The 133,288-nt window shown below is 43.2% G+C and overlaps 4 protein-coding genes and 1 long non-coding RNA gene across 12 annotated transcripts in view; 2 read left to right on the top strand and 3 right to left on the bottom strand.

Annotated features, from left to right (window-relative positions):
- Positions 1-477: 477 nt before the first annotated feature.
- Positions 478-51,915, bottom strand: RTF1 (RTF1 homolog, Paf1/RNA polymerase II complex component). Its single transcript, XM_074955676.1, has 18 exons — positions 51,722-51,915; positions 47,685-47,795; positions 41,360-41,507; positions 40,508-40,712; positions 26,123-26,237; positions 23,657-23,768; positions 22,254-22,389; positions 21,214-21,391; positions 19,904-19,986; positions 11,993-12,080; positions 11,787-11,894; positions 11,023-11,100; positions 9,719-9,840; positions 8,307-8,364; positions 6,316-6,393; positions 5,014-5,109; positions 3,539-3,650; positions 478-2,037 (listed from the first exon to the last, which is right to left on the bottom strand). Exons 1-18 carry the CDS (start codon positions 51,797-51,799, stop codon positions 1,931-1,933), a joined length of 2,013 nt encoding a protein of 670 aa, XP_074811777.1. The 5' UTR covers positions 51,800-51,915; the 3' UTR covers positions 478-1,930.
- A 3,867-nt stretch (positions 51,916-55,782) lies between these two features.
- Positions 55,783-68,427, top strand: NDUFAF1 (NADH:ubiquinone oxidoreductase complex assembly factor 1). Of its 3 annotated transcripts, none has more exons than XM_074957060.1 (5): positions 55,783-56,056; positions 61,841-62,468; positions 64,645-64,830; positions 65,273-65,347; positions 68,106-68,427. In XM_074957060.1, exons 2-5 carry the CDS (start codon positions 61,962-61,964, stop codon positions 68,244-68,246), a joined length of 909 nt encoding a protein of 302 aa, XP_074813161.1. In that variant the 5' UTR covers positions 55,783-56,056; positions 61,841-61,961; the 3' UTR covers positions 68,247-68,427. The 3 variants fall into 3 exon arrangements, with proteins under 3 accessions (XP_074813161.1, XP_074813160.1, XP_074813162.1); XM_074957059.1 differs by having other exon boundaries at positions 55,783-56,024; XM_074957061.1 differs by lacking the exon at positions 55,783-56,056 and adding an exon at positions 56,861-56,884.
- A 963-nt stretch (positions 68,428-69,390) lies between these two features.
- NUSAP1 (nucleolar and spindle associated protein 1) lies at positions 69,391-101,776 on the bottom strand. Its single transcript, XM_074955677.1, has 12 exons — positions 101,586-101,776; positions 94,328-94,393; positions 92,396-92,587; positions 89,452-89,629; positions 86,862-86,960; positions 81,916-82,028; positions 81,056-81,121; positions 80,654-80,841; positions 80,078-80,262; positions 78,127-78,240; positions 71,337-71,448; positions 69,391-70,681 (listed from the first exon to the last, which is right to left on the bottom strand). The coding sequence occupies exons 1-12, from the start codon at positions 101,676-101,678 to the stop codon at positions 70,594-70,596; spliced, it is 1,494 nt and encodes a 497-aa protein (XP_074811778.1). The 5' UTR covers positions 101,679-101,776; the 3' UTR covers positions 69,391-70,593.
- Positions 101,777-102,201: 425 nt separating this feature from the next.
- OIP5 (Opa interacting protein 5) lies at positions 102,202-114,127 on the top strand. Its single transcript, XM_074957062.1, has 5 exons — positions 102,202-102,508; positions 103,475-103,541; positions 104,945-105,067; positions 106,108-106,189; positions 111,963-114,127. The coding sequence occupies exons 1-5, from the start codon at positions 102,202-102,204 to the stop codon at positions 112,119-112,121; spliced, it is 738 nt and encodes a 245-aa protein (XP_074813163.1). The 3' UTR covers positions 112,122-114,127.
- A 4,686-nt stretch (positions 114,128-118,813) lies between these two features.
- The window catches only part of LOC141989240 (uncharacterized), a 20,387-nt gene continuing 5,912 nt past the window's right edge, over positions 118,814-133,288 (bottom strand). For 5 of the 6 annotated variants that reach the window (XR_012639943.1, XR_012639939.1, XR_012639941.1 and 2 more), the window contains exons 2-3: positions 129,136-129,228; positions 118,814-127,659 (exon numbers count right to left, since the gene is read on the bottom strand). This is a non-coding gene — a long non-coding RNA (uncharacterized LOC141989240). Of the gene's footprint in view, positions 127,660-129,135; positions 129,229-129,599; positions 129,637-133,288 lie in introns of those variants that run through there. The other variant, XR_012639940.1, reaches the window with a different exon arrangement.

Below are 133,288 nucleotides of genomic sequence, written 5' to 3' on the forward strand. Positions count from 1 at the left end.
ATATCTATCCAGTGGATCATGATGTCTCCTACAAAGCTATAATGGCAGATTCCATAAATCCACTTTTTAAAAAAATGTCAAAAGGACATATGTAAATGAGAGCCCACAACAGCTCCAGAGAAGTTGCTACAGACAGACGATCAGGAAAAAAGTCTATGATTACATATTTACACAATAGTCCATAAAGGAGTTCCAAAGCTATGGACTATCTAGTAAATAAGCTATTAAAAAGTCCACAATTTGTTTACACAGCAAATAAGAGCTGCTTCAGAGGTGGAATTTTTTTTATACACAGTTCATTATATCAATTTTCACACAATTACATGACATTTCTTTAAAACTACTGTTAAAAAATTAACAAAAGGAAATTAAAATAAGAGCTAGATTAAAGTTTCATTAAGGATCCAACAAGTAAGTCACCAAGAGTCAGACTCAGGTTTAGATATAACCACTATATGCAGCTCTTAGAAAAATAATGCTACAACACTCCAGGAGGAGGTGTCAGGATCTTCCGTTCCTTCAAGGCTCAATTTAGAAGAGCATCCTTACTTGTTCAGCACTTAAGCTCATGCTTTGGTGCTTAACTCAAGCAGGGTCTCTGAATTGTCAGACCTCTAATGCTTTTTTAATTTAGTTCTTAGTTCAGTATATTCAGCTGTATTTGTTTTGAAAAGCTCTTTGTTAAATGCCACTTATATTTACACTTGGATTTTTACACCTGAGTGATTATCAAGCAGTCATCTTGTTTCTAGTCAAACATTCCATAAAGCCATACAATCCTTGTGCTAGTGTTTTACTGCACCTGTACCACTTATATATAGAAAATATGTATCAGCAACTGCCCTCAGACATTTTCAGTACAGTTTCTACCTTGTCCTTCCCCTTCCACACAATATGAACTGATTTTTTTTTTTAAAGCCTAGTTTAGAATTGCTCACAAAGCTAAAAAACAAAAACCACAAACAGATTGGAGCCCAGTAAAGACAAGGTGACATGAGAAAGATGGGACGTTGAACGATTAGTTGGATTTGTAGAAGAAATATAGGAGCCTACCTCATGAGCGCCCAGGGGCATCCCACAAGGAGCTACTTCATTCAGTTACAGCAGGAGACTCAAGATACTCTACAGATCTACAGAGGACGAGTCTCACACAAGAGCACTTTGTGGAACTCTCAACAAGTATGTATGAGTAAAAAGGGGAATGTGAAGGTACACAGCTATACCAGCCAGGCCTGTTTAGTAAGAATCACATTTAATGAGTTTCTTTCTTTCAATTTCAGATGCTCAAATACAGCTGGTAGAAATTCAAAAACAGCCGTAAAGAAATGTGACAGACTGATACAAATAGTACTGCAGCATAAAAAATGATAAAAAAACACCTGAAAAAAAGTCACGTAACACCCTCCCCCCACAAAAAAATTTACACTTTGAACCTAAGCCAGTTTTTGAAGTTTCCCTTCTCCAGAGCTAGGAGGAGGAAGAAGAGGAGGAAGAAAGTGCAGATGACCTTCAAGCCACAAAGGTCTTGTGCCAATGTTTACTCGCCATGCCTGTGGTGGTATGTACGGAGAGATCACCAAGTGCCGATGCTGCCACCACCAAAGAGATTCCTACAGAAATCCCAACTTGAGGCTAATACTGAACACAACGAGCTGCATCAACAATAAAAACAAAAAAATAAAAATAAAATCAAACTAAAAAGTGGGAGAACCCCAAACAGCACAGATCCACATTTGTGAAAGGGCAAGAAGGGAGGTCTATACAGTAAATAGTCAAATGGTTTATGTTACAGATGACTGGCAGTTTTAAAGAGTCTCTTCCCAGCTCCATTGCTGCTCCAACCCAGAAGGGGAACGGAAAAGGAAGGAAGAAGAGAAGTTGGGACATCGTCATGGAGCATGCGGGATCAGAAGCAGCAGAGTGGGTATGCTCAAATAAGCCCCCGCCTTTTCTTGTAGTCTTCCAGGTTCAGTGATCGCCGAGGGGCACCATCTTTTGCTGGTGGAGCTTTGGAGGTGATGGCCAGCGTCTTAGATTCTGTGAGGAAATAACAGAAAGTCAGTGCTAGAATACATGAAAGTGGAAGTTCTTTTGCTTGGTGGTAATGATAGGAGAGAAGAGATTTCAACCTTCCTGCCACAAAATAAACCAAGCTTCTTTGTGACAATTTCACCTTGGAAATATGGTTAGCTTCTCTGCTAAACATTAGTTAAAGTAATAGTACATTGAACTAAAGGCATTTCCAATTATATGACAAGCATGTTCAATTTTGACTTTGCACTTCTTAAACCTGCTCTCTGCCACCAATGCTTCCATCTCCAGAAGAAACTACTCTGAAGTTACTAATGCTGCTGTCTCACATGCTGCATTGCAGTGTTTGACAATGAAGGACATTTGTTACATGAGCATAGCAGAGACACAGGACAGACCTTACAAGGGGGTAAAACCAGTCAAGTTTTCTATGCAACATTTCTTTACTTCCATAATAAAAAGCTTTGTCCAAGCTGGGTTTTTTCATGTTGACTAGTACAACCTCCCTCCCTCTGACCTCCCTGACGCCCATCTCATTCTCCTTCAATTCATCCAACACATTAATGTCAAAATGCAACTTCACAAAGAATCTATCTGCTCTGAACACTTACAGTCACACACAGATCCCTATACTGGTTCTCCCTCAGCAGTAAAAGCCACATTTTGCAAAATCCCAACTTGTCACCCAATCTTACATTAGATTTAAGCTCCCTGCGGTGGCATATACTGCACTATCTACCTTTTGGCTCTGCTTTGGATTTACCTCCCTTGCTCACTTCATTCCTCCCAAGCCCTTCACTCCCACTACCCCCTTGTGTGTCCTTCAACTCTTGTCTTTCTGACTTCTTCCACTCTGACCCTTATGCCTACAAGGCCCTTCTTGGCCTGTTCTGCCATGACTTGACGTTCTCTTTCATTTCCCTCCTGAAACTACAACATAGGAACTTCCATATTGGATCAGCCCCATGGTCCTCTTCTGAGACCCTTGCTAGCTCTAGTCCTCCCAGCAACTTGATGCAAGTTAATCTTCATTATTCAAACTATGTTACACCCCCACCCACTCCCTACATTTATAAAGTTGTCTGTTTAGACTGCAAGCTCTTTGGGACAGGGGTCTTGTCTTCCTATGAGTCCCAAGCCGATTGCTGGCAGTGCATAAACAAACGCCACCATCAAAAAGACTACGTAGAGAGGTAGCCACAAGTTCACTGCCACAATTAACATCTTATCTCCTTACCTCATTAGGCTACTGTCTTGGTGCCCCAAGAGTTTTACTAGTAACATGAATCTCAAAGCAAAGTCACAGATGTTCCTGTGGTACAGCACCTTCTCTTAAAGGTATTTGCCAGAACTACAGTACAAAGCCCGCAAGTCCCATTCCCAAGTCTGCTGCTGATCCAGACAGCAGTTGACTCCCAACTAAAACTGGCAGCCCTGGTCCACATACTTCTGTAATCTAGCAAAAACTGGAAAATCACCTCCCTACACATACATAAGAGACACCCACCTGAGCTGGGAACCTGGAGATCAATCTTCACATCAAAGTCATGCACTTTGAACAGGTCCTCTGAGAGGTCACTAGCTGATTTTGAGTTCACGTCTTTGTCCTTCCCCTGACCCTGAAATTTAAACAAAGTTTCAGCAGTAGCAGCAGCACAAATCTGACAAAGTAGAGTCACAGAAAGAGATGAGAACGTTTTATTAGCCACCAACATGTTCAATCTGGACCCTCTGTTGTAACAGAGGCTACACATTTATCCTAATTATGAGCTTAATTGTAAAAAGTGAGTGAAAATTCACAAAATGTCACAATAACCTATAACAAACAAACAGATAAAAAAGAGGTCCAAAACGGAGACAGAGACTGAATTAGTCCAACCAAAAAGGCCTGCTGATATAACTCAAGGCCAATGTTAAGATCACGCCTGGTAAACAAGAGAAGTATGGAACTGGAAATCAATTAACCAAAATGGGTATGTAGAAAATTAGGCCTAATGGGTGAACAAAATAATGAGGGGATGGGGTATTGCCCCACCACTCCCTTTTGGGGGTCTTTAAAAGACTTTGGGGGAAAAAACAATTGAAGAACAAATATGGACGCTGGCTAAAAGACTGGAGAACAGGAAAGAGCAAGCTTCACCATCAGGGCTGCCATTTTCACCATCTCTCAGACCTTGAGATCTACCATGAAACCATTAGGCCTTCATTATCCTAATCCTGAAAATATGTCCCCAGACTGGGGGTGGGGGGCAGCAGCAAAAGGGACCCAAATGACATTGCCATCTCCACCTGACTCCTGACCACCACCTAGGGTACAAGATTGTCTTCCCTGTCCCCTTGTGTGTCCTTTCCCTCCCCCACTTCATTTTCTTCTCTTTTCTATCCCTCTCCTTTTTCCTTCTGTCTAATAAAAGCCTGGCTTAGCCGGCTAAGACTGTGTATTTCGCAACACTGCTGTAACCAAAAGGTAAATAAAAGCAGCTCAACTAACTTCTTTTCTTTCCTCCAAAAGGACAGTTATTACCACCTTTAATGCCATGTAACACCCTGCCAGTTAGAGGGGGTGGAAAGGTTTCTTTTTGAAAATGCTCTCCAGCAAAAAGGTACAAGGAAGGTTGTTAACATGAAAACCTTAATAGTTTACATTTCAAATGCTCTCTTTTTTCCCCTCTGTTCTGTATTTTTAATAAAAGGTTAAAAGACATTTAATGGTGTTTGCGCCATGGTACTAAGCAGGCTGAGGTCTCTGTACCCCAAACCTTGTGTAACACTGTTTAATACTGGACAGTAATAGCGTCATATTAAAACCTTCAATTCTTTGGGCCCATACGTTCCATCTCAATTAATACAACACTTCTCTATACCCATGACTCCAAGGCACTATGATAATACAAATAAATAATAATAGTACCTTAAAATTAAACTGCAGGATTCTAAATAAAAAGGTGGAGGAACACAGCAGAGGAGGGATGCAATACTTGCCTTGCCTATGTCCTTTGGTGCATCCGGTAAAGCACCAGATCCATATTTTGCATTTAGTTGGGCGAGGATGGCAGCTTGGACAGCAGGATCCCTGGACTATGAGCAAGAGAGACAGTGAGCAACTGCATATCCTTAGTGATACCCATGCGAGATCTGTCCTGACATTAAAGCTCAAAATGCTCAGATTCAGAGAGCTTAAGGCCCGAATGGACCATTAGATCATTTAGTCAGACTTCCTATATATCACACAGTTACCCCTGTATTGAGCCCAATAACTTGAGTTTGGTGAAAGCACAGCTTCCAGGAAAGCATCCAGGCTTGATTTGAAGACATCAGGAAAGGGAGAATCCACCACTTCCCTCGGTGGTTGTTCCAACTGTTATGACCCTTACTGCTAAAAAAAATTGTGCCTAATTTCAGATTTGAATTTTTCTGGCTTCGGCTTCCAGCTATTGGATCTTGTTATGCCTTTCTCCTCTACGTTAAAGAGCCCTTTAGCATGGGGTATTTTCTCCCCATAGAAGGTACTTGTACACTGTAATCAAGTCACCTCAATCTTTTTTGATACGTTTAAGTCTCTTACTGTATCTTCTCCAGTCCTCCAGTAACGTTCGTGACTCTTCTCTGCACCCTCACCAACTTTTCAACATCCTTTTTATACTGTGGACTCCCGAACTGTATGCAATATTTCATTGTGCTATACAGAGGTAAAACACCCCTCCCTGCACCTACTCCCATTTATACAAGGATCACATAGCCCAGTTTTGCCACAGCATTGCACCACGAAGTCATGTTGAGCTGCTTGTTCACTATGACCCCTAAATCCATTTCAGGGTCACTGCTTTCCAGTCCACAGTCCCCCTCTTCCCCCCAGGATGTTTTAGGAAACTATGCACTCAACTAAATATTTTAAGCATTAAAACATATATTACGTTACACAGGGAGACTCTGCAGCTATACCAGCACAGAGCAGGTTGTTGACCCAAAGCTGTCCTATAAGAATTTACTAGTGAGTTCCAAAGCACCATCATCTCCCCGCTCCTCCATGCCCATGTCCGGATCACTAATCCGATACACTTCGCTAAGAATAATGGGTTATAACACCTCTTCCTTGTGGTGGGTGTATTGATCCTGGTCTGAGTATGTATCACCGTTGTATCTGGACAACTGTTCCCAATAGTCCTTCCTGACTGCGACACAACAGGATATTTATTCTTTTCCTTTCTATTCCACACACGGACAGTCTGCACTGCTCCCAACCATCCTCCACTTGCCTTGGACTGACTTCAGTGTTATACTTACATTGGAAACTATCGTGGGCTTGCACTGCCGCCTAGTAAAAGGGTCCATTTGCTGGTTTTTCATATTGTGACTTTCAGCCTACAGAAGAAGCAATGAACAGTCTTACATACCTCACTACGTTCACCTGTCTTGCCTTTGTCAACTCCAACACAGACACCATAGCCATCTGCAGCATCAAGGTTAGAAAGACAACAAGCACCACCAATAACCTCTACTAGATCATATCCACAAATTTTACACTCCAATCACTCTACTCCAGGGGTCGGCAACCTATGGCATGCGTGCCAAACACGGCACGTGAGCCAATTTTTAATGGCACACTGCTGCCTGCCCGACCCGGGCAGACAGCAACGTGCCACTAAAAATCCTGCCCAGCCCGCTCTTTTCTGCCCTCCCTCCATCGCTCTCTCCTAGCAGGGCAGGCAAGCTTCCCCCTCCCCCTGCCTCTTCCCCCAACGTGCTGGGTTCCTGCCCCTCCTCCTCTCCCTCCCTGCGGCTGATCGGCTGACAGCCCTTGCCACGGAGTGGGAGAGGTAAAAGCAGAGCCGCAGCATGCTCTCTGCTCCGGGGACCTTGGGGAAAGGGGTGGGAATCAGGGCATATCCCCTCCAGCTCCCTGCCGTGAGCCACTCAGGGCAGGGGGCTGGGAGCATCCCCACAACCCCAGCCCTCTGCTCTGACCCCTGAACCCTCCCCACAACCCCAGCCCTGACTCCAGCACCCCCCAACACATACCCAGCCCCCACCATGCCCTGACTCTTGCACCCCCCACATTCCCACTCCCACCCTGAGCACCAAACGGGAGCTCTTACACACCCCGCCCCCCACATTCCCACCTGCACCCCTTGCACCAAATGGGAGCTGCCCAGGTAAGCGCTCTACACCCAAACTCCTGCTCCAACCCTGAGCCCCCTCCCTCATTCTAGCTCCTGGCCAGACCCTGCACCCCAACCCCCAGCCTGTTCTCAGCACACTCCCACCCTCATGTCAGTGCAGAGAGAGGAAGAGAATGGCTAGAACCAGGGAGAAGGTAGGTACCTACTCTATGTGGACAGGGCCGGGACTCCAGACCAGCAGCGGGCTGAGCAGGGCCGGCAGCCGGATCCCTGGCTGGCAGGAGCTGGCGGACGGAACCCCAGACCAGCAGCGGGCTGAGCTGCTCAGCCCACTGCCAGTCTGGGGTCCCGGCCATCGGCCCTGCTCAGCCCACTGCCAGTCTGGGGTCCCGGCCATCGGCCCTGCTCAGCCCACTGCCGGTCTGGGGTTCTGGCTGCCTGCCCCTTGCCAGCTGGAGTCCCAGCCGCAGGCCCCACTCAGCCCGCTGCCAGCCTAGGTGAACGGAACTCCAGGCCGGCAGCGGGCTGAGCTGGCCGGGGTGTAAGATCAGCATTTTAATTTAATTTTAAATGAAGCTTCTTAAACATTTTGAAAACCTTGTTTACATACGACAATAGTTTAGTTATATAATAGAGACTTAGAGACCTTCTAAAAAACGTTAAAATGTATTATTGGCATGCGAAACCTTAAATTAAAAGTGAATAAATAAAGACTGGGCACACCACTTCTAAAAGGTTGCCGACCCCTGCTCTACTCCCTGAAAGAAAGTGGAGATGCTACTTGCATATTTCTCATGGATGTTGTGAGGCTTCATTAGTGTTTGTTAAAATACTTTGAAGTCCCTTGAATGAAAAGCACTACAGGGCAGAGCAGCATTTCCCTCCATTACTATACCTTCGTAAGTCTGATTTCTGACTCATGCAACACCCAATATTCTACTATTACAACCACCATGGAAACCTGCTAAGAATGTGGCTGGTCATGGGAGGGGCATGTAATTTCTTTATAATGCCACTTTCTGAGTTTTGTTTTTAAAGAACATCTTGTAGAATAAAATAATATGTGGTAAACCTCACCATATAATTAGCTACCTGCCACTCCCCTGAAAATTCCTTTTTTTCTTGTAGCCCAAGTATTGCTTCAACATTCCTTACCACTAGAGCCTTCTCGGACTCCACAATGTTCCATTCTCTATTCCTCTGGTTGATGTAACTGCAAAAAAGAAGGGGGGCAGAGGGGAGGGGAGAGGAGACAGAGTACAACAACAGTGTTATTTAATGCATGCTACCAAAAAGCAGGAAATCATAGAAACCCAGGACTGGAAGGGACCTTAATAAGACATCTAGTAGAGTCCTCTTCACTGAGGCAGGGTTAAGTATTATCTAGAACAGTCGTTCTCAACCAGGGGCCCGAGGCCCCCTGGGGTGCCGCGAGCAGGTTTCAGGGGGTCCACCAAGCATGGCTGTCATCAGACTTGCTACGGCACAGGACAGAAACCCAAAGCCCTGCCACATGGGACTGCAGCCAGGGCCCCCGAATCCCACCACCAGGGGCTGAATCTGAAGCCTGAGCACTTAGCTTTGTGGTGCCCCAGGCAATTGCCCTGCTTGCTACCCCCTAACGGTGGCCCTGGCTCTTAGACGTAGAAAACAGCTGTTGCGGCACAGGTGGGCCATGGAGTTTTTATAGCATGTTGGGGGGGCCTCAGAAAGAAAAAGGTTGAGAACCCCTGATCTAGACGACCATCCCTGACAGGTACTTGTCTAACCTGTTCTTAAAAACCTACAAAGGAGATTCCACAGCCTCCCTAGATAATTTGTTCAAGTGCTTAACTACCCTTGCAGTTAAGAAGTTTTCCCTAATGTCTAACCTAAAGCTCACTTGCTGCAATTTAAGCCCATTGCTTCTTGTCCTGTAGATATGGAGAACAATCCCCTCCTCTTTATAACAACCTTTTATGTGCTTGAAGACTTTTGTCCCCCCCCCCCCCATCTTCTCTTCTCCAGATTAAACAAATCTAGTGTTTCCAATCTTTGCTCACAGGTCATGTTTACTAGACATTTCATCATTTTGTTGCTCTCCTCTGTATTTCTACAATTTGTCCACATCTTTCCCAAAGTGTGGTGCCCAGAACTGGACAAAGTACTCCAGTTGAGGCCTTACCAGGGCTAAGTAACCTTTTATGTCCCTGGCTAGTTTAATCGCACTTTGTGCCTTGGCCTTTCTAATTTTTTCCTATATGCTTTTAATAGTCATTTTATTTAAGTGACTGCTCTCACTGGCAATCACTTTCTGGCACACAACCCTTTATTTGAGATGGTTGGGAAGAAAGGTTTCATTTTTGAAAACAGGAAATGGATTCTGGTGCATATGATCAGAGGGAGAGAAACAGCAAGTGAATAAGTAGCATAATTAGCAATCAAGGTATTCAGGTCATAAGTATATGTACAGGAAAGACATGCCAGAACTTGCAAGTAGCACTAAATGTTTTTTGTAATTGGTTTCTCTCTTCTGTTGCCTTTTTATTGATGTGCTTTAAAGGACAATGTCAACTTCAGGTACCTACCTGATTGCAGAAATGTTTTTTGTCCGCTGGCGATCCAGGGCCTCTGCTCTTTCTTCCAGTTCATTAAGCTGATCTTGAATCTGTTTTGCCTTGTCCTGGTCCCCCAAGTCTTCTGCCATAGCCTTCAACCAACCAGTAATTTGTTAGGCATAATTCTCCTCCACAAGGCCAGTCAGATATTAGGGATAGATCTAGAGTCATCTAGCCTGTTTTACTTCAGTGCCGTTCTTACTTCTACCACTAAAATAAGAGGATCTCATTTTTTGTTCCTATACAGAAGGCTGCTATAGTTTGATTAAAACTCATCTTTCCCCTGCCCAGTACAGGAAAAGACTGATTATTATTGCAATTGTGAATTTTAGTTTAGTTAATGCAATGGAAGTTTAATCAGACTGCTCATTTAATGAGATATACAATACCACCGTTGTCATCCTTTCAGAAAGTCAAAACTCAAAAGCTTCTCTCTCACCAACAGAAGTGGGTCCTATAAAAGATATTACCTCACCCACCTTGTCTCTCTAAAACTGAAAATACACCACCACACAACCCACAACTCTGCATAAGTGAATTTCAGTAAATAATGGTTTATCGAAAAAGTTAAATCAGTCCAAAGCGTGCAAGAGCAAACTTAACAGGATGCTAAATCCCTTGTTTTCTTGGGTTTGTATTTTCTAGTATCAAACTTAACGAGAAAACTAAGTGTAGATTTTTCCTTGGTGTGAGAAGCTACGGCAATTTTTATTCTTCAAAGGTATTTTAAACTGTTCGACTTTTAGGCCTGTGCTATGCACATGACCAAGTAAGCCACTCAAGGCTCTGAATATTCAAGTCTCTTCACATGAGACAGCTGCATGGAAAGAAACCATAATGGCCAGTAAATGGTTCAGCCATCCATTCCTTTCAATAGGAATTTGAACAGCGGGCTGTAAAAAAACCAGTATAGGCAAGCGATTTTCAAATTCTCCAGAGTATACAGTAGCAACAACGAGGAAAGAAAGTGAGCTTCTACAGCCACCAACTAGGAGCGTCTCACCCTGAGGACAAGAAAGGACAGCTGAGACAGCTGCTGGCCGTTGTGCCTCATCAGCAGGTGGCAAGTGCCCTCCGGTGGTGAAGGAATTTAATGATTCTGACTGGCCTCCAGATGTTCTGGAACCCAGCAGTTCTCTGCGTTCTATTTGCTGTTGAATTTAAGTCAAGTTGCTGCAAAGTACGTGGTGCTTTGGTTATAACTAGCATCCAAATAAGCTTTGATTCTTCAATCAAAAGAGCTTTGCACTAAGTAGGGGAGTATCATCTCTTACCTTCTCCTTTAGTAGCTGAGTTTTCTTCATGGCATAGTTGGGAGGGGCTTTTCGGAACCTCTCTTTCTCTTTTACAATCTTTCAAAAGAATCAGAACAGAGAAGTTATAACAATATATACATTTTATAATGCCTGGAGGAGCTACAAGTGACAGGCCAACCAGTACCATTAAACGTAAGACAATATTTACTTCTACAGAATTTTTTTTTCAGCTGTATCGGACCTCTGCATTCATTACTCTACCAAAACACAAACTAACAAGTTACAATCTTTTACTGTATAGATGGCCTATAATAGACTAATGACACCAAATTACACTTAGTAAATACTGAGCTAGTAAAGAGCTGAAGAAATTTATAATAGCCAACTTTAACGTGATGCTAATAACTACTTAGGACTCCGTACTATTTTACTCTGCTCAGAGAAGATGTAACTAAGTGAAGGAACTCTTTGCAAGGCTGCAGCATAAGCCTGAGATGGGGCACAGAACACAGAGAGGATATAATAAAGTAGGAGCGGGCATTAAAAATCAGGCCTACTTAGACCCCAAACTATTCTTTCCATCTCTTTCATTTATTCCACTTAATTTTATTACTTGCACCTTTCCCACTCACCCTCACCACAGTGAAACCAAGCACGTCTGATTTCACAAGCTCCAGAGCTCTGCTCTTGTGAGTTTCTGCTCCTTTTGAGCACTGCCCTAGTGTCACTCTAGGAGACCTTACTTACAGGGCCCCATCTCAAAGTACAGTCATTTTGTTTACCTCCTCAATGTCTTGGTCATTAAATTTGTAGTTGAGGGCTTCTTTGATGGACACTTCCTTCTTGTTTATCTCATCTAGTGTAGGCAACTGCATCCCAGCAGAGAACATCTAGATACAAAAACAGAAGGTGTCAAGATCATTCTCCACTCATCAGAATATCCCTGGCAGAGAGCTGCTGCGAAGAGGAAAAATTCGGGCAAACTCACCGCTTCCTTCCACTTCATGAACTCACTTTCAGTAAATTCCTGATTTGAGACAAACTCCAGACGAAACACACGCTGGTCACTGCCATGCCTGCAACAAGAAGAAAAAAAAGTTACTGGAAAACTTATGCCAACCAATACAGCAACGTGCCCATCTGCTGGATACAGGGCAATGACTTGGGTCTACAAAGAAAGACAAACTTGGGTTTACAAAGAAAGACAAAAGGTTCAATGTACTCTAGCCAGTTAAGTGACAATTTAGGCTGCTCTAATTGTGTTCACTAGGTGTCTACCTCCATCCCAAAATTCCTGCACACACACTCCAGTGGGTCAGTCCTGTTCCAGTCTGCATGTGAAAAACTGTATGGGGGGGAAAAAAAAAAAAAAAAAAAAGCATACTATCCTACAGCCTGGGGATAATCAAGGAGGGCTGGGCTATTTAAACACACAAACAAGAAGTTGAGGGAAGGAGACGCCAGATAGGCTGCAGTGGGTGGTGGTTTCTCTCAGAGACCAGGAGAAAAGCCTAACCTGATTCTCAGATTTGGGTTTGTGGACTTGTTTGGGAGCTCTGAAGCAGGGCCCTCATGAACTGTTTGTTGTCATGATTCCTGTCCTGTAACCATATTAAGAGGGGAGATGGCATTTGGTCAATGTGTGTTGTTTCTCCCTGCCCTGAGCTGTTTAAGTGACTCTACCTTAGGAAATTAATGAGACAGACTGACAACATCCTTTAACGTTGTGAACAAGCCTAATGGAATTAAGATAAAAACTTAATTCAATAAAGTTAAACCTCACTTAAATAGGGTTAATACTTTTGGGTAAATTGTATTAAAAATGCAACTATGTACTTTCTCAAGCAGGAGGGAGGATGCTAAATGAACTTCCTCCATCAGCAGCCTTGGAAGAGCCAGGCCATCCCTCTCCTCCCCGCCCCCCCCCCCCCCCCGAGAGATACATATTCTAGTTCAAACTAGATTCTTCAGTGACTAACAGACAAAGAAAATACTTTGATAAATAACTTGGGTTTAGATGGACTCAGGGCCTTCTTCCTGATCCAGCCAATGGACAGGACCTCTGATCCATGGAGGGTCCCAATCCTTCAGGGAGGGCTGGAAGGATTTGGTCTATTAAGGCCCCATAGGACTGGGCGTTTGTTCTGAGTGGGAGCTGTGGTAAACTGTTAAACACAAGGACTCCCCTAGAGTGGGGGGGTTAAAGGACTTATCCTGGCAGAATCCATGTTGGGACTGGGGTTCCTGGTAAGCTTATTAGTGTGCATGGAGATTCTTTTATTATTTTCTCTGTAAAGTATAAAGTAGGCTTGCTTAGAAAGAACTGTGTGGTAACATATCTATAGCAATTATACTCTTTATCCATCTCTGAAGAGAGAGCAAAACAGGTCTGTTTTGGCAGACTGTCTTGGCTGGGAAATAAACAGGGAAAGCAGGGAACTGTGCAGCCTGCGAATACCCTGATCACAAGGGGAAGAGACATGGGTCTCCACCCAGAAAGGCAATGACTAGGAGCTGGAAGCCGAGAGTCGGTGCCCTTGCTGAACCACTGAAGGGAAGTGTGCCCTGAACTGTGAAAATTAAGGTGGGGCATACTTGCAGTGCCACAATAGCTAAACGGGGCATGGAGGGACTGCCCATGCCTTTACATTGCATTACTACTTAGTAGCCAGTTTCTAAGGAGCATGAAGCTGACAATATCCAGGCATATTATATGGTGGCACTAGTTCCATCCAAAGGCACAAGAACACCCATCTCTCCCCCAAACCTTGACAGCATATGGCACTACCCACTAATAAATAGGATTCTCCTCCACTACCTTAGTTTTGAACAGTGACATTTGATAAAAGGAAGTTACTCACCTTGTACAGTAGTGATGGTTCTTCAAGATGTGTCCCCCTATAGGTGCTCCACAACCCACCCTCCTCCCCTCTACTTCAGAGTTCTCGTCAAGTACTCTGCAGTAGAGAAGGATCTGGGGGTGCAGGGGGGAGGGGGTCACCCGCCTGCATGTGCTGGTTAATTCACAGCACTTCATCAGCTGGTTAGTTCAGCAGCAGCACAAGGACACAAGTTCACCTGTATTGGAGCATCCACAGGGACACAAATCTCAAAGAATCATCGTTACTGCACAATGTGAGTAACTTTCTCTGAGTAGTGTCCCTATGGGTGCTCCACCGCAGGTGACTCCCATGCAGTATCCCCAGTGGGAGGCTGGGGCTTGAACATCGAGTCTGCTATGAATGACAATGCTGCAGAAGCAAAGACAGCATCAGAAGCAGAGCCCCTGGTAATCGCATAGCGTTCTGCAAAGGTATGCTCAGACGCAGGGGTTGCTGCCCTGCAGATTTCAGAAATAGGGACATGCCTGAGGAAGGTAACAGAGGAGGAACCCAATCTCGTGGATTGTGTGTGGATTCTAGATGGAGGTACTACGTTATGAACCTGATAGCAGTGTTTGATACAGTTCAAGTTCCATTTGGAGAGTCTCTAGGATGATATCGCGGCGCCTTTAAACCTTTGTGCAATAGAAAGGAAAAGCTTAGGAGATCTCCTAAAGGCCTTCATCCTGTCCAGGTAAAAGGCCAGGGCTCTTCTAATGTCTAGTGTGTGCAGTATAGCCTCCCTGTTATCATGGTGAGGCTTAGGGTAAAAGGTCAGGAGATGAATCAGTTGGTTTATGTGAAAAGATGAGGTGTAGTGTAAGAGTAAGCCTGTCCTGAAAAAATATTGTATAAGGGGGGTGTGCTATCAGTGCCACTATTTCCCCTATTCTTCTCACTGATGTGATCACCAACAAGAAGTCTGTCTTCATAGACTGGTATGTGAGCAAACAAGTAGCCATGGGTTCAAAGGGCTGCCTAGTCAGGCTCTTTAGTATTAAATTTAGGGCCCATGTTGGGATAGGATGTCTGGGTTGGGGGAAAAGATTTACTATACCCTTGAGGAATTGATTTGTGGTTAGGTGAGAGAGCACTGAGCATCCCTCCTATTTGTTGATGGAAAGCTGCGATGGCAGCTAGGTGAACTCTGAGTGAACTAAGAGATAGTCCTGATTTCTTAAGAGTCAGTATATCATCTAAGACCACTGGGAGAGTAGCAGATGTCAGGGAAATTTGTCTGGAATTACACCAAACTTAAAACATGGTCCACTTTTGCAGGTAAAATACAATGTGTAGCAGATTTTCTACTGCGTAGTAACACACCCTGTACCTCCTCAGAGCAGGATCTTTCTATGTGCTGGAACCATGAAGGAGCCAGGCCTCGAGTCAGTATCTACAGGTTGGGATAGAGAGTGCATCCTTCATTCTGCGAGAAGAGGTATGGAGCGGGTTAGAGAGATATCAGCAGGCATGTCGCCAATTATGACAGGTAAGGGTACCACGTCTATCTCAGGAGTGAGCAATCAGTATGATGTTTGCTCTCTTTTTATTTTTAAGAGGACTTTCAGCAATAGAGGGAATGGGGGGAAGGTGTAGAGAAGGTCCTTGTCCCATGGAAGAAGAAGAGTATCCCCTAAGGAGTACTGTCCTATTTCTGCCCCGCAGCATGGACATTTTTTGTTCAGGTAAGTTGCGAACAGGTCTACAGTTGGTGTCCCCCACCATCTGAATATGTTGTGTAGCACTGCTGAGTTTATCCCCCATTCATGGTTGCATGGGAACTTGTGTCTGAAATAGCCCACTTTCATGTTTTATACTCCTGGAAGATAGGTCGCTGATATGGTGACACTGTGGGAAACGCACCAGTTTCATAACCCACACAAAGGGAGAGCGATCTGGCACCTCCCTGGTGATTTATGTAGTACATGCATGCTGTGTCAAGTCCCGAGTGTGTGTTCCCTTGATTAGTGGAAAGAAGTGGGTGCAGGAATTCTTAACCATGCTGAGTTCAAGGAGGTTGACGTGAAGAGATGTCTCTGTAGATGACACTTGCCCTGTGTCGTAAGATTGTTGAGATGTGCACCCCACCCTATGAGGGGTGCACTGGTGGTGAGGCGAAGTGATGAGCAAGTGTGCAAGAAGGGGATCCCTGTGTAGACATCTGATGTGGATGATTGTGATGAGGAAGACTGGGAATCTGACAGTTTACATATGGAAAATCTGGATTTTTTCTTTTGTGGCTCATAATAGCGTTGAGTTGCAAAATGTGGTGTGCAGGATTTATGTTGTGGTTGCGGACTACATTTTCTTTTTTGTCCAGGTGTATAAATCCCTAATGACCGGAGAGCGACCCTTGAGTCTTTGAGTGTATGGAGGGATGCATCAGTCTTCTTGGCAAACAATTTGGTGCCCTACAAAGGGGAGGTCCTCTACTGTAGTCTGTACTTCTTTAGGGAAGCCAGACAGGTGCAACCAGGACACTCGCCGCATAACCACCACTGTAGAGATGGACCGGCTGCTGTGTCAGCTGCATCAAGCGCTGATTGTAGCGCTCTCTTGGCCACCAGGTTTCAGAGTGGTAGCTGTGTCAGTCTGTATCAGCAAAAACAATGAGGAGTCCTTGTGGCACCTTACAGACTAACAAATTTATTTGGGCATAAGCTTTCATCAGATGCATGGAGTGGAAAATACAGTAGCAGGTATAAATACACAGCACATGAAAAGATGGGAGTTGGCTTACCAAGTGGAAGGTCAGTCTAATGAGAATTCAATTAACAGTAGGATACCAAGGGAGGAAAAATCACTTTTGTAGTGGTAATGAGACTGGCCCATTTCAAACAGTTGACAAGAAGGTGTGAGTAACAGTAGGGGGAAATTAGGTTTTGAAATGACCCAACCACTCCCAGTCTTTATTCAGGCCTAATTTGATGGTGTCCAGTTTGCAAATTAATTCCAGTTTTGCAGTTTCACGTTGGAGTCAGTTTGAGGTTTTTTTGTTGAAGAAGAATTGCCACTTCGAGGTCTGTTATTGAGTGACCAGAGAGACTGAACTATTCTCCTACTGGGTTTTGAATGTTATAATTCCTGATGTCAGATTTATGTCCATTTATTCTTTTGCGTAGAGACTGTCCAGTTTGGCCAATGTACATGGCAGACGGGCATTGCCACCAGTTGTCCTTCACTAACAATGGCTCAAAACTGTTCCCGATGTGACTCCGGGAGCTGATCAATAAATGCATTAAGCTGGTATAATTGTCGTAGTCGTATTTTGCAGTCAGAGCTTGATAGTTGGCCATTCTGAATTGCAGTGTGGCAGATGAATAGGCCTCTCCCCCAAATAGGTCAAAGCACTTCCAATCCCTATCGCTGGGGGTGGGCTTCACATGGTGTTGGCAACCTTGGGAGTTCATTCGATCCAAAATGATAATTGTGGGGGAAAGGGTGGGAACAAAAAAGAAATTCCATATCCTTAGCTGGGACATATTTCTTATTGGCCTGTTTGCAGGTAGGCATGACTCATGCCGGGGTTTGCCACATAATTTGGGCTGGGTCCAGAAGAGCCTCTTTGATGGGGAGGGCTATTCTGGAGGAAGAGGAGGAGTGCAAGATGTCCAGGAGTTTGTGATGGGTGTCTTTTACTTCTTCAAGAGGAACCTGTTATGCGTTTGCCACTCATTTAGCTAGATCTCGAAAGAGCCTGAAATCATAGTCTAGGGATAGCAGAAGGGGCATCACTACCTCATCTGGATAGGAAGAAAAGATGTGAGTCTGTGGGTGTGACTTCCTCCTCAAATCCACCCTCCTGTTCCTCCATAAATCTCCTCTGGAGGTTCAGAGGCTCTGGATACTGTGGCTGAGGGAAAGCATCTCAAAGGCTCACAGCAGGCCACATTAGATGCTTGAGAGGCTTGGAGTCTGTATGCCACCCAGGGATCCCAGTAGGGCCAGTGGTTCCCACGCTGGCCATACCAAGGTGGTTGAGGAGCAGACAGAAGGTATGACTGAGGGGGCCCAGGTTGGTAGAGGGCACAATGAGAACTGGGGGAAGAGTGATGGGAGACTACCTCTTCCTGCTCACTATCTGATTCACCACTGGAGAATGGAGATGTGTGACACAGCACGAGATTCCTGCACCCAAAGTGAACTCAGTACTGGAGCCCTATGAGGTTTTAGAGTGCCTGAATTCTTGTTGTGCCGACCTCCTAGGTGCTGATGGTCATTGTCAGTGGCCATGGCACTGAAGGGATCGGTGATCTGGGCTGTACCAAGCACTCTGAGGCTGGATGGCTTGCTGTTGACAGTGCCAATGGCAAAGCTTGTATTGGCAGGGTCTTCTTAGTGGTGGTGCAGTCTCTGTCCTTGCCTTTATCTGTCAGTACTGTTGCTTCGGTGCCCATCAGGTCTTTCAGCACAACAATACCTGCCACTTCAAACCCTAGTGAGTCTGGCTACTGTGTTTAGACTAGCTCAGTACCTACGATACCAAATGATGATCTTTCCCAGCTAGCTCAGGACTCACAATTCTCTTTTTTGAAGCCTTACATGAGGGGTCCGTGGCTATTTTCTTTGACACATAGTCCTTAGATGTCAAGGGCTGTGGGGAAGATTCGCACCATCTGGGTGACTCCTGGCATGGGTCCAGGGATGGCTGAAGAGCTGCCTCCATGAGGAGTTTTAGTCTCAGCTCTCAGTTCTTCAGAGATCTGGACTTGAGTTGTTGGCAGAGACTACAGTTTTGGGAAATGTGGCTTTCCCTAAGGCAAAAGATGCAGTGGGAATGTTTATCCACTACAGTGATGGCCTCCTTGCATGTGAGGCACCTCTCAAAGCCCAGTGAAGTGGGCACACTCCCATGCTGGGGCAAAGGTTGTTTTTTTGTTATTTTTAAAGAAAGAGAAAATAAAGAAAGCTCTACAACTCAGAAAGGGATTAACTAAACTACTGAAGTGCTAAGCGAGAGACAGCAGTCTGTTCACCGTATTGTTAACAGCTCAGTCTCTAGCCAAAGGCGGTTGAGAAGGAACTGGGGGGGGGGGGGGGGTTTCACCTGTGCACACTGGTTAGCCTCATGGCAGAGCATGACGGGGGGACAGCACATGTGCAAGCTGAATGGACACTTCTACCAAAAGTTTTCTGATCAGCTGGGCTGGACACAAGCACCCACAGGGACACTACTCGAAGATGATGACTAAATTATACTGTCCTTAACGCTAAGAGAAGGAGTCCTTCTAGTTTTTAAACAGTATCAAAAGTTCTCACCATCAGCCAGTCAGCATTCTATTTCTGATGAGCATCTCACATGGCTCTCAGATTACCAGGGAATCCCTACTGCCTGAGGAAGTTAGCTGCCCTGATGAAACATTCCCTTAGACTCTAAGGCTTACAGTAAGGATTTCTCTCCTTAAACTAGGAAGCAGAGGCTATTACCAGCCATCAAAGTGTTAATGATTAATAAGGCTCTTTCAGAGAGTTTATCAAGTTATTGCAAACCTGCACCAATATGCAGTCTCCAAACATCTGTGAGAATTAAGAAAGCAGGTGTCTCATTTTCGTACCTCATCAGGATGTTGTGAGGATCAATGTATTACAATGCTGAGTGCCTCACAATCTTTAATGGGGTCCATATAGGTACCCGAGAGAGAGATTTGATATGTCACCCTGTCCACCATCTGGTGTTTAAGCAGCACTGTGTGCCGATCCCTGTTCTACCTCTGCCATAGGAAGATACATTTTCCCATTGCTCTATCTGGAGGTGGTGAAGAGGAAGAAATACAGATGGCCGACATCGCACAGCAGGAATATGCAGACCTCTGCTCTGGCAGTCTCCAGATGAATTTCTTGGACAGCAAGGGAAGGAAGTGGCCATTTTGTGAGCTATTTACCACCTCCCTATTTAAGGGGGAAGAGCCTTCTGACAAGCAATCTGCTTTATGGCTCTTGTCTCCATATCACACAGGAAACATTCCATCCCATAAGAGGGCAATGTACCAATTGATAGAGTAATTTTATCACCTTACCGTAACTGTAGTCCTTTGTTTGTCCTGGTACCCCCAAGCTGGTAAACCTTTGCAGTTTCTACAACACCAGTTATTTCAGCAACCTAGATCATTAAAAAAAGATGTGCAGGAGAACAGACTGTGAGGACTAAGTTCATGACATTTTCTGAACACTCTCCGTACTTCGAAGTCCTCTCCGCTTGAGACCAAGCTTAGTATGATTAATAATTCTAACTAGAAATCATCATTTAGAGCAAAGAAAGTTACACTGAAGACTCCTCCCTGCTATGTTAGCAGATATTGTACAAGTTACTTCCTATAGTTTTGTTCTTCACCTTCAGCTAGCAACTAGCTGTCAGTTTATGATGCCAGCTGAAATAGGTATGGCGTTTAAGTGGTCTCAATTCTTCCCCAGTAGCATGATGTATATAATCCTACAGTAAAACAGCTGTATCTGGTATAGGGAGGAAATAAAATACACCTTCAGCCCTGCCCCATGTATTAGCACAATCACTCTGAAGTACCAGTTTTTGACTGGAACTTCAGAGGATGCTGCCATTCTTTCATGTAGTCACTGTGATGAACAGCAATTAAATGATTAAATTATCTCCCCAAGGATAGTCAGATGTGTCAGATTGTGTAAAATAAAATAAATTAGCACAGGAGAAAAAATGGATCTATGCTCTCTCTCATCAGTTCAAAAACCCAGTTTGACAGCACTATCTTGTCTTCACTGTAGAGCACAGCTGGTGTTAAATCCTTTACCAACGTCCTCAAATTCACTATCAGTTTTGAAGCAGGAAAGCATTGTTTCCCCAATTACCCTCTTTTCTGAAGAGCACAGGCAAAGTGGAAATGTCTCGTACCGTAGTGCATATTTTGATTTCTCAAGAGACGAAGCGGTAAGAATTTATGGGAGTGACCACAAATTACAGGAAGCGGGAATCATACTGATCCTTACTTGGTCACAGCAATAACTCAAAAACTAATTTTCAATACAGAATAAAGAGAAGCAGAGCAGCATCAGTTAGGGTTGGAAGACTAGGTTTTCAATATTGTTTTAGTATGGCCCCAGTTTATCGCATTGGATTTAGTAATCAGTAAGCTGCGGCTCTCTATTTGGCCACCTTGCCCCCCTCAACTTTTTAAAAAAAAATACAGCCGTCTCCACTACTCTAACAGCAACAGGCTCCTTCAGTACATAATGAAGAATCGTTTACTTGTAATCACCCAATAACTTATGGGCTCTTTCTCGTGAGATACCAGACAAATAACGGTAGCTGTGAATACAGCTACCAAATGGGAATCAAATCCCTGGAAGACAAACTTACCCGATAGACAGGTTTACTGTTGTGATTCCCAATGCCAATACGCACAAAGCAGCCGGTGACTGTCTTGGCAAAGAAAGGCATATGACACCAACGCTCCAGCTTATGCCGAGATAACCGTACCCGATTCAGTTCTTCAGGTAAGGAGACTGGCTGGGATTTGGGAGGAATTTCTTCTTTTCTGGTTTGGAAAAGACAAGGAAGACAAAAGGAATATAAATCTATTAGCACCAAACAAAGGGGCTTTAGATAAGGTGTGGACCACCAAATGCTAACTAACTGAAACATTTGTAAAGGGATTCAATGTGTCAGGATGGAACAGTGTAGCTATGTGAATTTAGTGCTCATGAGAGGTGTCCAATGGAAAGCCCTAGAGACCAAAGCCCTCTATACATAGGACAGGTACAGCATGGGCAGTAGTTTCCCTTACACTTCTCAACTATGAGCCATGTTCTTCAGGGTGCAAGTACTTTAGTCTCCAGGGCAATTTAATCCTTGGCCCAAGGTCACCAAATCACAAATCAATGGTAGTAAATTTCAGTCACTAAAAATATGGGCACAATTTGAACAGTAATGTAGGCTTCTTATCCCATCATTACGAGGCTCCTCAACCAGCCATTTTATACTCAACGTTTTTCACAATGCAAGTGTGTAGCTTCAATTTTTCAACACAACTGGGGCTATTTCAAAATGTTTCCCCAACGGGCTTAGCCCTCAAGGTTCAAGTGCAAACTCTGGTGCCAACAAGCAAGAATTACCTCACCTTCCAATCACTGAAGACAACAGGAAAGAACACACTTGGGCCAAAAGAGTCTTAAATCCTAGCTGCTGATCCAGTGGTGGGAAGCTGGACTATAAGAGGGAATGCAAATAAATCCCAAATCTACCTGCATATAGAAGCCCGCAAATGACATTGCCAAGAGGCAGAGCCACCTCTGATGCACCAAATTGCCCCCACTTAATCCTCTGAACCAAAACATGGACAGGTATTTTAAACACATACACAGAACAGCAGTTTTCTATAACCTGTGCTCAATACTTACTCTTCCTCCTCATCAGATGAGGATGATCTGGACGTGCGATCACTCTTCTCACTAGACTTATCATCTTCCTCTTCCTCTTCATCGTCTGAGTATACTTCACTAGTTTTTAATGGCTGTTTTTTTGCAAGCAACTCAGCTGAAAAAAGAAATAATTGAGCCTTTATTTTTGCTGAAAGCTACTCCTTGCACATGTAACCCTCAGGTTGTAAGAGACAGGATAACCAGATAATTATGTGCTCACAAGCTGGAAACCACTTCATAGCATGCAGTTACACTTACACCTAAGCATTCAGTTAGTCACTGTAGGTATACTGTTTGAAACAGACAAACAGGAGTATGCAAAAGTTTCCTAAATCTCAACTGTGCTCATTTGAAACACTTGGTGGGAAACAGCAACGTGATAAGGAAACAGGATTCACATACACATACTTGAGCTTATCACTACCTTGCCAGTCTATCTGCTCAGGACACCAACTTTTGGAAGAAAAGGCACAAACCCTGAAGGTATTAGACCTTTTTAACCATTCTAGCCAAGGACCAAGGAAGGCCAAAAGACGGTGTCGCAACTGTAATCTGCAACAAGAAGCCTGGGGCATGTGGTGGAATGAACAAAATGTGTTCGGTTTACATGTATAGAAACAGATGGCCATAGACAAAACATTACTAAGAAATTAACAGAATCTGGGTGGTTTAGGGGGTTAGTAATGGAACCTTTCATCTCGAGGTAGTCATTTGAACTATATCTCAAGCTGGCAGGAATGAAATGTTGCCACGTGCTCACGATTCAACAGACTGTGTGAAATTATTTGGTGGTTTCAGTCCACTCCCCAGTGAATACATATCCTTGTCTCACAAGCCACCACCACCAACTGGCACCTTTGTTAGCAATATCAGTCAAAAGACCAAGGAAAGAGAGAACATGGAAATGGCAGTTCTGGAGTGAAAAAAGGTCAAAATTGGAGCATGTTAGGGATGTGAGAGCTTAAGGATTTTGGGCTAAGTTTACATGAATTGGGCTAAGTTTACATGTATTGAAGATTTTTTTTTTTAAATTAAAAACCACACAGTTTTGGAGATATTACAGGGTTTAGAATCAGTTCAGTAGGCCACTAAAGAACAAAATGTACTGGCTTTTAAAACGGTGGAGGCAGCACTATAGGGAGAAGTGGGTTCAGGAAAAACTCTGCACAAATCAAGAACTGGGGGCAAACAAGGAGGAAATGGGGCACAAGACCACCACCATTAGTTTCAAAACCAAATCAACCCACTTAACTGAGTTTTTTATATTGACACCAGTTTAGAGACTAATGCCCCAGCATTACCTGTTATAGCCATATTACATGATTAGCAAACACACTCCAAATTAGGTTCTTTGCAGGTCGACAACAAATGTTCATATTCACCTGTTCTGTTCTTCCTTTTCTCTCTCTCTGCTTTCAGTTCCTCCATGGCCTGAGATTTCTTATCCAGTTTCTCATCCCGCTTTGACCGTCGTTCTTTGTTGTGTGACATCACCTAAAGGGCGTGCACAGAGAACACTTCACTACCTAGCCACAGCTCAGACTGAAATGAGGAACAAAATTAAAAAAGTTCTCTATTCTAGAATTAGAGCTGGTTGAAATTTTTCATTCAAACCATTCAATAAAGTCCCTTTCCCTGCCCCCAAAAAACCTGAAAATTTTCAGAAAAGCCTTTGAAAATCCTAAGCTCTGTGTCAAAACTGAAGATTGATATTTCAAATTTCAAAGTTTAATTTTTTGTTTCTCTCCTGCTTTTTCCTCCTTTTTTACTTCCTAATTCCCTTCTGCCACTGAGTGTTGCCTCGGGTTTGTTTTCACTTTTTTTTTTTTTTGCTAAATTTCAGAACTTCTTCAATTTTGGAAGAGTTACAGAATGGCAAAAGCAAAAATGAAACTAACTTTGCCACTAACTTGGAGAGTCTCAGAAGTTTTGAAAAGTTAAAATGGCAAAGGAAAAATGGGACAATCAAGGTAACATCATTACATCATACACCTGGACGTCATTCATTTTATTGTATGCAGTGACAAAAGGGAAAAAGAGGGATGATGGGGAAAAAGTTATATATTTTTCAAAATATATTTTGCACAGAATTTCAAAAAAGCTAAATGTTGTTCCATTTCAAACTCTGTAAGATGGAAACAACTTGAAGATGTCATTTCTCACAAGAGATTTTTCCATTTTGAGCACCTCTATCTCAAATACCTGGTAGTGTAGTATGGAAGGTTCTATCAGCATAAGTCCTGAGCAACTTATGCAGGATGTTCTTGGACAAAACCTTTCTAACACACCATTATCTGGGTGTTCTCTTTATGCTGTGTGTTACAGAACTACTACAGTACAAATGATTTGGGTTCAAGAGTTACTATTTTTCCCCCCTCCAGACTTTCTTGGTACCACAAGCCCAAGAGCATGGACATCAAGGGCAAAAACCAACTAAAGTTTTTAGCTGAAAGTTTCCTAAAGTAGCTCTACTATCATCACTGTAAAGTCTGATCTTGGAACTTCCCAATGGAACACAAGTAGAAAGCTCAGACTCTTCCCTTTCCAGTGGTACAAAAAACTCTCATTTCTAGCCCTCCTGGGTTATGAGATAGCAGACTTTACAATCTGTCATTGGTGCAAAAGTGCATATTGCATAACCTGCACTTCAGACCAATGACATTTCTTTGCAAGGTCAAAAAGACCACCACCACCACAAAAATCATTTCTCTGGCAGGTTGTTTTTCAAAAAAAGTGCAGTTTGAAGTTGTTCAAATGTTTGGAATTTTAGAGGTAGCCCCTAGGAAAGATGGAATAGTTGGCAGAATACATGCCAGTCAGTTAAAGATGCAGGAAAAAAAAGTAACATGTGGCTCTGCCATTTATCACATATAAGTAAAGTACACAAGGGCGGTTACCCAGGTAGGAGACAAAAGACTATATAGACAAAGTGGATTCTTTCTTTATATTTGCTAGATGACAAAAATTGTGTAAATTAAATTTCACACAGAAAGATATACTAAAAGAGCATTCAGGTTGCAAAGTGAAGCACTCAAGAGGCAAGAAATGCCGAAGTGTTCTTGCATAATTAACTCTTACCCCTTGTGCATGTGAATTACAATACAGTCCTTCATGACATGAACACATTCCTTCAGAGCCCTATCTCTGGTCCTCCTAGAACATTGCCACATACACTTGCAGGTGTAATGAGAAATTCAGCTCAACCTCCTTATAAATGCAGGTAATAGAGTCATTAGAATATTGAGAGGTCATTCTTCAAAGAGAACTCCTGTATAAAAGTCTGTACACATGCACAACACACGTTTAAGAAGTTATAACTTAACTTAATGCTAAACAGATTTTCACCAGACTACAGAAAGTCTCTAGGTTGCAGATGTGCTTATTCTTTGTGCTCAAAAATGGCTTAACTGTTTTTGGTCAAACTCCCTTAAAAATGCACTTCCACCATGACACCAAATGTGGGAAATTTCAGCTTGAAAGGTAAAAGTTTGACAAAAAGATATAAGCAACAACAAAAAGCCCCTTTGGAATGAAAGCAGTTAAGCAAATATTATATAATAGCACAACAAATATAGCTATAGTTTTTCTTTAATTTATACATTCTTTGTGAAGAGTCGCCTGTACATTCCTCAATAGACAAAAGATGTTTGGTAATTTATTTTTTTATTTATTTATTTTTTTAAGTGATCTGAAAATTCAAGATTGCATTGAGCACAGAAGTGACCTGACTTCCCTGCCCCCTACCAGGTTGCCGAGAGGGGTATGAAAAGTGGCAGGAAGGAGGGCAAAAGACAGCAGCATTCCTCTGTGGGATAAAGTGACTAGTAGTGAGAATTGCTGTTTCTTACCTGGCACTCCTGGATCTGTGTGAGCTTTTTCTTCTCCTGCTCTTCCTCTTGCTTTTTCTTTTTCTCCTTTTTTTCTTTCTTTTTTGCTGTTTTTAATTTCTTCTTAATTTCAAATCTGGGCATAAACAAGTGGGGGTGAAGAAGTAGATGAAAGTATCCCTCCGCAGGGGGAGGGATAGCTCAGTGGTTTGAGCACTGGTCTGCTAAACCCCGGGTTCCGAGTTCAATCCTTGAGGAGGCCATTTAGGGATGTGGGGCAAAAATTGGGGATTGGTCCTGCTTTGAGCAGGGGGTTGGACTAAATGACCTCTTGAGGTCCCTTCCAACCCTGATATTCTATGATTCTATGAAAGGGCTGAAACCAATTTCTGGCATGACTCAGACAAGGACAGCATCAGATTAAAGGAGCATTACGGATTAAAAACTGAGATGGACAGTAAGTGTAAAATCTTGAGTTCTCTACTACTAAAATAGTGCCTGAAGTTAAAGAAAATGGATACATGCTCAGACTCTCACAGCTGAGCCATAGTTATGCCGTGATAAAGTGGGAATTGGAACAGTCAAGCGAAGTACAGTAAGAATCAGTAGTTGAAGTTTGATAGTAATCTAGAACCCAGACACAGACTCATTGGAAAGGTACATGTGATACCACATTATACCTGGGGGAACAGACATACTAACTAGCAAATTTTGTTATTTGTTACATTGCAGCATAGTTCCTAAATGTAATCAGGCTCTTTAGATTTCAGCCTATAAGATTGTGAAGTTTCTTTTTCAGCACCTATACAAATCTCAGTGTTCAACTCCACAGCTGTATACCTTTCCAAAAGAACCAGAAAAAGCATGTATCTAGTATTCATAAGCTACAAGAACAAAATAATCCAAAATTGCATTTCAAACTTGGTCCCAGTTCTATTATACACATACTTCACATTATAAGGCAGCCAGAGAACAAAGACATGGCTTGACAACTTATATTTATTATTATAAAAGTACAAATAGGGTTTCCATTCAAACACCCGCCAACTTAGGAGGAGACATGCATAGAATGGGTAGGAGTGCTGGAGCAGAGTGATTGAGCCTACAGCAGAGAAAAGCAGCATATTTTTGATGCCTGCATATACAAACTCAACGCTGACCTGTATAGCATCATTTATGTAGATGGGTCTTCCCATGGGTTTGAATGTATTCCACAGAAACAATGTTAATTTAAGGAAGAGAAGAATCCAGATTTTCTGGTTAGAAAACACCATCTCCACTCTAACAGCCCAATCCTGCAAAAGATTGAGCATGTGAGTAACTTTACTCAAACAAGTAGTTCCATTGGAACACTTAAACCCCAAGAAGAAGGTTGAGGGGCTTTTATTAATGTGCTCTGTTGAGGGACCAGAGCTGAGTAAATGAGTTTCCAGTTCTCGTCAACCTCCTTTCAAGAGGCTCAGTCAATGAAGACTCTCTACCACCCCACTAAGAATCTCCAAAAACCTGCTGCTGAGCCCTGGAAGAAGATACCCTTTTTGAGTGAGCAGAATATCACTTGCTACCCACTGGCCCCAGCTCCCAAGATGCTATCAGAAAACCACAATTAGTGTTTCCAGAGTTTCAAAACACCAGCTCCATGCTGGTACCTCCCCATATCTTGTTCAATATGCAATCCACCTTGCCTTAAGAGAAAGGTAAAGTAGAATGGAGGGGAAACTGGGCACTGAAGAGCACAGATCAGAGGAAGTTGGAACTACCCCACAAGGGGTGAGGAAGAGGCCATGTGGGACTAGCTTCTCCCTAGACTCCAATCTCAACTTCCTCTTCCTCTTCTCCAGCACAGTGGCTCCCTCCAGGTTGCCTCAGCAGACACCTTCAAATATTCAAAGTTGACTATTCCAAGGTGTTAAATCTCCATAACCTAAAGGATGATCACATAAAACCCACCAACATGTTAACATTTTTAGTTCAACTCCACTTTCCTAACGCACAGAACAACGTAACAGCAAGTCACTGGGGTGGATCCAAAACATCATGGATTGAGGAGTTACATGCGTATATCACGGAGTATTTCCTAGGATGAGAAACTAAACTTAGCACACTTCTCCTCATCTAGCAAACTTTCGCAAAACACTTTAATTTTTAAAGATTTGGCAACTTGTTCAATTTAAACAGAAGACCCTGAAAAGATCTTGAGCCACTCTTAGCAATGCTCAGCTGTTTATAGATTTTCTTAGCCAGCATGGTAACTAGACCAACTAAGCAGATGGTTTGTAAGAGATGGGGATTCTCAAGTTATTCTCCTGGGGATTTAGAGAGACACTAGCTCTATTCTGACCCTTTCAGTACAGCAGGAATTACCTGAGCATCAGGAATTCTGCACTGAAGGTGATCAAAGCAGTAGCAATGTAGAAGCCCATGTAAGTTTTTAAAATGAAAGGAAATCATAGAATATCAGGGTTGGAAGGGACCTCAGGAGGTCATCTAGTCCAACCCCCTGCTCAAAGCAGGACCAATCCCCAATTAAATCATCCCAACCAGGGCTTTGTCAAGCCTGACCTTAAAAACTTCTAAGGAAGGAGATTCTACCACCTCCCTAGGTAACGCATTCCAGTGCTTCACCACCCTCCTAGTGAAAAAGTTTTTCCTAATATCCAACCTAAACCTCCCCCACTGCAACTTGAGACCATTACTCCTTGTCCTGTCATCTTCTACCACTGAGAATAGTCTAGAACCATCCTCTTTGGAACCACCTCTCAGGTAGCTGAAAGCAGCTATCAAATCCCCCCTCATTCTTCCCTTCTGCAGACTAAACAATCCCAGTTCCCTCAGCCTCTCCTCGTAAGTCATGTGTTCCAGACCCCTCATCATTTTTGTTGCCCTTCGCTGGACTCTCTCCAATTTATCCACATCCTTCTTGTAGTGTGGGGCCCAAAACTGGACACAGTACTCCAGATGAGGCCTCACCAATGTCAAATAGAGGGGAACGATCACGTCCCTCGATCTGCTGGCTATGCCCCTACTTATACATCCCAAAATGCCATTGGCCTTCTTGGCAACAAGGGCACACTGTTGACTCAGATCCAGCTTCTCGTCCACTGTCACCCCTAGGTCCTTTTCTGCAGAACTGCTGCCTAGCCATTCGGTCCCTAGTCTGTAGCGGTGCATTGGATTCTTCCATCCTAAGTGCAGGACCCTGCACTTATCCTTGTTGAACCTCAGATTTCTTTTGGCCCAATCCTCCAATTTGTCTCTGTATCCTATCCCTACCTGCCACCGTATCTACCGCTCCTCCTAGTTTAGTATCATCCGCAAATTTGCTGAGAGTGCAATCCACACCATCCTCCAGATCATTTATGAAGATATTGAACAAAACCGGCCCCAGGACCGACCCTTGGGGCACTCCACTTGATACCGGCTGCCAACTAGACATGGAGCCATTGATCACTACCCGTTGAGCCTGACAATCTAGCCAACTTTCTACCCACCTTATAGTGCATTCATCCAGCCCATACTTCTTTAACTTGCTGACAAGAATACTGTGGGAGACTGTGTCAAAAGCTTTGCTAAAGTCAAGAAACAATACATCCACTGCTTTCCCTTCATCCACAGAACCAGTAATCTCATCATAGAAGGCGATTAGATTAGTCAGGCATGACCTTCCCTTGGTGAATCCATGCTGACTGTTCCTGATCACTTTCCTCTCGTGTAAGTGCTTCAGGATAGATTCCTTGAGGACCTGCTCCATGATTTTTCCAGGGACTGAGGTGAGGCTGACTGGCCTGTAGGATCCTCCTTCTTCCCTTTTTTAAAGATTGGCACTACATTAGCCTTTTTCCAGTCATCTGGGACTTCCCCCATTCGCCATGAGTTTTCAAAGATAATGGCCAATGGCTCTGCAATCACAGCCGCCAATTCCTTTAGCACTCTCGGATGCAACACATCCGGCCCCATGGACTTAGGGACTATTTAGAAAAGCTGGACGTGCACAACCACCTCTTTCCCCACAGAGGGCTGGCCACCTACTCCGCATGCTGTGTTGCCCAGCGCAGCAGTTTGGGAGCTGACCTTGTTCGTGAAGACAGAGGCAAAGAGAGCATTGAGTACATTAGCTTTTTCCACATCCTCTGTCATGAGGTTGCCTCCCTCATTCACTCAGGGGCCCACACTTTCCTTGGCTTTCTTCTTGTTGCCAACATACCTGAAGAAACCCTTCTTGTTACTCTTAACATCTCTTGCTAGCTGCAGCTCCAGATGTGATTTGGCCCTCCTGATTTCATTCCTACATGCCCGAGCAATATTTTTATACTCTTCCCTGGTCATTTGTCCAATCTTCCACTTTTTGTAAGCTTCTTTTTTATGTTTAAGATCCGCAAGGATTTCACCGTTAAGCCAAGCTGGTCACCTGTCATATTTACTATTCTTTCGACACATCGGGATGGTTTGTCCCTGTAATCTCAATAGGGATTCCTTGAAATACAGTCAGCTCTCCTGGACTCCTTTCCCCCTCATGTTATTCAACCAGGGGATCCTACCCATCAGTTCCCTGAGGGAGCCGAAGTCTGCTTTCCTGAAGTCCAGGGTCCGTATTCTGCTGCTTACCTTTCTTCCCTGTGCCAGGATCCTGAACTCGACCAACTCATGGTCACTGCCTCCCAGATTCCCATCCACTTTTGCTTCCCCTACTAATTCTTCCCGGTTTGTGAGCAGCAGGTCAAGAAAAGCTCCCCCCGTAGTTGGCTCCTCCAGCACTTGCACCAGGAAATTGTCCCCTACATTTTCCAAAATGTGTTCCTCTGAGGGGTCCAAGCTTCTCTTATGGCACATAAGCTGTAATATAATGGCTATGCAGCTGCTCCATTACAAGCCACTTGGCTGAGGGAGAAATAAATGGATTCCCTTTTCTCTTACCCTCGGATTCTTTGCACAAAGCCTGCATCCATTCACCTCAATAGAGTGTTAATGCAAACCTAGAAACAACCGTTTAAATTCTCAGCTTCAACTACTTCCTCTGCTGATTGCTTTAGCAGAAACATGCACTTCAACTGAGGCTGTGAATGCAGAGTGGGTAGAATACCACCTATTTTTCACGCAAACTGATTCATGAACCATCTTAAGACAGATATTGTTCAGAGAAGACTTGGAAGAAACTGCTAAAAGCAGACTCTTGACAGACAGGCTGGACCAGACTCATGAAGATCCCATAACTGATCATACTGGCATGGGGTGTAAGCCAGAACCTTCCCCTCTACAGACCTGCCACAGGAAAGGGGGGAAGAAGAGATGAAAAACACAGAAAAAGCAGAATAGAAGGGAAAAATCTGTTTTGTGTAAACCATAATTTTGTCAATTACACACAACAGCACCACCTTTAATGGAAAGGATTTTGTCACTGAAATAGCAAGTCTGACGAGAGAGACACAAAACCCACTCAATCTAAAGCCTTGTCTACACTACAAAGTTTTGTAGACAAAAGGCATCTTTTGTCGACAAATCAGCGGATGCGTACACACTGCGATGCGACTTTTGCCAGCAAAAGTGCCCTGTTTTGGCAACAAATTAAAACCACCCCGAACGAGAGAGACAAGGCTTTTTGCACAAAATTTGTGTCTACAAAGTGCCAGTGTAAATACCATGCTTGATTTTATAGCTTTAATTGGCCTCCAGGAAGCGTTCCACAATGCCCATCGTGGCCGCGCTAGTCAGCAGTTTGAACTCTACTGCCCTGCAGCCAGGTAAACAATTATTCCCCCCTCCTCCCCCGAAAAACCCCGGGAATTTTTTAAATTCCATTTCCTGTTTGCTCGGCATGGAGAGGTCTCATCACATCTTCCCAGGTGACCCTGACAAGTTATTGCACAAACGTTTTCCCACTTGGACCACTGCGGAGCTGCTGGGTATATGGGGAGAGGAGGCTGAGCAGTCCCAGCTGCACTTGAGCCGTAGGACTTTTGATACCTACGGGCACATTTCTCGAGGCTTGCGTGAAAATGGCTATGATCGGGACATGCTGCAGTGCAGAGCGAAGATAAAGGAGCTGAGGCAGGCGTACCATAAGGTGAGGGAGGCAAACCATCGCTTTGGTGCTGCACCTAAGACCTGCCGGTTCTCTAAGGAGCTGGACACTATCCTTGGTGGTGACCCCACCTCCACTGTCAAGAGCTCCATGGATAGTTTGGCAGACCTGGAGGCGGCGGAAAGAGGACCTAACCCAGAGGACCAAGTCACTGATGAAGAGGTGGAGCTCGAGGACGATGTGGAGCAGACAGCCAGGAACTGTTCACCACTTTGGAGGTGTCTAGCCAGTCCCAGCAGTTCCTCTCCAGAGAGCAAGAAACAGGAGAGGAGACACCTGGTAAGTGGCTGTGGTTTGTGTAGTGTGATGGATTCAGGCTATTGAAATGTACAAGGCTGGCTGCGTTTCTGTGTGCTGGACATTCCCTGTGTAGCTAATCAGTAGGGCAGAACAGGGTGTTGATGCATGCCCAGATCTCACAGGAATCCTCCAGAGAGATCTCTAGGAAAGTTTCCTGAAGGTACTTGGTAATCCGCGGCTGAAGGTTCCTTGGCAGATCTGCTTTGTCCTTCCCCCATAGTAGGAAACTTTCCCGTGCCATTTGGCAATCACTTGTGCAGGGACAAAAGCAGCACACAAGCAAGCAGCATAGGGACCCAGGGCGGAAGCCACAAGCATGTAGTAGATGTACCCTTGCTCCCCTTACTCTCAGCAGTGAAATACCTACTACAATGACCTCCCGCCTGTGGAAAAGTGCGGGAGAATTTTAGAATTTTTCCCCTAGTCGGCTGCACCACAACCCTTGCAGAGTGCTTTTTCCCCCCAGGTAAAGCCCCCCAGCCAACACTCATCATGCTTTGGGTGTTCACCGAGATGTGTGCTTGCCAAGGGTCAGTGAGAAAGTGATTATGTTACAAAAGGTATTTTACTGAAATGTTTCAATGCTGTGTGTGAACTTAACAATCATGCTTCTGTGCATTGTTCCTTCTGCTTCAGCAGATGTGGCCTTCAGGAACACAGCACACACCAGCTGAGCGTCTCCGATAAGAAATCGCCCAAGACAGAGCAAAGACGACATGTTCCGGAAGGTACTGCACTTCTCCAATGCAAAGAAAAGGGAACGAAAGGAGTGCTGGGAAGCCGAAAGGCAGGACAGAAAAGAAAATCAGGAGTTTGTTAAGGATGCTACTGAGCAGATGATTAAAGTCATGGAGGAGCAAATGCGGATGCTGAAGTCCTTAATAATGCTGCAGACTGAGCAGATGCGTGCCTGCCCTCCCCTGCAGCACGTTCAGAATTCTTTTCCATGCCCCTCCCCCACCCCAAACTCCGCCCACACAGTCCTTTCTGCTTTCCCCTTCACTCCACCCCCTTGGACAAACTTTCAAAATGATAGCTGGACCTACATGCAGCTCTGAAAGTCTACCTTTCCCTGATACCTCCTTTCCCACCAAGCATCTTTGTGTGTGTGCGCTTTCTTGTGCAATAAAAGCAAAGTTTTTGAACGATAACTCATCTTTGTTTCCTATAAATGGAGATAGCAGGCACTACCAATACATACACAGGTAGGTCGAACATTTCCCTTACTGGAATGTAAGGCTCCAAATGCCACCATTGCTTCCCAGGAAAATACATGCAATGTAACATTGCAGCACCAATCGCAGAGACAGACATTACTGGTTCTTATTTTCAAATGTTGCCTCAAGGCCTCCCTGATTTGAATTGCTCCCCTCAGGGCCCCTCTGATACCCCTGGTATCTGGTTGCTCAAAATCAGCAGTCAAGCAGCCTGCCTCAACACTCCACCCTTGAGCAAACGTTTCACCCTTAACTTCAAAGATTATCCAACATACAACACGTGGCTATGACCATGGGAATATTATCTTCATTGAGGTCTAACCTGCCATAAAGGCAGCACCAACACACCTCTAATCTGCCAAAGGCACATTTAACAACTGGCTGAGTAGATGCAGGATGACAGTGGAACCGCTCCTTACTGCTGTCTAGGTTTCCCGTGTAAGGTTTCATGAGCCATGGATGTAAGGGGTATGCCGGGTCTCCCAAGATCACTACGGGAATTTCAACATCCTCCACTGTAACATTCGGATCTGGAAAGAAAGTCTCTGCTTGTAGCTTTCTATACAGGCTGGTGTTCCTGAAGATACGTACGTCATGCACCTTCCCAGACCACCCTGCGTTGATGTCATTGAAAAGCCCATGGTGATCCACAAGCACCTACAACACCATGGAGAAGCACCCCTTCCTATTTATGTACTCCATTTCAAGGTGGTCTGGTACCAAAATTGGAATGTGCATGCCATCTATCGCCCCTCCACAGTTAGGGAAACCCATTTCTGCAAAGCCATCCACTATTTACCGCACATTTCCCAGAGTCACGGTCCTTCTTAGCAGGATGCGATTAATTGCCCTGCACACTTGCATTAATGCAGCCCCAACAGTCAACTTCCTAACTCCAAATTAATTCGCAACCGACTGATAGCAGTCTGGAGTCACCAGTTTCCACACAGTGATTACCACACGCTTCTCTACCAATATGGCAGCTCTCATTCTGGTGTCCTCGTGCCGCAGTGCTGGGCTGAGCTCTGCACACAGTTCCAGGAAGGTGGCTTTCCGCATCCGAAACTTCTGTAGCCACTGCTAGTCATCCCACAACTGCATGACAATACGATCCCACCATTCAGTGCTTGTTTCCTGAGCCCAAAAGCAACAGTCCACCCTCTGCAGTTGTTCTGTGAATGTCAAAAGCAATCTAATATTGCTCCTATCCATATCACACAGCATGTCAGGCAACTAGGAGTCTTCTTCAGTTAGGAATTTCACGATTAACTGCACTGCCATCCGCAATGTCTTCATGACAGTTATCAGAGCATCGGAGAGCAGTGCAGGATCCATCCCTTCTCACAAAGATGCTGGGGTGCACAGCAAACAAGGGCCGTTGAAAAATGCCGGGAAAGAAAGCCAGAAGGCCAAGGAACACTGGGAAAGAAAGCAATGCATCATGGAACATTGAGCCCAGTCCCAAGATAGGCTGTGATATGCTCCGCCTTCCCACAAGACCTAGCGGCAGAAGGCGTCGAGCTGGACTGTGGGATAGGTATCCACAGTGCACTGCTCACACTGTCTATGCTAGTGCCCCAAGTTTGGACGTGCTCTGCTGACAGAGGGATGAGTGTGAACATGCAATACAGATTTTTATTATAGTGCTTTTTGAGTGTCAACATAACTTTTTTCGACAAAACTCTGTAGTGTAGACAAGGCCTAAGATAGGAAACCAGAAACAACCCCCTGAAAATGACAGAGGAGAATGCTGAGAAGCCCACAGAAGAAAACAAAGAAAGGTTACATAATTTCTTTTGACTGTGTGTGGCTTAAATTGTTGACTACAGATGCAGAGGTAGTTTATGCAGATAATTTCCAGATGCTCCCTCTACAGCTTCCCTCCCACTTCTGGCCCATCCAAGAACTCTCACTCCCTCTGCAGTTTCCTTTCCCTTTCTAACTGTGTGTTGCCCCACTATACAGCTCTCCATGATTTCTGAAAAAATTTCAGAGCCCAATACTACCTGTTAGATTTACCACTCTAGGCAAAGTATACTCCTTGTTTAACCTCTCAGACCATATAATGGTATTTTAGAAAACAGTAATGGGGAAAGGCAAGAGAGAAATGGATTCTCTTTTGTACAGATTAGCTGGCAACAAGTCCCTGAGAAGCAGCAGGAGCTTTAATAGTAGTAGGCAGAGACCACCCTATTATATCCAGCAATGAGGAAACAAGCTTTTACAGCTACTTGAACATCTGAGAGTTACAACATTAAGATGTGTCTAAGTTTTATCTTCTGTGGAGGGAGTGGAAAAATAGAAATTCCATTCCTCACACACTCACCACCATCTATTTGTTTTTGGTGGCATTGGAGGACATGGATGGCCACCAGTTCACACAGCACAAACTAATAGATTAATGTAGTCTATAGCCTTGTTAATTAATTAACATAGGAACTGACAGAACAGGACATACTAATTACATCTGGTCTAGGTGCCAGTTTCCAGCAGTAGAGAAATCTGGAAGCCTCAGTCAGTCCTCCTTCCTCTGGTAGATTCTCAAAGAAAGGGGGGGAATCTCTATTAGGAATATTGCACAGCTGCTTTTATGGAATTAGACTCAAAGGGATCAGGTATTTGCTCAGCTACCCTGAGCCTTGGCTTCCTCTGGAGCAACTCTCTCCCAATATCTAGACTGATTCTACCTCCCTATTGTGATGTGATCCCGGCACTGTGATGTTTTTAACAAACCTTAAAATTTAGGGGTTGGATTTCTATGTGAGCATGTAAACTCATCAAACCTTAGTCCCCTCATACCTTTGCTTTACACTTCCACATGACGTGAGCAGCAGTCAGTCTTTACCAACTGGTGCCCATTAGGTCTGACGGTGAAATTTCTGTACATTTTTTCCTTCCCTCCTTCATTTTTTTGGTTTAAAAATAAATTAAATATAAAAGCTATGCTAATGCAATCTCAAAGTAACACACTGTAAATCACAAACCCAGTAAGATTTAAGACTTCCAGCAATACTTCCAGCTGTAGTTTCTATTCCTGTTTCTGTATACGTTTTACACACCATACAACACACAGGATGCGCAACAATGAGTTAATGTGGCTGTAGGATTTGTGATTTTACCTGTGTAACCTTGATGGTGCGTTAATTGTTCTTTCAATTTAATATCAATATTGTAACACCAGTTTCTGTACAGATTATTAGTTATTTGTATTACTGTAGCACCTAGGAGTCCCAGTCATGGGCCAGGACTCAATTGTGCTAGGTACTGTACAAACAAAACAGACAGACCCTGTCCCAAAAAACTTATAAGCTAAATATGAGACAGGTGAATAGACTGGGGAAGACAAGGAAACAATGAGAGAATCTTGGACAGAATGATCAACAGTGGTCTCAGCACATTAACGGCGTACCCACTGTCAATATATTGTAGGCACCATGGCAAAGGAGAATTTCAAGGAGGGATTCAAAGGAGAACAACAAAGTGGCTTTGTGAATGTTTACAGGGAGCTCCTCCCAACTACAGGGACAGCATGGGATCACACACGAAAGTGCTTGTTTGAAAGATCGTCACAGGCCAGTAGGAGGCAGGACTTCATCTCTCCATAGCAAATGAGAGAAGTAGGTTGGGGACTGATCATGAGGGGCCACAAAGGTGAAAACATGTATTTTATGTCTGATGTGATAGAGAATGGGGAGCCAGATGAGGAATACAAAGAGGCTGTGACATGGTCAAAGCAATGGACTAAGAGAAGGACCTCTGCAGCACTATGAACAGGGTAAGATTGCATTTGCCCACACCAGGAAAAAACAAAACCAAACCTGAAGGGTTCATGCAGGGTTCATGCACTAGGAAACATTCAGGGCACACCCTGAGTGTTGTGTAGGAGCAGTGCACACACTGCTCCTTCCAAGGACATGAACCATAAAAAGTCGCCCAGAGGACATGAACCATGGGAAGCTTCCTTGAACTGGGCTCAAGGCCTAAAAGCAAAAAATGTAATAAATAAAAACTAATAAATACAAATATTAATCAAAAAGTCATATTATTCCTTTTATTGTTTTTCTTTTGCAGTTAAAGTATATAATGCGCATAAGTAAAAAAAATAATAAAAAAAGGGTAAAAAGCCAACACGGCAGACCTTCCCACTTGCTTGCTAAAAGCTTTGTTTGTCTTGCATTTAAACCACAACAAAAACCAATGTTGCAATAATTTACACACAAGGCAAATTAACTGAAACTACAGTGAACAACAGAATTATCAGACACAGAGATGAATGCGGCATGTTGGGGAAGAGTCAACACACAGCTTTTGTAAAGGGAAAATCATACCTCATCAATCTATTAGAATTATTTGATGGTGTCAACAATCACGTGGAAAACGGTGATCCAGTTGATATAGTGTACTTGAACTTTCAGAAAGGTTTTGACTAAGTCCCACACCAAAGGCTCTTAAGCAAAGTAAGGGATCATGAAATAAGAGGGAAGGCCTGTGACAGTCTGTACATTTAGATTCACCCTTTTTACAAGACTGAGAAATTTTGTACAAATTATGCCTTGTGAGGTATCATTTGAAAACTCATGATGTGCTGATCATTATTGTCCTGGTAAAATGTGTGTGGCAACACTGTATGTAAAATTATAAGAGTCTACTGTATAACGTTAGTGAAACATATTCCAAGTTTAGAAAAGCAGGCACAAACAGTTCCTTGAAGACAAAAACCAAACTGATGCCTCAGCTAGGTATAAACAAAAATCAAATGACCCATCACCTGGTTAAGCGGCCATTCTTTAGCAGGAAAAAGGGGTGTGAGCAAGAAATTTATATCCTGACAGTGGAACAGCTGGAAGTTCCCATGCAAACAGACTTGCTGTCGCCTGAATCCCAGCTGGAGATGATTCTCAAAGAAGGGGAATGCTATAAGAAAGGGGAACACTCTCCAGATTATTTTTCTCCCCTCATCTCTAACTCACGGCATCAACAAACACTTGAAAGACAAAGGAAGCATCACTGAACTGGGGGAGGACTCCTGGCTGAAAAGAATCCAGCCTGGCTGCTGTAAGCATGTGGTGAGAGAAACCTTTTTGCTTTAAATTCACTTAGCTTTTAAGTATTAATTTGCATTTTACCTTTTATTTCTTTGTAACCATTTCTGACTTTTATACCTCATTACATGTTATCACTTAAAATCCATCTTTCTGTAGTTAATAAACTTGCTTTATTGTTGTATCTAAACCAGTGTACATTTGGATTAAAGTGTTTGGGCAACTTCATTTGAGATAGTCTGTCATTTTATTAATAGAAAATGATGTTATCTATGAGAAGGAAAGAACTGGGTAGTATAAGACGTACATTCGGGGACAAATCTGGGACTGGAAATTTGCTGGTGTCACTATGCAATATAATTCAGGAGTGAATGGCTAGAGCACTCTCATAACTCAGCTGGCAGTAATTTACTTGCTAGAGGCCGTGTGTGAGCAGGCCAAGAGTGGTTGCTCTCACAGCAAAGCAGCGTAAAATGCACCTAAGGTTGGAGAATTGAGAGGACACAGCTGTTCAGCAGTCCAGATTGTACCCTGAGTAATGTCACATGGTCTTCTCATGAGTCAGTAGCTGGTTAGAAGACAGGAAACAAAGGGTAGGAATGCATGCTCAGTTTTCACAGTGGAGAGGGGTAAATAGCAGGGTCCCTCAAGGATCTGTACTGGGACCAGTGCTGTTCAACATATTCATAATAAATGATCTGGAAAAAGGTGGCAAAGTTTGAAGATGATACAAAATTACTCGAGATTGCAGTCAGCTTTGGATTTAACTAAGAGTTACAAAGGGATCTCACAGAACTGGATGACTGGACAACAAAATGGCAGATGAAATTCAATGCTGGTAAAAGCAAAATAGTGCATGTTGAAAACATAATCCCAACTATACATAAGAAATTATGAGGTCTAAATTAGCTGTTACCACTCAAGAAAGAGATACTGGAGTCATCACGGATAGTTCTCTGAAAAACATCTGCTGAGTAGCAGTAGCAGTCAAAAAAGCTAACAGAATGTTAGGAACCATTAGGAAATGGATAGAAAAGACAGAAAATATAAGGCCACTAGATAAATGTATGGTACGCCACGCCTTGACTACTGCATGCAGTTCTGGTCGCCCCATCTCAAAAAAAAAAAAAGGGGGGGGGGGATATTAGAATTGGAAAAGACACAGAGAAGGGCAACAAAGATGATTAAGGGTATGGAACAGCTTCCATACGAAGAGAGATTAAAAAGACTGGGTCTGTTCATCTTAGCAAAGAGACAACTAAGCAGGGATATAACAGAGGTCTATAAAAGCATGAATGGCGTAGAACAAGTGAATAGGGAAGTGTTATTTACCCCTTCACATAATACTAGAACTAGGGGTCACCCAATGAAATTAATAGGCAGCAGGATTAAAACAAACCAAAGCAAACACTTCTTCACACAACAAACAGTCAACCTGTAGAACTCATTGCCAGACGATGCTGTGAAGGGAAAACGTATATGTGGGTTTAAAAAAGAACTAAAGAAGTTCATGGAGGATAAGTCCATCAATGGCTATTAGCCAAGATGGGCCAGGACACAACCCTATGCTCTCGGTGTCTCTAAACCTCCAACTGCCAGAATCTGCGAATGGATGACAGGGGATGTATCATTTGATAGCTGCCCTGTTCTGTTCATTCCCTTTGAAGCATCTGGCACAGGCCACTGTCAGAAGATGCAATCCTGGGTTAGATGGACAAGTGGTCTGACCCATTATGGCCATTCTTGTGTTCTTAATTCATAAACTTACCTTCTCTTCAGCACTTCCCTCTTCTCTATCCGGTTAAACAGCTCCTGTTCCCTCTCCTTCTCTGTCATCTGTTCCAGCCGAGCTCTGTCCTCCTCATCTCCCATCAGGTCCTCCCCATAGCCATCATGGAACTCCTCATCTTCAGATGATGAATCTGAATCTGAGCTGGAGGAGGAGCTGTTGCTCTCAGAATCAGACACTTCACCTGAAATGAAACCATGGGACAGTTACATTATGCTGCAGTAAAACTAAGTACTCCAGCTTGGCCCTACCAACAAGGGATGTGGAATATGGCATCTGTATTAGTTCTCCACTATGCTAGTAACAATAGTATGGAATAAGGAATCAGAATAAAGCCAATTAAATTGAAAGACAATACATTTAAAAACTCAAAATGGAATACTCAGTAGTGCATTCTGTGTGAAAACAATCTTCAAAGTATCATGGAGTCCAAGGATTTTACAGAATTTCCAAGAGATTATGGTGTCACTACTGTTCCACCATAATGTCCACTTAAAGATGCAATGAAGTTTTCATTTTGACAGGACTGTTAAAAATGTATTTTTCCTGAAATGTAGAAGTAACAAAAATATTGAGTGACAGAGTATGTGAATTTTTCACATTGTTTTGATGCAGATCAGGTTGACACACGCTGAATAATAAGATATCAAAAGTGACTACCAGTTTTGAATTTTTCAATCCCTTTTGACAAGAACGTTAAAGTCTTGTGATCTGATTTTTGCCCCATACATTACTTTACATCTGCTAAGTAGGACACAGAACCTACTTATAAGTGGCATTAAGTTTCCAACAAGATAGTTGGCAGCTAGTGCACAAGGAGTGTTTTCTTACCCTCTTCAGGTGCTGAACTCTCAGCTGAGCTGTCTTTGTCTGAGCTGCCTGAGGAGGCAGCTTTGTTCATCTGTTTCTTCATAGCTCCCTTCTTCTCTACTTTGCCAGCTTTTCCCTTCTTTTTGTTTTTAGAACCTCCAACAGTCCACTGAAAAGTAAAAGGAAAGGACAGAAACATGAGACAAGACACTGGAAGACCCCACCCACTATCCTCAAAAATAATCAGTACCACACCACAGTGTAAGAAATACAGTTTTGAGAAGCATCCCAATATACAGACAGCTGGAAGACAAATCAGTGCTACAAGAAAACTGAGGCAAATGGCAAGCCGTGCATTCATCCCATCAGACTTAATCAGTCACATGAAAATCACCCAGATTTTTACCAGCTGCTAACAGATGGCTCATATTGATAGGACAAAACAGTTTTAAGTCACAGGAAGGTCCCCAAACTCTAAAATCATAGTTTTGTAATATTTAACAGCAAATCTGAGCCGTGAGGGCTTTTACTCAGAAAAACAAGTTTACCGATATAGCTGGACATTGCTTATTCAGTGTTTTAGCTTTAGTCTCCCACTATTAAACAGGCAAAAGCGATTGATTTGTTTCCAAATCAAGTTTATTCAAGAAGCATATTTTAGATTCCACTAAGGGAAAGAGGTAGAGAAACAGAGTCCTGCAAAAAAGTCCTCACCCTCAACCCCTACCAGGAATACACAGAACAGACAAGTATCAGATGTGCAAGTAATTGCAGCTTTTCTTGCCCCAAGATTAATGCATGAAACACCTTATGCAGTAATACAAAATATTTCCACACACATAAGAGACACAGTAACCGCTGCAACGGGAACTATAAATTTAGTTTGATTTCTATACTTAAAAGGCTCAACTTCGGCATTCTCTTAACATCCTTCTCTGCTTGTTAATATGCTTAAATTATAAGCTTCCTGGGGCAGGACTGTACCTTCTTGTAAGGGGGTGGGTCGATGAGGTTCTGTGGCCTGCAATGTGCAGGAGGTCAGACTAGAGGATCATGATGGTCCCTTCTGACCTTAAAGTCTGAAAGTGTGTATGGAGGGCACCTAGGACATGGTGCAAAAAGATTAACATTGTGTCCCTGTAGTTGCACAAATTCCTTTTACCTTCTATTATACAGTATATTTTTATATTAGGTTTCTTCATCATCCCTAACCACTCATCACCCAGTCACAGCTGACCAACCAACAAGAAGGGTCAACTATCATTCAGTAAACATATACTGTGTTCATGTGCTCTGGTCCATCATTAACTGCCAGTAGTCTTGTGCTTTTGAGAATTCCCACTTGATATGAAAGAAGGTTCCTTTATCTCCAAAAGGGGTAAGAGTTTTAAAATTTTTGTATCTTGACACCATGCCATTACATTAACCTCATCCCCATGACCACCCCAGTCAGGGTCCACTGACATTATTTAAGCAACCAGTCCATTAAACAGAAACTCCTTGTGGTATAACAGATATCCTTTTGCATGAATGAGATCTTGCACTCAAAACCATTCCCCCAGGCTATTTTAAAAAGAGAGGGAACACAAAACTACTGCCTAATTAATAGGGCTGTCAATCACAGGTAACTCATGCAATTAACTCAAAAATTAATTGTGATTAATTGCACTGTTAAACCATAGAATACCAATTGAAATTTATTAAATATTTTTGGATTTTTTTTTACATTTTCAAATATATTGATTTCTATTACAACACAGAATACAAAAGTATACAGGGCTCACCTTATATTATTTGTATTACAAATACCTGCACTGTAAAAATGAAAAAACACAAAATAGTGTTTTTCAATTCACCTTATACATGTACTGTAGCGCAACCTCTTTATCATGAAACTGCAACTTAGGAAAAAAAACCCTACGTTTGTGTTACAAAACTGCTCTCAAAAACAAAACAATGTAAAACTTTAGAGCCTACAAGTCCACTCAGTCCTACTTCTTGTTCAGCCAATCGCTAAGACAAACAAGGTTTTTACATTTACAGGAGATGCTGCTGTCTGCTTCTTATTTACAATGTCACCCGAAAGTGAGAATAGGTGTTCGCATGGCGTTTTTGTAGCCAGCATTGCAAGGTATTTATTTACGTGCCAGATATGCTAAACATTCGTATGCCCCTTCATGCTTTGGCCACCATTCCAGAGGATATGCTTCCATGCTGATGATGCTCGTTAAAAAATATTGCGTTAATTAAATTTGTGACTGAACTCCTTGTGGGAGGACTGTATATCTTCAGCTCTGTTTTACCTGCATTCTGCCATATATTTCATATTATAGCAGTCTCGGATGATGACCCAGCACAAGTTTGTTTTAAGAACACTTTCGCAGCAGATTTGACAAAATGCAAAGATGATATCAATGTGAGATTTCTAAAAATAGTTACAGCACTCGACACAAGGTTTAAGAATCAGAAGTACCTTCCAAAATCGGAGAGGGACGAGGTGTGGAGCATGCTGTCAGAAGTCTTAAAAGAGCAAAATTCAGATACAGAAATTACAGAACTAGACCAATAAAAAGGGAAATCAACCTTCTGCTGGTGGCATCTGACTCAGATGATGAAAATGAACATGCGTCGGTCCACTCTGCTTTGGATCGTTATTGAGCAGAACCCATCATCAGAATGGACACGTGTCCTATGGAATGGTGGTTGAAGATGAAGGGACATATGAATCTTTAGCAATTCTGGCACATAAATATCTTGCGATACCGGCTACAACAGTGCCATGCAAACACCTGTTCTCACTTTCAAGTGACATTGTAAACAAGAAGCGGGCAGCATTATCTCCTGCAAATTGTAACCAAGTTTGTTTGTTCGAGCGATTGGCTGCAGTAGGACTGAGTGGACTTGTAGGCTCTGAAGTTTTACATTGTTTTGTTTTTCAGTGCAGTTATTTTTTGTATATAATTCTATATTTGTAAGATCAACTTTGATGATAAAGAGATTGCACTATAGTACTTGTATGACGTGAATTGAAAAATAGTATTTCTATTGTTTACAGTGCAAATATTTGTAATAAAAAATACAAAAAGTGAGCACTATACACTTTGTATTCTGTGTTGTAATTGAAATCAATATATTTGAAAATGTAGAAAACATCCAAAAATATTTAAATAAACTGTATTCCATTATTGTTTAATCGCGCGATCACAATTAATTTTTTTAATCGCTTGACAGCCCTACTAATTAAGTATTATTAGGAGACCATGCCAGACCTGAACGTAGTCACATATATACCTCAGACTGCACCTGTTATTCCTTTTGGCACATATCAACTCCCATCCTCCCTGCCTGCAATTAATGGTCACATAAATCAAATTTGACTTTGTTCTCCTTCAGCAAGTACCCTTTTTCATCCAGTTAGCCTGCCATTACTAGAATGCATGGACACCACAGATTTCTGAATTAATTCTCTTGATACTCAGTTATAGACTATCCTCTGCTCTGCCAACAACTTTTTATTTTTCCAGCTCTTGATTTCTATGTTCCCTCTTTCATCCTCTCCATACAGTTCTCCACAATTGACAGTTACTTAGTGCTGTGCAGTACATTCTCTTCCTATGTTTAAATATCCTTTGCTCATCAGTTTATGGGGGAGGCTCTATCACTTCCAGAGTTTTTGAAATGTATACAAGTACTATAGACTGATCAAACAGCTAAAGTATATTAGTCTCAAAACCCACTAGCAGCTATTATGAATACTAACGACCAACGATCTTGTGAGATCTTCGGATAGTGAGATTTGACAGATGACTAGCAAGGTGTTTATCGGTGTATTCCATGCTCTCAGCATCCCTCTAAGTGTTCCACTTAGTGTCACAGATGTTAAAGACCTGCAACAACCATGCAATTTCTTTATGAATTTTTCTCTTTTAACATTAAACTCTGCCCTGCTTCCACATGGCTGTTCAGCAGGGAAAAAAGCAGAGAGGGAATGAAGTAGAACATGACAGACAGCTAGCTTCCTTCCCCCCATTTCCACCTCACAAGATATGATATAGCAGAAGTGCTGCTGCATTTCACTTAAGAGGCCAATGAGTTGCTGAATATTATAATTATGTCTGCTGCCGATCATTTACTTAGAAGCACACTTCTCACCAAAGCAGAGGAAGCCCCAGAGGAGCCGCAAGAATAGAGAGGTGACAATAGCATACTGACAGGTTTCAGAGTAGCAGCCGTGTTAGTCTGTATTCGCAAAAAGAAAAGGAGTACTTCTGGCACCTTAGCTTATGCTCAAATAAATTTGTTAGTCTCTAAGGTGCCACAAGTACTCCTTTTCTAATAGCGTACTGCTGACTCTCAGCAGAAACACTGGGCTAGTTTACAAATCTGGGGATGGAGTATATAAGCAACTGGATAATTGACTGAAGGAGAACAGTCATGGCCCTGTCCCTCCCTCCTTGCAAACCCTACCATGTCAAGAGCACCAAACACAGCAGAATTTAGCCATAATGAAAGAAGAGGAGAGATGAAGAAGATTTTCCATGGTTACCTTCTTGCTAAGACGACTCCCCTCTGTTGCATACAAGATATTTTATGTCAGTCTTCACTTATGGAAAAAATCTACTGCAATGATCAAGGTGCATGAATAGCACATGATGGAGCAGAAATATGTACTTCATCTTAAAATTCAGTGTGGGTGAAAACTGAACACTTTGCTTTATTTTTCCTGCAATTTACAAACCCATTTATTTTCATATTTTGTGCAAAGTGAATATGGAGGTTTGACGACTGAATCGTGATGCAATCAAATCCTAAATTAAACTTCAGAATATGTATGGACAGGTTTTTTTTATCTGTATGTATTCAGAGTCAAAAAACTGAATATAAATACTTGCGCAAAGTGACAAGACAGTCAATGACGAGGAACTGAATTTTTCACATCCCCAAGATGTACACTACATTTAGAACAAATCAGCTGTGTGCCAGAAAATCAGAATGCATAAAATAAGTGATTAAAAGCCAACAGTCATCAAATAAAATAATGTACTTGTTAATAATACCACCTAGCTCTGATATAGCATTTTTCCTCTGTAGATCTCAAAGATGTACTAAATATAATAGAAAGTCATTGGAATGAAGCTTCACAGCATCATCTCCTTCTTTAAAGACTTAACACCACAGTTTTGTTTCAATCCTTGTTTTCTATAAATGTCTCAGCAGGAGAACTATAGCCAAACACATTCTTCCTACTCGTTTATATTTATTGGAAGAACACTTTACTACGTGCTAGAAATTTGGGAGAATAGCTGTTTATCATTGGTCTACACCAGTGGTTTTCAAATTGTCAAAATGTTCTTTCTTGCAATTATAGAAAGAAGAATTCCACAGCTCCTGGTGTGACCATTTTTAAAGGGTGGAATGAACCATCACTCCACTTAGAACAGAAGAACTGAAGAAACTTCCTGCAGAAAGATGTTTGTAAAGCGAACTGTAACACTGCCAGACTTGAGCCCAACATTGCAACAGAATATTTTTACTCATGTAGTTGCACAAACAGCTTGTTAATTTTTCTGTCTTACTGGATCATTTTTATTTTAATTTTTAATAAAAATGAAATTAGGAGGCACCGATCCCCAGTTCTAGAATTCCTACACACCAAGACCAAACAAAAAAAAACAAAGCCAACAGCCAGGCCTTACCGTATAACAGAAATAGTCAGCCAAACCCTTAGAACAAGAGAGATCAGAAATATCTTGCTCTCCCCAGGCATCCCCACTTCCTCAAAAGCTCTGGTAAAAAGATGTGCTCTGTAGCATGCTGATGATCATCAAATCTGGGCTATTTCAGACAAGGTTTTCTGGAGGAAGTTAGAGAGGAACAATGCAAAGGGCAGTTCTAACGCCAAGCCCCTCAACTCCAAAGAATACTCAAGTTCTAAAACAAGCAGTCCCTCAAACTGAAGGGCTCTCAAGCACCTCTACAGATCTCACCTATGACAATGTCATATGAGGAAAGCAGTAGTTTTAAGCACGCAGGTCAAAAACCATTTAAGCCATTTTCTCATAGCATTAAACAAGTGCTGAATTTTCTAAAGATATTCAGTGTACCGAGCATACAACTACAATTATGCATTTGCTGAATTCCAAGTGAAAGAGAAAGAAAAATGTTCTTTCTGAAGCTATTTTCTCTAGGCTTAGTTAAGCCTCTCAGAGAGGCCAGCCTCACTTTATGTGTGTCTATACACAATGGTTCTGAGCATACTGTATAATAAAAATATCATCACTGCTAATAATGTCAGAACTCTCAAGACAAAAGCTGTAGTAACTCAGATATACCGTGTCAAACTTACCTCATCATCACTGTCTGAGGTCTCAGAATCTGAAGAAGCTGTTGGTTTGCTAACAGGTGGCTCTTTCTCCTCAGAGTCGCTGCGTTTCCGTTTGGCCAAAGACAGGAGCTCCTAGTACAAAAAATAGTTTACACTTATTTTAAAGACAAATAACTGGATCTGCTAATCAATGCTTTTATATTTATACACCTCTCTATAGTATCCAAGTACTTTCCAAAAACAGTAGGTCTCTCAGTCAGCGTCAATCATCAAGTTTGTGTTTGCATTACATGAAAATAAAAACAGATCAATTCTGGAAAAAAATTTTGAAGATGACAAGCCATAAGTGCTAGGTATCATTATTACTGTTTACTTTGTAAAGAGACACAGCATCAAGACTGATTACTTTCAGAGACAGATTACCTTTTGGTGATGCCACATGGCAAGGTGCGTGATGCCACATGGCAAGGTGCGTTACAGACACTTTAAGTGCATTGTTGCATGATCCAAAGGCCAACTGCCTCTAACTAATCAGGTAATTCCTAAGTAATCTCATTTTTTGAAGTATGTTAGTAGTTATATACTTTTAAAGTAAGTTATTTTAAAGTTGCAAAGACATTAAGACATACACGATTCAGAATCCTAACTGGTCCATTCAAACCCTCTTCACATCCCATAACTACAATAAAATGACACACTAAATCTTTGTATAAACACATTCATATGGCAGGCCTCAGGCTGGAAGATTGTAAATTAGCAGAGTCATGTTCCCACAACTCAAAGTTCTAATGAGCACTTTCAAAAACTGGGAATGAAAATAAAAATACATTATCAAGAGGAGTAAATATTAGCCAAAAGTAAATATCAACTGTCAAGAATCAAGGGCTCCACTAATAGGTCCAGGGGCAATAAAATAAACTCCTACTACCTCAGCTAGGTGGAGCTGGGTGCTGGGATTCTATGTTCTGCAGCAGCCTTTGGCTAGTTTGTGTCTGATAAACCAGTGGTTCTCAAAGCTGGTCTGCCACTTGTTCAGGGAACGCCCCTGGTGGGCCGGGCCAGTTTGTTTACCTGCTGCATCCGCAGGTTCGGCCGATCGCAGCTCCCACTGGCCGTGGTTCGCCGCTCCAGGCCAATGGGGGCTGCGGGAAGCGCAGCCAGCATATCCCTCGGCCCTCGCTGCTTCCCGCAGCCCCCATTGGCCTGGAGCAGCGACCAGTGGGAGCCGCGATCAGCCGAACCTGCGGACGCAGCAGGTAAACAAACTGGCCTGGCCCACCAGGGGCTTTCCCTGAACAAGCAGCGGACCAGCTTTGAGAACCACTGTGATAAACCAGAAGTGTCAACCCTCCATAGCTGTTAAAAGGAAGAGGAGCTTTTTGTCTTCTGTTTGCTGTAAGGATGTAAAGAGTCACAACTTCTCTAACCTTACCTTATTTCTGGACTCTCCCACCATGAATAATTCCAGTCCCTGGCTCCATTTCTAGCTCTTTCAAGGAGCACAAGCAACCACATGAAATTGACATGACTCTAGAGTTTAAATGTTGCCTGCGTCGTTCTGAACAGCAGATTCTCTAAAATCCTTCACTGCTGCTGCTGAACTTAAGCTATCAGTAGCAGCATCACCACATGGGAACTTTTGCAGTCTTGGGAAGATAACACTAAACTGGTTTACAAATAGTTTCCACAAATGGAAGGTTTACCTCACAACCATATGATTTGGAACTTCATTTTTTAAATGCATGTAAATTCTGCAGAAATTGATGGCTTAGGTCAGCACACTTGCCAAGAAAGCGTCCACTGGCAAGTGGTTTTTTCAAGCCTCTCTCTGAAACAAAGGCATGCAACATCAGAAGATTAAGTTTATATAAGATTGTAATTTTTTTGAAGCAGTGGTTCCTGATCTTTTTTGTTGGAACTCCTAACCACTTGCACAGAAATGGCTGAATAGCATCCCTCACCCCACCTCCCTGCGTATCCCCTCACACTGTCACCATTGTCCTTTTATTCTTGACCATTTTCCTTCTTCTGTCCTAAATGTTTTGGGTTTTTTTTTTTCTTTTCTCAGTAACTATTCTGAAGGGTTCCTTCTTCTCCAATTTACCAAAAGACTATATGCTGCAAGGCTAGAGGGGAGGCACCAGTCAGGGCCCTATTTAGCATATGCTTTCCCAGTGGAGCCACAGAAGATAAAACTGCATCTCTGCTACCTCAGCCTGAAGTCCAATACACGTGAGCGGCTAATATGGTTGTCTCAAAGGCCTCTGTGGAACAGTAGGAGTAGATGGGTAGCTTTGATGGAGCCATCGACTACTTCACCCACAACTGTGAACACGTCTGTAGTGTATGGGGGAAGGGGATCCACAAGCTCCCCTCACGCACAATGTTCCTCTTCTCTGGCCTATGCCAGCCTGCTCTAGCCCTGGCTTGTGGTCATTCTCAGGCTGTTTAACACTATGAAATTAGTATGAATTTAGTGATGGTGAAGAGCTGAAAGCTCTAGAGACTGAAGTTCATTATTCATGCAAAGAACAGAGATAAAACCATAGCATCTGCGCAAGTTTTCCTATCACTGCTCCACTACTATTTCTCAACCTTTCCTGAAGGAGCCACCTCTCTGGGTCATAGACAAATTCAGTCTCCAGGCGATGTTCATTCTTCATCTTTCTACCAAAATGCCAAACAACAAAAGTTTGTTTAAATTTGTTTTATTTCCCAACACAACAAAAGCTTCTCCTATGAAGTTACCAGTTAATGGACCAGTACCTGCATCCGCTTCAGATATATGTATGCTTAAGAATATTTAACCAAGATACCCAACTGGATGAACCTCCTTATGTGAGTTATAATATATACTGTACAGAAATACATCACATCACCAGTGACTGTTAAGATTACAGGAAAATTAAAAAGATGGGATGTCTTTTGAACAAAGTCCACTCCACAGGGCAAAAGAAGTGGAGTCTAACTTCCATGCCCTTTTTGAAGCTCTCATGCACTTCAATTAATGCCAGATATAGTATTTTTCTTTTGGATTCCTCTTGAGGTGTGCAGACACTCTACCTCATTACTATTTCAGGGCTCATAACCTCAAGTAATGTCCCACCAATTGAGCTCCCCAGGTTCAGCCACTGAGGCTCAATGGAAACTAATGAATGTGTATTAATAATTCCCACAGTAGCCCATCTTGACCCTCTACGGACATACGGTGCTAGAGGGTCTGGAGAGAGAGGGGACCTGATTATATTTATCTTCCCCTAATTGGTCTCCTAGCATCTGAAATACCATGAGAAAACTAACTGTTCTTTTAAGTATATTCCACTTATTCCTGCAGTTTTTGGTGAACCTATAGGCATAGGCCACCTGAACCCTCAATCTGACAAGCATCAGCAACTGAGTGACACTTTTCCCATGGAGCCAGCAACAGGAACTAAGTCCAGGGGATGAAAGCATTTTAGAGCGTCAAAATTCCTCCAACTTTTAGCAGCCTACCTGACCCTCAGACCTTCATCTTTAAAACAGAACACGCTAATACTTTTTCCTAGCAAGTAAGACTAGCTATGAAAGAGCTCTTTCCAAGGCCTGGATGAAAGTAGCCACCATTCTACAGCACAGACATTTACCCCCTGCCCCACATTCTAGTCCAAATTGATGCCAAAGTTTCCATGGATTCTTATATCCCCAGGGGGGTGTACCATAATTAACACCTGTATCCAGGGCTCTAGAGCTTCTGTTGTCACCCCCCGCCTCCCGGAGGGGGCCCAACCACCCCACGCCAATTTCACCCCATGCCACCCCCAAGTGCCGGGCTACTCTCTACCAGCACCCGCTGCCTCCCTCCCCCCACATGCGCTATGCCCAGGGGCCTCTCCCGCGGCCCCGGAGCCCAATCGGGACCCCATCCCCGCAAGGGGAGGGGGGTCCGAGGCCTCCCCCAGCAGGGTGGAGCGAGCTCCGGCCGGCCCCGGAGGGGGGACAGTGGCGCCCAGCCGTGTGCTCCGAGCCCGAGCCCGAGCCCGAGCCCAGGCCCCGGCCCTGCCTCCCGCTCAGCTGCGTACCTGGTCCAGGTTCTCCTCGCTGCCGCTGTCCTCGGTGTCGGAGTCGATGAGGACCCGGCCTTTCCGCTTCTTCACCATGGCGGGGCCGACTCCGCCGCGCTGAGGGGCCCGCGGACGGTGCGGCACTGAGAGCGGCTCGGCCTCCCCCGCGCCGCCCGACCGCCCTGGACACAAAGGGCACCGAGCATGCGCCCCGCGCCGCCCCGCCCTCCGGGGCGGGGCCTCCGCAGCCACTGGCAGAGGGGGCGGGGCCTGGGCCGGGTGCACGTGCCTGTGGGGGGGCTGCTGGGACGCGGTGTCACCCGTGGGGCGGGGGTGTCTGTCACCGCAGCCTCGCGCCTGCCGCCACGGCCCCTCGGCGCCCCGGGCCGCCCGTGCGCTACAGCTCGTGGCTCCCGGGTGACTGGGGCCGACAGGGATTGTGGAGAAGTATGTTCTTCTCCGTTTTCCAGTGCGGGCTGGTGTCTCAGGGCATCTGGCAGCGCTCTGAGCGCAGACACGTTTGCTGCCGTCCCGGAGAGTCAGGCCGATTGCCCCCCTGTCTGGGTGGGGCTTTCATAGCGCAACTGGGGAGAGAAAATATTTAAAACACGGGAAACTGTGACTGTGAAGTCTCCAAACTGGGAGGGAGGGGGGACACGACTACAAAGGCGTGTGTGTAATACGCAAAAATACTTTGAACTGAGGCTTGAAATTGACTAGACAGCAAAGTAAGCACCGACACCTTGGACAAAGCCCCACTGACGTCAGTAGGGCTCCTTAGAGGTGCAAGTGTCATGATGCAGAGCTTGTTTCAGGATTAGGGCTCAAGGGCTCGATCCTGCTTCCACTGAAAGTCAGCGATCTAACTCCCACTGACTTCACTGGTGCAGGTTTCAGAGTAGCAGCCGTGTATTCGCAAAAAGAAAAGGAGTACTAGTGGCACCTTAGAGACTAACCAATTTATTTGAGCATAAGCTTTCGTGAGAAGTGAGCTGTAGCTCACGAAAGCTTATGCTCAAATAAATTGGTTAGTCTCTAAGGTGCCACTAGTACTCCTTTTCTTTTCACTGGTGCAGGATCAGGCCCGAAATGAGGACAGAATGTATCCTGTTGTTTTTATATTATAACTGAATGGGTTCAATCATGAGAGTGGGTTTATAAAATCACCTTTTAATAAGTAAAGATCTAGAGCACTGCAGCTTCATGACCACACAAACATCAAAACAGTCAGCTAGCTGTACATCTGAGAGTACAACCTGACGTTTTTACTTAGGTTGTACTTGAGCAAATTTCCCATTGACTTCAGAGAGTTTTGACGGAGCGAAGTGCTCAGATACCATACCATGGTGATAGGTACCATATAAGAAATATTATAGAATTCAAGATTTGCCCCTGGAGAATAGAATATAACTTTCTTTTCTTAAAGCACAGATTACATACTTCGTCCCTGATTCTGCATGAGGCTCTGCAGTTGGCAAGACATTTTCTTAGCTGTACATATGTTTAGATAAGGACTAACGGTTGTTATTAAGAATAATTACTTTTGTAATCAATACGAAAATCTTCAGTAAATTATAGTTAAGATTGTAAATCAGTATATATAATCTAGGGGGGTTCCATTAAATACCATTGATATTGGAAAGCCATGAACGTGAAGGTAGTGTTTAAAACCCCAAACAACAGATGTTGAGATGTATCAATGATATAGTTAAAAAGAAGCCCTTGAGGAATTCCACCATGATTTCAACAATTTCCATCCCACCATCAACCTCAGCCTGGTCCAGTCCACACATGAGATCCACTTCCTGGACACTACAGTGCTAATAAACGATGGTCACATCAACACCACCCTATACCGGAAACCTACTGACCGCTATTCCTACCTACATGCCTCCAGCTTTCACCCTGACCACACCACACGATCCATCGTCTACAGCCAAGCTCTGCGATACAACCGCATTTGCTCCAACCCCTCAGACAGAGACAAACACCTACAAGATCTCTATCAAGCATTCTTACAACTACAATACCCACCTGCGGAAGTGAAGAAACAAATTGATAGAGCCAGAAGAGTTCCCAGAAGTCACCTACTACAGGACAGGCCTAACAAAGAAAATAACAGAACGCCACTAGCCGTCACCTTCAGCCCCCAACTAAAACCCCTCCAACGCATTATTAAGGATCTACAACCTATCCTGAAGGATGACCCAACACTCTCACAAATCTTGGGAGAAAGGCCAGTCCTTGCCTACAGACAGCCCCCCAACCTGAAGCGAATACTCACCAACAACCACATACCACACAAGAGAACCACTAACCCAGGAACCTATCCTTGCAACAAAGCCCGTTGCCAACTGTGCCCACATATCTATTCAGGGAACACCATCACAGGGCCTAACAACATCAGCCACACTATCAGAGGCTCGTTCACCTGCACATCCACCAATGTGATATATGCCATCATGTGCCAGCAATGCCCCTCTGCCATGTACATTGGTCAAACTGGACAGTCTCTACGTAAAAGAATAAATGGACACAAATCAGATGTTAAGAATTATAACATTCATAAACCAGTCGGAGAACACTTCAATCTCTCTGGTCACGCAATCACAGACATGAGGGTCGCTATCTTAAAGCAAAAAAACTTCAAATCCAGACTCCAGCGAGAAACTGCTGAATTGGAATTCATTTGCAAATTGGATACTATTAATTTGGGCTTGAATAGAGACTGGGAGTGGCTAAGTCATTATGCAAGGTAGCCTATCTCCCCTTGTTTTTTTCCTACAAACCCCCCCCCCAAGACGTTCTGGTTAAACTTGGATTATTGCTGTGCACATTGTAAGATGAGCTATTGCCAGCAGGAGAGTGAGTTTGTGTGTGTGGTTTTTGGAGGGGGTGTGTGTGTGTGGGGGGGGGGGTGGTGAGAAAACCTGGATTAGTGCTGGAAATGACCCACCTTGATTATCATGCGCATTATAAAGAGAGGTTTCAAAGAGGGATGGGCTATTACCAGCAGGAGAGTGAGTTTGTATGTGTGTCTATGTGTGTGTGTGGGGGGGGGGGGAAGAGTGAGAAAACCTTGATTTGTGCTGGAAATGGCCTTCCTTGATGATCACTTGATGATCACTTTAGATAAGCTGTTAGCAGCAGGACAGTGGGGTGGGAGGAAGTTTTGTTTCATGGTCTCTGTGTGTATATAATGTCTTCTGCAGTTTCCACGATATGCTATGCATCCGATGAAGTGAGCTGTAGCTCACGAAAGCTCATGCTCAAATAAACTGGTTCGTCTCTAAGGTGCCACAAGTACTCCTTTTCCTTTTTCTTGATATAGTTAAGGTACTCTAAACCAGTGGTTCTCAAAGCCAGTTCGCCGCTTGTTCAGGGAAAGCCGCAGGGCAATGGGGGCTGCTGGAAGGGCTGCCAGCACGTCCCTTGGCCCTCGTCGCTTCCCGCGGCCACCATTGGCCTGGAGCGGCAAACCGCGGCCAGTGGGAGCCGCATTCGGCCAAACATGCGGACGCGGCAGGTAAACAAACCGGTCCAGCGTGCCAGGGGCTTTCACTGAACAAGCGGCGGACCAGCTTTGAGAACCACTGCTCTAAACAGCCTTAACTCTGACCTTCCCTAACACCACAGAGTATCGTCGTTACTCTGGATACTTTCAATGTAGTATAAATTAGCCTGTACTGTACTAAGTATCACACGCTTAACTAGTTAACAGTTCATATAATGAAAAACAAATCCTTAATGCTGTTCATAGCATACAGAAAAAAAAAACCCTTCTGATGTTTCAATAAAAATACATGTACAATTAAATAATACTTTGCACTTATAAATCTCATTTACAAAATTTCAGCTGAGGATCTCAAAAACACTTTACAAGCATTAACGATTTAACCTTCACAATCTCTCTGTGGCTAGGAAACGTTTAAGAGACACCTGACGAACACAAGTGACTTGCTCAGTATCACACAAGGAGATAGTGATACACTTGGGAATAAAAACCAGGAAACCTGATCCCCAGCCCTTGTTCTAACTAGTAGGTGATGCTGCCTCCTGGCAGAGGGATCTGTATCCTGGAGGGACGCGCACACACACACTAGGGAACCCAGCTGCAGACAATGACATGCAGGCTGAGCGGGGACTGCGGTGGCTGTAACTGTGAGCACTGAGGTTCCGAGTAACTCGCTCCCACGTGAAGCTAGTCCGCCAAAGCGTTGCAGCGCCTCAGGGGGGTGCGGAACCTTTGCGACGCGGCCAGGGTTCCCCTGACGGGGGCTGAATGCGGCGGACCGGGTCGCTGGAGGCTGAGCTGCCTGTGGTAAGGGGGTAGCCTGTGGTTTCTGGTGTCAGGTGAGGCCGTTGGGGGGGGGGGGGGCGTGGTTGTCCTACGGCGGGCTCGCTTGGGAGCGGCGGGTGGCCAACCTACCCCCGGGGAGTGGGGCTGGTCTGCGGGGAGGAGGTTCCTGCCTGGCATAGGCCCGTTTCTCCTTAGCACCGATCAGCGCCCCCAGCCTGGTGTTCTCCAATGAGCTGGTCTGGGGAGGCTGCTGCAGGCGGGCGCCTTGTGACAGTCACCGCGTCGTGACATGATGCTGCCGAGCTAGCCCTAGAGAAGCGTCCAGGGCCGCTGTAATCATGTCTGGAAACGGTGGGGTTGGCCCCTCAGAGGTAAATGGCGGAGCTCCTTTGTGCTATGTGTCATGTCCCCCCACGCCCTCACACATCAGGGGGATTCGAGAAAACAACCTGTTAATTAGGGCAGAGCTTAAGTGAGTGCATATATGAGTGCAGAGGGGAGCATGGTGGGAGCGCTTCTGTGTTAAGGGGGGGTGAATGCATGGGCATTATTCAGCTCTGGGTGCATTTGTTTATAGTCACAAAATGCTGCAGATTCGGTAGAACCCCAGCTCTTCAAAGGTCTCTGAGGACCCCTGGAGACTAGGCAGTGAGGTGCCTGCCAAGGCAAACTTTAAAGGTTACCTGCAAAGAAGAATAAATTGGGCTTTTGCTCTGATTTGCTTCTCTGTGATCTATATAAAGGACTGAATGGCTTTTTTTTTAAGATTGTTTTTCACTCCTCCCCTTCCCTGCTTGTGTTGTAGTTTAGAAATCTGGGTTCTGCTTCCACTGAAAATTCTATGATGACCAGAAAACTAGTGAAATGGTGACATCACAAAGGTAAAAAGAGTAAAAATTGAGTCCCTGAGAGAAGGGATTTTTAGTCAGACTGTTTAAAACTCTCTTTTGAGTTGTTTTAACATCTGTGATAAATTAACATTTTGGAAAAAGGATGTCTTTGCTAAAGAGTAAAAGAGCCCTCCACTAATATATGTGCTGAAATCTGACTTTACTTATAAAAATTTATGCAAATAATTTCTACTTAACTGACTAAATTGAAGTTCTATAACAGTTAAGTTTTATCAGCACTCTGTCTCTTAGATCAGTGTTTACGTGCTTTTAAAGTGGAGATCAGAACTGTAATGTAATTTACAGAATGAATAGTAAATTTGCCAATCCATCTCTCTCCAAAGCCTATGAGGGACCAGAATAAATCTATGTTGAGCCTGGCCTATTAATCTTCACTGCACTTTGGAAGGGCTGAGGTCTGCATAACATTCCTAGGACTGTCAATTCTCTTTTAGTTAGTAACTGTACTTTGTTTTAGGGAGGATCTTTACTTCATCCCTTGCCCGCAGGGAACTGCAAAACTTGAGCGCTTTCCTTGCCAGCCATTCTGATTGAACAGTAGTGTGTGTGTTTATGGGGTGGGAATTCCTTGTCCTGAAAATGATTTTAGGCTACAACACGTATCCCTTGGTCTGTCAAGAAGCAAACATGGGACATGAGAATAACAATAATGCTACAGTCTATTTCTCCACTCTCATAGCAGTTATGTGCTGGATAAGCAACACTTTCTTCTTTTTTTGACACACATGTTCTTCTGTCATGCTTTCTAATCTTTGGTCTGCTACTGCCTGCCTGGACATATCATTGGTTAGGTGGCAGACTCCCACAGGACAACTAGCAACAGCTGCTTCAGAGTAGCACAGTGCTAGTGTTGAAGCTGGCTGTAGAGGCAAATGGCAAACTAATTATAACTGATCTAGTTTCCTGATGCAGTCAGTACTACATGTAAAGTGCTTCTGTGCTTGAGTTAGTTGCTCCTTTGTAACTGCTTCTGACACTGCAAGGAAAGGAGAAGAAAAAGGGGAAAAGAGAGGAAGAAAATGAGAAGGACTGGAGGATAAGCAAATGCAGAGGGTTGGAGATAAGAGTCCTGCTGATGTTCCACAAAAAATTTTAACTTTGAATTATATGGGACATCAACCTTCAGAAGAAACTCTGGAGTAGGGAAGTTGGACTTTTGAATTAAGAATTCCCATGGGGAAAGAACAAGTACAACTGTTGAGCATTATTGGCACTTTGATAATATTTATCTTGAACACCTTTCTTACACTATTTTCTCTGGGATTTTATTTTAAAATGTCAGGTCAATTTCTATAGCAAGTCCAATCCAGTCCAGTTTTACTTGTCTGAAATTATAATAGCCAATACATGGGGCTGTGAACATTAGGGATGTGAAATAGAGGGAAAAGTGTGTGGGTGGGGGGTAGGGTAGCCGTCTAAAAAGAATACAGAGAACATCCTTTCTTCTCCTAAGGGGAAGATTGTCATACTACTTCGGGGTGGAAGCTTTAAAAGCATTTTTGGGAATGTTTTCGGATGCAATCTGCCATCTTAAATCCTCCAGCCAATTTAACTCTTCCTGGCATTTCTATGGTGGTAGCCTAAATGTGATCTGTTAGGTATGCAAGGTGGGTGAGTGATGCTTAATAATGACAGGCAGAATGAGGGAAGGTACAGTATGACTGCTTAGACTTTCTGCATATTTGCATCTGAAAGGTCATAACTGAATGCCTTAGCAGTCCATATGGCATTATGGTTCAGCTGCTGTGCTCTTCCCTATGGACTGATCTACACTTAAAATGCTACAGCTACGCTGCTGTAGTGCTTCAGTGTAGACACTGCCTATGCCAACGGGAGGGATGCTCCCATTGACATATACAATCTACCTCCCCAAGAGGCAGTAGCTAGGGCCATGTCTACACTAGATAGTTTACAGCAGCACAGCTGTAAGATCTCTTGTGCAGCCGCTTTATGCTGATGGAAAAGAGCTCTCCTGTCAACATAAATTACACCACCCCCAATGAGCAGCAGTAGCTATGTCAGTGGGAGAAGCGCTCCTGCCAACATAGCGCTGTCCACACCGGTGCTTATGTTGATGTAACTTAAGTTGCTCAGAGGTGTGAAAAAACATAAGTGGCATAAGTTATGCCAATATAAGTGGTAGTGTAGACATAGCCTAGGTCAACGGAAGAATTATTCCTTCAACCTAGTGCTGTCTACACAGTGGGTTAGGTGGGTTTAGCTAAATTTCTCAGGGATGTGGATTTTCACACCCTAAGAGATGTAGCTATACTGATGTAAAATTCTGTGTAGACCAGGCCTATGCCTCTTACTGACTCTGCCACGTTCCCCGCAGGGAAGAATATTGTGCAGATGAATTATGGGCTTTTCAGTTTTTCCATATCTGGCATTTGATACTGTTGGAGACAAGATACCACAGGGATTTTCAAACTTCATTGCATTGCAACCCCCTTCTGACAACTAAAATTACTACATGACCCCAGGAGGGGGGAACTGAAGCCTGAGCCAAAGCTCGAGCCCCATCGCCCCGAGTGGGGAAGAGGAGGCAAAGCGAAAGCCCAAGTCCCGCTTCCCCAGATGGGGAGGCCAAAGCTGAAGCCCAAGGACTTCAGCCCCAAAAGGAGGCCTGTAACCTGAGCCCTGCTGCCCAGGGCTGAAGCCCTCGGGCTTCAGGTCTGGCCCTGGGTCCCAGCAAGTCTAAGCCAGCCCTCGCGACCGTGGGTGCCGACTCTGTGGGTGCTCTGGGGCTGGAGCACCCACAGGGAAAAATTAGTGGGTGCTCTACACCCACCGGCAGCCAAGCTCCCCTCCCCGCTCCATCTCACCTCACCTCACCTCCTCCCCTGAGCGCGCAGCGTCCTCGCTCCTCCGCCTACCTCCCAGCACTTGCCACTGCAAAACAGCTGTTTCGTGGCGTAACAAGCTCTGGTGGGGAGGGGTGAGGAGTGGGAATGTGGTGCGCTCAGGGGAGGAGGTGGGGAAGAGGCAGGGCCGGGGTGGGGATTTGGGGAAGGAGTCCAATAGGGGCAGGGAGGGGGCGGAGTTGGGGTGGGGACTTTGGGGAAGGGGTTGGAATGGGGGTGGGAAGGGGTTGGAATGGGGGTGGGATGGGGCGGGAGGGGGCAGGGGTGGAGTCAGGGTTGGGCCAGGGGCAGAGTGGGGTCGAGCACCCACCGGCACCAGAAGAAGTCGGCGCCTATGCTGGCGATCCCATTAAAATGGGGTTGCGACCCTCTTTGGGATCCTGACCCACAGTTTGAGAACTGCTGAGATAGAAGATGAGATGGGCCATTGCTGTCCTAGTATGGAGTTCCTGTTTTTTCCCACGTTAGATACCAGATTGCTTCAGTTACTGGAATGGCCAACATCGGATCATATTATCAGAACAAAGGTTACAAGGGATGTCGGACTGAATCTGGTCTTTCATAACATTTGTTCCATGACTTCTTTAGATGAGGTTGTCGTCTTCTTCAGGATTGTCTTTTAACTTGTGCCTAAATAAGGGATGTAAAGCGGGGGCTGAGCTATTGCACTACAAGGTCTACCTTTGTCAAGTGACCTTCTCCTGTCCTGTGACAGAATTCAACATACTGTGGTATCTGGGTACCACTGACCTTAGAGTCTGAGTCCCAGTCTTCATGTTAATAGCTAGGCTGTGAATATTTCTATGCAATTACATATCTGCAGTTCTCCTTTCACTTCCTGTCAGGCTATGGTGCACATATGTAGTGATTATTCCCAGACATATAGTTATCTTGAAATTGTGTTCAGATTTGTTAATTAGAATTCAGGAGTCCTCTAACAGTTATGGTAGGGTATTTAGGAGCTATTTATACAAAGAGATGAAATGTGTATTTTTTGAGCTAACATGCCTTTTTTTTTTCTTTTCTTTTTTTTTCTCCTTTCTTCGGTTCTCTCTTTTGCTTAGAGTATTCCCTGCACACTAAGTTCCATCCAGCTACAGAAACTTTTCAACTTTTAAAAATATTTTATAAGAAATTATGTGGTTGAGTTGTCAGACATGAGCATCTTTCAGTCTGTGAGTTTCAGGTGGGATGCCTTTGATATGAACTCTAAAATAAATGCAGTAATAAATTGGAAAATTAATAGTCATTGAGATGGATAATAACATACGTAAGTTAAAAAAAAAAAAAAAAAAAAGTGAGGTGGAAATTCCCTTTGCATGAAACCTAGTAATTTAATCTGTACTTAGTTGTCCTAAAAACACTGTTTACTACATGATGATTCCATAACTGGTTTGGGTCAAAATTGTTCACAAAATTCTGTTCACACAATGCTTTAAAGCAGGGGTTCTCAAACTGGGGGTTGGGACCCCTCAGGGGGTCGTGACGTTATCACATGGGGGGTCGTGAGCTGTCAGCCTCCACCCCAAACCCCGCTTCGCCTCCAGCATTTATAATAGTGTTAAATATAAAAAAATGCTTTTAATTTATAAGGGGGGGAGGTCGCACTCAGAGGCTTGCTGTGTGACAGGGGTCACCAGTACAAAAGTTTGAGAACCGCTGCTTTAAAGGTGCACCATCAACTTGAAAATTTTATATCTCTTTGTAAAAGTTGTATCTACTGTTGTTACAAGTAGCACCTGAATTTACTATAATGGAAAGAGAATAAATGGGGAAATATCTTTCAGTTGATTTACTTTATGCATTTGACAGTACTTTGTGTAAGTCAGTCATTTTCTCCTGTTTGTGTGTGTCTTCAACACAACAAGGGCAGGCAAAAAGTATTTAAAAATTAGGAAAATGTCACTGTAAATTCACAAGAGGGCTCAGCAGTTGTAGTACCTGAAACTACTTTTAACTCATATTTTTTGAATTGACTGGATTTCAAGTTGGTGTCCCTTTTAAAATAAACTTGCAAGAATGCTTTAGGTATAGCTTCTCTAATTGTTCCTTCTCATTACAGGTGGAGGCAAGCTACATTAACCAAAATAGGATCTATCTAGGTGGTTTTTTTTGAAGAATTTGTTTCCAACCTGATAGTTATCTTAAGGAATTCTGATTATTCTTCAACCTTGTTTATTATTATGGCTCTATCTTTTAAACTGCTGGACAGTATCTTTCTTTCTAGTAGGTGCCATAGGCTAAATGCCTTGCATCCTTTGCTTGGACCTCTCTTCACTGATTGCATCTCAAAATTGTACAGTAGCTATAGGAGACCAGGGACATCCCCTGATAACACTCCACCTTGGAAGATGAATTTCAGCTTTGAGAAGGGTGTGGATGGAATTAAGAAACATTTTGGTGTCCTAAAAAAGGAGTTGGTGGATCACTGGAAAGGGCCTGAGGGCTATCGTTTAGACGAGTACTTGTTGGAACAGACTAGAGTGGTCTGGGAGTTTCGCAGCCAGAAAGATTTAGATGAGTGGTTGATTTCTTCTGATGTAGAGATCGGAGGGAAAAGTGAAGCCTACCTAAAACTGGGTAAGAATAATCAGACTGCTCTGCTATATGGGACCCTCAATACTGAAGCACCTCGTGATGGGGAGACAGAATACAGTGGATATTGCGCAATGAGAGCCAAACTGCCAAAGGTGAGTATAACTTAGTGACTTAAGTTATTAACATTGTGTTGAATCAGTCAGCATTTCTCTGCAATCAGGACTGGAGCAGTAGAGACTTGGGTGGAAATTCTCTCTCTAGAAGAATACCTTATTGTGTCATGTTTAATTTAAATGAGGAAAGAAAACAAATGCTCCCTGATGCAAGAAAAAGAGAAACAGGCTGAAGTTACATACTATGCATCCAAGTCTTATTGCACAAAATTGACTTCATGCCACGCCCAACTGGAGAAACCTCTGCCCCTTGGGTACTCGTTCTTCTGAATATGAATAACTGATGTGTTTACTTGGCACGGTGCAGGGAGCTTACAGATGAACTTTCACTATTCCACACATTTCACAGTCTGTCCATTGAATAAAAAAAGCAAAGCTCATACTATTGCTTTTTACTGGTATTAGCTAATTAGGTTTCTGAATTTAAATTTATAACAACTTAATGTGTCAATTTGACTAAAACAAAGGCAGCCTTTCACCTAGGATCAGAACCTCTTGAGAATTTAAAAGGAAAATCTATTGTCCTGTGTTTTACGGCTGTATAACTGCTTGTCAAACCAGCCAGAATAAGTGGTCTTTTACTTGTTGCAAATGTATCAGAGCATCTGAGGGAATGAGACACTACTGCATCAATCCATTTAGTGATGTAATTGTTGCCCTGCTCTGTGAGCAGGCTCAATGAAGCCTTATCTCAGGGCTAGATCTTCCTTTTCAGGAAAGAAACAAATGACTTTTTTTTTATCAGCATAAAGTGGGTTTCCTACTGCACCTTGATAACTGAGTAAAAGACAACCTTGTGTATGGTCTCCCCACAAACCAAAGATCTCCTGCAACAAAGTTTTGTATCCAGAATTGGTTTGTTTTAAATTATTGGTTTAGTGACTAATCTGGACACTAATCTGTGTTCCCCCAGAGTCTCATTCATCTCAGTGGGGCTCCTTGTAGGTGCTTGGGTCTGCCTGTGTGGAACAAGTTGTAAGATCAGGGCTGCATCTTATAAAATAAAGGTGATGAAATAGGGAAGGTGTGCAAGAGTCAGAGGAATTGGACATTTATATGGATAACAAGGGTGTTAGCATCTAATACATTTTGGAAAGGATGGTAGTTATATAAATGCTAGTTTCAAGGCTCAAGCTAATTTTTATTCGGGATTAGAACGAGACTTTCATAGGGGGCTATTACCAGCAGGAGAGTGGGGTGGGAGGAGGTATTGTTTCATGGTCTCTGTGTGTATATAATGTCTTCTGCAGCTTCCACAGTATGCATCCGATGAAGTGAGCTGTAGCTCACAAAAGCTCATGCTCAAATAAATTGGTTAGTCTCTAAGGTGCCACAAGTACTCCTTTTCTTATAGGGGGCAGGGTGTCCCACATCTGCCATCTGTGAGGTTTCTTGCACCTTCCTCTGAAGCATGCTGGGCTAGATGGAGCATTGGTCTGATGTAGTATGGCACCCCTTTTTATGTGTGGAAGTAAAAACAGATGTTAGGTCTGCTGCCTTTGAGAGTGTAATCTGGTGCTGGAAATGAAGTCTCACTTGTTGTTGTGATTGAAGAAACAGCAAGCGTGAATCTTTAGACCAGTGGTTCCCAAACTTGTTCCATCGTTTGTGCAGGGAAAGCCCCTGCTGGGCCAGACCGGTTTGTTTACCTGCCGCGTCCGCAGCTTCGGCCGATTGCGGCTCCCAGTGGCCGCGGTTTGCTGCTCCAGGCCAATGGGAGCTGCTGGAAGCGGCGTGGGCTGAGGGACGTACTGGCTGCCGCTTCCAGGAGCTCCTATTGGCCTGGAGCAGCGAACCACAGCCACTGGGAGCTGCGATCGGCTGGATGCGGCCGGTAAACAAACCGGCCCAGCATGCTAGGGGCTTTTCCTTCATCAGTGGTGGAACAAGTTTGGGAACCACTGTTTGAGCATTCAGTCCCATTTGAGGCCTGTAACACATTACCGAAATTCTGTGTGACTGATAGCGTAGTGGAAGTCACTCACTCTAGCTTTCCTTATCCTCCAGTTTCCAGTAGGTCACAGCAGATAGCTTGGATAAGGAGAGTGCCCAGAAAGGGGAAATTGATCAAAGTGGTGGTTACCTGTGGTCTTCATAGTAGTAATTCTCATTGAAATATTGAGCTGCAGTAACATGCTTTATTTATAACTTCTAGGGAGCATTTGAAAGGAAGAAGTATTATGATTGGTCAAACTTCAATAGTCTGTATTTACGCATTCGTGGTGATGGTCGACCCTGGATGATAAACATCTATACAAACCCATACTTCTCCCACCAAAAGGATGACCTGTACAATTACTTCATATTCACCCGAGGGGGTCCATACTGGCAGGAAATTAAGGTAACTTTGAATATTTCCTTGGGACTGAGGAAGATTAATCCTCTTCAGTACTGTATTGCTTTAAAGATTGCTGCATTTATGCATACTTAGTTCTTTGGCTTATCAATACTGACAGAAGCTCCCCCAACAGCTATTCTTTTTCTATTGAGAAAATAGCTAGCTTATATAATTCTGTCTAGTCACAGGGTCAGGTCATGGAGTTCCACAGGGCAACCAGCAACAGTCACCACAGAAGAGTATAGGGCTGGAGCTGGCTTCAGAGGGAAACAAAGAATAAGTTTGATCTGGTCCGTCTTCTGTGTATTAACTCCATGTGTATGACTGGCACTATTGCAGGAGCCAGACAGAGCATAAAATGGGTTATTAAGCCTTTTGGGGGAAGTGGTTCTTCTAGTATTGTATGTGTACATGTAAAACTAAAGTCCGTATTCCTTATTGTCAGATTCCATTCTCCAAGTTCTTTCTCTCAAGCCGGGGGAGAATCCAGGATGATCAGCACCCCCTCTGGTTAGATAAGGTAAGTTGTTTCTGCACTTTATACTACTGAAATTCTCATTAAATGATAGTAACTGTGTAAGTGAAGACCATTTAAAACTCTTCAAGGTATCCAGAGCTATATGAGCTTGAAATTGCAGTATTTTTTCTCCACAGATATTTAATATATCTAGTTTCTCACCTTTCCTCTTAATATTCCAAATTTAATTAAAAATCTCTTATCTAAACCAGTGGTCTCCAAACTTTTTTGATCGTGCACCCCTATCGGTAAAAAATTTTTGAGCACGTACCCCCAGTATATGTATATATTATATACATGTACTACTGTACTAATATAGGGTGTAAATTATAAAACATACACAAAAAATAGAAATTAAACGATGATATTAAGATGAAATAAATAAAAAAATTAAAAATATTTAACAGTACAAAACCCCTTTTTGCTCATTAAAAAAATTATTATTAATTTAGTGAGCAATGTGATTGAATAGGCTTTATTATTTTTGAAAATCTTGGCTTAACACTTGGTGATATAGCAGGCGCTCAGGGTGGGAGTGCAGGGTGTGGGAGGGCGCTCAGGGTGGGGGTGCGGGAGGAGGCTTAGGGCTGGGGCAGGCAGGGGGTGCAGAGCACTTACCTGGGGCAGCTCCTGTTTGGTGCAGGGGGTGTGCGGGTGGCTCTGTGCAGCACCACCCCCGTGGCCACGATTCTGGGAGCTGTCCCCCCACCGTGGCAGGCAGGGCCACCCAGAACGCAGGGGCTTCAGGGCCCTGGGCTTGGGGGGCCCCGGGGCCCTGGCCTGCAGCTCTAAAGCCCCTTTTGGAATGCGGCCCTGCGAGCACGGGCCAGAAGACTCAGGAGGAGCTGGGGCAGCCGCGCAGCCAGTGGCTGGAGAGAAGCAGCGCTTTCCCCTTCAAAGCGCCGCTTCTCTGCGGCCGGCTTTGAAGGGGAAAGTGCCGCTTCTTTCCGGCTGCTGACTACCCCTGCTCCTCCATGGGCCGAAGGACTCAGGCCTGCCCCTCCCCCCCACTTTTTTCCCCCCTCCGGCGGTGCTGCTCCTGCTGTGCAGCCTTTTTGCTCTGGCGGTGCGCCTCCTGCTGTACCCCCCCCCAATCAATCGTCTTGCGCACCCCCCTTTGGAGACCACTGATCTAAACAAATTTGAAGAGATGTGGTTACTAAGAATCAGTTGACAATTTATTGAGGCTTTCAGGAGAGCCTTGAAAAACTAGTGATGAGAAGAGGCAAAGTCCTGCATTTAGACAAAAAAACGTCAAAGAAAAGTAGATCTAAATGGTCAATTATGGCAAGAAAGTGGGGTGTACTAGGACAGGTATTAAATATGTATTAGCAACCTCAAAAAGGCGAGCAGTGAGGTGATAATTTGTTGCTCACAATTCTTTAGGATAGGCAAGACAGAAGAAACCAAAAGCTAGGTGAATGGGTAACACTGTAGCATATGAAATTCACTGTTGGCAAATGCAAGGTGAGAGACATTGGAAGCAATGGGCTATTTGTACACCTTACTGGGTTCTAAGTTAACTCACGAGAATGCTGGTCATCATTGAGGACTGGTCAATGTACAGTTTGTCAAAAGTAAGCAAACAATGTAAGGAGAAGAGTCATTTTATGTAGTACCCATTACATAAATCAATGTTATGTACTCACCTGGAATACTGGGTTCAATTTAAGAACCCGGTTAAAAAAATAGATAGGGGGTTCAGAGAGGGGTGATGAAAGTGATTAACAGCATGAAAACACTTCAGTAGTAAGAATGAAGAAATTGGAACTGTAGATGAGACATGGTAAAGGTATACAAAAGAGCAATTGATAGAGTAGGTAAATCAGATATAAGAACAAGGAAAATTCAATGAAATTAAAGCTTAAATACAAACCTAATAGAATACTCAACATTACCCTGTCAGACTCCTTACCACAAGATATCACTGAGACTACAGGCTTAAGGATCAAAAAAGTATTATACCTTTTGTACAATTAATGAGAACATCCAGAGTTACATTAGTGAAGATTAAAAATAAAACCTAAAATCTTGTAAGAGAGGCTTTACATTTCAGGGCATTAGCCACCCTCTGTTTGATGAGGGCCAGAAAGAAACTATCAGAGTAACATAAGCCAGAATTGGCTACTACAAAATTTCATGCACTTTCCTTGGTCTGATTGGGTATGGGAATTCTTGTGTGTAATACCTGACATTTCCTCGTTACATCCCCCCCTTCCGCAATGGCCTCCATCCTTTTTTTTTGTTTTTTTGTTTTGTTCCATCCAAATTTTTGTTTGTGAAAACCTTTAGCAGGCTACTTAAGTTTGAAATCCTAAATTACATGGAAATAGTCATTATGTCAAATGGGAAGTTTGCCGTGAATAAATGTCTGCATATTTAGCAGTATACTTAAAGGCAGAATCAGAGAAATATGCAGCATTGAAGAATTTCCTGGGTTAAAAATTCCAGGGCTTTTCCAGGATCAATAACACACTCCTTTTTCCATATAGCTCAACATAGTTCAAAGACTTTAGAAAATACACAAGGGCACATTATATCACTCTTAATCCCATTCTGTAGTATTAATCCAAAGTGTTTCAGGAGTTAATTTTGCTGTAGCAGTGTTGCACATTTGAACAGATTCCTGTTGTAACATGAATATGCTTGTGTGGTCAATGCACTGTATGGAGAACATGGAAAAGTTTCCTAGGCTTTACTACCTCTAATCTCCCCGTTACTTGAAACAATATACAAATGAATAACCAATTTCTTTTATCAGATTAGTACTGTTGGATTCACACTGGGAGACAAGGCAGATGGCCCTTTCCAGCTGGAGATAGACTTTATTGGATTGCTGAATGACAGAGCTCATACAGAGGAATTCGCCTATGAAACATATGAAAGAAATCCCAAGGTGTAGATGGGCCTGCAATCCTGTGGAACCTGCTTCAGTAGCTCATTTTATTAAATATTTATACACCATGTTAAACTTGAGTTTCTTCATGCATGATGGAGGTGGGAGTTCACATAAATATTAAAGAGTAACTGCATGAAGTGAGTGGGATGGACTCCATAATAAACTGAGCAGACTTGCAGCTTCAGAACATATGGTATTAAAGGTTTCCTGTGGTTTCTAACAGCCAGTTGCAGAAGTCCACTGTGAAAACAGACTATATGAGATAGTTTCAAAGCGAATCAGGGTCCAGTAGTGCAAAGTTATGTTAGAAACTGCTGTCTGGATATATTGTTCAGGCACATGCCTACTCGTTAGAGGCAGTTTCTATCCCAAAACTGACACTAGGATTCTCTAGAGTGGGGATTCAAAAGCTGGGAAAGGCCTACACATCTTAATTTATACAACATGTAGCAGGGTGTGGAGGTGATGAGATTTTCCTGAAGAGGGTTTAGTTTTCAAAATGCATACATTTGTTTTAGGACAAGGAGTGCTGGGTTTCAGTTCTTCCATAATCCTGAGGAAAGGTTTATATTTAATAAAGGATTTCAATCAAAATAGTGTTCAAAAAGTGCTCAACTGAAAGTCTAGAGAGTTAGAACAGTTCAGATGCTGTACCTGCTTATATTCCGTGCCAGTTTGAGGCATATTTTCCTATTCAAGTGTCTTTCTCCCATTATGTCAGACTCAGACAGTAAACTGATAAGACCATACACAATATTGTCAAAAACAAAGTAACAGATATTCTGTAACATTATCCCTCTGTCCCTGCTAATCACTATCAGTAAGAGTGTTTCAAAACTCTAATTTAGGACATCCCAACAAGTGAACTGCATCAGTACAAGTGATTAGGTGGACCACGAAGCTTGGCAAATGGTAATACGTTCCTTTTCTTTAGTGGAAGAGAGGATATGACCTGTATGTATGAGCACATCTGGCAATTGCATACAGTTAAACTTTGTGTCTGTCTGTCTGTCTGTCTGTCTGTCTGTCTGTCTCTCTCTCTCTCACACACACACACACACACACACACACACACACACTAACAGCCATACTTATTATTTAAGTCATAAGCAACAGCATATAATACAAAAAAAAATTTATTTTCCCCAGTTAAACAGTATAAAAATTTATATAAAAAGCTTTTCTATTTCTGCATCTAATGTTTCAGCAAATATCACAGGAAAGGTTAAGCCTAAACACAAAAGTGAACCTATTACTTTGTAAATATTTGCTCATAAGTCCAAAGAGCTGTAATGAAATAGCAACTGCAGTGCCTCCTCCTCCCCCCACTCCCTTCCCCTGTGCTTCCAGTCCATTCCATGATGTTTAATGATAAAATCAGGATGATTTTTCTTTACATATTACCTTGGGAAATTGCTGATATTACTGCTACAGGCTTTCTAAATCTACTCTAAGTACATCATACCTCGAAAGAACTTGGTTTACTAATATAGAGTATCTTGTAAACACTTCAGACTAGACAACTGTTCTATTATGCCAAATTTTATCCTGTAGTAAACATGGAGAGGGACAAAAAACTTAATAACTGCTCTTCACATATCTGATTAGCAACCTACCAAGGTTTGTGTTAACCTCTACTTTTTTTTTTCCTATTTCATTCTAAAAGGGTACCATTATTTAGGGCTTTTAGTTCTCCAGAAAGCCCTTATAATATGGTTTTCCCTCTCCTAGAGATTGTTGTTTACTTCACAAAGGACTTAAATATAGGAAACCGCTCTAGCAATTGCTACTACGTATACCCTATTTTTCAGAGAAGTCTCCCAGTATCTTAAATTTATTGATAATGGAACATATTTGAAGTTATTTAGCATCTAGAGAAATATGCCCAACTGATAAGTGACTCAATGTGAAGAGGCTTCATGATTATTCCTTTAACATTTCCTCTCCCCCCCCGCCCCTTTTAATATCTCTTCAGTCTAATAGTTTTATGGAATCTGCTTACTTAGGAGAAAGCTTTTGTTCAAAATCTACAATCAAGAATATCTGGCCAATCTAAAACCTAACTGGATGAGTGGCTCCAAGTGATTTGAGATACTCTGGGGCTCTACTTAAAACATATTAAAAGATTTAGAGTATCAATATTTTATCCAACTTGTAAAATCACTAACAATGTTAAGCTCAGCAGCACTAAGAAAGCCTGTCCTACATGGCTAGTAACATCCAGTCAACTCAGGTGACCTGACTCATCCTTTAATGCACACATTACAACCAGAAATATTTACAAAGGTTGGAAAGATTTTTCCTGAGAACAGTATTTACAGTGAGTCCTTAAGAAGTTACTAAATTCCTCCTAAGCCATAGATAGTCCCCTGCGGGTTCCAAGCAGCTGAGCCTTTTTCTGCTTTCTGTCCTGCACATGCTTCTCACGCCTCCCTTCTCTGAAAGTGAAAAGAAAACAAATCACACTAAATCGGAGCAGGTGAGCAATTAGTTGCATAGGCACAGATAACTATATGCATAAGCAATCAGAAGGAATCTTTTAGGTTAGCCAGACTAGAGGCTCCCAGATTCGCTTAGTTGCACTGGCCATCTGCTCCATTTTTTACTCATTAGATTACATATAGAAATGTATGGCTGGAAGGAACCTCAAGGAGCCATCTAGTCCAGCCCCCTCCACTAAGGAAGGACCAAGTAAACAGAGGCCATCCCTGACAGGTGTTTGTCTAACCTATTCTTAAAAATCTGACTCTTATGAACTCTTTTGCAGAAGCACAGCCCATAAAACATACAGGTCCCACTATACTAGGCTACATCTTGAGCTGATCAACCTGTTAAAATCAAGGTGGGGCCTACCATGCTGGGACCTGTACTTTCCAGCAGTCACATTTAGCCTAGGTAGAGGGCAGCTGTGAGCTATACTTTGGTCATCCTGATGCTAAACATTTTGATAGAGATAGAAAAATTTCTCTAACATAAGTATGGTTAAGGACAGTGCATTTATTTAAAAGTGTTGGCTTGTCACACATTTAAGTCTTAGTGCTCTCCTACAGAGTTCTAGTGTTAAAATGGCACCTAAAACACCCTTGTACTGACCTGGTCTGGAGATGTGGCTGTTTGTAATCTTTTGTGTGTGAAGAGATGCTGCTATTCATAGATTTATTCAGGACAGTGTTTTCTTTTGAGTCACCCCAAGGTTTCAGTCTTCCTATATTGTAAGAAGCAAAAAAACCCAACAAAAAAACAGACCAGCTAGTTATTAAAATTTAGTATGTTGTTAATACTGGCATTCTTATCCTCAACTCTACAGATAACACAAGTTGCCTGACTGCATTTAAGATCAAGCACAAACACCCTGGTGAATTACATCAATCTGGGTACTAGCCAGCTATTTGGGGAGAGGGCTTTCTATTGGGGGTGGAAGAAGCCTCTGCTCAGAACCCTGCCTGTGGGGTAGTATTAATTGGGAACTACCCCATAATGGAGCCCTCTCTGCTACCGTGGAAGGCAGGGATCTGCCACGATGGTCTTTGGTCTGCAAAATCCTTCCCGTTTCTTAATCCACTGTGCCCTGTTTTAGAGGGAGGGGAAGTGGCCTGGTCCAGAAGAAGAGCAGCCTCAGCTCCCTGCCATCTGAGCAGAAAGCTCTGAGTGGGGCTGTCTTGCCAACACAGCAGCAGACTCTAGGGTGAGCAGAAAAAAAAAGGGTTACCAACCTTTCGTAACTGTTGTTCTCAGAGTTGTGTTGCTCATGTCCACTCCATTGTAGGTTTATGTGCTCACCACATGCACTGGTGCTGAAAGTTTTTCCCTCCGTGGTATTCATAGAGAACCAGCTCTGGTGCCCACTGGAGTGGTGCATGTATTCACTGGCATAAGGAGCGCCGCCAGCTTCTCCCTCCCTCAGTTCCTTCTTGCTGGAACTCCGAGGGAGGGGAAGGAGGGTGGGTCATGGAATGAACATTAGCAACACATCTCAAAGAACAGTTACAAAAGGTTAGTAATGGTTTTCCTTCTTCGAGTGATTGCTCATGTCCATTCCATTCTAGGTAACTCCTAAGCAGTACCTCTGGAGGCGGGCAGGAGTTCATGGATGTGTCAATTGCAACACAGCTCTGCCAAATTTAGCATCATCTCTGGCCTACTGGGTAATGGCGTAATACGTGGTGAACGTGTGTACCAAAGACCGGCTCGCAGCCCTGCAGATGTCCTGGACAGGGCCACGCACCAGGAAGGTAGCCGAAGACACTTGAGCTCTAGTAGAGTGAGCCTTTACTATTGGTGGAGGCACAGCCTGTGCCAACTTGTAACAAGTGCAGATGCAGGTGGTAATCCAGTTTGAAATCATCTGAGAGGACACCGGAAGGCCCTTCATCCTGTCAGCGATAGCAGTAAAAAGCTGAGTCAATCTGTGGAAGGGCTTGGTGCACTCCAAGTAGAAAGCCAGGGCACACCTGACATCTAGAGTGTGCAGGCATCTCTCCTCGTTGGTCGTGTGAGACTTTGGACAGAACACTTGGAGGAAGATATCCCGACTGACATGGAGGTGAGACACCACCTACAGCAGGAAGGCCTGATAGGGTCAGAGCTGAACATTGTCCTTCTAAAATACTGTATACGGGGGCTCCGAAGTGAGGGCTTTAATCTCGGAGACTCAACTTGCTGAAGTAATGCCTACAAGGAATGCAACCTTCCATAACAGGAGGAGGGGGAACAAAAAGCCATAGACTCGAAGGGTGGACCCGTGAACCTGGAGAGGACCAGGTTAAAAGGTCCCATTGGGGAACCAGGCTGGAAAGAGTCTTTCAAGAACCTGAGTCATCTCATGTGAGAATACAGATCTACCCTGGACACAGGGATGGAAGGCCAATATGGCTGCCAAGTGCACCTTGATCGAGGAAAAAGTGACACCCTGGTGCTTCAAGTGAAGCAGGTAATCCAGATGGGACTGCAGGGACGACTGGGTCGGGGAAATATTCCATTCCGACTCCCAGCAGGAGAAATGCTTCCACTTTTCCAGGTAAATCGCTCTGGTGGAGGGCTTTCTGCTCTCCAAGAGAGCCTGCTGTACCTGACTAGAGCAGGCTTGTTCCTCTAGGTTCAGCCACACAGCAGCCAAGCTGTGAGGTGGAGAGCGGCGAGGTTCGAGTGCAAGAACTGACCGTGATCCTGGGAGATAGGTCCGGGCAGTTGTAAAGTGTCCAGGTCCATGAGCATGCCGAACCAATGCTGGTACAACCATGATCCATGCCTTGTTCCTCTTGATCTTCAAGAGAACCTTGCTCATGAGTAGAATCAGCGAGAAGGAATACATCAGGTCCGCTGACCACGACAGGAGAAAGGTATCGGAAAGTGAGTCTCTGCCTAGGCCTTGCAGAGAGGAGAACTGATGACACTTTCTGTTCTGTCTGGTGGCAAACAGGTCCACTCGGGGAGCTCCCCACTTCTGGAAGAGTATCTTGACGACCTCTGAGTGAAGGGACCACTCATGGTGAGAGAAGAAGGACCTGCTGAGATGATCCGCCAGCGTGTTCAGGACGCCAGGGAGGAGCGAGGCTTCCAGGTGGATTGCATGCTAAATACAAAAGTCCCATAGACAGAGGGTTTCTTGACACAGAGCCAATGAATAAGCTCCACCCTGCCTGTTGACATAGATGATGGAGGCTGTGTTGTCTGTCAACACCTGCACCACCCGAGCAGACAGCTGGGGAGGAAGACGCTACAAGCCAGGCGGATGGCTCTGAGTTCTCTGATGTAACGTGAGATCCTCCCGAGACCATAATCCCCGAGTCTGCAGTGCATAGAGATGTGCTCCCCACCTGAGGTCAGACGCATTTGAAATCAGGGAGACTGTGGGTTGTGGGCTTGCGAACGGCACACCTTCCATTACCAGAGTTGGATTGGACCACTACTGCAGGAAGATAAATACCTGTGTGGCGGGATTGTGACAGTCTTGTCCAGGTAATATCTGGCCAGGGAGTAGACTGACACCAGCCACATCTGGGAGGGGAGGCAGCCTGAGTCTTGCGTGACGGACAACATACGTGCAAGCTGCCATGTGCCCCAGTAGTCTGAGGCAGACCCAGGCAGTGGCGAGTGGATGGGCCATGATGCTGGCAATCAGATCTGCCATTGCCCTGAACCTGGTCTCTGGCTTGGATAAAGTAGAGTATCTCTCCAACAAATTCTATCCTTTGGATCAGGATTAATGTTGATTATTGTTCATTTATCAACAGGCCTAAAGCTTGGCAAGTGGCCCACAACTTCTCAACATTGTGCTGGACCTGGAGCGGCCTTTGATGAGCCAGTCGTTGAGGTACTGGTAGATCTGGAACCTTGACGTCTGAGGTAGGCCGCTACCTCCAACATGCACTTCGTGAATACTCTTGATGCCTTTGCTAGGCCAAAGGGGAGCACGACATTGGTAGTGACTGGTCCCAACTATGAAATGTAGGAACCATCTGTGTCCTTGAAATATCGATATGTGAGTAGGCATCCTTCAGGTCAAGGGCGACGTACCAGTCTCCCAGATCCAGAGAAGAAATGATGGAGGCCAGGGATACCATGCGGAACTTCAATTTCTTCAGATACTTATTGAGGACCTGCAGGTCGAGGATGGGGTATACACCCCCTTTGGGATAAAAAAAAAAAAAAAAAAAGTGGGAATAAAACCCTTTTCCCCTTAAGTGCAGAGGAACATCCTCTACCGCTCCCACCTGCAGAAGGCCCTGCACCTCCTGAGCGAGTAGATGCCTGTGAGAAGAGTCCCTGAAGAGGGACAGGGAGAGAGAAGGGGGATAGAAATAAACTGAAGGGTATACTCCCCTGCTACTGTGCTGAGGACCCACTGGTCCAATGTTATAGAGGCCCAGGCAAGGAGGAAGGGAGACAGGCGGTTGTAAAAAAAAAACAAAACAAAAACAAAACGCCAAGCCATCAAAGGGAAGGTCCTGGATGGGTCGCTGAACCTCTGCTGACAAACCCCGACGACTGCAACCAGGATGCCCGCCTCATTGAAATGGCCGAAGTCATAGACCAGGACAAGGAGTCTACTGCATCTGAGGCTGCTTGCCTGCCCTGACTACCGCTCTGCCCTCCTCCAGAATAGCCAGGAATTCCTTCCTGGGCTCCTCAGGCAGCGACTCTGTGAACTTGGCCATCGACTGCCCAATGTTATAATCAAAGTGGCCAAGTAGGGCCTGATGGTTGGCCACTCTTAGCTGAAGGCTGGTTGTAGAATAAATCTTTCTACTGAAAAGATTGAGCCTCTTCACCTCCTTATTCTTAGGGGTCGATCCCGGTTGGCCTTGTCTATCGTGCTTATTGGCTGCTGACACTTCCAGTGAGCTTGGGGTGGGGTGTGTGTACAGATATTCAAACCCCTTAGCGGGAACATAGTACTTCCGCTCCATCCGGTTAGAGATGGGGGGCAGGGAGGAGCGGGTTTGCCAAAAGGGCTTTGATCAGTTTCACAACTCCCTTGTGTACTGGTAATGCCACCTTTGAGGGGGCTGCTGCACTCAGCACATCGAACAGGGAGTCCAAGGGCTCTGCCAGCACCTCGGCTTCCAGCTCAAGGTTTGAAGCCACCCTCTTCAAAAGCTCTTGATGGGCTTTTGCGTCATCCTGGGGGACCGTGTGAGAGGGCCCCGCTATCACCTCGTCAGACGAAGATGAGGAGACGGGTATAGGTGGGCCTTGTAACTCCACTGCCTCCGCCAGGGGAGCCTCAATTGGAGCTTTCTCTGACTCTGCTTCCAAGTCAGGGGGCGGGTGGGAGACTGTGACCGACTGTCTTTCCGATGCCCGAGACCAACTGATTCTCTGGCAATGGTTGGGGAAATGCCCAGAGGTTCCACAGGTGCCAGGGGGTTGGCAATTGGCCCTGGAAATGCCAGAAGGAAATGCCGATGGCCCCAGCGGCTGGCCTTGGCCCGTGTGTAGGAGTTCCTCCTTGCTTTCAGAGCCTGAAGACAGGGAGGCTTGTCTGGGGGGGACCAGGATGGGACTTATGTTGCCTGTCTACCCTGTTCCTGTCAGCTCTCTCTGTGGACCTCCACTGGGGAGCTGTACTGGGACGATGTCTCTTGGTGCCACGATTCCAGTGACTGGCGGCTGCGTTCAGTGACAGTACCCCAGCAATTGACGCCTCACGCCATGGGGGTGGTGCTGTTCTGTGGACCAGGAGTGAGAATGGGAATGAGAGGATTGATGTCTTGTAGACTGTCAACGCACCCACGGGGATCTGTACCAGTGAACTGGAGACTGGTGACAGGACTCTGCGGACCAGCGGACCAACCCTCCGGAATGGTGCCGCGAGCCTTATGACCGATTCGGATGCTCCAGGTGCTGGGGCTCTGGGGACCAGTGAGGCGCTTCCAAGGGTCTGTGCCAGACAGCAGGTGATTGATGCTAGGATCTCAGTGAACACAGCCTAGAGACCGGAGAACAACGCTGGGAACTCTGGCAGGTAAGCTGACCTGCATCCAGGGGCTGGTGGGCGGATCTTAAAGGGGGCTTGACAGCTCTGTCGGTGCTGGAACCAGGCCACCGTCTGTAGAGAAAGAGCTGCCCCTCACATAAGGGTCTTTGCTGTCCTCCAACTCTCTCCTTCCCTTTACGAGACACAAGAGAACACCCTCTCCCGGCCTTTCTTTGCTTTTCAGCTGGTACCAGGGATGGGGATTGGCGCCAGTCTGAGGTCGGTGCTGGCAGCACGCTCTGCACTGAGGCTTCAGTGCTCAGAGCAGAGTCCAATCTAGTCAGCTCCAATGCGAGTGCGAGGGCTGACTCCATAAGGAGCGCTCAAAGACAAATGTCCCACTTCTTTTTCGTTCGTGGCCTGAAGCTCTTACAGATGCGACACTTGTCGCTCACATGGGTTTCCCCCAAGCACTTTAGACATCTTTTATGGGGACCACTGACTGGCATAAGTTTCTTGCAGCAGTCACAAGGCTTGAAGCCCAGGGACTAGGGCCTGCCCCATCCCTAGGCTAAGTCCCATCCAGGACTAACCAACTATTACTAACTCTAACACAAAGGGAACTGTATAAACTATAAAAGTTTTTAACAACTATATACAAAAAGTTCACAACTAGACACAGTTGAGAGACGTAAGCTTGCGGAGGCAAGGAGACGTTCCAGCACTGTCACTGGCAGTAAGAAGGAACTGAGGGAGGGGGGAAAACCAGCAGCGCCCCTTACACTGGCACATATGTGCACCACTCTAGAGGGCGCCAGAACTGGTCTCCTACGGATACCACTGAGGGAAAAACTTCCGGGACTGGTGCATGTGGTGGGCACACACACCTACAAAGGAATGGACATGAGCAATCACTTGAAGAAGAACTTGATTTATGTGGGTCATATGTTTCTGTGGAGATGTCCCAAAACTGACTTGTTTTGTGTGGTGGTGGTGGTGGTGGTAAGAGGGCAGCATTAATTGGCAGCAGAGCTGAGTCAGTAGGAATCCAGTATCTATAGGCCCAACAGGAGGGGGTGTTTTTCAGCCTGGTGAATAGGTGTTTGACAGGGCTTGGGAAAAGTTGCCTGTTTATTTGAACTTGATGTTCTGATACCTAGAATGCAGTATGTCTAAACACTTAAGAAAAACTAGAATTCTTCTAGCAGCAAACAGAAAGAACCAGTCCAGCTGTTAAAAGCCCAGATTGTTTTACCAAAAGCCTCTCTGCTAGAGAACATACTTTGAATGGTTTAACTTCAGAGCACAAGCTATCATTTTTAAGGCTGCATCCCCATGTAGAGTGTGTGATCAGATATGGAATATGACAGAGCTGCTTTGTTGCTGCCCATAATGTAAGAATGCCCTCTTTCATAAGTTCAGTACTTGTGTCCCCCCTATGGAAATAGCACAAAGTCATAGTACCTCTGTGTGGCTGATATCCAAGTGGCCTTGACAGACTTGCTTTCAGATCAAATGTTGGCTTCTTGGTACTTGTGGGTTCTGCAGTCTGAGCTGCAAACTTGAACGGCGTAACAACTAAAAAGAAAACCAGGGTACCATGTTTAGAGAGAGGGAACAAGAGTTTCCAAACAGCCAAATTTAAGCAAACAGTTAGGAAACTGCACAAGGAGAGCACTACAACAGCCCAATTCTATAAGCCAGCCAAACCAAAGAACCATAGGGTCTTACAAACTACTAAGGATTCACACACTATAGAATGTACTCCACTGAAAACATATTTAACACATGGGATAACAGGGAAGAGGTTGAACAGTATGGGGCAATAGTGTACAAAGGACAGATGTGGAAGATCTCACACTTTTGGTTGGGTTTTAAGTAGATCGCCCTGGTGTGTAGCAGATCTGCTAAGCCATACATCTAGTCCAGTACTTCTCAACTGGCCTGTGGCCTCCCAGTGGTCTACAGAGAGCACGCTGATCACATGATGCTTATTTCCAGCTGTCACTTTAAATCACAACTAAAAATACATTAAGTACTTAATGCTATTTTTTCATGTAAGCAATTACTGTAGGTTACATAAGGTTGGTCTGCAATCATGAAGAGCAGGGAAGGTGGTCCACAAAATTATGAATGGAAAGGGAAGTGTCTGTGACAGTCTAGCATGTGATCTACACTGGAAGACACTGAGGGTAACGGATGGCTGTTAACAGTTCTACCTGCACACCACTGAGCAAACTGTTAGTGCCAAGTAAAAGTTGTGAGTCACATATATAATGCAATTTACATGGTCATGTAGTTTGCTATGGAACCATGGACTATTTTAAAAGGCTACATAATTTACTCCAGAATCTAAGTCTTCATTTAAAAACATTAATTCTCTAGTAGTTCAAGATTCTCTATGTCTTGATCTCATGTTTCAACAGAAAAAACAAAACAAAACAAAAAACAAAACAAAAAAAACAGATAACCAACAAATGGATACTGTACTGATTGGCATAAGTGCCTGCATGCCATTCTTGGGTCCTTGACACATAGGTCAAACGTGCCACATAGGACATAAAGTGTGAATGAGTGAGGAGCTCAGTCCTTTCTTAAGATGTTTAAGAAAACAAGACTACGTGGGGTGCCTTATCCCTTTTATGTAAGCCAGCTACTATCCCATACAAACTTTTGTCAACACTTCCAGGAAATGTTGAATTTAACCCTAATCCTGAACTACCCAAAACAAAGTAAAACACTCAAGCAGTTCTAATATTGACTTCTTGCTCAGGATTGATTTATTTTAGCTATCGAATTTATTTCTATCTCAGGACATGACCTTCACATGCTGTCCAACACTTGCTTCCCTGCTCTCAACTTCAGTACTCTGTAGGATATGAACTGTTGGTTTTATTATCAGGAGTGGGACTTCTATACAATTGTATGAGCATGTTTCGAGACTGGTAAGTCATGCATCACACCATACATGATTTTCCACTTCTCCAGAACAAGTTTGATAGCTCGTTCCCTATTCCATTGTATGGTTATTTGGTTGTCCAGGGAGCTTTTATACAAGGACACTTAAACCTCTTCTGGAGTACTCTAGTACCAAGTCTGCAATGGTGTTTTTATGTTTCCTTGGGGCAGTTTTATCTGCTAATAGCATAATACAGAAACTGCTCAACCACACACAATAAGTACAGCTAGACTGGAGATAATTTCTTGCCTTTTATCTTATCCAAAGATTTTTAGCACCTACCTTTTTCAGTTCAAAGGATTGAAAGAAAATATAAAATTTAAAAACAAGATATTGCAGTCCCCTAAAGAATCACTCCTGTCTTGGGAAGTATTTCCCCTTGCCCTTTGCTAAAGCATTAAAGTTTGTTTCCAAATATTATGTAAATTTTAAAGCATCAGTTTCTCAGAAGATTACCATTAGGGTTGGTCTTTGATGCAGTCAGCTCCTGGTTTGTTGCATTTCCATTAGTGCTCTTTCTAATTGTGGGTTTGCCACTTTTCTGGCTATCAGGTGTGCAGATCTCCAAGAATGGTGACTTTCTAGATGGAGTCTTGGTAAGGGAGCGCTTGTGTTCATTATCTTTTGTAGCTTCTGAGAATCTGAAAGGAAGTAGTTATTAGTCAGAATAAAGATCTGAACCTTCCTGCATTAACAGGTGCTCATTAAAAACATTTCAACCAATGTAAGTCTCTTATTATCTACCAGAGAAAACACGAAATGCTGTAATACATGATCCTTTGGCACATTCCTTGTCATGAATATGCAACAAGAATTTGAATCTGCATCAAGTGCTATCAACAACTAATGCAACAATCACACAATGTTTTTATTACAATTTGATTTTTGAAGTTCAATTTTTAAATTTCATGATTTAGTTCACTTTTGGAGTTATGAATGTAGTAGGATAAATCAAAGTAAGTGTTCATTAATCTGTGTTGTTTATATATTGTACCAAATACTTGACTGATGTTTTTGGTGAGTCCTTTTTACCTGACATTCATTTTGGTTGTTGAGAGAATGGAGGGATTGAATGAAGATTTCTGAGATAAAATACTCCGATTTGTGGTGCCTACAGAGATGCGTGGGGAGCGCCGCAGGTTGCCTGGAGTACAACTGGTAGAGAACCTTCCTCTTTGGGGATTTGGGCTGAATAAAAACACTCTGCCGCTGGAGCATTTCTAGAAACAGAGAAGTGGGCGTTTAGCACATTCTATGAGAGTTTGGCATTTGGAAAGGCATTGCTGCCTGGATTGTGCTGGAGCTACAGAACAGAATACATTTAATCATAAGTGCACAGATCAGTCTGCTTTAAAGAATAGTATTTCAAAAAAGAGAAGAAGATCTCCCTCATAACTAGACAGACAAGATTATCTGGGGGGAAAAAACTCTCACCTTAGCATTGCTGTGTGGAGTTCCTTTCTCACATGCCTTTGCGTGGTTAGCTTTTTTAGCCAACATCTGCAAAAATAAAATGTAAGGGGTCTTAAATAGATACCAAGTGTATGGATGAGTGAGTATCAGCAAGATAAGAAACATAACATTCAGAATAAGTTTCAATTTTCCTGTTTTGACCATATTCATTGGTGTACATTTCTGTAAATCTTAGCATGTGCACACATTTGTCACACCTGGAAATGCCATTATTTTGGAATTCCCACACGTTCAAGTTTAGAATACAGAATTTGAGAGAGATCCAGGGGCCATCAAGAACCATTTACATGCCAGGTCTTTTGAAGGTGAGTTGAATGCCTTTCCCTGAGAAGGTATATAAAAAGCACTTAAGTTTTCCACTTTGGATGGACATTGACCGGTCAAGACCATCATTTAAATCGCACTTTTTAAGATGCTCAAGTTCCATGGCAACCCAGACACAATTAAGATGTTTGGCTTTTTTGTCTAACAACCCCACCAATGTAATTAGGAGTCTACTTTTGTAAAGAACTACTTAAAGTATTTATGCTACCCTGATAGAGTCAAAGAAAGATTAGTTCTGTGGGAGACAGAAAGAGGCCCTGGGGGACAGTCAGAGTACTCAGGATAGACTTATATCCTCACAGTCTATGGGACGTTAGGATTGTTGAAATTGCATGGGCCCCCTACCAGTCAATTAGTCCTCAAAAATGGTTCTTTAGCCACATGGGAAAATGCATGACTCATACTGGGGCACTGTGGGGAGACAATGCAATAAAGAACCCTCTCTAGATTTTAGAAGAATGTAGGGATGAGGGATATGATCCTCTATTGATTCCTACCTTGACCTCATTGATAGAATTGCTGAAGTTTTCAATCAGTTTATTTTTTCTCTCAATGTAAGCATCAATAGACTCCATTTTCTCGAAGTGAGCCTCATGCAGCTTCTTGAAATCTTCAAAATTCCAAAAATATGGAAGAGAAATTGTCAAGATTGGTCATTTTATAGGTAAGTGTAAATGATCAGAGGATGGAGCAAACCTGGAATAATTGTCACTAGGGGATAGGAGAAAAAAATATTTAAGTGCACTATTTTTTCTGACTGTATCCTGTGAGTCTAAGTCAGTGGTTCTCAAACTGCGGCCCACTTGTGGCCCAATCGGCACACAGCTGCGGCCCATGTGACATCCTCAGCCCCATACAGGCAGTATTATTTATCTATATATTTTAGTGTAGATGTGGCCCACATAACAAAGCCCTGGTCTACACTACGAGTTTAGGTCGAATTTAGTAGCGTTAGATCGATTTAACCCTGCACCCGTCCACACAACGAAGCCATTTACTGCGACTTAAAGGGCTCTTCAAAATTGATTTCTGTACTCCTCCCCCGAGGCGATTAGTGCTGAAATCGATTTTGCCAGGTCGAATTTGGGGTAGTGTGGTCGCAATTTGACAGTATTGGCCTCTGGGAGCTATCCCAGAGTGCTCCATTGTGACCGCTCTGGACAGCGCTCTCAACTCAGATGCACTGGCCAGGTAGACAGGAAAAGGCCCGCGAGCTTTTGAATCTCATTTCCTGTTTGGCTAGTGTGGCAAGCTGCAGGTGAGTGCAGATCTCATCAGCAGAGGTGAGCATGATGGAGTCCCAGAATCGCAAAAGAGCTCCAGCATGGACCGAACAGGAGGTACGGGATGACAAATCCGTGCTATCAGACCTCCGTTCCAAAAGAAGAAATGCCCAAACATTTGAAAAAATCTCCAAGGGCATGAAGGACAGAGGCTATAACAGGGACCCGCAGCAGCGCTGTGTGAAACTTAAGGAGCTCAGGAAAGCCTACCAAAAAAACAGAGAGGCAAATGGCTGTTCAGGGTCAGAGCCCCAGACATGCTGCTTCTGTGATGAGCTGCATGCCATTCTAGCGGGTGCAGCCACCACTACCCCACTGCTGTGCTTTGACTCACTCAATGGATTATCACGCAACAGGGATGCGCATTTTGGGGACGAGGAAGACGATGACGAGGAGGTTGAAGATAGCGCACAGCAAGCAAGCGGAGAAACAGTTTTCCTCGAGAGCCAGGAACTGTTTCTCACCCTGGACCTGGAGCCAGTACCCCCTGAACCCACCCAAGGCGGGCTCCCGGACCCGCCAGGCGGAGAAGAGACCTCTGGTGAGTGTACCTTTGTAAATATAATACATGGTTTAAAAGCAAGCATATTTAATGATTAATTTGCGGCCAGTACAGCTACTGGAAAAGTCTGTTAACGTGTCTGGGGATGGAGTGGAAATCCTCCAGGGATCTCTCTATAAAGCTTGCTGACAGAAGGCAGGAGTCAATTCTGAGGCTACTGGAGGATCAAACTGATATGCTCCGGCATATGGTTGAGGTGCAGGAAAGGCAACATGAGCACAGACCGCTGCTACAGCCCCTGTGTAACCAACTGTCCTCCTCCCCAAGTTCCATAGCCTCCTCACCCAGACGCCCAAGAACATGGTTTGGGGGCCTCCGGTCACCCAACCACTCCACCCCAGAGGACTGCCCAAGCAACAGAAAGCTGGCATTCAATAAGTTTTAAAGTGCAGTGTGGCCTTGTCCTTCCCTCCTCCCCCACCCCTCCTGTGCTACCGTGGCAGTTATCCCCCTATTTGTGTGATGAATTAATAAAGCATACGTGAATTTGAAGCAACAATGGACTTTATTGCCTCTGCAAGTGGTGATCGAAGGGGGGAGGGGGTGGTGGTTAACTTACAGGGAAGTAGAGTGAACCAAGGGGCAGGGGTTTTCACCAATGAGAAATAAACAGAACTTTCACACCGTAGCCTGGCCAGTCATGAAACTGGTTTTCAAAGCCTCTCTGATGCGCACCACGCCCTCCTGTACTCTTCTAACTGCCATGGTATCTGGCTGCATGTAATAAGCGGCCAGGCAATTTGCCTCAACTCCCACCCCACTATAAACATCTCCCCCTTACTCTCACAGATATTGTGGAGCGCACAGCAAGCAGTAATAACAATGAGAATACTGGTTTTGCTGAGGTCTAAGCGAGTCAGTAAACTGCGCCAGCGTGCTTTTAAACATCCAAATGCACATTCTACCACCATTCTGCACTTGCTCAGCCTATACTTGAACAGTTCCTGACTACTGTGTCTGGCTTCATGAGCTATGGCATTAAGGGTAGGCTGGGTCCCCAAGGATAACTATAGGCATTTCAACATCCTCCACGGTTATTTTCTGGTCTGGGAAGAAAGTCCCTTGCTGCAGCTGTTGAAACAGACCAGAGTTCCTGAAGATGCGAGCATCATGTACCTTTCCCAGCCATCCCACGTTGATGTTGGTGAAACATCCCTTATGATCCACCAGAGCTTGCAGCACCATTGAAAAGTACCCCTTTCGGTTTATGTACTCGCTGCCTTGGTGCTCCGGTGCCAAGATAGGAATATGGGTTCCGTCTATTGCCCCACCACAGTTAGGGAATCCCATTGCAGCAAAGCCATCCACTATGACCTGCACATTTCCCAGAGTCACTACCCTTGGTTGTTGCATCCGATGAAGTAAGCTGTAGCTCACGAAAGCTTATGCTCAAATAAATTGGTTAGTCTCTAAGGTGCCACAAGTACTCCTTTTCTTTTTGCGAATACAGACTAACATGGCTGATACTCTGAAACCTACCCTTGGTAGCAGCAGCTCAGTGATTGCGTTGGCTACTTGGATCACAGCCACCCCCACAGTAGATTTGCCCACTCCAAATTGATTCCCGACTGACCGGTAGCTGTCTGGCATTGCAAGCTTCCACAGGGCTATTGCCACTTGCTTGTGAACTGTGAGGGCTGCTCTCATCTTGCTATCCTGGCGCTTCAGGGCAGGGGAAAGCAAGTCAAAGTTCCATGAAAGTGCCCTTACGCATGTGAAAGTTTTGCAGCCATTGGGAATTGTCCCAGACCTGCAACACTATGCGGTCCCACCAGTCTGTGCTTGTTTCCCGGGCCCAGAATCGGCATTCCACGGCATGAACCTGCCCCATTACCACCCTCTGTGTAAAACTGGGGCCTGTACTTGAGAGACGTCTGTGTCCATGTCCTCATCACTCTCCTCACCGTGCTGCCGTTGCCTACTCGCCTGCTTTTGCAGGTTCTGGTTCTGCATATACTGCTGGATAATGCGCATGGTGTTTAGAACAGTCATAACTGCTGCGGTGATCTGAGCGGGCTCCATGCTTGCCGTGATATGGTGTCTGCAGGAGACCAGAGTGGCAGTGGAAACGGCAGATGGATGATGATGCTGACAGAAATATGGCGCCCGCACGGAAAAAGGCATGAAACGATTGTTGGCCATTGCTTTCACGGAGGGAGGGAGGGGGGAGCAAGGGGTAGGCTGGCAGCAGACGGTGGAGTATGACTGCTAGCTATCATCGTCTCCTGGGTGCTCGCTGTGCAGCTGGCTGGGAGAGCAGCCTAAGGCAGAATGGCCCCTTCAAGGATTGAACTCACAACACTGGGTTTAGCAGGCCAATGCTCAAACCACTGAGCTGTCCCTCTGCCAATATTCCAGGCAGGACTGAATCTCCATTAGATAAAACTTAAAGAAGAGAATGACCTGAGTCACTCCCATTTATATCAAGGAGCCCTGACAGACCTCACCGAGGTCTGCCAGGAGCACCCATGTCTGCCCAGGTGCCCCGACCGACCTCACCGAGGCCGGCCCAGAGCACCCAGGAGACGACAAGGACGGCTACCAGTTGTAATGCACCATCTGCTGCCACAAGGTAATGAGCTGCTGCTGTTTAGCAATGCAGTCCCGTGTCTGCCAGCACCCAGGAGATGTACGGTGACGGTGAGCTGAGCGGGCTCCATGCTTGTCGTGGTATGGCGTCTGCACAGGTAATGAAGGGAAAAAGGCGCGAAACGATTGTCTACAGTTGCTTTCACGGAGGGAGGGAGGGAGGAAGGAATGGGGATGGGGGGCGGCTGACGACATGTACCCAGAACCAGTCACGACAATGTTTTTTGCCCCATCAGGCATTGGAATCTCAACCCAGAATTCCAATGGGCGGCGGAAACTACTGGATAGCTACCCACAGTGCAACGCTCTGGAAGTTGATGCTAGCCTTGGTACTGTGGATGCACTCTGCCGACTTAATGGTCTTAAGTGGGGGGGACACACAATTGACTGTATAAAATCAATTTCTAAAAAAATCGACTTCTATAAATTCAACCTAATTTCGTAGTGTAGACATAGCCGTAGAGTGCTTCATATGTGGCCCACAATGGTAAATAGGTTGAGAACCATTGGTCTAAGTGATTAAAAACAAGTGGAAGTGGTCGCCTATCTCTGCCTTGACTAGTCCTAAACGAATGGCAAGTCATTATTTCTTCAGTTACTGGGTGTTCATTTTAGTGCAGATCATTAGTTCAAAGAAAAAAAAATAGCAACATAATTTAGCATTTCCTGTCTGATGTTAAAAAAACCCTTACATATATAAATGCTTTTCATTCAGAAGGGTTTCAAAGCACTTGACAAACTGATTTTAAAACTAAGCACATTTATCTACTACCAACACACAACCAGCTCTTGGGAGAAACACAGGCAGATATACACCACACCGGAACACTTCGGAGTCATGACAATTGCTTTATAAAAGAGCAAGATGTTTTCCCCAAGCAAGCCCTATGAGATTTCAAGCCCCATATTAAAAAAAAAGAATGAGATTGGATTCATTTAGGCAGTAACAGGCAAGTCTCCTTTCATACACGTTCAATAAGCCTATTTTCAGAGATAGTAAATAACTTACTTGGCGTAATGGGTTTCACTCCTGTTTTTCCAGTTTTAGACAGACGGTCTACATATCGAGGGATCTTCCCAGCTGGAGGATGGGCTGGGAGAGTGTCATCTGGTACAATCAAATCAAACAAGACTGTTAAAACTACTGGAAGGTTAGCTTAATGCTACTAAAACTCAAGCTATTCTTTTGCTTCATGAAACTCTGGAAGCTTCCAATACCGAAGGAGTACTCACTCCCTTAAATTGGGGCTGTAGTATGAGAAATAAAAATGGAACTGTGGAGTCCCACGTTTAGAGTCTCTCCATTAAAGGTGTTCCCAAGAAATAGGATGACTTTGCCAACTGCAAGCTCAATATGGTATCAGAAAGTCAAGGTAGGTTGTTTCCTTCTCATGCATCACTATCAGTAAAGGTTCTGCAGGCCAAATTCTGCTCTGGGTGGCAACCCAATTGCCTGTGTTGGCTCTGCAGCACTACTACTAGTAATAATAAAAGCTTCCATGACTATTGTACATGAATGCACATCTGGGAGCTTATCTGTTTAAACAGGGGGTGACATTTTTACTTAGAGACTTGAGAGCATAACCACACAGTGACTAAAGATTTAGCCAATAAGTCTTGAAGCTTTTCCTCATTTTTATGGTTTGAATTTCAGCTTCTTCTGTATCATGTTTACACCAATATTTCTGCTGAGTTCAGTTAGTCTTCTGTCTTAATTTTAAAACAATTCACAAACATCTGTATTTTTTAAAAAGACGTTAGATTAGAGTATGATAGCATTTGTACACAGAAAGTGAATGCTCAATTATTCCTTATTTCAGGCCTGTCCTGAAGTCAGTATAGAATGGCCCCCAAGATATTGGGGGGAAAAAAAACCAACACGATGGGACCAAGGGGTGGGAAAATTAGTGATTTCTTTTAACCCATGTGTGTAAGTTTCTCTGTAGGCTTGTGACAGAACACTTGTTGAGTCACTAGAAGGACACATTGCTCAGATAGAAGGCAGCAAGTGTAAACTCAAACAAGAACTATGATCATGGTATAAGAGAGGGATACTGCAGCTGTTTCTCAATGTGAAAGCTCAACTTGTTGGGTCAAATAGAAGGCTCTTTTATATTGTGTGTGTTGATTGGTGTATCTAACTTGGGGCGAAATATTAAAGTTGGCTTCCCATAACAGTTTTCTTTCATACTCTACTGAACAGCATTTATGCCCATGCTTCAACTCAGAGACTGTACATACCTATTGTGCCATCTTCCTGGAGCAGAGCATAGGATTGCATATGGCTTAGTGCTTGGGTTCTCAACCTTTTTCTCTCTGAGCCCCTCCCCGCCAGTATGCTATAAAAATTCCATGACCCACCTGTGCCACAACTGTTTTTCCTTCATATCCAGTAGATTAAAAACCAGGGCTGGCATTAGGGGGTAGCAAGCAGGACAATGGCTCAGGGCCCGATGTCACAGGTGGCCTCGTAAAGCTAAGTTGCTCAGGTTTTGGCTTCAACCCTGGGTGACAGGGCTCTGTCTTTGGCTTTCTGCCTTGGGCCCCAGTGAGTCTAACACCGGTCCTGCTCTCCGCTTTATTCTGGCAGATCCCCATAAACCTGCTCACGGCCATGGCCACACACACAAGTGAGGAAGACACCTGTTCTGATTTTCAGCATCATATCAAACACAGCAGGCAGGGAAAGATGAAGTTTCACTTCCCTGGACATGTTTTTTTGCTGTCTAAGCTGCCCAACAATAATATTTTTTCCTAGCCTGCATATAAATTTATACTAACTACACACCTGGGAAAGTTGAGTCATCTGCAAGCAGAGGCCAATGAAGTACAACACCTGAAGTACACTTCCCCACCTCTTTCCTCAGGAAGAGAGTGCCACGTTTATGATAATCCAAGAGGCACTGAATTTAAAGGTGATCTCCAGAGGAAAAGAGTTGGGATTGTGCACCTCATCGTCTTCTTCTTTTTTTAATATATGAAGAAGGCCTGAAAGATTTTTTTTAAAATATTCAGCTTGCTTTTCACATAAGAAATTCAGGTCTTGTCTACCCTGAAAGGCTATGGTGACTGGATTTAAACAGTTAACAAAAAAGGTTTTGAACAGCCTGACCCAAAAATCTCTCTATTCTCAACTGCTCACCTTTCACTCACTTTAAGCTTGTGAAGGTTATTTTACTAGTTCTCCAAGAAGTAATGTTTGGGAAACGGACCTTTGCTAAAGATTTGATACACTAGTCAATTTAAGTAAGGGCATGCTTAGACCCCCAAGAAGTCCTTCACCAAAACTACAGAAGACCAGACTTGACATTCCCAAGGAAAAAACCCAAGCAGAACCCCCAGCATCTCCGAACTTTCAAGCGTCCTTTACAATTCATAAAGGAAACAAGTGCACAAGCCTAATTTTAAAAGATTCTTCACATATCACCTTTAAGTGAAAGGTGTTCCTCAGACAAACAATCTGTCATGGAACAACGATCTAGGCTATTGGACCATCAGGACATTTCACAATATTTTTACGGACATAGTACATAAATCAAAATTCTTATCTGAAGTATCGTAAGTACCCAAACTAAGAGCTACTTGCATTTTCCCCTTACTTTCAACTCCATTTCTTTTAGCAGAAACCATCTTCTCCCTTTGCTGGCTCTTCATGGGATGCATCTCTGGGTTCACAGGAGCTTTGTTCTTAGCTACAGGTTCCTCATTTTGCCGTCTTTTCAATCTTTTGCTGTCTCCATCCTGGGGTACTTCTTTTTCTGTCATTTTTGGATAATTCTGGAGTTCAAAGATGTTTAGGTTAAGCCTTTTTTTCAGGATGTTCTGCCTGTTCTTTAGGACAAGGTCTACAGTAGAAAAGGTTTGCCGGTATAGCTATACCATCAAACCCTGATAGTGTAAATGAAACTTATACCACCAAAGAAGCGATTTTTCTGATAGCTTATATTTGGCAAGCAAAATAAGCCTACTCACGGTCACTTTGTTGCCAGTATACCTGCATCTACACCAAGGGGTTTGCTGGTATATGTGTTGCAATCTCTCACCCCTTATAAACAAAAACAAACAAAAAAAACCCACTGACATTGCTATGGTCACAGTTCTGGGTTTAACTGCACATCTGCCCCCTTTGTGGTCTCCTCAAAAGCATCCCCTTAGGTTCCCGGCCTGACACCTTTGTTCTTCTCCCTCCAGATCAGAGTTTTAGCGATGCAGTCCCCTTGCAATTCACTGTGCTTGTCGCAGAAAATCTGACTTTAGTTTAACACTTGCAGTTCTGCTCTCTCAGGAACAATGAGAGTCAGTGACCAACCAGCTTTTGCAAAGTACAGCATATTTAGTTAAGTCAAAGCATTACAGAGAAAAAAAATTAATCTATATGCATCCTAAGCTTACCAGATATGACCCATCATCTGCATGACATTCTGGTAGGTCCATAAATTTGTCAGTTCTCTGTTCCAGAGTGAATCTTTCCATGAGTCAGATCAGGCTGACTCTTTATATAGTTTTTGGGTCTTTGTCTCTTAGGCCTCCTAAACCAGGTAAAACCAGTTAATTCTACTTCTCCTATGGGGAGAAGCTTCCAAGAGCTGGGTATTTGCATAGTCAGCACTGGAAATTTGCATTAAACTTCCACCCCTCACTAATTCTAGATTCCACTGCAAACCCACCCTGTGAGCCAGAAACACAAAGATATATACACCACTTATTGATACAATGGTCTATCACTATTCCATGTGCGCATAGCATCTGACACATCTCCACGTAATTGTCTTTGATGTTTCCATGGTCTCACATCTGTCACAGCTATAATGGCAAAAGCTTTTAGTTTAGACCTGGCCTAATATGCTATACCAATTTGGCACTTTACAAACAAATAAACAAACAAACATTCTCCTTCTGCACCCCTTTCTTCCACCCACCCTTTTCTTTTTAAACAAAAAGTCTCACATGCCAACTTAGAGAGAAAGACCTACTGTCTATATAAGGGAAAGTGAAACATTCCAGACACCAAATGCCGCTAAATGCACAAAGCAAACCAACTGAAGAAAGTTTTTCTTTCAATTCTGGTCATCTGAGGTGTTGCTTGTGTATACTAGTTAACATTTCAGAAAGCGGCATGACAAACTGAAAACATCCTTTACTCTATTTTTCCAAACTGACCAATGCTCTTTATGTTTAGGATAAAGAGTGAGATCACCTAGTTATCTCAGCAATTACATAATGTTCCAGGAACACTAGGAAAAGATTTTGACCATGTTATTTTAATTAGATGGACTGCTTATAAACAAGGTAGGGCAAGCAAAGTTCTCAATCTTGCTAGAACTCCCTTTTCATCAAAGCTAGCCAGCAGAGATAAGGAGTATTGTAGAAGCATGGAATTTAATGCAAGTTGATTGGCTGGATGATGAACATGCCTGGCACCAGTGCTGCGCTGGATGTATCAGGTACAGCATAGACTTCCACCCTTTTATTGGAACACCCAAGAATATCGCAATACACAGATGTGGGAGAGGAGAACACAGAAACACTTATTTATCTGAAAAGAGCAAACATGAAGGAAAATATTTTAACAAAGATAGCAGACGAGAAGGAAAATTCTCGTTGGTCATTAGTTGTCATTCTGCCAGAGTAAGTGAGGAGGAGGAGAAATTCAAAAGCTGCAGGACCAAGTTAAGAAATAGTGATGTCTCTGCAGCTTTGGTGCAACTGCACCTGGAATACTGTGTACAGCTCTGCTTCAGACTGCAGAAAATTGGTTGTTTCCTCAACAGTGACATTTCAAAAGTTCTGGATAATTTTAAAAACTGACAACAGGGGGACCATCATCTTTCTTTGAGGGCACCTTGGTTTAAATCCCATGGGGGGGTGGTTGTGGCCATTTTTAAAAAGAGGGCGGTTCATATTCAGAATTCTCTAAAGAACACGCTTTGTCGACCTTTGCTGAAGAAACCTGCAGTTATGAAGAACAAGAAAAAAGGGACCAAAAGTCTAAAAAATGTTTCTTCAAATTTAAGACATTTTCAAGAAGTTTAAAGCACTCAAAAAGCCATACTTAGAACATGGTGTACTATAGAGTACAAAAGGAAAAGGATATTTCAATGCTTGAAAAAATGCAAAGATGGCTACTAGACTCATCTGGTGATCAGAGCGTCTATTAAGAGTTGAGTGTATTTAGCCTGAAAAGAGAGTGAAACATGATTATACTGTCCTGGTACTTAATCTCTAATAAGGTTCTTAAACTGCACCCACTGTGGTATTTGAGCACCTAAAGTCAAATTATGACTCTGGGAAAGACCCATGAAGATTACAGGTGATCTGAAGTTGATAAAGAATAAGCTTAAACAACAGGAATAGTTGATTGCAGCTAGCAGTTGACACAAGTTTCAGAAAAGTAGGCTACCAAAATACAAAGTCAATAACGTTACTGGGTTTGCCTATTGAAAGGCAGGCATTTCATGCCAAGTGGTGGCAGAATAGACCAAAGGTTCTATTTAACGTGTGTTTCTCTTAATAAAAAAATAAAACCTGAAAAACTTGAGTTACCTCTTTCTCAACACAAAGCACCATATCTTCTTCATTAGTATTAATTTCCTCTTTGGAGGCCATCTTTCCAGTTGCTACCTTCCTCCCTTTCCCACGCCTTTTTGTGACAAAGGACACTGGAATAGGTTTGACCTGCTCCAGACTGCTGAGCTCCTCTGTATCTGTGGAGGAGGATTCACTCCTTCCAAAGTCCTGTATAAGAGAAATGGGATTATTGTCTAACATCCTTACATGTGCATATTCATGTCAGATGCACTAACGAGAAAGCTTCACAACTTATTAATGGAACACAGCTATGTCACACCCATTGTTCACAAACAAACAAACCTGTTGGCATTCTCGCTGTTCACTGGCATTACAGTCAGTGTGCTGATGTCAGCTTTTTCCTCAGACACTGAAGTTAGTTTTTTGAGGGCAGTTTGTTAGTCTTCTATCTGAAATCCTCTCATTTGTTTTTATTGTATACATAGCATTCTGTCAAGGTATTTAACATATTCAGCATTTCACATTTGACACCTGACTGGAAGAATCCTGGGGCTCTCCAAGTTTTTAAGATCTCATAGATCTTTTTAAAATCCTGCAAGAGATCATGTCATCTGTGCTCCTCCTACAGGGCTACTCTGATCTCTAGCAATGGAAAAGCATACCTATGCTGTTGATACTGCATATACCACAGCCCAAGGACTCAGCAGTAGAGTGAATCTGACAAGGATTATATCAGTTCTTAATGGTTTCACAAAAGGGGCCACAATAGAGGTATATGCAATACATAACGACAGAGAAAGTAGCTTCTGATTTACCTTATTTCATAACATAAAAACAAGCGGACATTCAATGAAACTGAAAGGCAACACATTTAAATAAAAGAGGAAGGTTGTTTTTGTTGTGTTAAAAAAAAAACCACACATACAGCATAACAATATAATTAGGATAAAAAAAAACCTATATAAAAAACAAAACAAAACAAAACAAAAGAAACCCTTTTTCTCTAGGATGTCCTTTGGTTATAGCATCCTTAGGAGTAACTTGTAAGTGTAGTAGGCACAAAATGGACAGACAAATAGGATTAGACATTCATAGAGGTGAGAACATCCAGTTAGAGAATATAAAAGGTAGATAGGATAAACAAACAAAAAAAGGAAGGGACACTCCCTCCCACCCCAACTGCCTAGGTTTAGCAAAAGGCTTTCTATACAAGCTAGTTTATTCCATATAATAATTGTCTTTATGGGGTTTCTTGTACCTTCTTCTGAAGCATCAAGTATTGACCACTGTCAGAGAGGATAGCAGATTTGATGGACTATGGATCTGGCATGACATTCCCTGTTTGTAGGCTATCCTGGGAAAGCATTAGTTGCAGAAGCAGCACAGGTGTTCCCTGGTGGTGGGTTCAAAGCTTCACAGCTAGTATTTAAAATATTGAGATCTAGGTTGTCATTGGCTTGGTTCAGCTCCTGAAGATGATCTTCTTTTAAAGGACACAATGGAGAATTTTGTACATTTCCCATTGCTAATGTCTGGAGCTGAACAGATCAGAGCAAATTTGAACCTTAGCATATCAGCTTCCATTTGACTACATTTTAGTTCACACTAAAGATAAATCTATGTAGGTACTGGAGCACGAGTTAAGTTTTAACTCCAAGTTGTTTTGTCACAATTCCATTACTAGGATGAACACTGGCCTAGTCATATATGGAACCATTTCAAAACTAAATACCAAAAATGTCAATTTCCAGCAGTAGGTGAACACAGTAAGCATGAGGCAGTGATTTAAGTAAAAACTTACATTTATATTACCATTAAATGAGAAGCACTTGTCATTAAATGCAATGCACTGCAATTATCAAAATAGGAGCAACTTTCTTAGAAAGAATGGTTTCTGCATATTGTCTTTCATAAGATTATAAGAAGTCAGCAGACATCTGTTCTTACCTTACTTCCATTTTCTTGTTTTGGCTCATGAAAGTGCTGCTTCAGAGCTTTCAGCAATTTGTCTGCCTGCAGAGGAGTCAAGAGTATAAAATGTGACCCAAAGAAGACACTAGTCCATTAAACAAAAGGTTGCATAAGCCAACCCTGTATACCAACCAATTCAGCAAAGCACTTGAGCATCTGCATATGGCCTTTTCTATTCAGCAAAACACATGTTTAAGGGTATGTCTTTTGGCAGCATGTAGAATACCTACCTGCCAAGCCCCCCAGCACAAGTATAAATAAGCAGTGTAGCTGGTGAGGCTTGGCTTAGGCAAGTAGAGTAAAAGACATGTCTGGGGGAGGTGGGTGTGTATGTACGTACTAGCCTACACACTCTCTGCTGGCCCAAGCCGTGCCTCCCCGTCTACACTGCTGTTTTTATCAGTGTAGCGTCCTGCTGCTGGAGCCTTTTCCCTCTGCAGGAAAGACTCCCACAGCAGGGAAAGACTTCAGCAGCAGGGGTGCAGTGGGGAAACCTATGCCAGCTCCCCGCTGCTACAGCTCTTCCTTGCTGCAGGAAAACACTACGGAAGCTATAAAAGACTCTGGCAGGAGGGAGGCAGCGGGAAAAGACTGAGACTTTTCCCGCTGCCTCCCCGCAGTGAAAGGCTCCAGTGACAGGGAAGTGCTGAAGCTTTTTCTTGCTGTCTCCCCTCTGCCAGAGCGTTTCTCTGGCACGTATAGCTATGCACTGCAGTATGGACGCAGACTGCTTTTCACTGCAGCATGTGGCTACATGTACACTACACGCCGTTTCCAGTGGTGTGTAATATAGACATTGCCTAATTTTAAGCAGGTATCTGAGTCTCATTAAAATCAATAGGACTTAAACACATCTTAAGTGCTTTGCTGAATAGCTTGCTTGCTTCATTGGAGTGGAGATGTAGATTCTCCTGACCAGAGATCTTACAATCCAACTGTTTTCCAGAGAAGCCAGTAGTTTTAGGACAAGGTATTTTGACTCATCTAGTTAAACACAATCTACTTAAAACTTGTATCTAATTTCTGCAACAGCAACACTTACTTTGAGCCATGCTCACATGCAGATCATACTTTCCTAAGTAATTAATGCCAATAGGGAAAATACTCGATACAAAAAAATTGCAGAATGGAATTTTTAAGCTGCTTAATGGCAATTTTCCAAGGACCTAAATGGGAAAAATCAGCATAATACCAAAGTTTATCTCCTCCCTTATGTAAAAGTTCCTATTGAATAATGTTAAGGATTACCCATTGCCATGTTTTTCAGATTTAGAACTATATAAATCTATGTGCCACTTTTGCAGCACTGTAAATGAGAACATTAGCACTTCCATAATAAACTAATTTTCAGAGGTTAAAACAAATGATATAAAATTAATTAAGTTTAATTAACCCTAACCCAGATTATTTATTTTTATTTTAGGAAACTTGGCAGGTGAAGTCTCAGCCCAACATAAATTTGAAGACATTATGGCTCAACGAAAACTATAAGCAACTTGAAAACACTAATAGCCATGCATAGCATATCGTGTAGCCATTTAAAAGTCCTTGCAGATTTTATACATATACCATTTTTTTTTTCCAAATGTCAAGGGTGCTCATCCCAGCTGGAGATGAAAGGGTCAAATTCAGCTTTGATTTGGCATGACTTATTTTTTGCTCTAAATACACAGCTGGTTTAGCATTTTAAAAAATAACATTCATTCCAAACACATTATAGGAACAGCTTATTCTCTATTCCTTATTGGTTCTATAATGAGACAATCAAGTGATTGGTAGAAGCTTTCCAAAATATAAAACCGAGTTTGAAGTTTTTAGGAGATTCCAAAGTAAAGGGAAAGCTTTGGAAAAGTTTTTGAGGGATTTTGGAAAGGCGTTTTCAGTCCAACACCATGTTTAAAGTAGTTGTGAAGCCATTCATTGTAGCAAAGGTGCCAGAAGTCAGTGCAGGTTTCTCAGACTGTAAAAAGTTGATAAAATTAAGGCTGTTGAAATGCACTACCAGTTACATTTTAAACACTTATGCTTCTTCCACACCTCCCACTCTGTAATCTTAGACCCTATCTTGACAGGCAAAAATGCTGTGGTTTTTCCACCTTACAGATAAGACAACTTTTTTAAAGTTTGCAACAGATAATACTACAAAGAAGTTAGCTTGAAGATGCACTCAGCCCAAAGATAAAAACAAGAACTGGCTAAACACTGTTTTTAAGTTTCTTGGAACAGGAAATTAAAGTATCTGTTGTTAAAAATCTTGTACAGACATGCTCTCTCTTGAGCCACCACAAAACAATAATTCAGTGATTTTAGAACAAGACAATTTTACATACAAGACTGATACAAGAACAATTTAATTTAAATAGTCAAGAGTGAAACTTGCTTGGTTTGTTGCCATGAAAAACTGAAGCAAGCTTCTGTTCTCTTTTTGGTCACAAAAGACAGTTTACTCCAATGTCTTTCCTGAGTGGCATTCTTACCAAGCATTCCTCTTCCTCAATACCTTCTCCCACTTTTCCTTTGTCTAAAATAATAGTTGCAAAATGAAATATTGCAAGGATTCTCAAATGTGATTACTGTACAAATACACATTTCAATACAGAAATGGTCTCATGGATCATTTCCTCTCCCACGTGCAGTCACCGTAATATCCATGAGGCACCTATAGCACTTACTGCATAGGAAAGTAATATTAGGAAAGGTTTCAGAGTAGCAGTTGTGTTAGTCTGTATCCGCAAAAAGAAAAGGAGTACTTGTGGCACCTTAGAGACTAACAAAGGTGCCACAAGTACTCCTTTTCTTTTTAATATTAGGAAAGTATGGATTTTGTTTATTTGTTTTAATGCAGTTTAGCAAATGAAAACAAGGCAAGTCAGTATCATGTGACCAATGCAGCCTCCATGGATTACTATTTAAGACCTGATGTATATTGTATTTAACTTTGGGGATAGGTTATTGTCACAGATCTGACTGGGCGCTCCCTGCTGGTGACTCACCAGATTGCTGTGAAGGGATCCAACTGCTGAATCCTCAGGTGTTTTAAGCTCCCAGGAGTCTTAACAGAGTCATACAATTGCTGTATCCTAGAGAGCTCCTGTGTCAATGTATATCAAGCTATGCACTGGAGCAGAAAGAATGACTCCAGATGGGCCCAATGGCCTCTGATCCCAGCTCTCAGAATACCCGGGAGTGGTAAGGAAATGGAGGCAATGAAATGCATGTAGTTTGTTTGTGAATAGTTCTGTGCATTCCTCATGTGATTAAGTAACGATCAATAATGTGATATAATTCTGTGCAAAGCATCTCTGTGCTATATTCTCCACTTACGATGTGGCCCCTTGAAGAAGGAAACTAGAAAGCTCACTCTTTTCGGTCAAGTTCTGGGAGAGGCTTTGTTTAAGCTATGGGGGAGTGCAGGAGTCACCAGGGTTTCAGGAACTGGGCAGAGGGACCATGTGGTCACAGCTTTGAGGATGAGATGATAGAGGATCTGGAGCCCAAGACAGGGGCAGTGACTGGACTGGATTCTAGGTAAGTTAGACATGTGTGTAGACTGTTGTTTCAAAATCCTCTTTCTCTAATGCTTTGTTCCTAGTGGTAAGTATTACTTTTGCTTTAAGAAGGCTGTTTAGGTCACTATATGCCACTGGTTTTAGAGGGGTAGCCGTGTTAGTCTGTATCAGCAAAACAACAAGGAGTCCTTGTGGCACCTTAGAGACTATGCGGACAGAGTTGGCAACGGGGTTTGTTGCAGGGATTGGTTCCTGGGTTTGTGTTTTTGTTGTTTGGTGTATAGTTGCTGGTGAGTATTTGCTTCAGATTGTGGGGCTGTCTGTAAGCGAGGACTGGCCTGTCTCCCAAGATCTGTGAGAGTGAGGGATCGTCCTTCAGGATAGTTGTAGATCCTTGATGATGCACTGAAGAGGTTTTAGTTGGGGACTGTAGGTGATTGGCATTCTGTTACTTTTTTTGTTGGGCCTGTCCTGTAGTAGGTGACTTCTGGGTATCCTTCTGTCTCTGTCAATCGGTTTCTTCACTCCAGCAGGTGGATATTGTAGTTTTGAGAACGCTTGATAGAGATCCCGTAGGTGTTTGTCTCCCTACGTGCCACAAGGGGCCACACAGTGGTCCTCTTAACTCACCCAACAATATCGTTAATCTATCCAGCTATACTCTTAGCCCGGCAGAAGAGTCTGTCCTATCTCGGGGCCTCTCCTTCTGCCCCACCACCTCCACAAACATGATACAGTTCTATCCGCATATCTATTCAAGGGACACCATCACAGGATTTAACCACATCAGCCACACCATCAGGGACTCATTCACCTACGCATCTACCAATGTGATATGCGCCATCATGTGCCAGCAATGCCCCTCTGCCTTGTACATTGGCCAAACCGGACAGTCTCTACCCAGAAGAGTAAATGGATACATATCAGATATCAAGAATTGTAACATTCAAAAACCAGTAGGAGAGCACTTCAATCTCCCTGGACGCTCAATAACAGACCTTAAAGTGGCCATTCTTCAACAACAACAAAAAAACTTCAGAAACAGACTTCAACGAGAAACTGCAGAACTGGAATTAATTTGCAAACCTGACACCACCAAATTAGGCCTGAATAAAGAGTGGCTGGGTCACAACAAAAAATAATTTTCCCTCTGCTGATACTCATACCTTCTTGTCAACTGTTGGGAATGGGCCACATCCACCATGATTGAATTGGCTTTGTTAGTACGGACTCCCCACTTGGTAAGGCAACTCCCATCTTTTCATGTGCTGTATATTTATACCTGCCTACTTTTTTTCCCACTCCATGCATCTGATGAATTGGGTTATAGCCCACGAAATCTTATGCCCAAATATATTTATTGGTCTCTAAGGTGCCACAAGGACTCCTCGCTGTTTTTATATGCCACTGGTCACACACTCCTGAAGGGAAGTCAGCAGATGACTGAATTCAATTTAACCAGCAGGATAATAAATGGTGGTAATGTGGGGTATCATAGCCTAGGTCCCACTGAAAAGTAGAAAACTTGTGAAATTCCATCTCAGGATACATAAAGGCCCTATACCTAAGCTAAGACGATGCACTCAGAGAGGCCAAAAAGGGTACAGAGGTGCAGCTAGCCCTGTAACCATGATGGTCCACATCCCCTCTCCTTGTGTCTCTAGGGGAAGGATCAGTGTACCTAGGGCTTATTCTACAATTTTGCGCTTCTACCCGATAGCTGCCAAGTTCTGTGCACCATAGTTCCTCCAGTGATGTTTTCCATGGAAGTCAGCTACTGATGGCTTTCTGGATAAGCTTAACACCACCACAAAGGGTCACTATCAACTGCAAAATACCAACACACCCTGCATGTGCCTGATGTTATCGATCACATGACAGCGGACAGGTGAGAGGAAATGCTTCCCCCCAGATTACTTTGTGCCTTTGACAGCACCTTTTTTATCGCCAGAAATGCATCTGGCCCTGTGTTGAGAGTTACTGACATGTACGGGGTGGGAGGAATCAGAAATACCAGAGCGCAGAATTCTTTGAGGGGAGTCAACAAACATGCAGACAAAGAGAATCCATAGGATATAGCGTACTTGGACTTTCAGAAAGCCTTTGACAAGATCCCTCACCAAGGCTCTTAAGCAAACTAAACAGTCATGAGATAAGAGGGAAGCTCCTCTCATGGATCAGTGACTGGTTAAAAGACAGGAAAAAAGGGAGGACTAAATGGTCAGTTTTCTGAATGGAGCGAGTAAATAGTGGTGTCCCCCAAGGATCTGTACTGTGACCAATGCTGTTCAACATATTCATGAATGATCTGGAAAAAGGGGTAAATAGGGAGGTGGCAAAGTTTGCAGAGGATACAAAATTACTCAACAGAGCTAAGTCCAAAGCAGACAGCGAAGAGTTACAAAGGGCTTTCAAAAACTGAGTGACTGGGCAACAAAATGTCATATGAAATTCAATGTTGACAAACGCAAAGTAATGCATATTGGAAAATATAATCCCAATTAAATATACCAAATGATGGGGTCTAAATTAGCTGTTACCACTCAAGAAAGAGATCTTGGAGTTATTATGGATAGTTCCCTGAAAACATCTACTCAGTCAAAAAAGATAACAGCGTGTTAGGAAACATTAGGAAAGGGATGGGCAATAAGAAGTAAATGCCTCTGTATAAATCCATGGTATGCCAATACCTTGAATACTGCAGGCAGTTCTGGTTGCCCCATCTCAAAAAAAGACATATTAGAAATGGAAAAGGTACAGAGAAGGACAACAAAAATGATTAAGGATGTGGAACAGCTTCCATATGAGGAGAGATTAAAAAGATTTTCAGCTTGGAAAAAAGAGATAACTAAGGGAGGTTCTGATAGAGATCTATGAATGGGATGGAGAGGACGAATAAGGAAGCGTTATTATTGGGAAGTGGTCACCCGATTAAATTAACAGGCACCAGGTTTAACACTAACATAAGAAAGTACTACTTCACACAAGGCAGTCAACCTGTGGAATTTGTCAACTGGGGATGTTGTGACGGCCAAAAGTATAACTGGATTAAAAAAATTAGATAAATTCATGGAGGATAGGTCCATCAATGGTTATTAGCCAAGATGGTCAGGGACACAACTTCATGCACTGATTGTCCTTAGCCTCTGCCTACTTGGCCCAGCCAGGGGATGGATCACTTGAGAATTGCCCTGTTCTGCTCATTCCCTCTGAAGCATCTGGCATTAGCCACGGTCAGAAGACAGGATACTGGGCTAGCTGGTCCCTTGGTCTAATCCAGCATGGCCATTCTTAGGTCCTAGAAGTTCACATGGAAGCTTAGGGGCTGTGGTCCCACCTCTGCGCCCTGTCAATCCATGTCGGATAGGGATCAGACAGTAAGTTGGGAGCCTCCACACATAGTGGTGCCAGGGGCACGTGCACCCTGCGCCCCCACCGCAGTCGCACAGAGAACTGGAGCCCAGCTGGCACAAGGACCCAGGAGTCCCGACCCCCAGCCACAGGAGCGTTAGCCGCGCCCGCTCTGCCACCCTTAACCCAGGTCCCCGCTCACACCTTTGCTCGGCGGTATCATCCCTCCCTCCCGCTGCCACCCAGCGAGCAGACCCCTGGCCCGGTCCCGAAGCCGGCGGCCCCGATCCCCTGTGCCATTCCTCTCCATGGGTACCCCATCTCCCTTCCCAGCGGCTGGGGGACTCTCCCCGGCCGGGGCGCCACCTCCTCACCTTCAGGTTGGCCCGGAGGCCGGCGGCTTTGGCCACCTGCTGTAGCTCGCTGTATTTGAGCGACTCCAGCTGCGGCAGCGAGGGTGGCTCCATGGCGGCAGGACTATAGCAACTACCGGGACCCCAGCAGCCGGTCTGTGAGCGCTGCCCGGGGTAACCGCCGGGCCCGTGCTTCGAATCTCGCGCTCAACTGACGCGAAGCTGCTTCGTCCCACCCCCCACCATTCAAACTCACCCGTCCCGCCCTGTCATTGGCTGAACAACCTACCAGCGGAGGAACTGTGAGACACACCGACAGCCAATGGCATCCTGGGGAATGCCGTTTGTTTTGTTTAAACACGATAGGCACATGTACACAGTCTATCAATTTAAAGACCCGCCCTAGCCCAAATTATCGCTATCTGATTGGGAAGTAGAATGATTGGTATCCCCCATCGTCCAATGGCCGGAGGAAGTTATTTCCTTGAGGCGAGGACCTAGTCAAGTGATTGCTTGTATTCCGTCCAATCGGAGCGCAGAGCTATAGGTAGTACTCCAATTGGAACAGGAAGGGGGCGGGCGTTGGGTTCGAATCCGGGCGGGAGCGGGAGGTCGGGCACTGCGGGAGAAGAAGAAGATGGCAGTGCGGAGGTGCATCCAGCGGCTGTTCCAGGAACCTCAGGTTGACGGCGCCATCACCTTCGAGCGACCGGGCCCTGCTCTGCAGAGCTGGGGCCGCCCACCGCGAGAGGACGCGGGCATGCCGCGCGGCGGGGAGCCCCAGCGGGAGCCGAACAGCCCCGGCGGCGGGACGCTGCTGCGCCGAGGGCTCCGGCTGGAGGAGTGCGCCCTGTTCCACTGCAGGGGCTGCCGCACGGTGCTGGGCGACTCGCTGCACCTCTGCGCCCAGGAGGACCGTTGCCTGCGGGTCCTCGTCTGCTTCAGTGAGTCCCCGGAGAGCCAGACTCTGGGCCTGGATTCACTAGCGCTCCCTTGGCCTGAGTGCCTGTGGGAGCCCCGGGTCAGCCCCGTGGGCTGGGCAGGGCTACCTGGCACTGGCGCTGACGTGCCCCTCCGGAGAGGGATGCAGCTGCTGCGGTCCTCAGTGATCTAAGGGCGGGCCTAGCATCCTCTCCATGGAGAGCAGCGTAACCAGTGGGCTATCCCCGCCCGAGTGAGCTGGTCTGGTAGCTCCTTGTTTTTTCTGGGCCACCAAATGGCCCTAATGCGTGCTCGGAAAGCACGAAATGTTGGGAGACTTCATAAAACGTGGCATCAGTTTCAGTTCTGCTCTGAAGTGACATAAAAACAGTAACTCCCTCTTAGCTGTACTCAGCTTGCAAGTGAAACAGCAGTCCTGTAAAAACTCAGTCGGGACATAAGTGACAGTAAAGCTGCTCCCTTCCCCTCACATTGCCCCCGCCCAGCGCCTGTTAGTTTCATTCCCACTCAGATCTGTCCGCACTGTCTGCCAGCTGTGAGCTGTCCCTTCCCTTTTCCTTGTGCTCCAATACAGGATACTTTCACTAGAGCAAAGTGGAATTGCATGAGTCTTTAAATACACCCGTTTTTGCGCTAGCGGGTGGCTCCAGCAAAAAGTCAGTATTCTATTATGCTTACACAAATTAAATATTACAAAACATATTTGAATCTGGGATTCAGTCACATACTCTGAATAACAGCATTGGAGGATTTAAATTTTCTATTAATGCAAACATTTAAGTCGATGCAAACATTTAAAAAAATCTACTAGGATTAAAATTTTTTTTTTTCATTAAAATAAATATAGAACAAAAATAAATCTTTCCAAGCCTAAAGATAGAAAGTTCAGAACCTTAATGTTGGGGAACATATAAAAGTATTGGTGAATGATCAGTGGTGTATGACTATCTATGGGTTTATCTTCTCAGAAGTCACAAATGATGTTGTTTTGGACGATTCTTTAATGGTCGGTATTGAAGGAGCCCTTCTAGGATGGTAGGTACCTCAGATGTTGCTTTTTGCTTTTGGTATTAGTTCTCAATTTGAGCTGGTCACCAAGCAGAGCAGAAAGGCATTAATGTATTGCTTCTGAATTTTAGAAATGTCTCTGTGCCAGAAGAAAATAAGTTTCTAAAATCTCTCCAGCTCCCTCTTAGAGGTGTCTCATAGAATTGACAAATAATCTAGTTTGGTTTTGGACGTGTCCGCTGCTTTTTCAACTGAGAAAGCCTTTGTAAATCGATAGCCTATATTCCCCCCCCCCCCAAAAAAAAAACAAAAACAAAAAACAAAAAACCTAAGTTTTTGCCTTATTTACCCTTGAGGTGAGGGGGGATCAAAAAAAGGAAGCAATCTCTATCAAAAATAAAGGTTTATATACCTGTTAAGATGGAAAGTCTTTTTATATTCTTTAATAGTGAAAGTGAACAAGTTTTGCTGGTAGTGAATTAAACGATCAGTAGAAGCTGGTTCACCTAGATAGGATAATGTTTTTTCTTTACCTATTATGGGGTGAATCTAATGGGAGGGAAATAATGAGTTAATCAAAACTGCAGAAAGGGAAGTGGCTAGAGAAGAGTATCTTTGTCAAGCATGGTTTACAGTGTTTTTATTAGACTTCACAGAAGAAAATAAGAAACTGAGTTTGAATCAACTTTCAAAGTTGAGTAGCTGAAGCAGCTTGAGCTGTCTGCAGATTTGAGGAGGTAGCCCTGTGTCTGTATTGTGCTTGATTCATATTTGGAAGGTTTGTCACAATTATAAGTGTTCAAACTTTGCTTTAAAAAAAGTTTCTTATTCTGCAAAAGGTGATAGCACTTGCTTTCTACTCCCCATGAGGAAGTGAATTTTTCACAGGCATCTTGCACAGGTTGTAATTCTTACCTGTTACCACTCTTGTGGCCATTTTTAGCTTTTCCTTCTCTAATGGGGTAGGAGGGACAAGACAAAAAGGAAAACTTAATGGTTGTATAGCTAATGAGTTGATGATGTTATGGTTACACCTACCTCAGTTTCCTCTGTGCATCTTTCTATTTTTTGTTTTCATTTTTAAGTCTGTCTGAAATTATTTTCTCTTTAAAATTAATAGATGTGTTTCAGTAGCAGCAGAGTGTCCTGAAATGACCTTTTAAGTTAGATTTCAGTTTTCATATTTTAACCTCAGCTTCTGGGGTTTTCCAAACTTTTGAGTGGGTAACAGTCTTTGTATTAAAGGCAATCTTGTGGACCATCTGCCCCACCGCTTTGTCACAGAGGTTATGGGACTCCTATTATAGTGCTTGCTAATATGGAGAAGTAATAATACATGTATTGTTATGGCCTGATGGCACCAGTAAGCAGTGTTTGGACTACAGTTTGGAAACCTCTGCTCTACTGAAACCTTTTCTCTCTCTTTTCAGCGCTTACTATGCATTGTATTGTCGTTCGTGTGGATTAATGGTGGGCTTCAGCCTCTATTCTGCCTTTGCTGCCCTGGTTCATCTGCGAGGCCTCTTTTGTCTTTTCAAGGACAGCATCCTCTGGTTAGTACACACCAATATGATGGAGAGTGACAACTTAGAAATTAGGTCCAGAGCAGAGCTCTTCATGGGAATGGAGGGAATACCAATATAAGGAATAATATTTTGATTTGTATAAAACAAGAATGGGAAATGCAGGTTGGTGATATTTTCTTCTGCCAGTGAGAACTGATAATATCAAAGCTAACCTTGAACTGCTTGTTCATAGTTTCTCTTTCTGGTAATAAATGCAGGTCAATCAAAAGCTGTGTGAATTCTAGTAACAAAAATGCTTCCTGTGGAAGTCCTTACTTTGTCCATAAATAGCAAAATCCTCAGCTACCAGTCTACTCTACATTTTTTTAATGTAGTGCTGAGAAGCTTATAAGAAGGCACATTAAACTTGTCATCTACAAACATTCCAGAATCATTACAATCCTTTTTGTTTAGAATGACACTGGCTAAGTTTTATAATGTATTGATTAATGTATATTATATTACTCTACCTTATACCACCGCTAGAATGTAGCCACCGTTGTGCACTCTCCACCTGCAACATCTATGTAAATTCTTAACTTGGAGAAATTATTTGGCCCTTGCTTTCTATTGCAAGGGTAATAGAAGTAGAGAGAGTGCAACTTTCCAAATTAATACATCTAAGCTAATACATCTGTATTGCTTGAAGACCATTTCTAGCCAGCCTAGTCATAAACACTAAGTTTTGTTCCTCACAATACAGAAATATATCACAATTGTATATCACTTAACTAGAATTGAGTCAAACTTACTAATAGATTGTTATAATAGCATGCTGGTTGTCAAGCAAAAGTGATCTTTTTAGACTGAGGGTCTATCTGCGGCAGCTATAAATTGTAGTTGGTGGAAGAGAGATTAAACAATTGAGGAAAATGAAAACTTTATTCTATTTTAATATTTAATGATTACATTGACTATTTTTGGTCACAGTTTGGCACCTGGATTAATTTCTGCATAAGTACCTTTTTATAGAATGAATGTTTCTCTGGTTTTTATTACTATTCTCTCTTTTGACTTTTGTTTTTCAGTTATCTCTTAAAAACTAAAGCCATAATAGAGGCCTCTGAGATGAACTTTCCTGCATTGAGCCTAAAGGAACACCTGGGAAAAGTAAAGTTTTTTTGTGATTTTTGTGTGTGTTAAAATGGGGGGAATGCAAATTTCAGACAAATTAAGTTTTCAGCACCACCCCAATACACTAACCTATTAGAACAGTCATTCTTAAAAATCCCATAAACAAATGGATGTGCATGTTCTTCTGGCACAGGACAGAAACTTATCTTTTAAGGGGATTAAAGGAACACAAGCAGGTTTAATTTAACCTATAGTTCTTGTCTGTGTCAACATCCTGTTGTTAAACTGAAGAAAAGCAAATTTCATTCCTCACCACTGACATTTACCTTCTGCATCAAACTTAGGATGGACAACAATTAGTCAAAGTCTTATCTAATTGACGTCTATGTTCTCCTATATTGCAACATTTGGGCTGTGCTAAATGTAGAAAAATGCTGCTCCCCTAAAATTTGGTTCTACTGTCTTTTATTTAAATCCTGTAACTGCTTTTACAGTACCTATATTTTAGGCCTAAATTAGTTTGAATATCCCTTTTTCTTCAAAATTTATTTCTCCTAAGTTGTAAACCACTTCTGCCTTTGTTTTTGTCTTTGTTTTCTGGTCTGAATATGAAATTGGGCCGGATGTGTTTTCTTAAGGCTTCTCTCCTCCTGCAAGTCATCATCAGGGTACGTCTACATATCAACTAGATACCCCTGCAGCTGGCCCAGGCCAGTCAACTTGGGCTTGAACTGCAGGGCTGTTCCATTGCTGTGTGGACTCCCAGGCTTGGGCTGGAGTCTGAGCTCTAGGACCATGTGAGGTGGGAGGGTCCCAGAGCTCAGGCTGCAGCCTGAGCCTGGAAGTCTACACAGCAGCGAAACAGCCTCAGGAGCCAGAGTCGGTTGGCCCTAGCTGTGTAGATGTACTCTCTGTGACCTGAATAGGGAGCATTCTGTTTTTCACGGTCACATTAAACACTTTAAAGAGTCAATTGTTGCGGCCCTTGTTCAAGCAAAACTTCCATTGAAATCAATCAATGTTTTGCTCAAATAATGGTAGCATCTGATCAGAAGTGCAAACAATGTTTTTGAAAGGTTTGCTTACAAGGGATGTTGCTAGAATGATCATAGGATTGAACTCTTTATGGACTCTTTGCCATTCATAAAATAATGACATGTGCAGGACTCTGTTTACAGTGGTAACCTGATGGTATCGCAGGTTCTCCTTCAAATAATTGTCCACACAGATTCCACTTGGGGTGTCCACTTGGGCGAGATCAGACACTGTTATTAAAAAGAATCCTTTATGACTGCACCTATATCCTGGATATCTTATTGCCCTCTGTAGTTGGGGACATAAACAGTGGAGAAGCCTCAGCCATCACTCAGTTCCTTCTTACCACCTGTGGCTGCAAGACAGAGCCCCTTTAGTGTCTGCATCCTTTGTGACTTTAGCTTTTGCATTTCTATAGTTACTATTTATTCTGTAGGTTACTTTTACCCACTGGTTTTATTAAAAAAAAATATACCCCCATATAATACCTTTAAAATGCTTGACATCAAATCACCAGGGTTGAAAACATGTCCATCTTGTGATGCAGCAATGCCCATTATTAATGGATATTCTAGGTGTCTAATTTGCCTAGGAGGGGAATACGTCTCGGAGTGCTGCTCTGTATTCCACTCCTTTTCTAAATGTGCTTCAGCAGACAAGGGAGGAAAGGCTTAAGCTCTTTCTCCTGGAAAAGCTTATGCAAGCCTCACTGGATCGGCAGACCCCTGGCATAACTTCACCAATTAGGTCAGTCACATGCCTCCAGAGCCCCAGTGAGCCAAGGCACCACTCTCAGCTCCTGAGCCACCTTTTAAGTTCTGTTCGTCCACCACATTAACATCTACTTCCAAAAAGGGGCTTCAAGGAGAGCCGCTCCTGGGATCAGCGCAGGTACCACCCCCTTTCCAAGCAGAAGACAGAGATCCTTTCCGAAGACTCTTTCTGTGAAGAGCTTGAAATCAGAGTCCTGCTTCAGTACCTCCATACTGAAATCAGACTGATGGTTCCTTTTCAGCATAAGGACCTGTGAGCACCAAGTGCTCTGTATGCAGCACTGGCCTCTTCAGTACTGTCTGAAACCATCACACCAAATGTCTGAGCACCTTGGCACCAGTACAACTTCAGTGCTGGGCCTAAAACAAGGTCTCTTGGTGCTGTGGAGTCACCTTTTATAGAGAGACTTGGAAAGGTGATCACCAAACCCTCAACTTCTCACCCAAAGGTTCACTCCTTTTTGTCTTTCTCAATAGAACACATCAGGCCTCCTCTCCTGAGCCTCCCCTTCCACCCCCTGTGGGTAGCACAGTGGGAATTGGGCTGGGAGTCTAGGGATTAATCTCTGAAGGGTGTCAGGAAGTCATTGGGGTCCTGCAGGGAGCACTCCATTGGTATTCACCCATGTGCCCTCCGTCCCACTGCTCTACCAGGTTTGGCCATACTTGTCCCCCTCAGCTGGGAAACCATATTCTAGGAAGTCAGAATCCTTCGCAGTCTACAATGCCAGAGCTCTGTCACCAAAGAAACCACTCCAACCTGCACAAGTACTGTCCTAGCCACAATTCATGAAAGTTGAGGAAGAATATAAGGAGACCACCACGCTCCTGCACAACCACCTCATGCCGTATCCTTGTGCTCCTCCATATGAAGCAGTTAATCCTCTATCTGTTGCCTCATTGGATGAGCTAAAAGTCTTCCAAGACCTGATGAGATGAATGGTGGAGATGCTGGATACTGTGATATCCTGCAGACTTCATCTTCAAGGAGATGGGTTAAAATAAGTGATGGACTGCTTGATCCAGCCAAGATAATTTGGCATACACGTGGCTCAGTTCCACTTACCTCCAATAAAACTGATAGGAGGGTACCAGGTATCAGCCACGGGATTTGAATATTATCAGCATCCTACTTCAGGCACTCTGATGGTATAGGCATTTTAAGTAAATCTAAACATCAAGGCCAGCTGAAATTCTTCCCTTGAGAGAAGGACCTCAAAAAACTAGATCTCTGGTAGAAAAGTCTACTTGTTGAGCCTCCAGATGAGAATAGCAAATTACCAGGTGCTACTCAAAATATGATTCTTTGATTTGAGATCAGTTTTCCAACTTTCTCAATAAATTCTTGAAGGAGACCTAAGAGAATTCAAAATCTCTAGTGGCAGAAGGTCAGCTTATAGGCAGCCTGGTACTTCAAGCAGCACTAAATATATCTGATATGGCAGAAAGAACCATGCCCATTGCTGTCACAATAAGAAGGTCCTCTTGGCTGCAAGCATCTGGGATCCTGAGGGAAGTCTAAGTTACCATTAAGGACCTCCCATTTGAGGGAAACTAGCTATTTAACAGTGGCACAGATGAGCACTTCCAACCCAGAAAGACTTGTGAGTGACCCTGCAATCCTGGGGACTAGAACATACAGCACCAAAGAGAGAGCAACAGAAGCATCAGTTGTTCTATGGTCATTTGTCTATCACAATATTATTCTCAGATTTTCAGTGCCCCAAGAAAGAGGCAGAGACTTCACCTGAGGCAAACCGCTGCCTCTTCCTCAGCTGCCTCACAATCTAGGGCATCCAACAGGAATCAAATTGGCAACAAGGACGACCATCACTCTCACCGATCTTGGGAGACAGGCCAGTCCTTGCTTACAGACAGCCCCCCAGCCTGAAGCAAATGCTCACCAGTAACCACACACCACACAACAAAAACACTAACCCAGGAACCTATCCTTGCAGCAAAGCCCATTGCCAACTGTGTCCACATATCTATTCAGGGGACACCATCACAGGGCCTAATCACATCAGCCACACTATCAGAGGCTCGTTCGCCTGCACATCTACCAATGTGATATATGCCATCATGTGCCAGCAATGCCCCTCTGCCATGTACATTCGCCAAACCGGACAGTCTCTATGTAAAAGAATAAATGGACACAAATCAGACATCAAGAATTATAACATTCAAAAACCAGTCGGAGAACACTTCAGTCTCTCTGGTCACTCAATTACAGACCTAAAAGTGGCAATATTACAACAAAAAAACTTCAAAAACAGACTCCAACGAGAGACTGCTGAATTGGAATTAATTTGCAAACTGGACACCATTAACTTAGGCTTGAATAAAGACTGGGAGTGGATGTGTCATTACACAAAGTAAAACTATTTCCCAATGTTTCTTTTTCCCCCCTACTGTTCCTCAAACGTTCTTGTCAACTGCTGGAAATGGCCCACCTTGATTATCGCTACAAAAGGGTTCTTTTCTCTCCTGCTGGTAATAGCTCACCGTACCTGATCACTCTCGTTACAGTGTGTATGGTAACACCCATTGTTTCATGTTCTCTGTGTATATAAAATCTCCCTACTGTATTTTCCACTGCTCAAATAACACGGCTGCTACTCTGAAACTGTCAAGGGGCTGTCTGGACCACCTTCAGATCCTTCCTTTTTCACCCCAGCCTGGCAACTGCCTTACTTCCAAGAAGCCTAGGCTAGGATAACCTCAGACTGATTAGTCCTCAAGATAATCATCAATGGGTATCACTTCCAATTTTAAACTGCTCCAATGTCCTCCTAATCCTCCTAGTCTCTCTTCAGGAACCCTTCCCATGTGGGAGTCTACCTCCTGCTTCAACAAGTCTCTCATATGACTGGGAGCAGTGGAGGAAATGCCCCCAGATATCTGTGGCAAGAGCTTTTATTCCCATTGGGGTTAGGAAGTAAAGAAGAGGATGGGTCTCTATTTCTCTGTCTTTGATGTTTTAATGCTTTCATCCATCATTTCATGTTCCACATGCTTGCCCTAGATTCTATAATACCCTCTTTGGATCCAGTGGTCTGTAGTTCTCAACTTCAGGATGCCTATTTTCACACTTAGATTTATTAAACTCACAGAAAGTAGCTGCGATTCATAGGAGCATCTCATTAGCAATACAGGGTCCTACCCTTTGGCCTTTCCACTACTCCGTGAGTCTTTAAAGTTCTTAACCATGGTGGCAGCTCATCTGAGAAGGCAAAGAATCCAGGCATACCCCTACTTAAACTGGCTCATTTGAGGGAAATTCCCATAGCAAGTGATCAGCTATTTTCATGTGTCTTTTAAATCTTCATCTCGCTGGGCCTCAAGGTCAGAGACAAATCCACAATTGCACCAACTCAAAGGATAGAGTTCATCATGGAAGTGATTAGATTTCACACTTGTGGGAGCATACCTCCCTCAGCAGAGATTCCAAACTATGACAGATATCCGACAGCTCCAAGCACTCTCCAGTTCATGAGTGAGGACCTGTCTACTTTGTATACTGTGTTGTAATTGAAATCAATATATTTGAAAATGTAGAAAAATATCCAAAAATATTTAATAAATTTCATTGGTATTCTATTGTTTAACAGTGCGATTAAAACTGCGATTAATTTTTTTGAGTTAATTTTAATGAGTTAACTGTGATTAATCGACAGCCCTATTACTTACCTTACAGTAACACAGCAGATTCCATGCCTGGCCCTCCTTCCCTGCTAATTCAGAGTCCTGTTGTTATAGGATTCTTATTAGTGAAGGGTGGTTGAGGCAGCTCTCCCCTTTATGCCCTCTGCTGAAGAGGCAAGAGGGCACTCAGGGTGCAGGCACAGCTACAAAAAACACTGCTGTTCAAAATAATTTGATCTTTGGCACTGGTGCACCAACAGTGGAATCTGGACAACACATCTCAAAGAACCACAGTTACTGTAGGGTATATAACTGTTCTTTACCTACCCTTAATTTTTAATTTATTTTTTTTCTAGCTGAAAGAACAACTTGTGGGGGTCCACGTGCGTCTAGAGTTACTGATTAAGAGGCTGGAAGAACTGAACCAACAGATCAACGTGGCTGACAAGCAGGGCTATGCATCAAGGACAATTGGCCTAAAGCCAGGATTTGCAGGAATCAAGTCAAGCCATTAATATGCCATCATAGAATATGGAGCCATTTGTGTATAATTGCAGATTTCTTCATTGTGGTGAACAAAGCGGTTTGAAATCACCACCACCCTGAAAAATGTCAGAGAAAGCTAATTTGCTATTTTGTATATGTGTGAAAAGCGTTTGCTGAAATATAGCTCAGACTAGTGAAGTGGACTGGATTTTTGAGAAGCAAGAAACTGTTTCCTCCTTCTGCGACTTCAAAACAAATACCTCATCCTTGCAGAACTTCCACTCTTGGAGGTGTAATTCAGCTTGTACTGTGGTTCTTCCTGAGCAATGTATGGTTTAAAAACCAGCTGTTGGAAACTAAGATTTTAAGTTCCTGAGTGATTCTAAATATGCTACCATGTGATGTTATTCAAGATCAGCCATTATACAATGTTTTTAGTGGGGGCTGAAACCCTGATATCATCTCTTCATGTAGAGGAAATGTTCACAGGAGCTAGGCCTTGATCCAGATGTCTTCCTGTTGAGTCTTGAATTGGTTCTTTCTCTTGTTGTGGATTTATTTATTTATTTATTTATTTAGTAAGTATGTGTGGGTGTATGAGGGAGAGAGTGAGAGGGCTCTTCTTCCTCCCTGGCTGTGGGGGTAGAAGCTCTTATTTCTCTCTATACCTGGGAAGATGAAAGGAGCTGCCCTTTTCACTCCCCTTCCACAGAAGGCATACTTATGTTTTAAAGCCTCCAATATGTTTGGAAATTATGCCTGAAATTCTGTATCAGGCATAGAGGGGAAAGTACTTACGTGCTCATTTTAATTCCATTGATAAGTGATTTTTTTTTCCCTCCACGCCGAGCAAAGGACTACAAGCAGTATTGGTTCTGGCCTGAGTTGCTGATCTCAGCAATCCTAGTACCTCATGCTTTTTCAGTTAGTGATTGGTTTGATTTTTCTCAAAAGTGAGCTATGTAGGGAAAATGCAAACTTCTAAATGAGAGAAGGGAGTCTGGGACTGCTGGAAAATAGCCCACTCCATGATACTAGAATGGTCTGGATCAGCACCTATTACATAATAAATCATGTGGAGTTTTTTGGTTACTGATCATAGGAAGTCTTTTGAAGTATCCATTCTGGTTAGGCCAAATACTTGGCAATAACCTAGAATAGCAACAGCTGTGTTTTGAGGTACTCAGACTGAAATAGGAGAACTTAATATCTCCTAAACTAGTGCTACATTCAAATCCTGTAAATTACTTACTACATTTTTAAGATGTAAAATTGTGTATGCTCCACAACCATCACAGGAGCTGATACTCCAATATATCATAGTATTTTTCAATAGTAACAGAATTCGTAACTAAAGGTGAAGTCAAAAACTAGGTGTGTGATGTAAACATAAGATTTTTGTATATGTATTTTGCATGTCAACCTATTTGTTTGAGACAAGATAGGTGCAATAATATCTTTTATTGGACCATCTTCTGCTGGTGGAAGGTACAAGCTTTCAAGCTACACCAAGCTCTTCTTCAGCGCAGTGTTGCTTAAAAGCTTGTACTTTTAACCAGCAGAAGTTTGTCTAATAATTTCCTGACCTACCTTGTCTGTCTCTTATCCAGGGACCAACACAGCTACAATATGCAGACAACCTATTTGTTCATACTAGCAGATTTTAATTTTATTTCCTCTTCTATAAGAGCTGTAGTCAGAGCCTCTCAGAGCAAATTGCTCTTTTAAATAGCAAATACTTCAGAAGTCCTTATTACAAAAGGTCCAAAGTTACTGTATACTACTTCACTAGTGTAAGAATAAGGGAATTTCTTGGCCATTGTTCAAGAAGTGATGACGACCAAAATCTATTTTATGGTCTAGGCTATACTACCAGCAATATATAGTTGATGTTAATAGACTTGTCCAAAGATCAAGGGTAGAGTATGATCTTAATATTTTAACTTCATTTTTCAGTTATTTGTTCAGCCTCTTAACTGTTGCATTCAGCGTTAATCTTGAAAAAATGCTTAACCGTGGGACTAATTCTCTTCTCCCCCCCCCCCCCCATTTTCCCTCCTGTCCCCTCTATCTCTGCAGTAACTCCAGTTAGCTCCCCTGGGCTTTAGTCCTACCTCCTGTCTGCTAAGATTAAATAAATAATGTTTGTAAAAAGTGCCATGTTTCAGAATCCACACCCTAATGGGGCAGCAGGGGTGTCGACACAACCCACTATTTCATTGTTGTTAACTTGGAAGAGAAGCCTCTGGTCAGTTACATTTTGTTCATGTATTCAGCATTATCTTTGCCACTGTTAGGGCTAAAAAAAATTTTATTTTTGTTTTTTGAAAGCTGAAATTCAGCAGAATCTGATTACCGGTATATTCTACAGCCCATGTGTATATCAGGCAGGTTTGATCTGATCTCTGAAGTAAGTCTAAATCCCCTTTCTCTTAGGCCAGTGGTTTTCAACCTTTTTATTTATTTATTTATTTATTTGCAGACCCCTACATTTTTAATGGAGGTGCGGACCCCTTTGAAAATCATAGCCAGTCTGTGGACCCCAGTTTGAAAACCACTGTCTTAGGCCATGTCTACTCTGCAGCTGTAGAGCCATAGATGCTTCCTATATCGACAGAAGGGGGTTTCACTTGATATGTAGTTAATCCACCTCTCTAAGAGATGGTAGCTAGGTCGATGGAGGAATTCTTCTTCATCTACACAGGGACTAGGGGGAGGAGTAGGTCGACCTAACAATGGTGCGAAAATTTTCACAGCCCTGAAGTGACTTAGCTTGACTTAGCTAACTTTTCAGTGCAGAGCAGGTCTGGGTCAAGCGATCCGGGCCAGCCATGGCCTGGGTCTTTTATTCTAGTGTAGATGTACCCTTAATGTGTAAGGCACTGAACTGAGGTCCCAGGGTAGGGTGGGGTGGGGTTCCATACTGAAGGCAACAGGTTAAGGAGTCCCTTGAAGAATTTTGCTGTTGTAGGATATGTGAAGACCGAGAAACCGTCAATTGACAAAGTAGAGTGCAGTGATGGCAGCTAAATGAACCAATATCAAAGTCAAGAACAACCCTAGCAATTTCAGATCTAGTAGGTAGCTGAGGGTGGATATCACAGGAGAATTAGTAGGAGATATGGAGCATTTCTGCAGGTAAGTCTTTTGTGGGGTAAATTTTCTATCTAATAGCACTGACCTGGACTTCAGGAGAACATCCCTGCTTTAGGCCCTAGAACCATCAGGGAGCCAGGCCTTGTGGTGCAGGGATGATAAGTTGGGGTGGGTTATGGAGCTCAACTCCTTGGGTAGGGGGGCTGTCACTAGAGGGAAGCAAAGAGGCAGACATGTTGCCAGATCAGTCAGGATTGGGAACCACACCTCTCAGCCACATCAGAGCTATGAAAATGGTCACTGCTTTCTCATTTCAGTTTGAGCAGGGCTTTGTGGATCAGTGGAGTTAGGGGGAAGATGTAGAAGAGACCCAAAGGGCAAGGAGGGTGTTCCCAGGGAGTTGCAACCATGTTCCACCACCTTAAGAACTGATGACATTTAGTGTTGGAAAATGTGGCAGAGGTCTACCTGCAGAAGACCCCAGGTAGGGCAGCTCTTGCCTGTGGTCTTGATGGAAAAAATCTGTGGTCGATCATGTTCTATAACGCCATCAGAGAGACAAGTATTCATGGAGCAATCCATTAGTTCCATTGCCTCACCAGCTCTGCGTAAGAATCAGGATTTTGCTCCTCCTTGGCAGATTATATAGTACATGCTCATTCAGTTGTCCAACATCGCTGTGGTTGGCCTTGAATGAGATGTTGGAAGTAAAGCCTAAGGTACTGCTCAAAGTTAGAGGACACTGATGTGTAGCAACAACTGTAGTGGAGCCCATCTGTACTATCCTTTAAATGAGTGCCCCAGCGGAGAAAGGAGGTGGAGGTGAGAAGGGGATTCCCCTGCAGACTGACATCCTTGCACCTAGGTGTCTCAAACTGGGTACACCTGAGAAGCTTTTGGTTTAAATGACTTGCCTAGCATCAGAGGAATGGGACAATTCAATTCTCCAGAGCAGCATTCAACTGCCTTAACCCCCTCTCTTTCTGCCATCCATTGCCTCCTTCAGTGCATGCTTTCCGGCTTCTGCAACAAATGGTCCTATAGGCGGGGTGGGGTCCTATAGGCAACAGCGTCTTTCACTACACAACTCTGACTCATTGCCAGAGGATGTCTAACCTGTGCACTGATAGGAGGCAGGGATTCCTGTGGAAAAAACAGACCGTGATCATTAATTAAAGACTCTCTCAATGCATGCACACAAGGGGAATGAACTGATATTGCATAAGAAACCTTAATTCTGGCATTTCCTAACTTGAGTATTTGACGCTGCAAGGTTAATGTAGTTCGTGTTTGTAGGTTCCTAGGTTTTTAAAAATCAAAATTCCATCATGTGGCATGATATTAACACCCACACAGGTTATCAGCAGTGTTGGAACCTTTACATCTACCACACCAACCTCTGCCAGTTGAGCTAACACAGTAACTGATTAGCAGTAGTAGGGTCTCATCCTTTCTGTGGACCAGTGCTAGATGGGGACTGGACACTCAGCCAATGGGTTTCCCAGATATTTGCTGACAGCTGATGAAAGCAATCTTGGGTTCCATTTCTAACTCTGGAGGGGAGTGTTTTCTAATGGTCACAGGCTCCTTTCCACCCATTCTGTGTCCTAGTTCTGTCTCTTCCCTGCTCCTAATCCCACTCCCATCTTCCTTCCTTAGCCATTCCCAGTCTGCCCATCACCTCCAATCATTGCCCCAGTCTCCTTGTCCAAACAGTCCCACTTCTCCCACATATACATGCTAGTTCCTTATATAATTTCTTTCCCCAACTACACTGATCTCCAGTTCCATTCTCCCTTACCACTCCAACTCCCACTTTCAATTTCCCTCTCCCTTTTCAGTCCCAGTTTCTGTCCCCCTCTCTTCAGGCTACCTGTCCCAATCACACTGAACTTTTGTTCCCTCTGCATTCAAATCAGGCAACTTCCTCCTACGCACTGCTTTGGGGATGGGTGTGTGTGCATGTTGTGAGTACAGCATTACCCAATGCAGTCCGGAGCTACAACTGCAGAGTTAGTGGACTGAATCTTCAGAGGATGTAGCTGCTAAAATCTACTGAAACTGAGCAAACTGCGATTTTTCACAATGGATTTAACTTATGAAAATCTGTCCAAATTTGTTCAGGAATGGCAAAAGGCACATCCCTGACACAAAAGCCACTTGCCAAATTGGGTGCTAGAGATTTTCAAAGAAAAAGTCAGACATTTTTTAAATGTATGCAATACAATGTACATTTCCCTAGCTGTGTTTTTGTAAATGGCTGAATCATTTTGGCTGAAGTTTTCCAAAATAATTCAGCCTGAGGCACATTAAAGTTTTGGCAAAGTAGTTTATAACTCTGAAAACAAGGTCTTATAATGAGAAGGGTCGGGTAACCTTAACAGGCAGAACTACCAGTTCCACCTGAAACAACATGGCTACCTTCTAGCTTGTCTTTTTTCCTAACAAATGACACACAATGAGGTTTCAGTGCATTCTCAGCCCGTGCTGCTTTATTGCTAAAAAAAATTGTATACAGGTGCAGAGTTTCCAAGTTCATTTTTAAACAGTTCCTCTTTACAGTGTCAAAAGAATAAAGTATTTTCTTCAAATCCCCAAAGATGCATAGATATAAAAGCAAGCTGCCTTTTGGAAAACGTCAACTATATACAGGGAGAAATTTTCAGTATTACCACATAAAACACAGTGCGATGGAATAAATGGTTTCCAGTGTTACCACTAAATTCCTTCACTAATCTTTCCTGTGCATGGTCTATTGAGTACAATGAATATGTGATCATACTATCAGAAGTTCAGTATAGAAAGTATTCTCTAGCCTAGTTTCCAAACTTAAGGACAATTTTTTTTTAAAAAGGCATCTACTCAATCCCCTTCCTGTTAGAGCTGAAAACCACCTTCAAAATTTCTCCTCTGCTCTTCCACCATGCTCCTCACAAAGAGTTTACTTACAATGAAGTCTTATTTCCTTTTTGTTTAGAAGGAAAATAAGTGTGTACTTGTAAATATACTAACTGCTTACCGCTCAGGCAATGTCTACACTCCAAATACTACAGTGGCACAGCTGTAGTGTACATTACAGCAATGGAAGAAGTTTCTCTGTCACTCTAGTAACTCCACCAACTTGAATTCTTAACCTAGCTACTATCACTCTTTGTGTACCTAGCCGTAGGGGGTTTATGTCAGCATAGCTGCAACATTCAGGGGTGGAGATTTTTCTGAGTGCAGTTACTGTGTTGACCTAAATTTTAAATGCAGACCAGGCCTTATTTGAAAGAAAAAAGAAAAAAAAAGGTACTAATGCAGGATTTTAAACTGAAGAGTAGTCATGAAGGATGTCCAGTAGGGTTTTAGTGGCATGCTTGACCACTTGGGCTAAACATGTTTTAACCATTCCTTTTTGCCTACAGAAGTTGGCCCAAAGGAAAAATTTCAACCATATTCTGATACTATAAAATACAGTCAATCACAGATTAAATCTTAATATTCCCTTTTTCATTTTGCAACGACTGTACATCTAAAGAAAGAACAACAATGAGAAAAAAAATATATGGCCCCCCACACCAAGCCAGCATTGTGGGTGTGCTTGTATTACACTGGCTAAGAATGTAGACAGGAGTTAACTTGACCCATAAACCCTTCCTCTTGCCCCATTTTCTTTCTTCAAAGAAAGAGGTGGGAATTTCTGACAGAGGAATTTCCACATAAACTAGGTCCCTCCTGCAAAGTTAGATGTAGCCATAATAAGACAGAAGTAATGAATCTCGAAGGCTACGTGTCTCAAGTCTGAGAGCTTCTGAGTTTACATGCTCTACACTAGGAAAAGCAGCATTAGTTCTTGTGCTCTGCTACAGATATCATAACTTTTTTTTTTTTACATTCTCAGCAGCAATTTTCCCCAAATACCCACAAAGTGGCTCAAGAAATATTCTTTGCAGAAAACATAGTGAAAGTTTGCAAACAAATAGATGGCACCTGATTTCCATTAGTGTTCTCACGTCAAAATTACTATTTTTTTTTAATCAGTTAAATTAAGAACAAAACATTGTCACCTATGTTGCTAGAGGTCAGGACGCTCATTGAGCAAATCTCATTTTATAACTTTTTCAAAGTTTTAGTCACAGAGCTCAACAAAATAAAAACACAAGTTTTGTCAAAAATTTCACGTTCATTCCTAAAGGTTGCCATTACTGCTGGTTCATACCAGTATGCTTCAGTACAGTGGCCTATGTGGCTAAAGAGTTACCTGAAAATACTATTAAAAAGCTATTCAACACCTGAAATATGTGGACTGTGCTTATTGATTTCAACCCCTTGCAAAGAATTTACCTCACTAGGCCAAGACCTCTTTCACCTATTGTCAGGCAACTCCTACACTCAGTTTACTATGAGTCAGTTTTATGTTATCCAACTTGGATTTCACCTGTTGCCCTCCCCACACCCTGGGAAACTCTGCACCTTTCTGTTTGCTACAATTGCAGCAGCTGAGAAATCTCATCTCGCCACTAAACATGCTTAGTTCATGCCCTGTTTTTCACATGCTCAGGGCACTAATGTGAACCAGGCAAGAAGTTAAAAAGGCGAGTTCTGCTGATCCTCGTTCCTGATATGCAGTTTTGGTGCCATGCTTCTGTCCCTATCTGTATAATCTGCCCCTTTCTCTACAGAGGCAGTGCATTCTTTAAAACAAAATTTGGGAATCAAAGCAGTAAGTTCAAGCTATTGGTATATTAGTTCCTATTGCTTCATTATGAATAAATGCATATCTGAATTTACTGGTAATAACTATGTAACACTAGACATTTTGAATCATGCATAATTAGAATACTAGCTCTATAAGACTTGATTTGTGGGCCTGTGCCACTCTTCCTCAGTTTGTCCATGCAGTTCTTTGTGCCTAGGGCTTCACAAATGAACATTCTTTTCGTTGCTCTGCAAACACACATTCAGTTTGGAGGGAAAACAGAATTTACACAGGACATGCTACAGCAAGTTAGAACATCTAACAGTAAAGATAAAAGGTAAGCCTTAGAGAATTTGAGTATACTGTGACTGCTTGGTACATAGTGCCAGACATATCCTTTATTTATGCTGCACATGTATACACATTATTCTAAAGTCAAACTTCAGGAAAAAGTGCAAAGCAGACTGAAGGAAAATGGGGGTGGTGGGGGTGGGTGTCCATAGGTAGCATTCTGCACTGCTGTGTGAGATACCCAGGTTCCGCTGCTGGCCCTTTGTGCCTTAGCCTGGCCGGTTGTGAAGGCAACATGCTGAACCTTTGGGAGGAAAGGCTACACCTTGAATTGCCCAACATATAGCCCTCTGGCGCAAGTAAAAAGCTGTACAAATGGGCTTGGAAGGAAATCTCAGCTAGTCTCCATTCACAGCTGAAAGGATGGTCACTGCAATGCAAGGAAAAAAGGGGTCTCTAAGAGCACTGACAAACTTCCTCAGGAAAGGTTCTGTTCTCCCATTATTACTGAGGAGTACTTCCATAAAACCCTGAAAATAACCTTCACAGCAGAGCTGGTAGCGAAGCCCTGTTTAAAATATCATTTTCCTGAAGCTTGTCACAGCTCTCTATTCCCAGAAACTTGCCACAAGGGTTTCTTAGTGCTGAGGTCTATAACAGCCAGCTGTATCGAGCAAGAGCTGCAATTCACAGGATAGGTACTGGCTAGAACTTCTCCAGCAGCACCAATGAGCAAGAAAGCAGACCACAGGTTTCTGCACAGTCCACACACTTATGATCTAGACTTAGCATTGCTTAGACCTAGTATTAGCATGCCACTACTTGAAAACCATCACATTATCTGAACTTTCTGCTTTGTTTTGCAAGCAAGGAAATCAAGGGCTTGGGAGGGGAAAAAAAAAAATTATACCACAGCTCAGTGGCCTCAGGGCAGCAGGATCTCTGACGTTGCTGCTGGGAGCTGTCTTTGGAAATTTAGTCACCCCTGGAGAATAGTTCACCAGAAAGTCTGCAATGGCAGCAACAAGCAGATAGACAGCCTTCAAGTTTTCATTGTAACTGTGTAACACAGCCTTGCAAAACTCTACTCAGCTAGGAAAAGTACATATTCTGGAGATATGAGCAAGATAGTGTTTTCATTATTATGGTAAAAGACTGGCAAGCAGATTTTCGTAATTGTATAAGGCTGGTCTAATACCATCTAGTATGCCTAGGACATGATCAAGTTAAGGTCTCTTCGTGATATGTTTCCTGTTTTAATAATAATTTAATGGCTGGAATTTATTTCAAATCACCATCTTTTAGATCACGGGTTTTCATGTGCAAGACTACTATTGGATATGCCCTACTTGCCAACACTTAACTACTTATCCATACATCCATCTTGGTTACATTAGATTAGGGGTGCCCACATTTTGCCCCAACAGAGACTCATGTTATTGACTTGCCAGGGGACAAATGGCCCCACCTAGTTTACTGAATAATGAAGAAAAGTTCAGCCACTCTCAGACACTACAGATGGTAGCATGCAATGTCCAATCCTGATCAAAGAGATTAAGCCACCACATGGATCAATACACACTTTGGTTTAATAATTCAATTCAGGACAGAACATGGCATGCTGAGCTGTATATTCTCTGCAGGCTACACTTCTGTATTGAAGACAAGGTCAGCTGTGGGTTGTATTTTAAAACTCCATGGGCTCTTTTGAGTGCCCCTCTAATAGTTGCCAGGGACAAAGACCACAGCAGCAGATCAGTTCTCCTCTGCCTTACCAGAGAATCTACTGCAATTGGCTTTGCAAAACTCAAAGGGTGAACAGAAAAGTTTTAATCTTACATGGAAGCGTATGGCCGGTTTGTACTTAAAATTTTAAAAGAGGAAGAAGGACAGTCTTTTGAAAGAAATAAATCCTGCAATTCTGTCCCTGCAGAAGAAACATTTGGTATGTCAACATTTTACAATACTTTCTTTTTAGGACCTGTCATATCTCTACTTAGTTTATTTTTACAAAAAACAAAAACCCCTCTCTGCAATAAAAGCTTTAAATCATGCTTTCCAACTGTGGGAAACGGGTCTTCTTTGTATCTCAGCACTTTCCTCTCAGAGGCACTGCACATGCTACACTACAAAACAAGCAATAGGGAAACCAGCCACTCATACACAACTGCCCACTCTTCCCCTACATGCACCAATTCAGATGCATGACCTATAGCTATCCAGGTTTTATACCAGGCTCATCACCATGGTATTTAAGCGCCATATTCCCTCAAAAGAGGGAAATAGTAAGAGGAATTCTTCCATCTTCTTGAAAAGAGACACTGTTCTCTTCATGCAACTCCCTGCAGCACAGACCACAAACTTATTTGGTTATTACCACTTATTCTACTGTACAATCTTGCTAATGCAAGTTAGTTACTATTACATGCAAAACAGTTATTGCTACTAAAATTCTAGTTTTATTAAATCTTTTTATGGCTTTGTTTGCATCAGGGATATTTCCCCCTACATACTGTGCTATTTTGCATTCCAGTTTCAGAGGTATTTTTTTATCAATTGATTCCCCCAAGCACTAAGCTACTTGATTCAATGGTATAGCTACTTTTATTCAGAACTGAACTAGCTTTGAGCACAGTTCCCCAGAGCTCTACTGTAAACAGCCCACCTGCCCAATATACATGGAGAGACGGAATATGCAGAGACTCTGTTTTTTATTACATAATTAACTCTGCAAGAATCACTGGTTTTGTATCTCAGTACATTTTGCCCATTTAATTAATCTAGATCAACTCAGAAACCCAAGCTACCCATTTTTCCCAGGTGGCCATTTACAGGCAGGGCTCAAGAAAAGATGCAGTACCCTCTCTTAGCTGACAGCAGTCTTTGTTATTTTTAAAACAGAGGTGGGTGAAAACCAATAGTGAGAGCAATTAAAAAGCTATTCCAGGAAATCAGACAGATATCATACACAGGTTGTTGTAAACCTGGGTTGGGAGTCATTTCCATCTCTTGCTTCAATAGTCCAACCGGCCTTTTGAGAGAGTGATAAATAAAGTTAAGATTTTGTCACGATTATTTTTAGTAAAAGTCAGGAACAGGTCGCGGGCAATAAAAAAAATGCAGGGAAGCCCATGATCTGTCTCTGACTTTTACTAAAAATAATGGGGATGGGGGAAACTGACCAGGGGATGACTGAAGCCCAAGCTCCACAGGGGGGATGAGAGCCCAAGCCCTGCAGTTGGAGGAGGGGGAGCTCTAGCACCCACCATGGCTGACAGCTCTAGGGCCCCTGCCGCCTGCAACGGCTGATGGCTCCAGTGCCAGTGACTGAGAGCTCTGGGGCCCCCACCGTCCATAGCAGGCTGACAGCTACAGGGCCCCATTGCTCACGATGGCTCGGAGATGTGGGATCCCCACTGCCCACAATGGCTGACAGCAGTGGGGCCCCTGCCACCCGCAGCGTCTCGGAGCCCCCGCCGGCTGACAGCTCTGGCCCCAATGCCCCAGGCACAGGGCTGAAGCTGAAGGGAAAATGTCACAGAGGTCTCTGAAAGTCACAGAATCTATGACTTCCATGACAAAAATCTTATCCTTAGTGATAAACCATTTGGATTTCACCTAGCTCAGCTTTCCATTCTCAGAAGGTAGAGGGAAAGGCATTGTGGAGAGAGAGAAAATTGCCACTCAGTTAAAAAAGAAATCAGATAGCTGGGAAAAGTACTGGAAGTGTCAATCTATAATTTAGGATGCTAAGTGCACAAAATTGAAAAAACTTGTAGACAGCAATTTGAATTTAATAATTTAATTAGTAAGACTAATTAAGTTGATCATTAGCATATCATTTTTTAAATAGAGTTATTTCTGCAAAATGTGAGTCTGCTCAACCGTTAACAGAGCTCATTAATTATACTCATATGAGAAGGTAGCAGAGTTGCCTATAAAACACGTACAGTGCCTCTTCAGCTTCTGTACGGTGGATGGGATAAGTAGTAATGAAGTGGTCTACACGAAGACAGAGTCTGCAAGAACAGTTTAGGGTGTTTCACTAAGACTAAAAGGAAACAAATACCACTGTCAATTTGGTGGGTGTCCTGGATTTGTCTTGCAGTTCACCTTGTATGGACGAAGAGATGATTTGTCTGGATGCTCACAGTCTACTGTTTAGCTTGGATAGACTTTACCAAAAACAAAACAAAACAAAACGTCAGCTATTATTCCACAAAGCCCTTCAAGTTAATAAACTCTGTTTCCAAAGATAGCATTGCCACTACCATTGCCTAAGGAGGATACTGCATCTTTAGACCACGTTCATAACATCTGTTACTGTCTGCTTTCTACTGTTAGTTACATTATTGTCAATAATAATTTGCCACTCTGAAATTGTAAAAATACTACTAGGCTCATGCACTGATCCTAACATGGCACTACAGTTTGCTACGAAGCACTAATGCTTATGGAACTATACACATCTCAAAATGGAAGACATTGGTGATTTTGTTGTTTTCAAACAACTTGTAACATCATTTTGTCCACAAGTATTAAAATATATATATATATATATATGTATATATATCTATTGCACATGCCCCTTATTTATTTGTTTAACCTTTCATATGGGAAGATTTCCTGCCAACATGGAGAAACAGAAGCGGAGCAAAGAGTAAAGTCTAAAGGCTGAGGCAGTATTGCCTAATACAGCAGTTTCATAAAGAAACTGGCAAGAAGCATACTGCAGTGGGGTCTTTTGGGCATGCACAACTGCAGTTACTCCTGTGACAGCCACAGAACATTAGCCGGATTATAATTTTATCTTAAAAATTAATCAAGTGGTTACATGTTAGGGGGCAGGCAGGGAAAGTCAACATTTGTTTCCATTTCTCACTATGAGGCAGAGCTTGGAGACAATTATTCCTACCAATGTGGCAAAGGGGGCTAAAGTGTGTCCACCTTCTCCAGAGTCCATTCTCTGCCTTTTACAATATATTGGAAACAATATCAAATTTGCTATCAGGCTGTGCTAGAAACAGCTGCAAGTGGTTATGTCAGAAGGGAGACAAATAGGAGTCAGGAAGGCGAAAAGAAGAATCACCAGGCTTAAGAACAAACATTTGCCATAATGGATGCCTTCTAATCACATTTAAACCTGTGACATGGACAGCAGATATTTCCCTCACTAATGGCCTGATCCTGCCTCTACTGAAATCAATTCTAAATCCCATTGACTTCAGTAAGAGGAGGCTCTAAAAGGGAACGTATTTTTCCAGTTGTTTTTAACGCTCAAAAATCCAAATTCTGTTTGGCAAGGGACTGCACTGTATTTAAAAGAAACCAGCCCAACTGCCTACCCATGACGAATACAATTATTTCTCCAAGTGAACAGATAAACACAGCTGACTGGTGCATTGGTGCTTATTATATTCTGATGCCATTACATCTTGTATTATTTTCAACATGAAATGTACAGCTCAACATTCCCTACCCAATGAGTCTGATTTTCTCTCTAAGAGAGCACAAAACAGGAAACAATGTAATTAAACCTTATTGTCACAACACAAGTTCCCTGTGGCTCTACACAACTTTATTCCCAGGAGTGAAGAGCAGGACCAAAGCCAGTGCATGGGTTTTGTTCAACTCCAGAATTTGTTCTCCTTCAACTTCCACTACAATAGATAGATTAGATAGACAGATTAGACAGATATAAGAAAAAGTTTCTTTAGAGATTCTCTCTTCCCCATCCTTTTATAATCCCTTCCCTTCTCTACCAGTCATAAAATGTTGCTCTCGCTACTTGTCACCAGGAGTTAAGTAGAATTTCAGTTGTTGGGTTTTTTGTTGTTTTTTTTTTTTAAAAAGCCATTTTTAGGTTGCCTGGCTCTCTCCAGCGGTTTTCTAAAAGAAAATAAAAAAGAATATGAACAGAGCCTATACCCCTTTTTTGATCCAGATTTGAAATTATATTTTTTTAAATCAGCAAATCACATTTGCTAAATTCACATTAACACAAGCTTGAAATAAGGTGCACTACTAAGTGGTCCAGGTTCAAGTGAAAGAAAACAGATAAACCAATTATGGCCTTTCCAACAAGAAACCTCATTAACCACACAGACTACCACTGCAGCGAGTAACTAAACAACATAAAGCTTCTATCTCAAACGGAAGGAAAACATCCCGCATAAGTCACAAGTGATGGAGACAAAGACTCTGGTGTAAACACGTGAGAACCATGATCTCCTCCTTAGTTTGGGAAGAAGATACAGGAGGAGCCAGAAAAAGAGCACACTTCCTTCAGCATTTCTGCTCTCTCTGAACTTGTTTCTCTATCAGACCTCCCATCACCTACACCCTGGAAGAAAACCCATCCCAATATTCCAGTAGCCAAAGGAGAGTTAAAAACCAACTCCATCAGCTGTATGAAGAAGTTATAAACTGCATCCAGGACGTTGAGGGGATGAGCTGGAGCATTACCCTTGTAGCCTCTCCCATCCCACCAGAGGTCAGTTCCTCTATTAAAAAGAAGTTCTGTTCCATCTCTTGGATCATAGACAGTTTTTTTGTTCCTTTTGCTGCTGAAGCTGCTGGAGAAGACTGGAGGTACAATGTAAACCCAACACTATAGCATCATCTTTTGCACTAGGAGGTTCTCAAAGATTCACCTTCTTAGGGAAGGGGCTTGTTACAAAAGAGACAGTGCAGAGCAACTTCTTTTCCTGGTGAAAGCTCCTCACATTCACTGGTTATGTGGATTTACACATGCAGATGTTTTTGATCACAGAATGTGAGGATTCATTCATCCATCCATGATAGACAAGGTAATTCTGTATTTGTTTCTGCGCATTAGCTGCTTCACGAGGTGACATCGAGACATTTATCTACAAAGTCAGTTCTTTGTTCTGGATTAGGACATCCTCATTAAGGGATTTTCCAGGATTGTGGGTTTTTTTTTTTTTAAAGTTTGTTCCTCATTTCAGGGTGGAAATCTGTTCTGGTTCTCTTGCTGCAACCTTTCACATATGTTGAAACAGCTTGGCACAGCATCACATGCAGATGCACTATCCATTTACTTGGTTCTCCAATAGGGCACAGTGGGAGAAGACGTTACACTCCTAAGATTATAGAAAGGAGATACTATTCAAGAAGACTGGTTTCTGTGAGAGCATGCCTGTAAAAATCTTCTCTAGGGTGCAAAAACAGAGCTCAAAAACTCTGAAGACATCACTTCAGGGACATATCAAACATTGATTTCAGTTGCTTGCTTGTAAGGGTTGGTTAAATGCTTGCTGTGTGCTCCTATGGCGGATGCCAGCTGGTGCAGGCTCCACACATCAAATGGTGGTTTAAGAAGTTGAAACATAAAGAGAAGAATTTTTTCTCATTACATGCCATGGAGATAAGGAAAAGACTTTTCTTCACTAGTAGTGGAGCATCCACCTTTCACTGTCTATGATCAGTTTCTAAGCAAAAGTAACAGGATAACTTCCGCAGGGATGCCAGGAACAGACCTGAAAACACAAAAGGAAAAACAAACAGAGAACAGAATGAAATTAACTCAAAATTAAAATGCTCAAAAGTTCACTTCTTCAAAATCTGATTTCAATTTATACAAGATCAGGATGTTGCACAAACTGCAATGATAGCGAGACTTAAAGTTCTTAGAGTTCTAACTTTAGAAGTTTCTAGGCTGGCTAAGTAAACACTACAGATATAACGAACTAAAAACTTACTTGCTCACACAGAAGCAGTGTGTCCGGCAACAAATATCACACTGTTGGGAATGTGGTAGGTAGCTATATTGTTTCTTAATTGTGACCCAGAAATATGCTGTTGCAAGGGAAGTGTGGTGCCAGGAAAAGAATACACATATTGCACCTTGATTGTCTTTTTGGCCAAAATTTCAAATCAAACAGGTACCATAAACCAGGAGCTAATTAATCACAATCTACAAGACTATGAATACCACAAGTGAAGAAAGGTGTTCATAGTGGCTGTAAGATCACACAAGTTAGGTACTTTTCCTGTGCCCACTTGCTTTTCTTCATTCACTGAAGAGAGAGAATCCCAGTGTGACTACACCTATGCTCCTGCACCAGTAGCACTTTCTTGGCATATCTGATCATAGTGGCAGTTTGAAATGAAGCTTCTGTTTTAAACTGATGATGCAACTGTGTAGGGGCACAGCCATGTTGGTGCCAAGAGATCATTTTTCTCTTCTATGTCAGGAAGTCCATCAATGACCCTCTCTATGCTGCAATGTGGGAAAGGGGGAAGATTTCATATACACACCAGTTTTTATTCTTCCTCCATTATCCTCTTCCCCCTTTATCAGGTCTTTTCTTGCCTATGTCTCCCTCCCTGCTCTAGATCACCTTCATTCCTTGCTTGGCAGGTAGCTGAAATTAATCTCCTAGTTAACATTTTAGGGTCCCATATTGAAAGAGTGGGTAGATCAGAAAAACACAGCTATTGTACACATTCCTCTAACTTTCTCACCAAGGAGCTCAAAGCACTTCACAAATATTAACAAATTTCACATCATCATACCCATATAAGTAGGAAGGTCTTATTATTCTCATTATACAGATGGGGTAACTGTGGCAGAGAGGGTGAGTGACTTGCTTAATGTCACACCAGAAGTCTGTGGTGACCTGGAAAGAGAATCCAGTGTTTCCTGACTCCCTGTTCTATGCCTTAACTGCAAGAACATCTTTCCGCATTGCAAAAGACAGAAATGAAATCAAAGCCCTCGAATTAGTTGTTTAATATTTGACATTTTGACTATCAGCATAAAATAGAATGCAATTAGCATTTATTCTTGTTGGAATAAATCATTAAACCAGGCTCAGTTATCAGGAGCAGTTCAAGCAGACACTGTGGTAATAGTCCAGTACCCCCATAGCATGCCAAGGAAAGCCAAATCCCTCTGGGACTGACATAAAAAAAAATCAGAAACAAAAAAGAAACAGACAGTTTATACCTACCCTTAACCTCATGGCCACACATGCCATCATTTTCCCCCAAGAGCCTTTCCTTTCAGTTTGCTGATTGGCACTCAAAATGGAACACAAGTGAACCTGATTGGCACAACAAGATGGATAATAAATAAATAAAACAAACAAACGAGCAAAGCAAGAACAAAATTTCTGTTATCCTGACACTGTGCAGGGTACAAACACTAGGAAAAGAGCAACAGTGGTTATCTTTCAGGGATTAGTTAACCAAGAATCATGATGTTACTCCATGAATTATTATACAGATGAATTAGTCTTTCCTTCCCCCGATAGGAAAAAGCCTACTGAGCCACCCTAGAACTAGCTCATCCATCCCAACAAATACCTCATTCTAAATGGTAGCAAAATGCCACTGGTTTTAAAGTTTAGTTTTCAATGGATTAAATGGGAGCAAATCAACTTTCCCCCTCACTTCTGGGGAGAAGAGCACCTACCCAAGACATTTCCAAAACGTTTTTGTTCAGAAACCATTCTGTCCCTGCGGTAAGAATATGCATGTTATTTAATAGATCAGTTGGTGAAATCTTTCACATTAGTCAGTTTGTGCAACACTTACTCCAGGGGGAATCTGACACTACTGCGCGTGTGCATATTTAATGAGCCCCGCAGATTTCTAATTTTTCAAGCAGAAAAAAGTTTCTGCCAAAATGTTGCTACAGTTCTGCCCTTTGCCCACCGGGGACTCTGTGGCGATAGAACAAAGTTGCAGCTCCCCGCAGGGAGGGAAGAGAGAGCTGCCTTCGCAGCGCTTGTCAGGCCAGGTCAGGAGATGGGCTGTGGGAGGCAGGAGAGGTGTGTCAGACAGGGGCTAATAAGGGCTAGTGAGGGAAGACAGACTGGGGCAGGGGCTGAATGGGAGTGGAGGCACAGGGCCACACGGTTAGGGTGGTGCAAAGACACATGGGGATGTGGTGGTGGGGGGGGAGGGGGTGAAGAGCTACACAGGGACAGGGGAGTGGCTGGGTGAGGGCACAGAGACATGTGGGGACAAGGGCAGATGTGCCTGACTGAATGGGAGAGGCTAGAGGTCAGCCAGGATCTGCATGGGGGAAGCTCCCTAACAATCCATCCCTGCCACACACACACACCCCAAAAAAATGGTTCCATACTTTTTCCACCCATACTCAACAGCCCTCCAAGTTCACACCCAGGCTCCTTCCCAGCAATTTACTTCCCTCTCCCTCAGCTCCTCCATTACCCCTGACTCCCCCAAGCCTTTGCTCTGCTTCTGAGGGGTGTGAGAAATACGGTTCTGCATTGTTGTTTAAATGAATTAAGAACAAAAGAATGGCCATACTGGGTCAGACCAAAGGTCCATCCAGCCCAGTATCCTGTCTGCCAACAGTGGTCAATGACAGGTGCCCCAGAGGGAGTGAACCTAAAAGGTAATGATCAACTGGTCTCTCTCCTGCCATCCATCTCCACCCTCTGATAAACAGAGGCTAGGGACACCATTCCTCACCCATCCTGGCTAATAGCCATTAATGAACTTAACCTCCATGAATTTATCTAGTTCTCTTTTAAACCCTGTTACAGTCCTAGCCTTCACAACCTCCTCTGGCAAGGAGGTCCACAGGTTGACTGTGTGCTGTGTGAAGAACTTCCTTTTATTTGTTTGAAACCTGCTGCCCATTAATTTCATTTGGTGGCCCCTAGTTCTTATATTATGGGAACAAGTAAATAACTTTTCCTTATTCACTTTCTCCACACCACTCATGATTTTATATACCTCTATCATATTCCCCCTTAGTCTCTTTTCCAAGCTGAAAAGTCCTAGCCTCTTTAATCTCTCCTCATATGGGACCTGTTCCAAACCCCTAATCATTTTAGTTGCCCTTCTCTGAACCTTTTCTAATGCCAGTATATCTTTTTTGAGATGAGGAGACCACATCTGTATGCAGTATTCAAGATGTGGGCGTACCATGGATTTATACAAGGGCAATAAGATATTCCTCCATCTGATTCTCTATCCCTTTTTTAATGATTCCTAACATCCCATTCGTTTTTGACTGATGCTGCACACTGCATGGATGTCTTCAGAGAACTATCCACGATGACTCCAAGATCTCTTTCCTGATTAGTTGTAGCTAAATTAGCCCCCATCATATTGTATGGAAAAAATAATACCAACTATACAATGTGCATTGCTTTACATTTATCCACATTAAATTTCATTTGCCATTTTGTTGCCCAATCACTTAGTTTTGTGAGATCTTTTTGAAGTTCTTCACAGTCTGCTTTGGTCTTAACTATCCTGAGAAGTTTACTATAGTCTGCAAACTTTGCCACCTAACTGTTTACCCCTTTCTCCAGATCATTTATGAGTAAGTTGAATAGGATTGGTCCTAGGACTGACCCTTGGGGAACACCACTAGTTACCTCTCTCCATTCTGAAAACTTACCAAATTATTACTCAGAGTGCTGTATTAATAAGCCTAGTAAGAAATCTATTTGTCAAAAAACATTTCCTGAATCTTTTTTGTTGTTGTTTGTATTGTTACAGACATACCTGCTGACAGGTATTTTGAAATAAGTGACCAAAAATAATTGAAACTTGGTGTGACTATATTGTGTTATTTTGACAAATAAAATATGCAGAATTTTAAAATATTGTGCGAACTTAATTTTTTGGCGCAGAATGCCAGCAGGAGTAAACACTGTACTCCTCATCCTCCTAAAATTTACATACCCATACCTAATTAAGTACACCAGTAAATCCATGCATGGAAGAGCTCACCTGGAGAACTATATGTACAATACACTACTTCCCACACTGCTCTTAATTGGATTTGTTCCGTAAGAATTTTTTTTTTATGGTGATAATTGCTCAACACACTGGGACTGAGATTTTCCTACAGACATATGTCCAACTCCATTTCCTTAGAAACTGAGGTGAATGGAATTATTGCAGATTGATAAAACAAATACATCTTTAATGCCTGTCTAAACAGTTGTAGGGGAAGGAATAATGTCAGGCCTCAAGAATGTGATGCTGACAACCCAACTGGTAGAATGATGGATCACCTGTAAGCAGGGCTGCTTCGTTACACAGAGCTTACACAATTAAAAAACACTCCCAACATACACACGAAAGCATTCTGATCCTTTTTATTCTCCTCCTCCTGCACTGCGGAACATTTTCAGAGGCAGAGAAGAACCAGAACCTTTAGCCAAGATATAATCCACTGTGCTCTATTGTGATTTCTAGCGCTATTCTCTTAGGTTAGCCCTTACATTTTCACATTGTGAAAGGTCAGAATTTGACAATCTCAAATCATATTACAATAACTAAATACACAATAGATTTTGAGAGCATGTGAACACAACATTAAGTCCTTCATAGAACAATTCATTTGATAAAGAACAGTGATTCCGAGCTCTCAGAAGCCTATGCATCATGACCAAAGGAAAGAAGAGACAATTTCTAAGCAACGTTAGAATGAGCAAAGTAAGACCCAAGACTATAAGTGAATGAACTACACATTAAAATAAGTCAAATTTTAAATATTTCATCTGCTGCTGCTGCTTTTTCATAACATCGTCATGCAAATGAGTGCCTCAACTAGTAACGTGCCTCAATTTGCTAGGGGCAAAATTTTCAGACATTCACTAACTTCATATTTAATTTTTAGAGTGCTCAGCTTGACATCCTTTCCACCTGATTTTCAGAGGTGATGTGGAACCATTCATCACACGAACATCAAAGGAAAATGCAGGTGCTCTGAACTTTTGAAAATCAGACACAAGTGAATGAAGTTTATTTAAAATTAGTGAACACTTCTTAAAAATGTTTATCATAAATATAAAGGGAAGGGTAAACACCTTTAAAATCCCTCCTGGCCAGAGGAAAAACCCTTTCACCTGTAAAGGGTTAAGAAGCTAGGATAACCTCGCTGGCACCTGACCACAATGACCAATGAGGAGAGAAGATACTTTCGAAGCTGGAGGGGGGGAGAAACAAAGAGTCTGTGTCTGTCTGTGTGTTGTTTTTTGCCGGGGACAGAACAGGAATGGAGTCTTAGAATTTAGCAAGTAATCTAGCTAGATATGCGTTAGATTATGAATTCTTTAAATGGCTGAGAAAATAAGCTGTGCTGAATGGAATGGATATTCCTGTTTTTGT

This window comes from Natator depressus, chromosome 6 (assembly GCF_965152275.1).
Source record: "Natator depressus isolate rNatDep1 chromosome 6, rNatDep2.hap1, whole genome shotgun sequence".
Lineage (NCBI taxonomy): Eukaryota > Metazoa > Chordata > Testudines > Cheloniidae > Natator > Natator depressus.

Excerpts from the sequence above, each read along its gene's own strand:
- RTF1 (XM_074955676.1), bottom strand. The coding sequence starts at position 51,799 with ATGGTGAAGAAGCGGAAAGGCCGGGTCCTCATCGACTCCGACACCGAG. Across the intron at positions 6,394-8,306 it reads AGTCCGAGAAGGCTCTAGTG|GCTGAAAGTCACAATATGAA; the intron begins GTAAGGAATGTT and ends CTTCTTCTGTAG. Across the intron at positions 3,651-5,013 it reads CACCAAAGGACATAGGCAAG|GGTCAGGGGAAGGACAAAGA; the intron begins GCAAGTATTGCA and ends TTTAAATTTCAG.
- NDUFAF1 (XM_074957060.1), top strand. The coding sequence starts at position 61,962 with ATGGCTCTATCTTTTAAACTGCTGGACAGTATCTTTCTTTCTAGTAGG. Across the intron at positions 64,831-65,272 it reads CATACTGGCAGGAAATTAAG|ATTCCATTCTCCAAGTTCTT; the intron begins GTAACTTTGAAT and ends CCTTATTGTCAG. Across the intron at positions 65,348-68,105 it reads ACCCCCTCTGGTTAGATAAG|ATTAGTACTGTTGGATTCAC; the intron begins GTAAGTTGTTTC and ends TTCTTTTATCAG.
- NUSAP1 (XM_074955677.1), bottom strand. The coding sequence starts at position 101,678 with ATGGAGCCACCCTCGCTGCCGCAGCTGGAGTCGCTCAAATACAGCGAG. Across the intron at positions 71,449-78,126 it reads TGGATATCAGCCACACAGAG|GAAGACTGAAACCTTGGGGT; the intron begins GTACTATGACTT and ends CTTACAATATAG. Across the intron at positions 70,682-71,336 it reads CAGCCACATCTCCAGACCAG|AGAAGGGAGGCGTGAGAAGC; the intron begins GTCAGTACAAGG and ends TTTCACTTTCAG.
- OIP5 (XM_074957062.1), top strand. The coding sequence starts at position 102,202 with ATGGCAGTGCGGAGGTGCATCCAGCGGCTGTTCCAGGAACCTCAGGTT. Across the intron at positions 103,542-104,944 it reads GAAGGAGCCCTTCTAGGATG|CGCTTACTATGCATTGTATT; the intron begins GTAGGTACCTCA and ends CTCTCTTTTCAG. Across the intron at positions 106,190-111,962 it reads TAAAGGAACACCTGGGAAAA|CTGAAAGAACAACTTGTGGG; the intron begins GTAAAGTTTTTT and ends TTTTTTTTCTAG.